This window comes from Hyperolius riggenbachi, chromosome 2, assembly GCF_040937935.1.
Source record: "Hyperolius riggenbachi isolate aHypRig1 chromosome 2, aHypRig1.pri, whole genome shotgun sequence".
Classification (NCBI taxonomy): Eukaryota; Metazoa; Chordata; class Amphibia; order Anura; family Hyperoliidae; genus Hyperolius; species Hyperolius riggenbachi.
This window is the reverse complement of record NC_090647.1, coordinates 325,444,462-325,588,640: the sequence shown is the minus strand read 5'-3', so window position 1 is coordinate 325,588,640 and position 144,179 is coordinate 325,444,462. Positions and strand designations below refer to the sequence as shown.

The 144,179-nt window shown below is 44.9% G+C and overlaps 1 protein-coding gene across 1 annotated transcript; it reads right to left on the bottom strand.

Moving 5' to 3' along the window:
- Positions 1-30,630: 30,630 nt before the first annotated feature.
- Positions 30,631-141,188, bottom strand: LOC137546608 (arf-GAP with SH3 domain, ANK repeat and PH domain-containing protein 3-like). Its single transcript, XM_068269269.1, has 25 exons — positions 140,553-141,188; positions 134,292-134,364; positions 113,000-113,145; positions 100,791-100,865; positions 100,639-100,688; positions 97,958-98,054; positions 90,500-90,585; positions 86,967-87,042; positions 86,759-86,845; positions 84,926-85,029; positions 82,144-82,213; positions 79,759-79,846; positions 72,899-72,947; positions 72,625-72,785; positions 58,957-59,090; positions 58,769-58,860; positions 53,216-53,384; positions 53,048-53,133; positions 52,819-52,934; positions 43,491-43,558; positions 42,138-42,239; positions 41,005-41,200; positions 39,612-39,786; positions 37,189-37,310; positions 30,631-32,090 (listed from the first exon to the last, which is right to left on the bottom strand). Exons 1-25 carry the CDS (start codon positions 140,673-140,675, stop codon positions 32,026-32,028), a joined length of 2,610 nt encoding a protein of 869 aa, XP_068125370.1. The 5' UTR covers positions 140,676-141,188; the 3' UTR covers positions 30,631-32,025.
- Between the last annotated feature and the right edge of the window lie 2,991 nt (positions 141,189-144,179).

The window sequence follows — 144,179 nt, the reverse complement described above, 5'->3', positions numbered from 1 at the left end:
GTCATACAGGAGTTGTATTATGTGCTCTGCCACAACTTTGCCCAATATTTGCAGGCTTCTGTATTATTGGTGGATCTATGGTTATTTAACCTTAAGGACCAGCTAACGCCCATAGGCGTCAGCAGGTCTTAAGTGGGTTACCATGGAAACGGGCGCTCGATCGAGCTGCCTTTCCATGTCAGTTCACGGAGGGTGTCTCCTTGAACAGCCGGAGAGCCGCCGATCGCGGTTCGCCCGCAAAACGTAAACACGCGGGGAAGAAATCCCCGCTGTTTACATCATACGGCGCTGCTGCGCAGCAGCGCCGTGACGTAGATCGGCGATCCCCGGCCTCTGATTGGCCGGGGATTGCCGGCATATGATAGGCTGAAGCCTATCCTTCAATGCGCAGGACAGATATATGTCCTGCGCAGCCCATGGAGGAAGAGGGAGGGACGGGAAGGCAGGGAGCGCCGAAAACGCTGCGGAGGGGCGCTTTGAAGAGCCCCCCCCCCCCCCCGCAGATCACAAACAGCCGGCGGCGATCAGACCCCCCCAGCAGGACATCCCCCTAGTGGGGAAAAGGGGGGGGGGAGTCTGATCGCCAAGGCTCAATCGTGATCTGTGCTGTGGACTGGAGAGCCCACGCAGCACCGATCACTGCAGAAAGCCCTGGTCCTTAAGTGTTTTTTAATGTACTTTGTATTTCTAATGTACTGTATATTATGCATATTGGATGAATGTTATCCCTTCCCTGAGCAATAAAAGGAAGTAAAAGAAAATACATATTTTTAATGCCAGACATGAACTTATTCTGAAGCCGTCCCAGAGGTTAGGTTCTTCTGAAAATGATTGGATTAGAGCCCTTCCTTTACATAAAGATGACCTGTGCCAACCGCAACTGTCCAGCAAAATTTGACAGGATGTGGAGACTACATAGTAGGCCAATGATGATGGGGCCCATTGGCCTATCTTCTTCTTTCCTTTCTTGTTCTCAGGGTGGGCGGCTCTGCTTTGGCCTGGTTACAGAGACCTATGCACCAATACAATGGATACTGGTTTTTATATTATGTATGCTGTAAAAGTTACTATATCATAGTTACTGTAACTGAGGAATCCAGTTTAAATGTTTAGAATAGATAGATAAATATTTTTTGGTGTTTGTAAAATGCAGAAGTGCTAGTACTGTTCAATTTCTATATGTGGAACTAATTGTAGGTATAACAAAGTTACAGACTACCCAGCAAGCTCATAGTGAACCAGAACTCATTGGATTGTGTAAGGGGCTACAAAGGACCCAAAAGCTCTCTTACCAAAATGCTATGGAAAACAAAAGTTTGCCTTCTTAAAAAGGAAGGTATTTGCAATAATTCAGGTTGGAATGAGCATATGGTGTTCCCCACAATGCATCACTGGTGAATATGCAAATCACCCCTTTGTTATCCCTGCAAGCTAGCCACATCTCCAGAATGCAAATATGTGTCAGCTTGTTAATTGTACAGAGCCACAATAATCCAGCACGTATACAGACTGTTTCGGATAGGTTGATCCTCATCAGTGCATGGTATGGATTAATGTGGCTCTATGGGGTAGGACTTGAAGCACCCAGAGTTACAGAGTACCCAGCAAGCTCATGGTGAACCAGAACTCCTGGGACTGTGCAAGGAGCTACAAAGGACCAAAAAAGCCCTCTTACTAAAATGCTATGGAAAAGAAGTTTGCCTTCTTAAAACAGTAGGTCTTTGCAATAATTCAGATTTCCATAGGTATAACATGTTATTTTTGTGGCTGGGCCTGGCTGAGAAGTTGTGTCTGTCTTTTTACTTGTTGTTATTCAAAAAAAAATACCCTATAAAATGAATTGTTAAATAAAAATTGTAGGCACCCTACTCACAAAGTCAGAGGAAAAATAAAGCACTAATAAATTGCTACATATAGTGTGTAGTAATTCACTGGACCTACAGATCCTAGCACAACTTTGCATGATAAATATTCCCAGGTACGCACAATAGTTATGCCTCACTACAAATACAAATAGTCAACGTCATCATGTATATTGGACTGGTGTACATGTAAAACAATCTCTGGTGCAGTTAATGAACCTGAGGTACAAATTTCTGTACAACCTGTAGGGCATAGCATATCTCCCTGCCCAATGCCACAGCTTGAGCACAAGAACATGAAGGATTTGCATGTTGGTTGCTTTGGATCAGATTCCCCAACATGGGTAACAAAGTAAGTATGCACTTCTTGCAGATTGCATAATTGTGAAAATGTGATCAGCAACCCACATATATGGATGAAACTTTACTGTATGTCCATAGCTCAAGGACAACAAAGCAGATAAAAAGGGTGCCCGTGGCACTGTGGAATAAAAGGGTGCTGCCATACATAGCAATGATTAGTGTGATTAGCGACAATGGCTGGAAATTTGGGCATCCTCAGGCACCCGATAAAATAGCATGTGTCAGGGCTACAAAGCAGGAACATTATAGCCACACTTTTCATAGCGTGCAGCCCCGGAGCCCGCTATTTCCTCTAGGTGCACCAAATTTCCAGCAATTGCCGCTAATCATGGCTTTGTGGCATGGTTAAGGGTTAGGCACCACCAGGAGGGGAGAGTGTAAGGGTTAGGCACCATGGGGAGAGGGTATTAAGGGTTAGGTATCAGTTGAGGGAGGGACAAGGGTTAGGCATTGGTAGAGCGAGGATTCTGTGTGAGAGAAGGGTTAAGCCATAGTAAAATTTTGCAAAAGATTACCAATATTTTACTATCAAAATTAAGTAGTAGAATATCAATAATTTACTGATCTTCTACTAGTGGCAATATCGAGTGCCCTTTTTTCCCCACATTGAACAACCCTGATGAACCTGTATGAATGCAATGTTAATCACTGTGCTTCAACCATGGCTAATTGTTTCCTCTTCCATATCTATATTTAAATTTCCATAAAAACAGCACCGATAATTTGGCATGTATTACAAATTTTAAATTTGACTTACTTAGTGTACTGTGCTGTTTTCTTAATTTGTTGCACACATCCATTGTGTTAGACAGCTGCTCTTTCTATTGACATTGTATAATAGCCAGATCTGTGGCATTTCAAGCTCCCATGAATTCCAGCTTAAGTTTGTGGCTCGCTTGAAAAGGCCAATATTTGCTCATTTATCAAAATATGGACAGCCTTTTGTAAACACTGCTGCATGTATTGCCTGAACCTGCCTGCCAGATACTGGAGGCTGAGAAGGAGGCACATATTTCCTGTTAAGAATATGTAAATGCTAACTCGGATCAGTGGCTCCAATGAGTACAGCCAGCTACAGACATCTGAGAGCAGTTGGATTGTGTCCTCGGCTGTTGCTGCTGTGGAAAATGAAAGGGTGAGCTGCACACAGACACAGCCAGCCTGGATTATCCAGATGGAGGCAATTGTGATTAGGCAAAGTTTTCCAACCTGTCCCGTCAATTTCCTTGGCCTATGATGGTCACCCATTAACTTGTGCCTGCGCTACCCTTACACTGAACATAGTAAATCTATCTCTGAGATGAAGTCAGATATCCTAAGGCTGGACATACACATCCAATCATAATTGTGTAATCAGGACCAACTACCACTGCTATGCAACATGACAGCTTACCCCAACCATCTCCTCACTCTGATGGTTCTAATGCTACAAAAGTGTGGTATAGATGTATAATCAAGCTTGTACGGTGTATGGCCAGCTTTACACTAAACTCTCTAAATTGGAACCTAAATATAACCATGACCATTCTATGTCAAACACTAACCCCAACAACTTTTACGAAGAAATCTAACCATAACTTTCAGATTTGTGATTATTGTCAATGTAGATTTCGTGATTGGCGTGAATGTGGCAGCAGCCCCAGGACCACTCCACGCCAATTGGCGTGAAGTCCTGGGGCAGGGTTTTGCAGGAGGTTGCATGTGTCGATGCGCACATATCTCCGCTTGAATGACGGAGCCATAGGCTGAAGCCTATGACAGACGATAGCTGGAATTGGCTGGCGGGGGGAGGGAGGGATAGAAAATAATTTTAAAAAATAGGTAAATTTATTGTAAAAAAAATTTTTTTTATAAATGTATAAAAAATAAATAAACATCCTGGGAGCGATCACAGCCCGCCAACAGAAAGCTCTGTTAGTGGGCAGAAAGGGGGGGGGGGAATCACTTGTGTGCTGAGTTGTGCGGCCCTATAGTGAACCCTTAATTGCAGTGGCTTTCATTGTAAAAAATAGCCTGGCCACTAGGGAGGGATAAAACCTGTGGTCGTTAAGTGGTTAAAGGACAACTATCAAAGTTAATTAAAATTCTAAATGCCACATATATTTCCACAGTAATTACTAGCAAATAGCAATACAAAGGATTTTTTCATCGTTTCATTTTTTATGTGAAGAAAATATGACATTTACAGAGAACAGTTTTCACTGTGGCCATTACTATGGAGGACTGTGTCCAGCACATCCAGCATACAGAAACAGTCCATACTGGCAGTAATGCTGTGACTGAAAAGTCTTCAGAATGATAGAAAGCAGAAATATTGCATCAAATAGTGTGTAAATAACTCATAAGCTGTTCCTGCGTCTCTCTGCCTCACCAGTGTAACGTAAACAGAGACTTCAGCCAGTAAGAGCTCATTCTGAATGAGGGGAGTAAGCATGTACAGGAATAAAGTACAGGTCCTTATCTTCAGACCCTTTCTCTGTAGCTGAAAAATCTCTCAGTTGTTCTCATATGCTCCGTGAGAAAGCAGTGTGTGTGTGGGCAGGGCAGAAACAAACAGTAAATCATGCCTCTGTGAATATTGGCACCTCTCTACATGGTAAAGCTCTGGCCCCAATGCCGACTTTGTTATACAAAGCTGATACACAAGGTATTCCTTTCACACAGACTGTGATCAGACTTCTGAAAGCTTTCTATTATTACTGGCTAAAAGCTCTGTATGTATTTGGGGTTTACAGAGTGACAGTTTCTTTGATAGTTCCTCTTTAAGAACCACTATCGACAAAAATTGTAAAATTTAAAAACTATGTGTTTAAAATGTATATTTGTTCCAGTAAAACATGCACTATAAATGACCCTTTTTCCTATCTTGCTGTTACTTACAGTAGGCACTGAAAATCTAACATATCTGTCAAGTTTTGGACTAATCCAATCTCCTCAGTGTTTTCTTTATTTTCAAAATCACTTACTGACTACGCAGTTCATTAACCCAACTGCCAAAATAGCATGCAAGCAAATAGGGAAGCGAGCCAGCATCCTTATATAGATCCTTTCCAGAGTGCTTATGTAAAGAATTAAAGCAGATCCGAGATGAAAAACTAACTATAACAAGTAACTTGTCTATATATCTTATCTAAAGTTTACATAGTTTACACAGCAAATCTAGTTGCAAACAGCTTCAATAGAATATGATTATTTCTTCCTGTGATACAATCACAGCAGCCATGTTGTTTGTAAACATTACACAGAGGCAAGCTTATCTGCATCTTGAGCACTCAGCCTGTAAAAAAAACCCCTAATCCTCCCTCCTCCCCTCTGCCTCTGAGATTTCTGGCTAGTAATATCGCCCCCTCCTCCTGCCCAGACTGAGCTCCCAAGAGCCCTTGCTACTGTCTGAAAATGCCTTGGCTCTCTGAAAAGCTGTGGGCGAGGCTTGTTTAGTTTATAGGGAATTAGAGTATTAAAACAAAAACAAAAAAGTATTTGGCTTGAGGAATGCCCTATAAACATTAGGAAAGGAACACAATTATACAATGAGTAAAAGTTAATCTCAGATCCAAGGTTAAGAAAAGGTGGGGGGAAAGGCTGCGCGTCCCTAAACAGGAGCAAGCTGCAGTGCAAAATAACAATAACGGCAAGGTTTTCCATCATGTCAAATTGCCAACAAATGGTCTGCAGATATTTTGCGGCAGCTGTACACACACAACCCAAAACAACCAGCCATGGGGCGGAGCATAGACAAGACTGTGAGAAAAAGATCAGCCTGCACTCTAGTAGATGCTGCTCTTGCTCACATGCTTTTAGAAGATGTATTTGATATTACTGAGTCATACAATTCATACATAGACAAAAATATAGTCACGGAGTGTCTACACAGGAAAACATTTGTGCCTGGAGACAGACTGAAGGCTTGCACACATGCTAGATGGTTCTCAGGGAAGGTGGTGTGTGTACAGTAATGGCTCCGGCTCCTCCATGATATATCAGTGAGAGATCCGACTAGTGGAACACAAATGCCTATTGCACTGGGGAAGCATAGTGGCCACTCTAATAACCAACACAATGGTGTGTAAAGGGGGATAGAGATGAATGTTCACAAGGAAATGTACAAAAGAAAAGAATACTATCCCTAAATGATTCCATAAGGAAGGCTGAGGGCACTGTTCCCCTACTCGTCCCGCCCGCTCCCTGCTGTCGGCTAGTGATGCACGCCAGGGCAGGATAACCGACCAGGCAACAAAAGCAGTCGCTTGGGGCCCCATTCAGAGTCAAAGGGGCCCCATCAGCACATAAACCAGCCCTCGCCGTCCTGTCAGCGGTGGCTGAATGGTATAATGCTTAAAGGGACTCTGAGCAGTGCAGTAACTATGGAAAGATGCATATCATTTTAAAGCTCTCTTTCTCCTCTTTCCAATGATATATAAACCTTGGCCCTATGCCTTTTAGTTTTCGCTATTTTCGCGATCAAAATCACGGCCACGGCAATTTCAATAACGAAAATAGCGAAAACTAAAAGGCGTAGGGTGGCAGTTTATCTATCATTGGAAAGAGGAGAAAGAGAGCTTAAAAATGATATGCATATTTCCATAGTTACATTGTATTACACAGGACGACTTTTCTCCAAAGATCGATTCAGCACAATGCAATGAAATATAAGGAACCAGGGGGATGTAATTACAAACATCATGCTAATAGGTGTGAGGATGTAATTAATTAGTTGTGGGTATGCTTAAAGGCATACCCACAGGCACTGCTTGGAGTCCCTTTAAGGGCTCTGCCTCTGACACAGGAGACCAGGGTTCGAATCTTGGCTCTGCCTGTTCAGTAAGCCAGCACCTATTCAGTAGGAGACCTTAGGCAAGTCTCTCTAACACTGCTACTGCCTATAGGGCGCGTCCTAGTGGCTGCAGCTCTGGCGCTTTGAGTCCGCCAGGAGAAAAGCGCAATATAAATGTTATTTGTCTTGTCTTGTCAAATGATGCCGTGCGCTGCTGATTGTCTTCAGAGCCAGGCTCTCCTCCTAGGTCTCCCTCCTGCTACTGTGCGCTCTGCCGCTGCCCACTCCTCCCTCCCTTCCCACAGAGAAACACAGCTGCAGCAAGAATGATAGCAGCAGATGGCAAACGCTCACTCACCTATCCATGATCCAAGCGATAGAGATCCCGTCATCTGAAACCCATCTGTCTCTTCTACAGTGCAGCTGCTCGCTCTGAACTTCCTGATTCTCAGATCAGACAGGAAGTAGGAAGTAGTAATAGTAGTAGTAACAGAGCGGCAGCACTCTAGAGGCGACAGATGGGCTCTGGATGAGGGGACCTCTATTGCTTGGATCCCAATAGGTGAATGTGAGTCATCTGGTGCTGTCATTCTCCCCCGCTGTGGCTGCCTTCTCTGCTGGACTCTATCGTATTCACTGGGATGGAGGCTGCATGGTGGCTGTCTAGTTTGGGAGGAAATTGGTTGTTCAGTGGTTATGTAATTCTGTCTGGGGAACGGCTTCCGGTTTGGCGGTGTCCAGAGCTTTCTGCTATTGCCAGGCTGGAGATGCAGGGGGAAAGTGCTGCTGCTGTGATATCTGGTGCCCTCTTCACAGGGGTGCCCCAGCCCCTGAGTGAAAATGTCCCAACCATTCATCTCTCACTCTGCATTTTGCTGCTGCTATTCCCTGCATTGTGCACCCGCAGAGGAAAGCAGGCTGTTGCCCATAGCAACCAGTAGCTTGGCTGCCCCGGTGTGTGTGGCATGTTGCTGTGCAGCTGCATCTTCTGATTCTATTACGACATGATGGGGGGCCCAAATCAGTTACTTTGCTTAGGGCCCCATTTAGCCTTAATCCGGCTCTGATGCACGCGTACAGAGCTTGCCCCAAACTGTCACCAGAGAGACCAAGACCCAACCCTGCGGGCGATAGTCCACATATATGTGTATGATGATGAAGGCCCTGTTCCGTGGTCAGTTGTGTTGCAGAATAGTTCTGCATGTCAACTCACTGCCCGTACATTTCTATGGGCCGGTTCACAGTACTGCACTGTTCACGTTATTCCAACTCGCTGCATGCAGGCTTTGGTCTATGGCCAGTCTCTATTGCAGTTTACACTCATTATAACGTGTGCGCTATGCAACTGAGCACTGTGAACCTCATCTTACTGTTACTTTAACCTCCTTGGCGGTATGAAAAATACCGCCAGGAGTGAGCGCAGCAGTTTTTTTAAAAATTTTTTTTTTTTAATCATGTAGCGAGCCGAGGGCTCGCTACATGATAGCCGCTGCTGAGCGGCATCCCCCCGCCCGCTTCGATCGCCTTCGGCGATCTCCGATCAGGAAATCCCGTTCATAGAACGGGATTTCCTGGAGGGCTTCCCCCGCCGCCATGGCGACGGGGCGGGATGACGTCACCGACGTCACTGACGTCGGGACGTCATTGGGAGTCCCGGGCCACCCCTCGGCGCTGCCTGGCACTGATTGGCCAGGCAGCGCTGGGGTCTGGGGGGGGGGGGCCGCGCGCCGCAGCAAATAGCGGCGATCGGGCGGGGGCCGGCGGCGATCAGAGTGCTGGCGCAGCTAGCAAAGTGCTAGCTGCGTCCAGCAAAAAAAAAATTATGAAAATCGGCCCAGCAGGGCCTGAGCGGCACCCTCCGGCGGCTTACCCCGTGTCACACACGGGGTTACCGCCAGGGAGGTTAAGATATGCTGCCCAAAAAGCTAACCTCAGAAAATGAGTGTCACATCACAGCAGTCTCAGAAACAATCTACTAAATACAGCATGATTTCCAGGAAATGAGGGGTGAAACTAACTAATCACATGCCAAAAACTGTAGATTGATTAATGTATTCATTCAGGCTAGCCGACCTTTGCGCTTCAAAATAGAACATAACTTGTCTACTGCTGCAGATAATAGGTGGGCCTTCTATAAAAAGAACTTTGGCAGTTATTCAGAATCAATAGAGTGACATAGCCCCGATGGCCTGAACACAAGGAAGCCGCTCTTTCCAAGGCTCCTGGGAAAATCAGCTGAGATTAATGAAAAGGGCAGGAGTAAATTGGACAAGTAAATACGGCAACAACAGTATACCTGGATGTCTGATGAGAATCTCGGCATGCAGTAAATATCTACGGGGATCAAGTGACTGGCTCTGGAATGCATTGGTTAATTTCCAAGTGTCAAAATACGCCAACATGATTGGATCTCGCGGCTAATGTGAAGAAAGGTTTTCACATACAAAACAAAGAAAACTGAAAATTGACAAACACATTACACAGGAGGTAATTAGTGACTACACCTACACAGTTGAGAAATTATAATAGGAGATGCTAAACACACTGAACATATGCAATGTCGCTGACACCATTATTTTTAAAAAATGTTTTCCGCACTGAGCTTGGAATATTTTTCTGGCGGCTCGTTTTCATACTGCATTAAGTCATTTAGACAACCTGCCAACAACAAGAGCAGGAACATGTAATTTCTTTCCTTGCATAAATTAAGGAAGCTTTACTTATTCAAATAATGCAGAGAGCAATGGTGAAGTGGAAAGTGGGCAACTTGTAGCAGCCAATCAGGTTTCAGTTTTCCATTGTTTTGGTTTTGTAAAGCAACTCAGACGTTTGGTTAGGATGGTAGTATTCAGAAATGTTACAAGTAAATATGATACAGTGATTACTGGTAATATATGAAACTATTGATATTCATAGCCAGGGACTTATTTCGTGGTTCAGCTGATGATACCAGCTATTGCACATTTTTACTTGGGCTATATAGCCATAGTAATCATTATCACATCATGATGACCACAGACTAGCACATGTCTGCTGGGATCAAGTGACAAATGATAAATACAGACCCTGAATTACACTACAGTATAATCTCATTATAGTAAATTCCAAGAGGCCGGGAAAAGTGGTTTAATATATTAGAAGTTTACTATATCAGAAATTGTTCGAGAAATGGCCCAGCATGCCCTGGTACCAGTGATGAGCGAAAATGCAAAAATTCTTTTCACCGAATTGATTTCTGCGTTTATTTTTGCCTAATGTCCACGATTTTTGCAGTTTATTGCAAAGCCCCCTTACAAGCTAGAATCACCAAATTAGCAGAGTATGTTAAGGAGAACAGTGGGTATAAGGGGGGAAAATAATTTTTCAAAAATCAATTTTAAAGTTATGATAGGAAAAGGTATATATTTATGTTATTGTTTTTTGTTAAACGCCTCAATATACATAGTGATTTGAATAAAAAAAATTATTTTATCAAGTGCTCGTGTTAGTATTATTTGTTACGGAGGCAGAGGAGAGCAGCAGCTCGGTCAGAGTGACCATCACTCCCATAAGTCAGGAGAAGCAGGCAATGTACATATCCCACAAAATGACAGTGCCATGGGGGGTGGTTCAACGGCTTGGTCTGTGTGACCATCACACCCATAAGTCAGAATCTGGCAGTGTACAAATAAAAAACAAACAAACATCGGAACATCGGCTTGGACACGGCGACCATGCTTAAAGAAATGGAGGCTGCCAAATGTATTTCTTTTAAAACAAAACCAGTTGCTTGGCAGCCCTGCTGGTCTGTTTGGCTGCAGTAGTGTCTGAATCACACGAAAGAAACATGCATGCAGCTAATCTTGTCAGATCTGAAAAAAATGTCAGAAACACCTGATCTGCTGCATGCTTGTTCAGGGTCTATGGCTAACAGTATTAGAGGCAGAGGATCAGCAAGATAGCCAGGGAACTGGTATTGCTTAACCACTTGCCGACCGTCCAACAACCTATGGGCGTCGGCAAAGTGGCACACCCCAGGACCGACTAATGCCCATAGGCGTCGGGTCCTGGACGAGGGGATTGCGGGCGATCGTATGCGCGCGCAATCGCCGGCATTAGGCTCCGCCCACTCGTGACATCAACCTGCCGGCCAATTAGCAGCACCGGCGGGTTGTGACAAAAAATAAAATGTTCTATGAACTCACCATACCCCTAACAGAATACCTTGGGGTGTCTTCTTTCTAAAATGGGGTCACTTGTTGGGTTCCTATACTGCCCTGGCATTTTAGGGGCCATAAAGCGTGAGGAGTAGTCTAGAAACCAAATGCCTCAAAATGACCTGTGAAATTCTAAAGGTACTCATAGAACGTTGGGCCCCTTAGCGCACCTAGGCTGCAAAAAAGTGTCATACATGTGGTATTGACGTACTCAGGAGAAGTAGTATAATGTGTGTTGGGGTGTATTTTTACACATACCCATTCTGGGTGGGAGAAATATCTCTGTAAATGGACAATTGTGTGTAAAAAAAAAAAAATCAAAAAAATCTCATTTACAGAGATATTTCTCCCACCCAGCGTGGGTATGTGTAAAAATACACCCCAAAACACATTATACTATTTCTCCTGAGTACGGGGATACCACATGTGTGACACTTTTTTGTAGCCTAGGTGCGCTAAGGGGCCCAAAGTCATATGAGCACCTTTAGGCTTTACAGGGGTGCTTACAATTTAGCACTGTGAGAGAACGCGGAAAAGCCGCCGCGTGTGCTACTGAGGAGGCGGCTGATTCCGCGTCCAATGCGGTGGATTGCACGCGGAAGCGTGTGTCTGGTAGCAGGGCAGAACGCAGAAAAGCCGCCGCGTGCAACAACAGTAAGGCGGCTGGTTCCGCGTCCAGCGCGGCGGTTTGCACGCGGCAGCGTGTGTCTGGTGTGGCTGAGTCTGTTAGTGCACACAGGCTTAGGAATACGCGCGCGCGCGCGCGCTGAGAGGCAGAATTCTTATACTGGGCAGAGAGAGTCACCTGATCACGCCGATCAGCTGACTCCAGAACAGGATACTATAGGTTGATCAATTAGGGGTGGTGCTGGAGAGCACTACTCCATATATAGTTACTGCTGGCCAGTTGCAAGTTGTCTGCCGTTGCGAACACTGCGTGGAAGCACTCAGACCTTAGTCAGATCCAACAGTGTGTTTGAACCAGGTGGACCTGGGAATTCACACTGAGCCAGATTACTTAAACTGTTATTCTGTTTATGCTTCAGCTAGTTCCAGGGTGCTGAGACCACGGACCTCGCACTCAGATTAGGGAACTGTATTATCAGTTGTGTTATACTCCAGACTAGTTCCAGGGTGCTGAGACCACGGACCTCGCACTCAGATTAGGGAACTGTATTATCAGTTGTGTTATACTCCAGACTAGTTCCAGGGTGCTGAGAACACGGACCTCGCACCCAAGACTAGGGAACTTGTGCAATCATTTTGTTATTCATCAGACTAGTTCCAGGGTGGAGAGACCACGGACCTCACACCCAGACTAGGCATTGTTTGATATCTGTTATGACATATTGCTTTCTTGACTACTCTTCTGTCCTCTGATTCGGTACCTCGCATATCTGATATTCCGTTGCCAGACCCTGCTTGCCTTGGATACCGAATCAGCCTTCTATCTTTGTACTTTATCTGTCCGTGTGTTACCGACCAGGCGTGTCCGACCTCGAGAGCTATCTCTCCTCTTAAGAGATAGTCTCCAGACCAGATAGTGACATCCAGCTTCAGGTGTCACTCTCTCTCTGGCCCTTCCTGTCCCCCGCCTGACTCCACCCCTTGGGGAGTCTCAGGCTGCTGGAAGGTTCCTGTACTCTCAGAGCAGTGTTCCTTTACTGCCTAATATCACCTGCCTAGCAGGTGCATTACTCAAAGTACTACTGTTACACCAAACACTCACATACCATAGGTGTCCAGAGGTTAGCAATATATCTGTATTATCGGTGATTCTGCAGATCATCAATAATCAGGTATATATCTGCATTCTTGGTGATACTGCAGATCACCAATAATCAGATTCTCTCTGCGTGCTGACACCAATCATTACAGAACGGTATACCAAACCCAAATGGACGCACTCCGCAGCCGTCTCGATGTACTCACCACTACGGTGGAGAATTACACCCGAGTACTGGACAGTCACCAGACTCAAATCAACGCTTTGTCTGGTACTGTACAAGTTTATCAGACGGCTGTGGATACCGTGCGATCTCCTCCTAGCACAGACATACGCATGTCTGTACCTGAAAGGTTTTCTGGTCACAGATCTGACTTCCGAAATTTTAGAAACAGAGTGTTATCATACTTTGAGTTAAGATCAAATTCATCAGGAACCATGGCACAGAGAGTAACCTTCATTAAGACTCTGTTGTCAGGGGATTCCCAGACTTGGGCATATAGCCTTCCCACGGGGGATAAGGCCCTGACCTCGGTAGAGGAATTTTTCAAAGCTATGGCTATAATTTACGATGACCCGGATATTGCCTCTACCGCTGAGCGGAAGCTCAAGTTGTTGCGGCAGGGCAAAGGTCCGGTAGAAAATTATGCTGTGGAGTTTAGAAAGTGGGCAGTATCAGCGCGATGGGACTCATTCGCTCTTTTAGACTGTTTCTTATCAGGGTTGTCAGACGCAGTTTCTGATCTAATGTTGGGTCGTCCTGAGCCCAAATCCATTGATGAGGCCATCTCATCGGCCATCAGAATTGATCGTCGTTTACGATATCAAAGACAGACCCGGGGTAGGAACAATATGAGGTACTTGTCCTACGCAGCGTCTCCTTCTGTTCCATCTCCACCTGCTTCACCCCCACCGGAACCAATACAGATTGGTCGGTCGAGATTGTCTCAGGTGGAACGGAGACGTAGGGAAACAGAGCAGCTCTGTCTATACTGTGCAGAGGGGGGTCATAAAGTGCAGAATTGTCACAAGAAGTCGGGAAACGCTGCCGCCTAGGTGTAGTCAGAGGTAGAGTGGGGCCGAACCTCCGATTTTAGGTTCGCAAACCGGGTTCGCGAACTTCCGCGTAAGGTTCGGTTCACGTAAAAGTTTGCGAACCGCAATAGACTTCAATGGGGATGCGAACTTTAAAAAAAAAAAATTATGCTGGCCACAAAAGTGATGGAAAAGATGTTTCAAGGGGTCTAACACCTGGACCCCCAGGTGGAGGAGTGGGATACATGCCAAAAGTCCCCGGGAAAAATCTGGATTTGACGCAAAGCAGCGTTTTAAGGGCAGAAATCACATTGAATGCTAAATGACTGGCCTAAAGTGCTTTAAAACATCTTGCATGTGTATACATCAATCAGGTAGTGTAATTAAGGTACTGCTTCACACTGACACACCAAACTCACCGTGTAACGCACCGCAAACAGCTGTTTGTGTAGTGACGGCCGTGCTGGACTGGTGCGCACCATGGCGAGAGTGCAGGTTTTGGTGGCTTTACAGCCCATATGGTCGCCTGGCTGATGTAGCTGAATGACAGAACAGTGACTGTCCAGCTGATCAAATTTGGTCTGACCACAATGAGGCAACGACCTTATTATCGTGGGTGTGCCCCCCGAGACACTCATCTAGGCGTCGGTCATTGCTTCATTGTGATATGCAAGCCCCTTCACCACGGCAAGGTAATGATCACGAAGGGGAATGGGCGCATGTACATGCCTTTTCTTTTGTTGTTGCAGCTGCCCGCAGTGCAGCCAGAAAAATTAGGCAGTCATGTACACGCACCAGAAAAATTATTACAGCGGCCGCTGCTAGCAGCGGCCTAAAAAATTCAGCAATCCGCCTGGAGTCCCGGACCCTGTTGGTGGTGGCGGAGAAGGTAGTCAAGCGGCCTGCAGGCAGACATGCTGTGTGGAGGGACTGGGAGCGACTTAGTCTTCTTGGGGCAGGCCAGGCAGCCAGTCACACGGCGTGCAGGCAGAGATGCTGTGTGTGCGGGGACTGACTTAGTCTTGGGGCGGGCAGCAGCCCTCCGGGATCCATGCCTTATTCATTTTGATAAAGGTGAGGTACTTAACAGTTTTGTGACTTAGGCGACTTCTCTTCTCAGTGACAATGCCTCCTGCTGCGCTGAAGGTCCTTTCTGACAGGACGCTTGCGGCAGGGCAGGAGAGAAGTTGGATGGCAAATTGGGACAGCTCTGGCCACAGGTCAAGCCTGCGCACCCAGTAGTTCAAGGGTTCCTCATCGCTGTTCACAGCAGTGTCTACATCCACACTTAAGGCCAGGTAGTCGGCTACCTGCCATTTCAGGCGTTGGTGGAGGGTGGATCCGGAAGGGCTACGGCGAGGCGTTGGACCAAAGAACGTCCGCATGTCCGACATCACCATGAGATCGCTGGAGCGTCCTGTCTTTGATTGCGTGGACACGGGAGGAGGATTAGTGGCAGTGGTACCTTGCTGGCGTTGTGCTGTCACATCACCCTTAAAGGCATTGTAAAGCATAGTTGACAGCTTGTTCTGCATGTGCTGCATCCTTTCCACCTTCAGGTGAGTTGGTAACAGGTCCGCCACTTTGTGCCTGTACCGAGGGTCTAGTAGTGTGGCCACCCAGTACAGCTCATTCCCCTTGAGGTTTTTTATACGGGGGTCCCTCAACAGGCAGGACAGCATAAAAGACGACATCTGCACAAAGTCAGATCCAGATGTACCATCCATCTCCTCTTGCTCTTCCTCAGTGACGTCACGTAAGTCAACCTCCTCCCCCCAGCCGCGAACAATACCACGGGAAGGTTGAGCAGCACAAGCCCCCTGCGACGCCTGCTGCGGTTGTTCTCCTGCCGCCGTCCCCTCCTCCTCCTCCTCCTCCCCCAAAGAAACACCTTGCTCATCATCCTCTGAGTCTGACTCGTCTTCTGCACACGACTTCTCTTCTCTTCCTCCTCCCCCCTCTGTGCTGCCGCAGGTGTTGAGGAAACGGCTGGGTCTGATGAAAATTGGTCCCATGCCTGTTCCTGCCATAACTGCTCCTGGTCACGCTCATTCATAGCTTCATCCACCACTCTACGCACAGCACGCTCCAAGAAGTAAGCGTAGGGAATCAAGTCGCTGATGGTGCCTTCACTGCGGCTCACCAGGTTGGTCACCTCCTCAAATGGCCGCATGAGCCTGCATGCATTTCTCATCAGTGTCCAGTTGTCGGGCCAGAACATCCCCATCTTCCCAGACTGTTTCATTCTACTGTGGTTGTAGAGGTACTGGGTGACGGCTTTCTCCTGTTCTAGCAGGCGGGAGAACATGAGCAGGGTCGAATTCCAGCGAGTCGGGCTATCGCAAATCAGGCGTCTCACCGGCAAGTTGTTTTTCCGCTGAATTTCCGCAAAGCGTGCCATGGCTGTGTAAGACCGCCTCAAATGCCCACAGAACTTCCTGGCCTGCTTCAGGACATCCGCTAAGCCAGGGTACTTTGACACAAATCTTTGAACAACTAGATTCATGACATGTGCCATGCAGGGTATGTGTGTCAGCTTCCCCATATGCAAAGCGGCAAGGAGATTGCTGCCGTTGTCGCACACCACGTTGCCTATCTCCAGGTGGTGCGGGGTCAGCCACTCATCCACCTGTTTCTTAAGAGCAGCCAGGAGAGCTGCTCCAGTGTGACTCTCCGCTTTGAGGCAAGATATGTCTAAGATGGCGTGACACCGTCGTACCTGGCATGCAGCATAGGCCCTGCGGAGCTGGGGCTGTGTAGCTGGAGAGGAGAACTGCCACTCAGCCAAGGAGGAGGAGGACAGCGAAGAGCATGTAGCAGGAGGAGAGGAGGTGGCAGGAGGCCTGCCTGCAAGCCGTGGAGGTGTCACAATTTGGTCCGCTGCGCCCTGCTTGCCATCGTTCACCAGGTTGACCCAATGGGCTGTGTACGAAATGTAGCGGCCCTGCCCGTGCTTGGCAGACCAGGCATCCGTGGTCAGGTGTACCCTTGACCCAACGCTCTTCGCAAGAGATGACACCACTTGCCTCTCAACTTCACGGTGCAGTTGGGGTATGGCCTTTCTAGAAAAATAAGTGCGGCCTGGCATCTTCCACTGCGGTGTCCCGATGGCCACAAATTTACGGAAGGCCTCAGAGTCCACCAGCCGGTATGGTAACAGCTGGCGAGCTAACAGTTCCGCCACGCCAGCTGTCAGACGCCGGGCAAGGGGGTGACTGGCCGAAATTGGCTTCTTCCGCTCAAACATTTCCTTCACGGACACCTGACTGCTGCTGTGGGCAGAGGAGCAGGAACCGCTCAAGGGCAGAGGCGGAGTGGAGGAGGGTGCCCGTGAAGGTGCAAGGGAGAAAGCGACAGAAGCAGATGATGCACCTGAAGGAGGAAGAGGAGAAGGAGGGTGACTTTTCTTTTGTGTGCTGCTGCTGCTTTTGCTCAGGTGGCCATCCCATTGCTGTTTGTGCCTTTTCTCCAGGTGCCTTTGTAAGTCACTTGTCCCTACGTGAGTGTTGGCCTTTCCATGGCTCAATTTTTGTTGGCAGAGCGAACAGATGGCTTTGCTCCGATCTGAGGCACACACATTAAAAAATGTCCACACCGCTGAGCCACCCTGGGATGCGGGCACTATGGGGACCTCAGCAGCTGATGCTGAAGGGCAAGTTGGCTGGCTGTACATAGGTGGCGATACATGGTGCCGGACACTGCCACCAGCTGTTTCTGACGAAGAGCTGCCCCAGCTTCTTTCAGCAACTTCTCTCCTCCTACTACTCTCTGTCCCCCTCTTCATCTCCTCTATTGGGGACATACAGAGGATCCGTATCAACGTCATCATCGTAATCATCCTGCCCAGCTTCGCTTGCCTCAGAAAAATCCAAACATGCACCATCAGTAGGTCCTTCATCCTCCTCACACGTTACATCCATAGTGTTGGCGCGTAACTCAGACATATGAGCTGGTGAAAATTCATCTGGCTGTAACAACAATGGCTGTGCATCAGTGATTTCACCACTAAATAATTCTTGCGAAGTGTCAAATGCAGCGGAAGTGGTGCTAGTAGTAGCGCTGGTGGCTGAGCAAGATGAGGTGTTCTGTGTCGCTAAATACTCAACCACGTCCTGACAATCTTGGGAGGTGATGGGACGTGCCTTCTTCCGAGCACTGTACTGTGGGCCAGGTCCACACGAAATTACATTTACACGACCTCGCACAGACCTGCCGGGTGGCCTTCCTCTGGCTCTGGCACTACCTCTTCCTCTACCTGTTTTGTCCATATCGGGTATGCACGGAGTGGTATATCACACTGCGTGCACTCACGTAGGTAGGTGGGTTCACTTAACTGCACAGGTATGCGCACTGATGCGGTGGGTTCACTGAACAGAACAGGTATGCAGTGGCGGGTTCACTGAACAGAACAGGTATGCAGTGGTGGGTTCACTGAACAGAACAGGTATACAGTGGCGGGTTCACAGAACAGGTATGCAGTGGCAGGTTCACTGAACAGGTATACAGTGGCGGGTTCACTGAACACAACAGGTATGCAGTGGCGGGTTCACTGAACACAACAGGTTTGCAGTGGCGGGTTCACTGAACAGGAATACAGTGGCGGGTTCACTGAACAGAACAGGTATGCAGTGGCGGGTTCACTAAACAGTACAGGTATGCAGTGGCAGGTTAACTGAACAGGTATGCAGTGGTGGGTTCACTGAACAGGTATGCAGTGGTGGGTTCACTGAACAGGTATGCAGTGGTGGGTTCACAGAACAGGTATGCAGTGGTGGGTTCACAGAACAGGTATGCAGAGGCAGGTTCACTGAACAGGTATGCAGTGGTGGGTTCACTGAACAGGTATGCAGTGGTGGGTTCACTGAACAGGTATGCAGTGGTGGGTTCACAGTACAGGTATGCAGTGGTGGGTTCACAGAACAGGTATGCAGTGGCAGGTTCACTGAACAGGTATGCAGGTATCCAGTGGGCTCACTGAACAGAACAGGTATGGTGGGCTCACTGAACAGAACAGGTATGCAGCCAGGAACAAGCTAAGCCTAACTAATCTTTCCCTATGAGAGACAGTCTGCAGCAGCTCGCCCTACTCTCACTAACGCAGGCACACGAGTGAGCGTAATGGCCGCCGCTGCCTGCCTTTTATTAGGCGGGGAGTGGCTCCAGGGGCTAGTGTAGCCTAATTGGCTACACTGGGCCTGCTGACTGTGATGTAGAGGGTCATGGTGCATTATGGGGCGAACCGAACTTCCGCAAAAGTTCGCCTGCGGGACCCGACCGCGAACCACTGAAGTTCGCATGGAACCGTTCGCAGGCGAACCGTTCGGCCCAACTCTAGTCAGAGGTAATACCCTAGGCGCGCAGTCTTTATCTCTCGATGACAAACGTTTTCTTCTCCCTTGCACTATATCCTGGCAGGATAAGACAGAGACTACTGAGGCCTTCATAGACTCTGGCTCAGCAGCTAATTTTATGGATTATGAGTTTACTAAGAAATTGGGGATTCTGATCTCCCCACTAAAACAACAGATTCAGGTCACTGCAGTGGATGATTCCCCTCTGCAGAGTAATCACCCTCTTTCCCAGACCCCAGACTTGGGGGTCACAATTGGGGTGTTGCATAAAGAAAGTTTATCATTTTTCGTGTTACGAATGGCAACCTCCACGATCATTCTTGGCATGCCATAGTTACAAATTCATTCGCCTCAGATTAATTGGACTACTGGTCAGCTAACAAGCTGGTCTGCCCATTGCTATCATCATTGTCTAGCGAAAGTAACCTTTGGTAAAACCAAGATTAACATGGAGGGATTGCCAGATCAGTATTCAGAATTTGCAGATGTTTTCTGTCCCAAGTCAGCAGATAAACTTCCTCCACACCGTCCCTTTGATTGCCCCATTGATCTCAGGTCTGGTTGTATGCCCCCTAGAGGTCATCTCTATAATTTATCTGGGCCAGAGAAGTTGGCCATGCAGGAATACATCCGAGAGAACTTAGCTAAAGGTTTTATTCGCCCTTCTCGATCCCCGGCAGGGGCAGGGTTATTTTTTGTGAAAAAGAAAGATGGAGGCCTCCGGCCCTGCATTGATTATCGAGGCGTAAATAAAATTACAGCAAAGAATCGCTATCCTTTGCCTTTAATAGACGATTTATTTACTCAAGTCACCAATGCTAAGATTTTCTCAAAACTGTATTTAAGGGGTGCCTACAACCTTGTGCGGATCAGGGACGGTGATGAATGGAAGACGGCCTTTAACACACCCGACGGGCACTACGAGTACCTGGTGATGCCCTTCGGGTTGTGTAATGCCCCGGCCGTCTTTCAAGAGCTGATTAATGAAGTCTTTAGAGAGGTGTTGGGCAAATTTGTTTTAGTATACTTAGACGACATACTAATTTTCTCGTCCAACCTCTCAGAGCACAGAGATCATGTTAAGTTTGAGTTATGGAAGTTGAGACAAAACATGCTGTACGCTAAGCTGGAGAAATGCATTTTCGAAGTGACCTCTGTTGCCTTTCTAGGGTACATAATTTCAACCTCTGGCCTCTCTATGGACCCTGGAAAAGTTTCAGCTGTTTTGGAGTGGCCCCAACCTGTGGGACTGAAGCCTCTCCAGAAATTTCTGGGGTTCGCTAACTACTACAGAAGGTTCATAAAGGGGTATTCTATGGTGATTTCACCTCTCACCAGTCTCACAAAGAAAGGGGCAGATACTCACCACTGGTCCCCTGAGGCCCATGCTGCTTTCTCCACTCTAAAGAAATTGTTTTGTACTGCACCCATTTTGAGACATGTCGACACCACCTTCCCCTTTATCATGGAGGTAGATGCCTCAGAGGTAGGGGTAGGGGCTGTGCTGTCTCAACGTTCTGGGTTGCAGGGAAAGTTACACCCCTGTGCCTATTTTTCACGTAGGTTTTCACCCGCAGAGAAAAACTACGATATAGGCAATAGGGAACTTCTAGCCATTAAGTTGGCCTTTGAGGAATGGTGACATTGGCTAGAGGGTGCAGAACATACCATTACTGTCTATACTGACCACAAGAATTTGGAGTACATTGAGGGCGCTAAGAGACTCAGCCCCCGACAGGCTCGGTGGTCATTATTCTTCTCGAGATTCAGATTTGTAATCACGTATACCCCTGGTAGTAAGAACATCAAAGCTGATGCTTTGTCCAGATGTTTTGAGCCCGAGACAGCACAACCCTCAGACCCAGAAACCATTCTTCCTCAGAAAGTGGTCCTGGCCACCACTGAGACCTGGAGGGACTGGACAAAAACGTTGAGCCTGTTCCAACAGGATGTACCTGAGGGGAAGCCTGAAGGGGTCATGTTCATACCATTGCCTTTTCGTCTTTAAATTCTGCAGTTGTTCCATTCCCACAAGAATGCTGGGCATCTTGGGGCCACCAGAACTCAGGACCTCGTGGCGAGGTGTGCCTGGTGGCCGTCATTAGCAACTGACTGCAAAGAGTATGTAAGAGAATGTGCAGTGTGTGCTAGAAGCAAACCCTCCCGTCAGGCACCTGTTGGGACATTGCAATCATTGCCAGTCCCGAGTGAGCCATGGACACATCTGACCATGGATTTTGTGGGCGAACTCCCCAGGTCTGAGGGCATGACGGTCATTTGGGTGGTAGTCGATCGTTTCAGCAAGATGGCCCATTTTGTCCCCCTGAAAGGACTCCCCTCAGCCCAGGAGTTGGCCGATCTCTTCATCCAACATATTTTCCGGCTGCATGGTATTCCGGAAAATATAGTGTCAGATCGGGGAGTCCAATTTATTTCTAAGTTTTGGAGGGCATTCTGCCATCAGTTGGACATGGAATTATCTTTTTCATCAGGCTACCACCCACAGACCAATGGCCAGACCGAGAGAACCAATCAGTCTTTGGAACAGTTTCTGAGGTGTTATGTGGCAGATGTTCAGACCAACTGGGTCAAATTCCTGCCATTTGCAGAATTTGCACACAACAACTTGAAGAGCTCCTCCTCAGGTTTTTCCCCATTCCAGGTGGTGACAGGAAGGTCACCTAAGTTCACCCCATTACCAGTGGCTGCCACTCCGTTTCCAGCTCTGGAGGATTGGCAGAGGTCCTTGAAGCAGACTTGGGGAATGGTAGAAAGAAATTTGAGGAGGGCCTTTCAGAGTCAGAAGAAACAGGCTGATAAAAGGCGTTCCATAGAGTGGGAATTCCTTCCAGGTGACTTGGTCTGGGTGTCCACATGACATTTGGCTCTGAAGCAACTGTCTCCCAAGTTAGGTCCCAGATTTGTGGGTCCGTTTCCAGTGACCAGGAAAATCAATGATGTCACTTATGCCATTGATCTCCCCACCAGCATGTGAGGTGTGAGATCGTTCCATGTGTCCTTGCTCAAGCTGGCAGTACACGTGGATTACGCTCCCATCCCCCGCCCCCCCCCGCCCCCCCCCCCCGTGTTGATTGATGACCAACCTGAGTATGAAATTGAGAAGATTCTAGACTCCCGGCTTGTGCAGAACTCCGTGCAGTATTTAGTGCATTGGAAAGGGTATGGCGTTGAGGAGAGAACTTGGGTGCCAGAATGTCGCATGCACGCAGAGGAGTTGAAAAGGGAGTTCCATAATTTGCATCCTGAGAAGCCGGGCAGGAGATGTCCGGAGTCCACTCCTCAGGGGGTCCTGTGAGAGAACGCGGAAAAGCCGCCGCGTGTGCTACTGAGGAGGCGGCTGATTCCGCGTCCAATGCGGTGGTTTGCACTCGGAAGCGTGTGTCTGGTAGCAGGGCAGAACGCAGAAAAGTTGCCACATGCAACAACAGTAAGGCGGCTGGTTCCGCGTCCAGCGCGGCGGTTTGCACACGGCAGCGTGTGTCTGGTGTGGCTGAGTCTGTTAGTGCACACAGGCTTAGGAATACGCACGCGCGCGCTGAGAGGCAGAATTCTTATACTGGGCAGAGAGAGTCAGCTGATCACGCAGATTAGCTGACTCCAGAACAGGATACTATTGGTTGATCAATTAGGGGTGGTGCTGGAGAGCACTACTCCATATATAGTTACTGCTGGCCAGTTGCAAGTTGTCTGCCGTTGCAAACACTACGTGGAAGCACTCAGATCTTAGTCAGATCCAACAGTGTGTTTGAACCAGGTGGACCTGGGAATTCACACTGAGCCACATTACTTAAAGGGGAACTGAAGAGAGAGGTATATGGAGGCTGTCCTGTTTATTTCCTTTTAATCAATACCAGTTGCCTGGCAGCCCTGCTGGTCTATTTCTCTGCAGTAGTATCTGATTAAAACCAGAAACAAGCATGCAGCTAGTCTTGTCAGATCAGACTTATAAGTCTGAACCACTGAAACACCTGATCTGCTGCATGCTTGTTCAGGGGCTATAACTAATAGTATTAGAGGCAGAGGATCAGCAGGGCTGCCAGGCAACTGGTATTGTCTAAAAGGAAATAAACATGACAGCCTCCATATACCTCTCTCTTCAGTTCCCCTTTAAACTGTTATTCTGTTTATGCTTCAGCTAGTTCCAGGGTGCTGAGACCACGGACCTCGCACTCAGATTAGGGAACTGTATTATCAGTTGTGTTATACTCCAGACTAGTTCCAGGGTGCTGAGACCACGGACCTCGCACTCAGACTAGGGAACTGTATTATCATTTGTGTTATACTCCAGACTAGTTCCAGGGTGCTGAGACCACGGACCTCGCACCCAAGACTAGGGAACTTGTGCAATCATTTTGTTATTCATCAGACTAGTTCCAGGGTGGAGAGACCACGGACCTCACACCCAGACTAGGCATTGTTTGATATCTGTTATGACTTATTGCTTTCTTGGCTACTCTTCTGTCCTCTGATTCGGTACCTCGAATATCTGATATTCCGTTGCCAGACTCTGCTTGCCTTGGATACCGAATCAGCCTTCTGTCTTTGTACTTTATCTGTCCGTGTGTTACCGACCAGGCGTGTCCGACCTCGAGAGCTATCTCTCCTCTTAAGAGATAGTCTCCAGACCAGATAGTGACATCCACCTTCAGGTGTCACTCTCTCTCTGGCCCTTCCTGTCCCCAGCCTGACTCCACCCCTTGGGGAGTCTCAGGCTGCTGGAAGGTTCCTGTACTCTCAGAGCAGTGTTCCTTTACTGCCTAATATCACCTGCCCAGCAGGTGCATTACTCAAATTACTACTGTTACACCAAACACTCACATACCATAGGTGTCCAGAGGTTAGCAATATATCTGTATTATCGGTGATTCTGCAGATCATCAATAATCAGGTATATATCTGCATTCTTGGTGATACTGCAGATCACCAATAATCAGATTCTCTCTGCGTGCTGACACCAATCGTTACAAGCACCCCCCAAAATGCCAGGACAGTAAACACACCCCACAAATGACCCCATTTTGGGAAGTAGACATCCCAAAGTATTCAGAGAGAAGCATGGTGAGTCCGTGGCAGATTTCATTTTTTTTTTGTCACAAGTTAGCAGAAATGGAAACTTTATTTTTTTTTTTTTTTGTCACAAAGTGTCATTTTCTGCTAACTTGTGACAAAAAATTAAATCTTCTATGAACTCACCAGGCCTCTTATTGAATACTTTGGGATGTCTTCTTTCCAAAATTGGGTCATTTGGGGGTATTTATACTATCTTGGAATTGTAGCACCTCATGAAACATGACAGGTGCTCAGAAAAGCCAGAGATGCTTCAAAATGGGAAAATTCACTTTTGACACCATAGTTTGTAAACGCTATAACTTTTACCCAAACCAATAAATATACACTTATTGGATTTTTTTTTTTTTATCAAAGACATGTAGCACAATAAATTTGGACAAAAATGTATATAGAAATGTTACTTTATTTGAAAATTGTCAGCACAGAAAGTTTAAAAATCATTTTTTTTTGACAAAATTCATGTCTTTTTTGATGAATATAATAAAAATTAAAAATCACAGCAGCAATCAAATAGCGACAAAAGAAAGCTGTATTAGTGACAAGAAAAGGAGGTAAAATTCATTTATATAGTAGGTTGTATGACCGAGCAATAAACCGTTAAAGCTGCAGTGGTATGAATGGAAAAAAAGTGTCTGGTCCTTAAAGAGAACCCGAGGTGGGTTTGAAGAATATTATCTGCATACAGAGGCTGGATCTGCCTATACAGCCCAGCCTCTGTTACTATCCCAAACCCCCCTAAGGTCCCACTGCACTCTGCAATCCCTCATAAATCACAGCCACACTGCTGACAAACAGCTTGTCAGAGCTGGCTGTGTTTATCTCTATAGTGTCAGTCTGCTGCTCTCCCCGCCTCCTGCAGAACTCCAGTCCCCGCCTGCATCACTTCCCTCCCTGATGATTGGAGGGAAGGGACGGGGGCAGGGACCGGAGCTATGCAGGAGGCGGGGGGAGCAGCTGAGACTGACACTACAGATGTAAACACAGCCTCACAGCATGGCTGTGATCTATGAGGGATTGCAGAGTGCAGGGGGACCTTAGTGGGGTTTGGGATAGCAACAGAGGCTGGGCTGTATAGGCAGATCCAGCCTCTGTATGCAGATAACATTCTTTAAACACACCTCGGGTTCTCTTTAAGGGGTTTTATGACTGCAGTCCTTAAGTGGTTAAAAGGAAATAAATATGGCAGTCTCCATCTACCTCTCAATACAGTTGTCCTTTAAAGGACAACATGTTACATACATACATGTTACATACATACATACTTGTTACATACATACATGTTACACGGTACATGTTACATACATGTTACATACCTACATGGTACATACATACATGTTACTTGCTACATGTTACATACATACAAATTCCATGTTGCATACATGTTACATACATGTTACATATATACATGTTACATACATATGAGTTGCCTGGCTATCTTGCTAATCCTCGGCCTCTAATACTTTTAGCCATAGACACGGAACAAGCGTGCAGCAGATCAGGTGTTTCTGACATTATTGTCAGATCTGACAAGATCAGCTGCATGCGTGTTTCTGGTGTGATTCAGACACTACTGCAGCCAAACAGACCAGCAGGGCTGCCAAGCAACTGGTTTTGTTTTAAAAGATATACATTTGGCAGCCTCCATATAACTCTCACTCTTTTCTTTTGTTCTCTTTGGTTTTAGAATACAACTACAATCTAGCCTGCTGTAGCTTGTATTTGAGGAGATTTTCAAATCACAAACACACAATAGACTTTAAATAAATCAGCAGTAGCTAGCTAAGCTCTCTACTCCTATCACATCCACTAACTCTTCCCAACAGAGGCTGGTGTGTCAGAGAGCTAGTCTTATACTCAGGGGGCTGTCTGTTGTCTAATTGGTTGTAGTTATATGGTTCCTGGGTCAATTGTGCTGCTAAGAGTCATGGGAGGCCTAATATGGGGAGACAAGACATTACTTCCTATCAATTTCGATTTTTCAGGCTAAGCACATGTCGAATATAACAGTTATTTTCAAATTTTCGCACGTCCCCTTTAAATTTTGCTACTGGTCGAAAACGCAAATATTTCTGAAGAGTTTCGTGAAAATTTGGCGAATTCAAAACATTCACAAGAACCACTGCCTGGTATATTCTCTGCTGCAAAGGACGAACTTTGTCTTCCCATTGGAGGTACAGTACAAGCACTTGCACATTAGGTGGACTAGGGAACCAGAGATGAACGTTTCACACAAAATAAACATATCAGTCGATAGCTTGTAAAGAATAAATGCTCTACCTGATAATTTCGCCGCTCTGATGTGCCTTTTTTAGTGTTTTTTATCCATTATTGCTCCAGGAAAAATAAAATATATCCCTTCTGCTTCCGGGTTATGAGTTGTTCTGGATGTGCTGTCTAGGCTATATGAGACTAGGCTGCTATCTAGGCTATATGAGAAAGACTGCTGCCGCCTTTCATCTGCGTGCTTTCATTTTGGTATGTTGTGCAGCTGCCTGTAGGAAGTGTCTCTCATAGGAATGAAACTGCAGTCATCATCATTATCTAGTGCACACAGGGATCATATTGCAGCCACACTTGTCTGTTTCAGAGCTTCTCTCTCAGCAGAAGCAGCCCCTCCCATGTCATCATAGCTCTCAGTATGCAAAGCAGGAAATCTGAGCCAGGAGGTGGAAGGCTTGGGCTTGAAAAGACTCCACAGAAGAGTGACTCAGCTATAATGATTCCAGGTCAAACCTAGACTGAGCCAGTCGGGGATTCTTATCACAGCTGCTAATAGACTAATTAAGCAGATAAGAATGAAACTAAAGCCCAATCTACACGATACAAGTCTTTTTACGATTCAATTACGATTCTATTTACGATCCGATTAAATCCAACATGTCCGATCAGGATTCGATTCAGTTCGATTTGCCATTGTTTTGCAATGGCAAATCGAATTGAATTGAATCGAATCCTGATCGGACATGTCGGATTTAATCGGATCGTAAATAGAATCGTAATTGAATCGTATAAAGAATCGTATCGTGTGGATTGGGCTTAAAAGCAGGGCAGGTGTTTACTGTCATGTTCCCACTGATAAATGTAATAAAATACATGAGGGTGCTTGTATTTGGTTCTCTTTAAGTATACTTTAGGGTTGCATAGCCAGGCTGGACATATTGCTGGTACAGGATCGAGGGCTTCTTAAAAATTGCAGCCGTCACTAAATAGAGGCAGCCACTCGCTTCCTGTGAGTGGCTCCGATACCTCCACGGGCAGGACTTGCAGCACCAGCCTGAAGAGAGCAGCAGACAAGGGGTTTCACACGGACATATGATGCATGCCCACTTTTTACTATATCCAGAGTCAGCATCACATAGGGGCTAAAAAACATATTTACTATTAAAATTTATTAAATCCAGGTTTACTATACCAGGCATTCCTCCCATAGACTTATAAAGGATAGGTAGTTTACTATACCCGAATATTTAACAATAACATTTCTATAGTGCTTTTCTCCCATAGGACTCCAAGCGCTTAGGCTCTCTTAGATTCAGTAGTTGGTAGTAGGATGAAGTATTAACACAACAAAAATTATATTTCTGCAAATGCCAAACTGAACAGGTGCGTTTTCAGTCTGGATTTAAACACCTTTAGAGATGAAGCTGTCCTGATCTGCTGAGGTAAGGAGTTCCAAAACGTAGGAGCAGCATGACAGAAGGCTCTGGGACCAAAAGTTTTCAGGTGGACTTTGGGTATGACTAGATTATTAGAACCTGTGGATCTGAGATTGCAGGGATTGCTACGCAACTGTAATGCTGGGAATACACGGGTCGATTTTGCCGCTCGATTTCGCGCCTGATCGTTTTCTGAGCTCGATTATGCGGGCGATTTTCTTATCTTCCATTCGTTTGTCTTATCTTTTCCCATTGTTCGCTATACAAAAACGAGCACGGAAACGATTGGGCGGGAGATCGACATGTCGGAAATGATCAATCGAGCCATCTAAATGGCTAAAAATCGAGCCGTGTATTCCCAGCATTACATTTCTTTCATTTATCCAGGGACCAAATTATGTAGTGATTTAAATGTCAGTAGGCCGACCTTGAATAGGATCCTTCATTTTATAGGTAGCCAGTTTACCATACCCATGTTTATTATAATGAGATTATACTGTATTATCTCACAATCTTGTTGTCCTACTGCTGTTACAGAGCAGGTCAGAAGGATCACGTGGGCTCTGGTTCAATTAACCTGAGTTTTCTCACAGGAACATAATAAAAATAAACAAAAAAAAATTCAGCACATAGTAAAAGGAACTACAGAGTAATTTGCTTGTGGCTGAAAAAGTATTTTATTATAAAGAGTACAAACATCTCCTAGGAGAAACTTGGGAAGAAGCTAACTGAATCAGGACCATGTTCTCCAGTGTACTTTATTGTTCTCTCTTGGTATAGCCTTAGTAAATCATGCCTTAGAAGCGTTTCTGATGGCTGAAAAAGCACAGGCAGGACTCTGCATGAATAAGAGCCTGGAAGTCTGTGTCACAGGAAATGGATGGTAGAGGCTGCTCCTGACCATGCACTTTAAATAAGATTTATTTGATATCAAGAAGCCTCATATAGATAAAAATAAGCTTCATCACTGAGTATCTACACAAGAAAACACTGGGTCTGATGTCCCTCGAGGTCGGTTAATGATCCAGAATGCCAGATCTTTAAGCGACAATCAGTGGGTGAGTCCACTGTTCCCACTCATGGAGGCCCATGTTGTGTCCCTCCTTCCTTCTTAGGCACTGAATGTGTCTCTCATCTGTTACCTAGCAACATATCTGTACAGCACTGGGCTCCTGCAGTGTCACCCCCAGGATCTAGTTGGATCCTGATGGGCAACACAAATTGTATTAAAATTGTGCATTTGCACCCACCTTTAGGCTAGGCCAGATCGTAATCTCCTTTGAGGGACAATTATTGACATGACAATATATTCTGTAAAGCGCTATGGAAGATGTCAGTGCTATATAAATAAACAATAATAATAATAACAATGCTTTGCTAACTACAGACATAGCTGCCCAAAAAAGGTAGGCTATGAAAACGAGTGGCACGTCTCTTTTAGAGGGTTCAGGAATACAACATTTTCCATTAAATTAAGGGTGAAAATAATCAACATTACATCGATAAATGCATTAAAGCACACCTGAACTGGAATGATTAAGTGGACTTTTACTTACCTGGGGCTTCTTCCAGCCTCCTGTAGCGACCAAAATGGGTCAAAGTTTTTTCAAAGGGGGACAGCGGCACAACAAAAAGGGACCCCAAAGACAATGAGGGGCCTCAAAGACTATAGGAGGCTGAAAGAAGCCCCAGGCAAGTAAAAGTCCCCTTTTCGTCCCAGTTCAGGTGTGCTTTAATTATCCAGGCTTGGAGGAATGTGTGCTTGAAGATAGAGCACACATCTCCTGCCGCAGATAATAAAATAATAATAATAATATAAAGTTTTTAAACAGAACAATTAGCTAGATTCTCCCACAATGCAGCACAGCACAGAAATCCTAAACCCCACATTGTACCACCTCCACAAAGAATGCGTCCCACCAGTGTATGCATCTCCCAGTTAGGGAAACACTTATCTAAGTTATCAGTACACATGTTGCTCCATGCCTGAGAGTGAAGCCTAGTACACCAGCTAGATAGTTCTACAATGCAGAGAATCCAGCATGTGTAGAGCGGCCCCGGATCCCCCCAATGTGTCAGCAAGTAGAGATGGATTAAGATGTAATGGGGCCCTAGTCAAGGAAGTAGATTTTGCGTCCCCTTGTGGTCTTTATGGTAATCTGAGGTAGAGAGGGGTCAGAGAATGTGGCAGGTGGGCCTCTTGCCAACGACTAGGCCCCAAGCACATGCCTAGGTTGGGGCATGTGCTTGGGGCCTGTAGGGGTCACTTTTGATCCCTACAGAAAACTAAAATTTAACATGTTAAGAAAAAAAGGAGGGCGTTTGTGGAGGTCACACTATAGTATTTTTCAACCGCTGCTAACCACTAAATCTGGGATCCCACTATCCCAAATGCAAAGATAAACCATATATAGACAAAAAGGTTGCGCTGGGGATATTCAATATACAGACTGTTTCAGATTGCTTGATCCTCATCAGTGCATGGCATGGATTAATTAGTTAGTCTAAATGAATCCATACCATGCACTGATGAGGATCAAGCAATCTGAAACAGTCTGTATATTGAATATCCCCAGCACAATCTTTTTGTCTATATAAAATGTAACATGTGTACGAACCTTTAGACAAATCTGTCAAATTAGGAGAGAGATCATGACCTTTATAGTCACCCTAAATTACTTGCTCCAGCTGACACTATATTAATCTAGAGATATATAATAGGTCACGGTAAAGTCTACAAGTAATCCAATAACGGCTCATCTACAAAGAAAAATGAGTTCATGTGGCAAGAAGTACTTATAACTGCTCAAGGTCAATTGCAACTGCAAGAGGGTGGAGGGCAGTGGGTGACCAAAAACAGGGTCTTGCTAGATCAAGTTATGGACATCTCAACATAGCCATGGCTACCAGTGGCGTAGCTAAGGAGCTGTGGGCCCTGATGCAAGTTTTACAATGGGGCCCCCCCATGCACTCTATACATAACAATTGATACGCGCACCAAAACCTGCCAATGGCAACTACAGTGTCAAAGGTGCAAGAAGGGGATGGGGAGCAGTTTGTTAATGATTACCACTATTGAAAGTATCTATAGAAGTGATTATTATGAGCACAGGACCAATAGAGAGCTAATACTGTAGTTGAGGGAGGGCCCTTCGGGGCCCCTCTGGCCCAAGGGCCCCAATGCGGTCGCAACCTCTGCAACCCCCATTGCTACGCCCCTGATGGCCACTTCTACATCTCCACACAGGTGGCTGTAATGAGTTAATGGGGATCCAGCTGCTTATTAGGTTAGTAAGTCTGTGTTTATGTCTAACCGAGACATACAGGGATAACTGTACTAATGCTGTGAGAATGTCTTTTATTACAGTAATGGCACTTTCTTCTCTCAGTGCTCTCACTAATGTACATGTTGGTATGGGACCAGTGATCCAGGCTATGGATGACCGTATTAATGGCAGGGCAGAATGCGTCTGTGGGTGCTTTTACATCTGTAGTCAGTATAATAACAGCATAACAAGAGGAAACAGATACAACAGTAAACATACAGTATACAAAAATAAAATAAAACAGCACACAGCTCCAAATTCCTATGTGCTAAACCATATTCAGCAAAGTTACTATAAAGGGTTATTACCATTCATTGAACAGTCTGGACCGTAATATAAGCTTCCCTTCCCTTGACAAGTAAAAAATACAATAAAAGAATACTAATAGAATCATTACCAGTCATATAGGAATGAAAGGACTTGTTGTATTTCTGCCTTCTGGACAGAAAACAACACAAACATGTAACATCTGAAACAGATCATGAACTGGCTCGTGTTTTCATTTTTCGATCTGTCTGGATGCTTTCCCGATTATTCAGAATCTCAAACTGCGCCCTGTATAAATAAAGGAAGATGGGAATCTATTCCGATATTGATGCTGTACTCTCCCCTGGAGCAGACCATTCCATGCGTGTCAATGTGTTATCACTGTGGGGAATGTGAGGGCTGCTGATTATCATCACGATGAGACCTGCCTCTGGAAATTCCACCTGAAATCAAAAGACACAACAATTAACTGCTCACGTTCACTGAAGAAATCAGCAAACACGTCCCGATTCATTCCATTTATTCTTGTAGAGTAAACAGAGCCCATCTGACATAACAGATACCTTGTCTGAAGTGAGCCTAAACTGATAAAAGAACCAATTGTATTTATAGAACTAATTGTAAAATTGAATGAAAGTCTGAAATCCTTATCAGTGAATCATTGGAAGGTGAGCCCACACATCTTCCTTTTAATCAGTTTTCAATTGTTGTATTAATTTTTGGTGCCTCCTGTTGTTTTATCCTTCATAGTTTCACCCCTGTGGTGGTGGTGGTGGTGGTGGGGGGGGGGGGACCAAGGCCAAGTGGGGCGGTACTTCCCCACATGCCATCAAAAGTGGTTGCCTGATTCTGCAACCCACACTTGTGCGTATAATGCTATCTATATTTTTGCTATTATTTGACCAGAGACATACTATACAATATCAGGTTCCCAGTGTCCCTGTGGTTTTTTTTTTTGTTTGTTTTGTACCCAGTAACTGTAAACAGGACTTTACCGGAACTTCATATTCTGATTTTGATTCTAAGGGTTAAGATTCTAGGCTTGAAGATGCAGTTGTCACCGGCATCTTCTTCTGCTCTCTGTTTATTAAGCTCCATACAGATACAGGTTAGTAAGTTTCTAATCTCTTTCCTGCAGGCAGGAGGGTTTGCAAGAGAAAACTGGGCTACTGCCCCACGTGTCCTGAAGAGGCGTGGTTACACATGAAACAGCTGTAGACATAGGGGCTTTCGTCTGTACCTGTGCTTTGTGGCCTTAATAAAAGAAGATTGATTGAGGAGTGCCGGAGTCTGTCAATTTTTTCAGCCATACTACTGTTCAACTTTATCTGATTGCAGAGAAACTGTGATTTATAACCCTGAGTTATTAACCTTAAAGAGGAGCTGTTAGGTATAGGGTCTCAGAGAAAAAATACACATATATCAGTAGCTAAATACAGTGGTGTGAAAAACTATTTGCCCCCTTCCTGATTTCTTATTCTTTTGCATGTTTGTCACACTTAAATGTTTCTGCTCATCAAAAACCGTTAACTATTAGTCAATGATAACATAATTGAACACAAAATGCAGTTTTAAATAATGGTTTTTATTATTTAGTAAGAAAAAAAACTCAAAACCTACATGGAGCTGTGTGAAAAAGAAATTGCCCCCTGAACCTAATAACTGGTTGGGCCACCCTTAGCAGCAATAATTGCAATCAAGCATTTGCAATAACTTGCAACGAGTCTTTTACAGCGCTCTGGAGGAATTTTGGCCCACTCATCTTTGCAGAATTGTTGTAATTCAGCTTTATTTGAGGGTTTTCTAGCATGACCCGCCTTTTTAAGGTCATGCCACAACATCTCAATAGGATTCAGGTCAGGACTTTGACTAGGCCACTCCAAAGTCTTCATTTTGTTTTTCTTCAGCCATTCAGAGGTGGATTTGCTGGTATGTTTTGGGTCATTGTCCTGCTGCAGCACCCAAGATCGCTTCAGCTTGAGTTGACAAACAGATGGCCGGACATTCTCCTTCAGGATTTTTTGGTAGACAGTAGAATTCATGGTTTCGTCTATCACAGCAAGCCTTCCAGGTCCTGAAGCAGCAAAACAACCCCAGACCATCACACCACCACCACCATATTTTACTGTTGGTATGATGTTCTTTTGCTGAAATGCTGTGTTACTTCTACGCCAGATGTAACGGGACACGCACCTTCCAAAAACTTCAACTTTTTGACTCGTCGGTCCATAAGGTATTTTCCCAAAAGTCTTGGCAATCATTGAGATGTTTTTTAGCAAAATTGAGACGAGCCTTGATGTTCTTTTTGCTTAAAAGTGGTTTGCACCTTGGATATCTGCCATGCAGGCCGTTTTTGCCCAGTCTCTTTCTTATGGTGGAGTCGTGAACACTGACCTTAATTGAGGCAAGTGAGGCCTGCAGTACTTTAGATGTTGTCCTGGGGTCTTTTGTGGCCTGTCGGATGAGTTTTCTCTGCGCTCTTGGGGTAATATTGGTCAGCCAGCCACTCCTGGGAAGGTTCATCACTGTTCCATGTTTTTGCCATTTGTGGATAATGGCTCTCAGTGTGGTTCGCTGGAGTCCCAAAGCTTTAGAAATGGCTTTATAACCTTTACCAGACTGATAGATCTCAATTACAGTACTTTTGTTCTCATTTGTTCCTGAATTTCTTTGGATCTTGGCATGATGTCTAGCTTTTGAGGTGCTTTTGGTCTACTTCTCTGTGTCAGATAGCTCCTATTTAAGTGATTTCTCGATTGAAACAGGTGTGTCAGTAATCAGGCCTGGGGGTGACTACAGAAATTGAACTCAGGTGTGATAAACCACAGTTAAGTTATTTTTTAACAAGGGGGGCAATTTCTTTTTCACACAGGGCCATATAGATTTGGAGGGTTTTTTCTCACTAAATAATAAAAACGATCATTTAAAACTGCATTTTGTGTTCAATTATGTTATCTTTGACTAATAGTTAACGGTTTTTGATGAGCAGAAACATTTAAGTGTGACAAACATGCAAAAGAATAAAAAATCAGGAAGGGGGCAAATAGTTTTTCACACCACTGTATTGGCTGTACTTACATTACATATGCATTTCACTGTCCACGTTTGGATTTCACTGAATTTTTATATAGTATTTGCAGAGATTGATACTCCTGACAGCTTTGTCTGTCTTGTATGAAGCCAATTGTGATGTAATATCCTCCCTTTCCTTGCTTCCTGATGGTTCGACTCACAAAAAAGATCAGGATCAAAGATCCTAATGGTTCATGATCCGGACAACACTACTGTGCAGTGAATATTAATTAGCCATGTGGCTAGGAACAATAGCGGACTCATGCAGTATACTCTAACGGAACATGTGCCCTGTGAACAGCACATTGATTTTTCAGTGTTGTGAGCTGGACTGCAAGATACAAGCTGCTGTAACATGAGCCTGTAACTTCTCACTGTGAAAGAGCAGCCTTAGGGCGGGATAGGGAAATGAAGGGGAGGACCAAGGGAGTTCAGTGGGGAGAAGAAGCAGCCCCAGAATGCTTTGCAGTATCTGTTATGCGGCCTGCCGGCCTCCTTAGGAGCTTGGAAATATAGAGGCTTGCTGTTCAGCAAGCATCAAAGTAAGAGAGATTTTTAACTTCAGTATTGCCTTTTTGGCTTCCTTCTAAACTGTTTAACACAGGAGAATAGAGGTTTAAATTAGCTTTTGCAGCTTGACAGTTACTCTTTAACAATAAAAATGTAAAAGAGAACAGAGTCTTCAGATAAATACAGCACATGATACTCTCATCATAGTACATGTCACTTAGGACCCATTTCCACTAGAGCCAAATGTGGCCTATATCTGTGCTGTATCGGCAGCGTTTCCCTGTAGGTGAGTCGGGCGGGGAACCACTACCACCAATACATTCCATTGCTTGCGGTCCAAATCCCACTGTGGTGCCATTCTTGATGGTACGCTGCAGATTTCTGCAGCACGCATCTGAATCCTTAGCCATGCATGGCATAGCTATACGATCAGCATGTGTGCTCGCATCACTACAAGTGCAGGTGTGCGTCCTGCAAGACTCACGCTGGCTAGTGGAAACATTGTAAAGCCATAATACACTATTAGACATTTTCAACAGACAACACATTAGGGCAGTCTTTCTCAACCTTTTTACCCAGGAGGAAGCCTTTAAATCATTTTTGGATCCCAAGGGAAGGTCTTTAAAAGTAGATGTTGCTGTTCACTGTAACAGCCTTATTGTTTAGCCCCACTCATGTTTCTAATTACAGTGTTTCCTATTCTACTAGCGTATGTTAGTGTTTCTTTCTATAGACCCCCACAATTATAGTGCTCTTCTATAACAGTACTCTTTATTACACTACACATTATTATAGTGCTGCCCTACTATTATATTGATGTAATGTGCTCTTAATTGTTCTGAACTCTAATGTAATTCTTCTTTAAACAGAACGCTCTATTATAGTGTGCTCTATTATACTCCACCACTCACTCCCGCCACATTTGGGGGCGAACATACAATGAGTGAAGCGGGCACAGAGGAGCAAAAAAGGTACTTTTGAAACGCTCTCAGTCCGCTACTGATGGGTGAGGATAAAATGCCAGGAAACCCTGCACATCCTCAAGAAACCCTGGGGTTCCAGGAAACCCTGGTTGAGAAAGCCTGCAATAAGGTGTGTATTCACTGAGCATCATTAAGCTGCACATGTGCACACAGCACATACACAGTTTGGAGGGCAATACGTAAACTAAGTAATAAGCAAATTGATATTGCTCCATGTGTAATACTGAATAGTTAACTGCAGTATCCAGGCATATGACCAGTACTGATCAGATATTCGCCTTTTATCTGATCTAAAGGCTGACCTATAAATATATGCAGGGCCGGAGCTACCATAGGAAAAAATGGGCAATTGCCCCAGGGCCCCAGAGCCTGTAGGGGCCCCCAAGGTGTCCCTCCCCATCTTAACTGTTGCTCCCCAGGGACTCTGCAGAGTCTGTTAAGTTTGGAGGTGATTGGGGGAGGGTCAGCAGCCAGCTCAGGGGCCCAGGAAAGAGATTTGGCTGCAACAAAGGGCCTCTATTGACGCTTTTTGGTCAGGGGTGTCTGTTGGGGGGCCCCCAGGCTAATCTTGCCCTAGGGCCCAATTGTTACTTGAACCGGCCCTGAATGTATGATGGCTTTAATTCTCAGAAGTGAATTCCCTTCTGTTCTCTTCAAACCCTTCTGTCCCATCCCCATTGACTGTTTGCCTGTATACAAAGTCCTATTCACAAGGTAATTATGTATAAAGACTCAAATGTGATCAGGACAAAAGAGTACTATGTACACAAGACATAACACTGGATGAATCTAGAGAGGCACTGCCCTAAAGCTACATATACACAGTAGATATTTGTCATTGCTGGTAATAGTTTGCCATTATCTTGGACAAAAATCAAGCAAAAGTGCACCTGCTCCACAACATGGTTTAGTGATCTGTCATGAAAGAAATCTCATTGGTTGCTATAAGCTTAACATTCCTCTATGTCTGTCACACCTGTGAAATTCTCCAGAGCACTGGGAGTGGATGATGACCATAGCAGAGGAGGCCTTCCTTGTGCTGAACTATCCACATTTTGGGAACATCTGACCCTCCTGTAAGACTTCACTCCATCTGTGCTATAAAAGGAAGAATATGATGTCAATCTCCAGGGTAATTCTAGGGTGATTACTCTCATTTATTTAACCTCAGTCTGACGCAGTTTGGGAGTGTCCTGGGCTCTTTTCTATTGCCATGTGTTTTCCTCTTTCCATTCAGTCTATGTTTACCAAGGCTATTCACCACATAATGATTCATAATCAGGCTCTGAGGATTTATCACTCTCAGGTGAAGAGGAAAAAATTTGCATGAAATCTCCCAGCCTGATACCGAGTGCAGAATGCAATGGCACACAGAGTACAGCTGTGCCCCAGCAATGTCACTTTAGGATGCATTCACACTATGCACTTGGTGGTGTGTCGGAATAATGTGGCCAAGCTGGACAAAGCACACATTATGCCCATATGGCAATGAGGTACTGTGCCTTGCTAGTTTTGAAATCCCTTGCGATGGACCACATGCACATCACAAAAGATTTCATGTGAACTTCACCCTGACTGTGATAACAATTTAAACTGGAACTGTGCTAAAAATTTGCATTTCAATTACAGTACATTTTATGTGTAGGGCATACTTTTCCTTCCTATAATGCCTTTACTAATGTACAGTATTTCTCTCCATGCTTGTGAGATGCCAGCTCTATTGCTGGTGTCTCAGATGACAGTAAAATGAGATGCATGTGTGAGATTAGACACCAATTGAAATGCGTGGAGCTGCCGCCACAGTGCAGGCTGCCCCAGGGAAAGACATTTTAGATGGGGGTAAAGTGATGGGGCTAAGTTGGTTGTCCTGATATCTACCTCCATTACCACCGCACACCCAAACCAGCCACTTTCAAGCAACATCTTCCTGTCTGGAGCAATCAATCGAAATTATGATTGGGCAGCCATGTTATGGCATCGATCTCTGACAGATTGTATCATAATGATTGAGTCCGCCAGGGAAAATTGGCAAGTGTATGGGCAACTTTACTTTCAGCATCTCTGCTTTATTCATAGTGTCTGATTTCTACCAATGCACATGGTTGCAAGAATAACATCAGCTGAGGGTGCACCACCTTTCAAGGAGTGATCTCAATGTGCTAAGGAGAAATGGCGGGGATAGCACTGGCTCCAGATTGTAGCTAAGAGGATGAAGGCACTTCTAAAAGTTGCCCAACAAATAATTGTAGCTTCTAAGTTTGCATCCTTGCATTAAAGAGAACCTAAACTGAGAAGGATATGGATTTTTTCTTTTAAAATACCAGTTGCCTGACTCTCCTGCTGCTGGTCCTGTGTCTCTATTACTTTTAACCACTGCCCCCGAACAAGCACGCAGATCAGGTACTCTGACTGAAGTCAGACCAGATTAGCTGCATGCTTGTTTCAGGTGTGTGATTCAGCCACTACTGCACCATAGAGATCAGAAGAACTGCTAGGCAACTGGTATTGTTTAATAGGAAACATCCATATCCCTCTCAGTTAAGGTTCCCTTTAAAGTGAACCAGAGACTAAGCACCCTCATGTATTTTACCATATAGATCAGTGGGAACATTAGAGAAAACACCTACCCTGCTTTCTGTTTCATTCTGCACTGCACAGCTTGTTTCTTATCAGACCTGATAAAATCCCCGACTGAGCATTCAGTCTGGCTTTGCTATAATGACTCAGCTATAATGATTCCTGAGCAGAGCCAGAAGGGGGCAGGCTTGGACTTGAAAAGACATGAGAGAACACAGACTGAGCTATAAATATTCCTGAGCAAAGCCAGACTGAATGCTCAGTCCGGGATTTTATCAGGGCTGATTAGAAGCAAGCTGTGCAGTGCAGAATGAAACAGAAAGCAGGGTAGGTGTTTTCTCTAATGTTCCCACTGATCTATATGGTAAAATACATGAGGGTGCTTCGTCTCTGGTTCCCTTTAAGAACGCATTTTCTACTGTAAAGCATGGCTGGTGCAATGCAGTCTAATCTATTCTTCAACCTACTATGTAAAGCTGTCACATGTGACTCACCAAATTCATTCAAGGGAGATGGAAAAGAGCTGTAATGAACACGAGGAAGCACATATGACCCATGAAACAGGTGTTCTGTCCACTACTTTGCTTCTATGCACTGTATAAGTTCATGTAGCAACCTGAGTGCTATAAGTATTAGCCTTGTTCAGTTTTGTGTTTAATGTGATAAAATGCTTTGGGATGCGGGAAACCTGCTGTTATGCAAAGTCTAATCATTGGTTTTATAATCATTGGGGTTGCACATACGTATAAGAAGCCAGTAAATGTGGACTACAGCCTAAGAATTCAATTAAAACAAAAGAAGCTTTATTAAGATAATTCTCACCTCAGTTGTGTGTGGCTTTGGCTATGATCAGCAGTGAAGCGGGCAGGTTCAGATGCTCGTCTCTGCAGCCCAGCATCAGATACTCCTTCCCAATCCTCTCCAGGAGGGGAGCATGAGTAAGTACTAAGTGGTCTCTCCAGACTGCCAGTTACATGGAAAGTACCTTCATGGCCTTCTAAATAGGGGGAGAAATGAACTGTGTGAATTGATACAGTAGACTCTACCAGTATCAAGTGAATCTGTGACCTTCTCTAGCAATAGACTCTAAAGTTGGCCATACACTTATAGATTTACAGCAGATTCGACCATCAGATAGATTTCTGTCAGATTCCTGTCAAGTCAAATCTCACAGGAATCTATCTGATGTGTGCCACACACTAGGAACAGATTTCCAATAGATTTTAGAATGAAATCACCTCTGACCACCTGACGTGTTAGAAGCAATTGTTACAAATTGGTACCATGTCATGAGTAACAGGAAGTTAATGGTCATTTTTATGTATGGAATACATGTAGCAAGAGACCATATTTTACAAGAGAATGGAAGGAACTGTGAAAGTACGTTTCTCTCAATAAAAGCTTATAAGTACAAAACTTGGTGTTAGTTCAGATACAAAGAAGTGACTCCAAGCACTATCTGTTATTTCTAAAAGTACCACAGGGCCCCTAATCAGAGTACACGGCCACAATCTAATCAAATGAGGTAAAGTATTACACATAACACAGTGTTTCTCAAACCTGTCCTCGTGACTCCCCAGCCGTGCGTTTTGCAGGCAACCTCATTTATGCACAGGTGGAGTAATTAGTGCCTCAACTAGGTGAATTGCATGTAGCTGAGGCTGAGAAACACTGCAGTAACAGATCAATTTCTTATTGTGAAGTGATCAATTGCTTACCTGCCATCTTCAAAGGTCAAATCCCCCTCCCTTGGACATACAGCCAACCCCTCTTTGTGTCCCTTTCTACACCCTCTAGATTGTAAGCCTATTTGGCAGGGCCCTCTTACCTATGCGCTTTTCTCTGCCACCATATGGACTCAGTGACTTGTCTGCTATATTTATCCCTATGTTGCAATCTGCACACTATTGTTTATTGCTACATCACTATTTTGTGTACCATTGTTTAACGCTGGAATGTCCCCGTGTGACATTGTCTAATGTTGTAATGTTTCCACTATCCATTGTACAGGGCTGCATAACATGTCAATGCTTAATAAATAAGGATTATTAATAATAATAATAATAATAAAATCTATTTGTTCACTTGAGCCATGAATGGAAGCCTTTATCAATGACACTTTCCACTAACTCTCTTTAGTCATTCAGTCCATTATAGGCAGGCCATTATAAGCTGTTGAATACAGTAGGTAAAAAAACAAGTGGATTTTACTTACTGCGACTGTGTGTTTTGGCTGGTAGAGGAGGAGGATTCTCCACACTATGAGATCTCTGCGACAGTGAAGCTCTTGCAGGCATAACAAATGTCTCATAAGTCCTATTGCTGATGTCCAGTCCCAGTGAACTTTTTCTAGAATATGCTCTGACTGAAGTCGGTAGCAGAGAGTTCTGGGATAGCGATAATGGACTCAGCTATGAGGAAAGGAAGGCTTGTGAGAATGGAGCCACTCATATACAGCATGGGCAGAAAACATCTCTAAAACTCAGACTAGGTTCACCGTGCACATAAAATCAGACAACAAAGGCCAACAGATAAATAGACATGTCTACAGGTTTTCTGTTATCTATAGGATCCATTCAGACTTGTCAGTTTTCAACATATCCATTGTCTCTGTTGAGGTAGCAGAACTAAAATCCCATCTTCCATGATTTTTATGAACCGAATAGGGAAAACGGACATGTCAAAAATAGCAAAATTCCACCGCAGACTCTTCATAGTAAATCAGACCTCTAACCACTTTGGTCAAAATAAAAAAGGGTACTTAATGGAGACCACCGCACAGAAGCCACTACAAGGGGGCACAGTACAGAGGCCACTATAAGGGGCACACGGCAAGAGACACAACAGAGGGGGCACTAATAGGTGCGACAGCATAAGGAGTGGTATATATGAAGGCACTGTGAGGGGGGCACTATAGAGGGTAGTACAATGGGGGACACATAGAATGGGGATATGTAATAGGGGCGCAATAATAGAGAGGATGCAATGGAAAGGGAACATGGGACTGTTACAATAATAGTATTCAGCTACATCTTACAACCACAGCATCCTTTGTGACCATGCCCTATACATAATAAAATAACCAACCACTCTCCTTATTAACTCTGTTCTTTTCTGTTTTTAGCATTAAAAGGGTATTTTTCTTTATTGATTAAAGAAAGCTGTAAAAAGAGGGATATGGAGGCTGCCATATTTATTTTCTTTTAAACAATACCAGTTACCCGGAACTCCAGACCCAGGTAACCTACCTCTATGCATCTTGGAGAAAACCAAAGCTCATTACAAACATGGTGGGAGCTGAACCTAGGATTCTAGCACTACAAGGCAAGTATGTTTACTTCAGCTTACCTTATCTGTTTCATCATCATCACTAATGCTTGCCTCCTCCTCTGGTTGGAACCAATCGAAATCCAGTTCAGAATTAAAAATTCCTTCTCTGGCTTTTTCCAGCTGTAACCAGTTAAAAACAAATTATGTTAAAGTGTAAAAGTATAATCATTGAGCTGGAGCTGTCTAGTCTTATAATATGTAAGATATATCTAAAGTCTTGTACACATGCTGGATGAAGCTCAGCCAAGAAGGCTAATAACCACTGCCTCTGCCGAGAATCTAGTGTGTGTATAGTTGCACGCGATGCCCCCTGGCACTTCAGCCAACGATCAGCCTGGCAGATTAATTCGGCCAAGCGCCGACCGAGAGCATTGCTCTCTGAATTCACTACCCTCTGCCACTTGACGTAACTCCCTCTCCATTAGCCCCCCTCCCTCTGCATAAAAACAGCATATGTTGCTAGCTCTCAGGCTAGCGATGCATCTGTGCAGTGTCAGCCCTGCAATGTCGCCTAAGGTATTGAGTCCTGATCCCTGCTGCGTGGCATGCATCGTACGTGAGAATGTTGCTTTACTCTTTATAGTTTTAATGTTCTGTTGGCATTGGGGATGAAGCTTTATGTTCCTAAGAATCCAGAGACAGAGCTAGGACTCCAGCACAGCTTCCTTTTCTGTGGGTCCTGCACTCCCGCTCACTAACATTACACAGCACACACTAGCACTAGTTTCTGGGAACTCCGGACTGGCACAAATAGAAGCAGTGCTGCATTCCTAGCTCCATCTCATCATGTAGCCAAGCATAAACCATCAGCCTCTATCACCTACAGAAAATGAACAGCTGCAGTGTAATCGCTGGATTAGTCCAACTGTGCAAAATTAATACCAAGCTCCACCTCTGATTCGCTAATTATTCCTGCAGCTGCACGAGGTGTGTCACAAGGCTGCAGATTTCAGGCTGGCAAGGAAGTGCTATTCACCTTTAGTCTGTATCAGAATTCCCAGCTAGATGAGAACTGAAATGTGAGAGTACTTTTTAATCATGTTTGATTTCAAAATGTCTGGCAGAGCATTGTAACAATATTCAGTTACAGTGGAGTTTCACTTTAATAATAAACAAGGAGCAGCCATCTGTAGATGGTGAAAAGTAGCATCACATGATGCCATGATATACTGCTTGAAGACATTGGCAGAGTGATACCTCCCCAGCAGATCCACTTCTGTCCAACTGTAATGCCAGTCCAATGATAATAACGTGTCGCTGACTGAGTATCCCAGATGAAGCACAAATAAATTATCTTTCAATGTAGCCAGGTGGAACAACCTACCATTATCTGTCCACTATTTACACGTAATGTTTACCATGACAACTTACCAGTTCTTCACATTCTACATGTTTCAGGCTTTTAACTAGCATCAGAGGAGTTACTCCTCCATGGGTCACTGCCAAAGGAAAAAAAGGACCAGGTTCAGTTATAATGACTAAACATCTTCTTACTTCTACTGACATTCCCCTCACTAATTCAAACACACAGTTACAACACCAATTCTCAAGGGACCCTTGCTGGACCCATAAATCATCTCTAACCACTTACCTGCCTCTCTCATTCTGCTCTCATCCAATTGCTTCAACAACATGTTCATGTAAATCTGGTTTACGACCTTCCTTCTAACTCTTTTCCCCTTTAGTTTGATTCCTTCCTGACCATTCCAGTGAAGATCTACAAACTGCCGAATCCAAAACCCAGAACTCTGATGTCATCCTTCTTGAGTTGTCTTTAGCATTTAACAATGTTAATTACCCTAAAGTGAATTTTGTCCTCTATAACTACCTGTGGGCCCCTATTCAGTTAACGTTTCTCATAAAACAAGAAAGAACGGGAGTCGAGACTTTCATGAGGGTAAGATCCCCAATTAAATATGGGCTTAATTATGAGAATTGATCCTTGTATTACTGATTCACATTGGCCTTGATTAATAAAAGGCTGTGCGTTAAAAAAAATCTGATTGTTAATGGGAAGGTCCGAGCAATGTAAAAATAAAAAATCCACTTACCTGGGGCTTCTTCCAGCCCCCTGCACCTGTCCTGTGGGCTCACCGCAGCTCCGGTGGCTCCCGGTCCCATCTGGTGGCAAAGCCGACCTCGCCTTGCTCACTGGTTGCGCTGTCATCCGGACAGTACTGTGCAGGCAGCCACTCCCGAATGCGATGTGGGCTTCTTGCGCCAGAGGGAAACCCGGACCACCAGCGTGGAGCGGAGCTGCGGCGAGGGCACACAACGGCTAGCCTGGGGCTGGAGGAAGCCTCAGGTAAGTGGTTTTTTTTAATTTTTATAGTGCTCGGATGTATCCTTTAAAATATTGCATTGGGTATTTTAAACTCTTGTTTTCTAATTCATAAACATTTTCACAGGTGCGGTAGAAGTTCGGTAATTTACTGACTTCAGTTGACAAAAACCTGTTCGGTAACAGCAGAGCAGTGTGGAGTTGTATCTGTGTTGTTACTTGCTGTTCCGTGCAGTAAGATTGTTACAATAGTAAGAGGCATCAACGACATCCCTTTGGAATGTACATGTTTGTTATACTGTTTGTTATACTCCCTCTACTTTTTGTGAATCTGTTCATTAGTTTTCTTAACATTTTATTTTATTGCCACAGCTAACGTTAACTGCAAGAAACATTAAGCATGCCATGCTTAGGTGATTTCTCCACTAGCTCCTCTGCATCTTCAAACAGGAACCTTTCTCCACTACCTCCTCTGCATCTTCAAACAAAAACCTAAAGGGTTAAATGTCTGAAGGGTGGCAGGGGAAACCTCTTTTGTTCCGTTCTCTCTGATCCACTGCCTGGGGGGTAGAAAAGCTTGCTAATTCTTGCTTTAAAGCCAATATGCACTAACATCAATATACTACAGCAAATTGAGATGAGCTGACATTATCCTCTCAGGAATAAGCAGCTTGAATGTATTAACAGCCTCTTACTGCTAAAGACTGATCAGCTAATCTTTATAAGCTATATCACGCAACATAATGAACTACTTAGGTGGTACCACCTTAGCTTATTTTTGCCAATAATCGGTATGACTGTGGCGTATGTACGTATGAATGAATCTTGACTTATCAAGCTGGCCAGCAAAGTGGTTCATATAGCTCCGCAGCGTTTTCATTGATTTTATCTGCCTTCCCTCCCCCTAATTTTCCTGATCCCAGATTTTTAATATATTGATAACGTATCTAATAAAGATTTTTGATATTTTTGAAAATTACACGTGAGACCATAGACAATTTTATTTTGCACGGGTAGAAAAGCTTGGCCCTTCCGAGAAGGCAACCTATCAACATCCGATCAGCTGGACTTGCAGGAGACAGAGGCTGTTGCTATTGGCTCTCTGCTCCTGTCAGTCATATTTTTTTCATAATTAGGGAAAAATGTAATATATGTGTGTGCTACATTGGTCAGATTTTTCAAATGTTACATTCAGTCAGAAAAACTGATTGTGATAGAATTGGAAAGAAATGTAAAAAATTGTATGGTGTGCGGCCACCTTAACCACTTGAGGACCACAGTCTTTCTACCCCTTAAGGACCGGCCACTTTTTTTCCATTCAGACCACTGCAGCTTTCACGGTTTATTGCTCGCTCATACAACCTACCACCTAAATGAATTTTGGCTCCTTTTCTTGTCACTAATAAAGCTTTCTTTTGGTGCTATTTGATTGCTCCTGCGATTTTTACTTTTTATTATATTCATCAAAAAAGACATGAATTTTGGCAAAAAAATGATTTTTTTAACTTTCTGTGCTGACAATTTTCAAATAAAGTAAAATTTCTGTATACATGCAGCGCGAAAAATGTGGACAAACATGTTTTTGATTAAAAAAAAACCATTCAGTGTATATTTATTGGTTTGGGTAAAAGTTATAGCGTTTACAAACTATGGTGCAAAAAGTGAATTTTGCCATTTTCGAGCATCTATGACTTTTCTGACCCCCTGTCATGTTTCATGAGGGGCTAGAATTCCAGGATAGTATAAATACCCCCCAAATGACCCCATTTTGGAAAGAAGACATCCCAAAGTATTCACTGAGAGGCATAGTGAGTTCATAGAAGATATTATTTTTTGTCACAAGTAAGCGGAAAATGACACTTTGTGACAAAAAAAAAGAAAAACAAAAATAATCCATTTCTTCTAACTTGCGACAAAAAAAATGAAATCTGCCACGGACTCACCATGCCCCTCTCTGAATACCTTGAAGTGTCTACTTTCCAAAATGGGGTCATTTGTGGGGTGTGTTTACTGTCCTCGCATTTTGGGGGGTGCTAATTTGTAAGCACCCCTGTAAAGCCTAAAGGTGCTCATTGGACTTTGGGCCCCTTAGCGCAGTTAGGCTGCAAAAAAGTGCCACACATGTGGTATTGCCGTACTCAAGAGAAGTAGTAGAATGTGTTTTGGGGTGTATTTTTACACATACCCATGCTGGGTGGGAGAAATATCTCTGTAAATGACAATTTTTTCATTTTTTTTACACACAATTGTCCATTTACAGAGTTATTTCTCCCACGCAGCATGGGTATGTGTAAAAATACACCCCAAAACACATTGTACTACTTCTCCCGAGTACGGCGATACCACATGTGTGGCACTTTTTTGCACCCTAACTGCGCTAAAGGGCCCAAAGTCCAATGAGTACCTTTAGGATTTCACAAGTCATTTTGCGGAATTTGATTTCCAGACTACTCCTCACGGTTTAGGGCCCCTAAAATGCCAGGGCAGTATAGGAACCCCACAAATGACCCCATTTTAGAAAGAAGACACCCCAAGGTATTCCGTTAGGAGTATGGTGAGTTCATAGAAGATTTTATTTTTTGTCAAAAGTTAGCGGAAAATTGATTTTTATTGTTTTTTTCACAAAGTGTCATTTTCCACTAACTTGTGACAAAAAATAAAATCTTCTATGAACTCACCATACTCCTAACGGAATACCTTGAGGTGTCTTCTTTCTAAAATGGGGTCATTTGTGGGGTTCCTATACTGCCCTGGCATTTTAGGGGCCCTAAACCGTGAGGAGTAGTCTGGAAATCAAATTCCGCAAAATGACCTGTGAAATCCTAAAGGTACTCATTGGACTTTGGGCCCTTTAGCGCAGTTAGGGTGCAAAAAAGTGCCACACATGTGGTATCGCCGTACTCGGGAGAAGTAGTACAATGTGTTTTGGGGTGTATTTTTACACATACCCATGCTGGGTGGGAGAAATAACTCTGTAAATGGACAATTGTGTGTAAAAAAATCAAAAGATTGTCATTTACAGAGGTATTTCTCCCACCCAGCATGGGTATGTGTAAAAATACACCCCAAAACACATTGTACTACTTCTCCCGAGTATGGCAATACCACATGTGTGGCACTTTTTTGCACCCTAACTGCGCTAAAGGGCCCAAAGTCCAATGAGTACCTTTAGGATTTCACAGGTCATTTTGCGAAATTTGATTTCCAGACTACTCCTCACGGTTTAGGGCCCCTAAAATGCCAGTTCAGTATAGGAACCCCACAAATGACCCCATTTTAGAAAGAAGACACCCCAAGGTATTCCGTTAGGAGTATGGTGAGTTCATAGAAGATTTTATTTTTTGTCACAAGTTAGTGGAAAATGACACTTTGTGAAAAAAACAATAAAAATCAATTTTCCGCTAACTTTTGACAAAAAATAAAATCTTCTATGAACTCACCATACTCCTAACGGAATACCTTTGGGTGTCTTCTTTCTAGAATGGGGTCATTTGTGAGGTTACTATACTGCCCTGGCATTTTAGGGTCCCTAAACCGTGAGGAGTAGTCTTGAAACCAAATGTCGCAAAATGACCTGTGAAATCCTAAAGGTACTCATTGGACTTTGGGCCCCTTAGCGTACTTAGGGTGTAAAAAAGTGCCACACATGTGGTACCGCCGTACTCAGGAGAAGTAGTATAATGTGTTTTGGGGTGTATTTTTACACATACCCATGCTAAGTGGGAGAAATATCTCTGTAAATGACAATTGTTTGATTTGTTTTACACACAATTGACCATTTACATAGAAATTTCTCCCACCCAGCATGGGTATGTGTAAAAATACACCCCAAAACACATTATACTACTTTTCCTGAGTACGGCGGTACCACATGTGTGACACTTTTTTGCAGCCTAGGTGCGCTAAGGGGCCCAACGTCCTATTCACGGGTCATTTTGAGGCATTTGTTTTCTAGACTACTCCTCGCGGTTTAGGGCCCCTAAAATGCCAGGGCAGTATAGGAACCCCACAAGTGACCCCATTTTAGAAAGAAGACACCCCAAGGTATTCCGTTAGGTGTATGGCGAGTTCATAGAAGATTTTATTTTTTGTCACAAGTTAGTGAAAAATGACACTTTGTGAAAAAAACCCAATAAAAATCAATTTCCGCTAACTTTTGACAAAAAATAAAATCTTCTATGAACTCGTCATACACCTAACAGAATACCTTGGGGTGTCTTTTTTTCTAAAATGGGGTCACTTGTGGGGTTCCTATACCGCCCTGGCATTTTACGGGCCCAAAACCGTGAGTAGTCTGGAAACCAAATGTCTCAAAATGACTGTTCAGGGGTATAAGCATCTGCAAATTTTGATGACAGGTGGTCTATGAGGGGGCAAATTTTGTGGAACCGGTCATAAGCAGGGTGGCCTTTTAGATGACAGGTTGTATTGGGCCTGATCTGATGGATAGGAGTGCTAGGGGGGTGACAGGAGGTGATTGATGGGTGTCTCAGGGGGTGGTTAGAGGGGAAAATAGATGCAATCAATGCACTGGGGAGGTGATCGGAAGGGGGTCTGAGGGGGATCTGAGGGTTTGGCCGAGTGATCAGGAGCCCACACGGGGCAAATTAGGGCCTGATCTGATGGGTAGGTGTGCTAGGGGGTGACAGGAGGTGATTGATGGGTGTCTCAAGGTGTGATTAGAGGGGGGAATAGATGCAAGCAATGCACTGGCGAGGTGATCAGGGCTGGGGTCTGAGGGCATTCTGAGGGTGTGGGCGGGTGATTGAGTGCCCTAGGGGCAGATAGGGGTCTAATCTGATAGGTAGCAGTGACAGGGGGTGATTGATGGGTAATTAGTGGGTGTTTAGGGTAGAGAACAGATGTGAACACTGCACTTGGGAGGTGATCGGACGTCGGATCTGCGGGCGATCTATTGGTGTGGGTGGGTGATCAGATTGCCCGCAAGGGGCAGGTTAGGGGCTGATTGATGGGTGGCAGTGACAGCGGGTGATTGATGGGTGGCAGTGACAGGGGGTGATTGATGGGTGATTGATAGGTGATTGACAGGTGATCAGTGGGTTATTACAGGGAAGGACAGATGTAAATAATGCCCTGGCGAATTGATAAGGGGGGGTCTGAGGGCAATCTGAGCGTGTAGGCGGGTGATTGGGTGCCCGCAAGGGGCAGATTAGGGTCTGATCTGATGGGTAACAGTGACAGGTGGTGATAGGGGGTGATTGATGGGTAATTAGTGGGTGTTTAGAGGAGAGAATAGATGGAAACACTGCGCTTGGGTGGTGATCTGATGTCGGATCTGCGGGCGATCTATTGGTGTGGGTGGGTGATCAGTTTGCCCGCAAGGGGCAGGTTAGGGGCTGATTGATGGGTGGCAGTGACAGGGGTGATTGATGGGTGGCAGTGACAGGGGGTGATTGATGGGTGATTGACAGGTGATCAGTGGGTTATTACAGGGAAGGACAGATGTAAATAATGCCCTGGCGAATTGATAAGGGGGGGTCTGAGGGCAATCTGAGCGTGTAGGCGGTTGATTGGGTGCCCGCAAGGGGCAGATTAGGGTCTGATCTGATGGGTAACAGTGACAGGTGGTGATAGGGGGTGATTGATGGGTAATTAGTGAGTGTTTAGAGGAGAGAATAGATGGAAACACTGCGCTTGGGTGGTGATCTGATGTCGGATGTGCGGGCGATCTAATGGTGTGGGTGGGTGATCAGATTGCCCGCAAGGGGCAGGTTAGGGGCTGATTGATGGGTGGCAGTGACAGGGGGTGATTGATGGGTGATAGGTGATTGGCAGGTGATTGACAGGTGATCAGTGGGTTATTACAGGGAAGAACAGATGTAATTAATGCACTGGCGAATTGATAAGGGGGGGTCAGAGGGCAATCTGAGCGTGTTGGCGGGTGATTGGGTGCCCGCAAGGGGCAGCTTAGGGTCTGATCTGATAGGTAACAGTGACAGGTGGTGATAGGGGGTGATTGATGGGTGATTGATGGGTAATTAGTGGGTGTTTAGAGAAGATAACAGATGTAAACAATACATTTGGGAGGTAATCTGACGGCGGGTTTGCGGGCGATCTAATGGTGTGGGTGGGTGATCAGATTGCCCGCAAGGGGCAGGTTAGGGGCTGATTGATGGGTGGCAGTGACAGGGGGTGATTGATGGGTGATAGGTGATTGGCAGGTGATTGACAGGTGATCAGTGGGTTATTACAGGGAAGAACAGATGTAATTAATGCACTGGCGAATTGATAAGGGGGGGTCAGAGGGCAATCTGAGCGTGTTGGCGGGTGATTGGGTGCCCGCAAGGGGCAGATTAGGGTCTGATCTGATAGGTAAAAGTGACAGGTGGTGATAGGGGGTGATTGATGGGTGATTGATGGGTAATTAGTGGGTGTTTAGAGGAGAGAATAGATGTAAACAATGGATTTGGGAGGTGATCTGATGTCGGATCTGCGGGCGATCTATTGGTGTGGGTGGGTGATCAGATTGCCCGCAAGGGGCAGGTTAGGGGCTGATTGTTGGGTGGCAGTGACAGGGGGTGATTGATGGGTGATTGATGGGTGATTGACGGGTGATTGACAGGTTATCAGGGAAGATAGATGCATACAGTACACAGGGGGGGGGGGTCTGGGGAGAATCTGAGGGGTGGGGGGGTGATCAGGAGGGGGCAGGGGGCAGGGGGGGGGATAAAAAAAAAAATAGCGTTGACAGATAGTGACAGGGAGTGATTGATGGGTTATTAGGGGGGTGATTGGGTGCAAACAGGGGTCTGGGGGGTGGGCAGGGGGGGGTCTGAGGGGTGCTGTGGGCGATCAGTGGGCGGGGGGGGGGCAGATCAGTGTGTTTGGGTGCAGACTAGGGTGGCTGCAGCCTGCCCTGGTGGTCCCTCGGACACTGGGACCACCAGGGCAGGAGGCAGCCTGTATAATACACTTTGTATACATTACAAAGTGTATTATACACTTTGTAGCGGCGATCGCGGGGTTAACATCCCGCCGGCGCTTCCGTATGGCCGGCGGGATGTTACGGCGGGTGGGCGGAGCCAGTTGCCGGGGGAAGCGCGCGTCATCAATGACGCGATCGCTCCCCCGGCATGCCTAAAGGACGCGCCGCCTGAAGGCGTATTGCGGTCCTTTAGGCGTCCACTTTGCCGCCGCCCATGGGCTGTGGGCGGTCGGCAAGTGGTTAATCCAGCAGTAAAAACATTTTAATCAGTATGAAACATTTGTCAAAACATACAGTTCCAGGCACAATCTAGTACTGTACTGTACTGCACTGGTATGAAATTGGCTACTTAATAATCTGTAGTGTATTAATCCAAACCCCAGATATATACGTTTCACAGCCAACAAATGCTGCCTCCTCAGGTGCCCAACAACTCAAAGTTTGACTTTTTACATAGCCATATGTCATTTCATATTAAGGGCAGCAGGTACTAAATCATCATTTACCAATAATATTCTTGTAATGGTGAAACAAATTGAACACTGGTACCTCGTTTATGTTCTAAACAAAGTGTCCTAGTGTATTGAAGGTCACTACTAGTAGCCAGGGACTTTTTATCTTTTTTAGTACTTTCTAATAATGCTAAAAAAAGATGCTAAAAAGGAGTTTTTTCGAAGATAAGATGAAAAATGAGAACTGACAACTGAGCGGCTTCCAGCAGGAAAGGTAAGGAGTAGGATAATGGGTTCAACCAAAATGCTCTAGCATTCTGCATCTCTCAGCGATGCATCGGGGAAACTGTACACACTTTTGATTCTCAACAGAGATAGCCTCGACCGGTTGCCTTGCTCAAGAACCCCTAGCATGGGTGTGGGGCTTAAGTAACTAACATCTACTGTCTGTAATGCTTAGCTCACACGATGCAATTTTCCATTAGATCAAAGGTCGTAACAATTATTTCCGACAGGTCTGATTTGATTCCCGAACGTTTTTCTGATCACTTTTATACAAAATCAATCAGAAAAACGATCGGGAATCAGATTGGACCTGTCGGAAATAATCGCTCTGACCATCAATCTGAAAAATTGTATTGTGTGTGCTAAGCATAACAAACACACAAACACAGACACTTGCAGACAACAGTTTAAGGATTAAGCTGATTAAAAAAAAGCAGCAAGGAGGCTTTAAACTAGTTACACTGGTTAACAACTAAACTATTTCATGGCTATGTCAGGAAAAAAATAAGTCTCTGCCATTCCAGTCAAGAAACAAAGAAAGGCTGTTTAGTTCAAAGGCCCAGCTATCGCAATCAGACAACAGACATGCGAAATAGATGTCTGTTGTAATACTACTCATGAAATAAAATGCTCAGCGTATAGATAAAGAAAGGTAAGAAGATAATAAGAGCTTGATGCTGGGGATGAGAAGAGATGCTTCTAGGCATAAGGTGGGAGTGAGAGACATGTGGTTACCAGTATTCACAGATGCCTTTGCTCTCAGGAGAAGTCGTATGCAATCTGGTTTGTTGTATCTGACCCCATAGTGCAGAGCTGTCAGTCCATCTGCCGTTACTTTTTCCAGAGCTCCCCTGTGAAAGCAGAGTCATCCATCCAGTAAAATACAGAGTCTCAATATGTGCAAACATACATATATGTGCTCTAGGCAATTCTCAATTAATCATGAGTATGGAGAACTACTAACCCATTCTGGATCAGAAAATCCACCAGTGGGAGGGAGTTCCTCTCACAGACTGAGACAGCGAGGTGAAGGGGTGTCTCACAGAGATCCTGCAGGGGAAAGTGGTACAGCATGTGTGAAACATGTTACAGAGGGCGAGCTGTCTGTCATCGCAGTACAACAGAAAGATACCTGATTGAGTGGCTTGCTTAGATCCATCCCATTCGCCATGCACTGGAGTAGCGCCATCAGGTCATGTCTCTGAATTGCTTCTTTGAGCCCATGAAGGCTACCGCTCTTATCTCTGTTCACAAACTTGTGCTCCACATATTTAGCCATGATGTATTCTTTCCTGGCATTCCTAGTGAGACAGAGTGATCTCTGCATGGATTCTAATAGAGTGCACTATTAGCAGGTAATTGGTGGCCTGACAACGTTTCCAACGCTTTCATACAGGATTTTATCATTATTCAATAACATTTTTGATAGTACTAAAAATCGCATGAAAGGCGCATAAAACTTTCCTTATGATCCACAAGTCTCAATCAGTATTGTAGAAAATTCATAAAAATGTCAGATTGGGTATGGTGGAAAATTCTATTTGAATGATCCATAAAAGTGAAAAGTGAAGTAAAAAATAAAAATAAAACCATGCACAGTCAGTTGTATATTTTTAACTTTATAAACACTGGCCATCTGCTTTATGCACTGGCCATCTGCTTTATGCTATTCCAATCCTTTTTGTATACAGCCCCCATACCCTTCCAAGTACAGAAGCTCCTTTCCTGCATAGAAATCAACCAACATTATTAGCAGCCTCTTCCCCAATCCCCATGTGAAGCAGAACCCCTCCTCCTTAAGCAGCCTCCTCCCCACAGGCAGCAGACACCCTCCTCCATGAGCAGTCTCCTCCCCACAGGCAGCAGACCCCCGCCTCCATAAGCAGCTTCCTGCCCACAGGCAGCAATCCCCCGCCTCCAAAAGCAGCCTCCTCCCCACAGGCAGCACACTCCCTCCTCCATGAGCAGTCTCCTCCAGACCCCCGCCTCCATAAGCAGCTTCCTGCCCACAGGCAGCAGTCCCCCGCCTCCATAAGCAGCCTCCTCCCCACAGCAAGCAATCCCCCTCGTCCATAAGCAGCCTCCTCCCCACAGAAACCAACCCCCCTCTTCCATAAGCAGCTTCCTCCCCACAGGCAGCAGACCCCCTCTTCCATAAGCAGCCTCCTCCCCACAGGCAGCAGATCCCCTCTTCCATAAGCAGGCTCCCCACCATAGGCAGCAGACCTCCTCTTCCATAAGCAGCCTATTCCCCACAGGCAGCAAACCCCCTCTTTCATAAGCAGCCTATTCCCCACAGGCAGCAGATTCCCTCTTCCATAAGCAGGCTCCCCACCATAGGCAGCAGACCCCCTCTTCCTTAAGCAGCCTATTCCCTACAGGCAGCAGATCCCCTCTTCCATAAGCAGCCTCCTCCCTACAGGCAGCAGATCCCCTCTTCCATAAGCAGGCTCCCCACCATAGGCAGCAGACCCCCTCTTCCATAAGCAGCCTGCTCCCCACAGGAAGCAAACCCCCTTGTCCATAAGCAGCCTATTCCCCACAGGCAGCAGATCCCCTCTTCCATAAGCAGGCTCCCCACCATAGGCAGCAGACCCCCTCTTCCATAAGCAGCCTATTCCCCACAGGCAGCAGATCCCCTCTTCAATAAGCAGCCTATGCCTCACAGGCAGCAGACCCCCTCTTCCATAAGTAGCCTACTCCCCACAGGCAGAAGACCGCTTCTTTCATAAGCAGCCACATTCCCTTGGGCAGCAGGACCCCGCATGCATTAACAGCCTACTCCCCACAGGCAGCAGAGCCCCTCTTCCATAAAAAGCCACATCCCCTTGGTCAGCAGACCTTCCTTTTGCATAAGCAGCCTCCTCCCCACAGGCAGCAGAGCCCCTCTTCCATAAGCAGCCACATCCCCTTGGGCAGCAGACCACCCTCTTGCATTAACAGCCTCCTCCCTATAGGCAACAGAGCCCCTCTTCCATAAAAAGCCACATCCCCTTGGCCAGGAGACCCTCCTCTTGCATAAGCAGCCTCCTCCCCACAGGCAGCAGAGCCCCTCTTCCTTAAGCAGCCACATCCCCTTAGGCAGCAGACCCACTCTTGCATAAGCAGCCTCCTCCCCACAGGCAGAAAACCCTCTCTTGCATAAGCAGCTCTCTTTTCTTTCTTGTGGAACAGACCTCCTCTTTCTCTTGCAACAGACCTCCTACTTGTACATCAGTATCATTATTCTATGTATAGTTTTCATCAAAATCGATTAGCTACCCTCATCCTTATGCAGTAGCCCAAAGCCTGAAGGTATAGATCCCATATACAGCACAGCCCTAGGTCACAAAATATGCAGTCACTGTAGAAATGTGGCTTTATTCAACGGCCTGTCGCCGTAAGCCTCCTGTGCATGTGCGGTTCAGTTTTTCGACAACCGCGCATGCGTAGGAGGCTTACGGCGATGCGCGCGTGATCGAGCCTGGTGCGCGGACAGGCCCTGCATGCGCAGCTGCACACGACTTTGCCTGAAGTCACCAGTTTAATGGGGCCGCAGAGGGGACTCATAGGACGCCAAGTGACCTCGTGGCCTATGGGGGGCTGGAGGAAGCCCCAGGTAAGTGCAGCTTTTCATTTTAAACACTGCTCAGGGTCCCTTTAAATAACGTCCATCAAGTCTGCAATGGCAAAAGTACATTGGCAATGTTATTCCACTTATGTCAGCGCTGCGTAATATGTTGCCGCTTTATAAATACAATAAATAAATAAACACCATACCTTAAGGTATGATTACAACATGGCTATATCTTGTATGATACTAAAAATACACTTGGAATTGGAACTTCAAGACAGGGTAAAAAATGTAGCTAAAGTACAGATGCCACCATCTGCAACTAATCAGAATCATTCTTTCATTTACAGCTGAAATCTGATTGGCTACACTGGGCAATGTGCATTTCTTCTGTTCCAAATTCCTTTGCACATCTGAATAATTTAGCCCCAGTGTGTTTTACTGTGTGCTCAGCAGAGAGTCAAGTTATTCATATTTGTGTCATGCTGGTGCAAATGTCATTAAATTAACTTTCACAATGGGCTCTCTTATAATTGCTGTTTAGTCTCAAATGACAATACAATAATTAGGGTCAGAAAGGGACGAGCATTACATTCTTCTCATTTTTCTGGTATTAAGTATTTCCTTTCTTAATATAGTGTTTTTCAAAATCTATTATAGTGATCATGGCACAAGATAAATCACCTTACACTGGAAATACTGCTTGAAAAACTGCACGTCTCTTTCAAATGAAAGGTTTTTCCTGCCTACGAGGGTGATTTACTAAGTGATGCTGCGATTGCCTAAGCTTCAGGCAAACGCAACGTAAGGCCAAAAGCTGTGCTTCAGTTAGCTGAACATGGATTCAATGCACATTTCCCTATACATTGCTGGCCATTCGGAAGCTGGAAAGTGTGATAGCCATAGGTGTCATGTTTGACAGCACTGTGTATGGGTGCGGCCAGGAGCATGTGCAGTGGGTGACAAACAGGATTTAGTGTAAAAAAAAAAAAAAAAACCAGATGATTTGTCTTTAATTTAAAAAAACAGTATATGTTTCACCACCTTCTTCATCACCCAACCTCCCCCCCCCCACCTATTAATTTGGATGCCAACCTCTTTAAAAATGTATTACACCATAATATAAATTGGCACATTTGGCACCCGATTGTAGCAATCAGTAGCCAATCGACTACAGCATTTCTATTTGCCAATTGGCTAGTAGTTAGTGGCGGGGGGGGGGGGGGGGGGGGGGGGATTAATGTTAGATTTTAGGAAGGCACTTTGAGGGGTGCAATTAGGTCAGGCATTAGGAGGGAGGGTTAGTGTGAGAATGGGTGCTGGCTGAAGCACTGGTGAGGACAAATTACTAATATTTTCACTATAGGCATGATCTGTCGCTCAACTCACCAGGCGGTGCAGCTATACGCAGAAAAATGTGCACAGTACCCTGCCAAGCTGCTTTGCATAGTGCTGTAATTGTGGTGCAGGCTATTGTGGTAGGTGTGTTTGTTAATTAAAGATGCAGATCACATTTTACTGAAGTATGATTTAAAGGCCCACTATAGCAAAACATTTTAAAATGTAAAATACATGAAAACACATAAAAAGTACTTTTCTTCCATAGTAAGATGAGCTATAATTTACTTTTTTCCTTCGTTGCTGTCACTTACAGTAGGTAGTAGAAATCTGACATAACTGACAGATTTTGGAATATCCTGTCTCCTCATGGGGGATTCTCTGGGTTTTCCTTTATTTTCAATAGCACTTAGTGAAAAGCAGTTGCTTAGTCCAACTGCCAGAACAGTGTGTAAACAGGTGGTGATGCTGGCCGGCATCTTTGTATAGATCCTTTCCAGGGAGTGATTTTGTTAAGAATAAATGAAATACTGAGAATCCCTCTTAAAGAGTTGGACTAGTCAAAAACCTGTCTATTCTGTCAGATTTCTACTAACTACCACAAGTGTCAGCAACATAGGAGAAAAGTAATTCAGAGCTCATTTTACTATGGAAGAAACATACTCCTCATTTGTATGTGTTTACATGTATTTTACATTTTACAATTTTTTAGTGGAACAGATATTAATGAAAGTTTGTATATGCAAATATGTTGGTGTTCTAAACTGCAGTGGACAATTGCAATAAATAGTGTAATTTGCTAAAGTTTCAAATAACCTCAGAAACCTAAAAGGTTCGGCGTAATTCTTACTTAAAGTGGATCCGAGATGAACTTTTACTCATTGCATAATTGTGTTCCTTTCCTAATGTTTATAGGGCATTCCTCAAACCAAATACTTTTTTGTTTTTGTTTTAATACTCTAATTCCCTATAAACTAAACAAGCCACGCCCACAGGTTTTCAGAGAGCCAAGGCACTTTCAGACAGTAGCAAGGGCTCATGGGAGCTCAGTCTGGGCAGGAGGAGGGGGAGGTATTACTCAGGGCCGTTTCTTGGGCAGTGCGAGCAGGGCGCCCTGGGCACAGACCTGCAAGTAGAAGAAGGGGGGCGCAGGCAGAAGGTCATGTCATCATCACTTCACCACCGCATGATGACGCCTGATGTCCTGTAGCGGTACTGCATGGCGCCCATGGAGAAGTCGGCTTTCCAGGCTCTTTTCGCCTGTGTGTTTTCCTGGTCCCTGCTTCCTCCTGGATGAGTGGCTGGTCACTAGTAAGTAGGCAGATCTACTTGTGACCTGTGGCTGTGTGACCATCCCGACCCTAAAGAGTAAAGATTTGCGAGTCCATGGGGTGAGGGGCGGGGCGCAATTTTTAAACCCTCGCCCTGGGTGCAATTTAGCCTAGAAACTGCCCTGGTATTACTAGCCAGAGATTTCAGAGGCAGAGGGGAGGAGGGGGGATTAGGTTTTTTTGCTCAAGATGCAGATAAGCTTGCCTCTGTGTAATGTTTACAAACAACATAGCTGCTGTCATTGTATCACAGGAAGAAATAATCATATTCTATTAAAGCTGTTTGCAGCTATATTTGCTGTGTAAACTATCTAAACTTTAGATAAGATATATAGACAAGTTACTTGTTATAGTTAGTTTTTCATCTCGGATCCGCTTTAAATTACTTACTTGACAATTTATCTGAATATACACTTTTAAGACATATTTCATACCTCGACACAGAAGCTACTGAAGCACTTACATGTCACTGCTGGGGGTAGGCTTAGGACTTGGTGTAGGAAGTGCAGATTCAAACACTTCATTTAGCTTTGTATTTCCGATTGACACTGCAAGCTTTAAACACAGGCAAAAATGTACGTATGATGAGTAAGAGACATTAATACAGAAAATAAGACTTATAGGCTTGTGTGAAAACAGATGAACACCTACCACCAATTCTGATGTGCTCAACAAATCAAGAGTTAAAGACTGGACTCGTGAGTAGCGCACTCCTAGGTCACGGTGAATGCCAGAACACTCAATGCAGATGAGAATGCCCAGATTGGTGGAGACCCAGGACGGTTCTTTCATGAAAAGACAGCAGGCACACATACATCAGCTACATTTCCTGACTTCAAAGAGTAACAGCTGAGAACATAGACAGTCTAGGGGCATCTACACTTTGAAAACGTGAAGTTGCCTGTTAAGCAAATGATGTAGTGTAAAATGGAGTGAAGGCGCTCTTCACTCTTGCTTTATTTAAAACTGATTGTTGCTCATGTAACATGTTGCTGGCTCACTGAGAAGAGGGGCCAGCGAGAAGTAAGATGAAGGATGCAGTCTGAGGAGGGTTGCACTGGGCGGGCAAGTGAGTCAATCCATTCCTTAGTCCCTTAGTATGCAAGCTCTCTCCCCTTGTGTGTTTTCTACCACTGTATAATGTGGGTACATATTTCCCTCCTCTATGTGCGTTCCAATGGGGCAACCCATTCATTGGTGTAGGAAATCTACAACCTGTTTCTGGAATTCCAAAAATCAGGCAGAGAGGGAATAAAGTTTGCCTATGCTGGATGTGCGCTCCCGTTCTGCCTGCACCCCACTAATTTTTGGTCACTGTCCTATGCACAGACTTTTCTACTTGCTTGCACTGTATCGAGAATTCCTCCGCATGAAGGCATGGCCAACTAATATTTGTTAGGAGTTTGTACACAGTCCTGGGTTAAAACCCAGCTTTGAAAAGCTCATTGTGAACCAACTAGCAGGAATTATGCTTAAATTGTGCGGCCAGCCAGGTTGTGTAGGTGAAATGAGGATTGGCTTTGGAAAGAGTAAGGATAACATTCAATGCAAGTTTATGAGTGCCTGGATCTAAGCAAAGGTGATTTCAACTTTTTTTTCTATTCAGGTAACAGGTTCACTGCAGAGGACAAGTTAGGCAAAATTTCTTCAGTCCAGCTGGGACACAGCCAGAAATTCTCATTTTAGTGGGGTGGAAAAAGGTTTACACTATTTATGACATTTTTCTGAAAAAGTTTTAGTAGTAAAGTTTTTACATGAAGTGAGGCTGTAGACACATCAGAGCTTTCAGAGCATGTTTTAAAAAACAATCCCATTGACTTGCATTAAAATGGCAGTAAAATTGCAGCGATCGTGGCTTTTAAAAAATTGCTGTTTATAGTTATTATATAATTTGAATGCAGTCGGAGCTTTTTAAAAAATGCTCAGAAAGTTCTGATGGTCAGAAAAGTACTCAAAACGTGCTTGTAGTGTTGTCTACAGCCTTACACTTTTTTCTCCCCTTCACAGTTGGCCATACAGTGCTGGGTCCCCAGTTTGAATCTGGGCCAGGGCACAATCTACATGGAGCTTGCCTGTGTTTGTTTGGGTTTCATCCATAGATTCCAGTTTACTCCCTTATCACAAAAACAGATAAGTTAATTGGCTTCCCGAAAAAATTGGCCTTATGCTGGGAATACAAAATGAGATTTTTCAGATTTACTGTCCGGTCGATTTTCCGATCATTTTTCCAATCGATTTCCATTCACTTATATGAGAAATCGATCAGAAAAACTATCGAAAATCAGATCGGACATGTTGGAAATTATCTATCGAACAATCTGTCTGCCAAAAAATCTCATGGTGCATTCCCAGCATTGGACTATGATAATGACAAATGACTATGGTAGGGATTATTTTTCGAGCTCTGAGGGACAGACTATATACTCTGCAAAGTGCTGCAGTAGATGTCATAGACTGCCCGGGCCGGTCTTTAATCGGGTCAATCAGACAGTCAGAAACTCTGTCTCGCTGTCGCTTTGCACATAGATGCCCATATGTGGATTTGCAAACTACGAACCGACTAGCCGAGAGGAGCGTTCTGACTCCAAAGGATTTACCACACACGTACAATTCAAAAGCTTGCCACTACATGTGAGTCAGCACATGACTGTAAATATTTTAGCACACTGTGAACACTCTAAGTTAACCCTTAGCTGTATGCAGGGATCGGAGCCAGATCTCTCTATCTGTGCCCGATTCAAGCATACAGGTTATACATACAAGATACTCTAGAACACAAAGTAACGTTTTCGGAGGAGTAAGTACGATTGTGTATGTTCAGGAACAGGTCATAACCGTAAAACGATTTTTAAACGTTTTAATAACAAAAATGCATTACACACATTTAAATACACTAATTAACATATACACACAAAGCTTAACCACTTAAGGACCACAGTCTTTTTGCCCCTTAAAGTGAACCTCCAGACTAAAAATCGACTCAGCAGCACTGGAAAGGCCTGGTGTTTCTTTAACTGTTTCACAGCATCAGAACTTTTTTTCTCTTATACAAGCCTCATTTTAAGCTGCACAGAAAAAAACTGCCCTGGCATTTTTCCCCTAATGCCGTGCAAAGCATGATGGGATTTCTGATGTTGTTGTTCTCCTTCTGCTGTTTTGGTGCATTTTTTTTCTTTTTACATTTTGAATTTGACATTTGAAGCCTAGTGTGTGCAGCTGGGAGGGGTTATCAGGACACAGGACAGTTGGAACTGTGTCTCCTGCTCCCTGTCACCTCCTTTCAACCAAAAATATGGCTGCCTCCATGAAAAAGATGGCAGCCCCCATGAATCACAATCATTTGTATGTTCTTTTAAAATGGGGTGGGTAAGAGATTATATTACCTATCTATTCTAATTAACATAACTAATGTAACTTAATGACAGTATGTTTGTTTAGGCTGAAGTTCCCCTTTAAGGACCACAGCCTTTTTTTCCATTCAGACCACTGCAGCTTTAACGGCTTATTGCTCGGTCATACAACCTACTATCTAAATGAATTTTCCCTCCTTTTCTTGTCACGAATACAGCTTTCTTTTGGTGCCATTTGATTGCTACTGCGATTTTTAGTTTTTATTATAGTCATCAAAAAATACATGTATTTTGAAAAAAAAAAGACTTTTTTAACTTTCTGTGATAACATTTGTCAAATAAAGTAAAATTTCTGTATACATTTTTGTCCAAATTTATTGTGCTACATGTCTTTGATAAAAAAACAAAACCATTCAGTGTATATTTATGTAAAATATGTAAAAGTTATAGCGTTTACAAACTATGGTGCAAAAAGTGAATTTTCCCATTTTGAAGCATCTCTGACTTTTCTGAGCACCTGTCATGCTTCTTGATGTGCTAAAATTCCAGGATAGTATAAATACCCCCCAAATGACCCCATTTTGGAAACAAGACATCCCAAAGTATTCACAGAGAGGCATGGTGAGTTCATAGAAGATTTTATTTTTTGTCAAAAGTTAGCGGAAAATTACACTTTGAGACAAAAAAAAAAGTTTCCATTTCTGCTAACTTGTGACAAAAAAAAATGAAATCTGCCACGGACTCACCATGCCCCTCTCTGAATACCTTGAAGTGTCTACTTTCCAAAATGGGGTCATTTTTGGGGTGTGTTTACTGTCTTGGCATTTTGGGGGGTGCTAAATTGTAAGCACCCCTGTAAAGCCTAAAGGTGCTCACTGGACTTTGGGCCCCTTAGCGCAGTTAGGCTGCAAAAAAGTGCCACATATGTGGTAGTGCCGTACTCAGGAGAAGTAGTATAATGTGTTTTGGGGTGTATTTTTACACATACCCATGCTGGGTGGGAGAAATATCTCTGTAAATGACAATGTTTTGATTTTTTTACACACAATTGTCCATTTACAGAGATTTCTCCCACCCAGCATGGGTATGTATAAAAATACACCCCAAAACACATTATACTACTTCTTCTGAGTACAGCGATACCACATGTGTGGCACTTTTTTGCACCCTAACTGCGCTAAGAGGCCCAACGTCCTATGAGTACCGTTAGGATTTCACAGGTCATTTTGAGGCATTTGGTTTCTAGACTACTCCTCACGGATTAGGACCCCTAAAACGCCAGGGCAGTATAGGAACCCCACAAGTGACCCCATTTTAGAAAGACAACACCACAAGGTATTCTGTTAGGAGTATGGTGAGTTCATAGAAGATTTATTTGTCACAAGTTAGCGGAAATTGACACTTTGTGAAAAAAAAAACAATAAAAATCAATTTCCGCTAACTTGTGACAAAAAATAAAATCTTCTATGAACTCACGATACTCCTAACGGAATACCTTGGGGTGTCTTCTTTCTAAAATGGGGTCACTTGTGGGGTTCCTATACTGCCCTGGCATTTTAGGGGCCCTAAACCGTGAGGAGTAGTCTTGAAACCAAATGTCTCAAAATGACCTGTGAAATCCTAAAGGTACTCATTGGACTTTGGGCCCCTTAGCGCAGTTAGGGTGCAAAAAAGTGCCACACATGTGGTACCGCCGTACTCAGGAGAAGTAGTATAATGTGTTTTGGAGTGTATTTGTACATATACCCATGCTGGGTGGGAGAAATATCTCTGTAAATGACATTTTTTTGATTTTTTTACACACAATTGTCCATTTACAGAGATATTTCTCCCACCCAGCATGGGTATGTGTAAAAATACACCTCAAAACACATTATACTACTTCTCCAGAGTACGGCGATACCACATGTGTGGCACTTTTTTGCACCCTAACTGCGCTAAGGGGCCCAACGTCCTATGAGTACCTTTAGGATTTCACAGGTCATTTTGAGGCATTTGGTTTCTAGACTACTCCTCACGGATTAGGACCCCTAAAACGCCAGGGCAGTATAGGAACTAGAGATGGGCCGAACGGTTCCAGGCGAACTTTGGGGGTTCGCGTTCGCCTGCATCAGGCGAACTTTTGCGGAAGTTCGATTCGCCCCATAAAGCAAAATTTTTCGCCTCCATTTTACTGTCAGCAGACATGTTATTGTGAAACACACTGCTTAAGACTCCACCCTCCCTCCCTCCCTCCCTCCCTCCAAGCTAGGTCCTTTTATACCATTTGACTCAGTTGTTTGCCTACACTAATTAGTTATGGGACAGCTGCTACACACTCTGCTAGGGAGATTTTAATTGGCCTCCCTCCTCCTCCGTCCTCCCTGCTACTTATTCCCTCCTCCCTCCTACCGGAGGGAGGAGGGTCTCTTCTGCCAGGGAATTATACTATTTTAAAAACCAGTATATATCATACCATAGCCGGGAATCGAACCCAGATCTCACTGTGTGGTGGGCACGTCACCCTAAGCACTGTACCACTACAGTAGTAAGTGAAGCTTGCCTAAAATTTAACATTTATGCTCAACGCAATAGAACCATTAGGTTGCTTAAAGGAGAACTGTAGTGAGAGGTATATGGAGGCTGCCATATTGATTTCCTTTTAAGCTATACCAGTTGCCTGGCAGCCCTGCTGATCTATTTGGCTGCAGTAGTGTGAATCACACCAGAAACAAGCATGCAGCTAATCTTGTCAGATCTTACAAAAATGTCAAACACCAGATCATACCATAGCTGGGAATCGAAACCAGATCTCACTGTGTGGTGGGCACATCACCCTAAGCACTGTACCACTACAGAAGTAAGTGAAGCTTGCCTAAAATTTAACATTTATGCTCAATGCAATAGAACCATTAGGTTGCTTAAAGGAGAACTGTAGTGAGAGGTATATGGAGGCTGCCATATTGATTTCCTTTTAAGCTATACCAGTTGCCTGGCAGCCCTGCTGATCTATTTGGCTGCAGTAATAATAATCCAAACATTTGTATAGCGCTTTTCTCCTGTCAGACTCAAAGCGCTCAAGAGCTGCAGCCACAGGGACGTGCTCAAGAGGCCACCCTGCAGTGTTAGGGAGTCTTGCCTTGAACTCCTTACTGAATAGGTACTTGACGTAGCCAGGATTCAAACCCTGGTCTCCCATGTCAAAGGCATAGCCCTTAACCAGTACACTATCCAGCCACTGTAGTGTGAATCACACCAGAAACAAGCATGCAGCTAATCTTGTCAGATCTTACAAAAATGTCAAACACCAGATCTGCTGCATGCTTGTTCAGGGTCTAGGGCTAAAAGTATTGGAGGCAGAGGATCTGCAGGATAGCCAGGTAACTGGTATTGCTTAACCACTTGCCGACCGCACGCTTATACCGTGCGTCGGCAAAGTGGCAGCTGCAGGACCAGCGACGCAGTATTGCGTCGCCAGCTGCAGGCTGATTAATCAGGAAGCAGCCGCTCGTGCGAGCGGCTGCTTCCTGTCAATTCACGGCGGGGGGCTCCGTGAATAGCCTGCGGGCCGCCGATGGCGGCTCGCAGGCTAAATGTAAACACAAGCGGAAATAATCCGCTTTGTTTACATTGTACGGCGCTGCTGCGCAGCAGCGACGTAAGGCAGATCGGCGATCCCCGGCCAATCAGCGGCCGGGGATCGCCGCCATGTGACAGGAGACAGCCTGTCACTGGCTGCACAGGACGGATAGCGTCCTGTGCTGCCCGGATCTCCAGGGGGGGCCAGGTAGGAGAGGGAGGGGGAGGATTTCGCCGCGGAGGGGGGCTTTGAGGTGCCCCCCCCCCCCCGCAACACCCGGCAGGCAGGAGCGATCAGACCCCCCAGCACATCATCCCCCTAGTGGGGAAAAAAGGGGGGCGATCTGGTCGCTCTGCCTGCACGCTGATCTGTGCTGGGGGCTGCAGAGCCCACCCAGCACAGATCAGCTAAGACAGCGCTGGTCCTTAAGGGGGGGTAAAGGGTGGGTCCTCAAGTGGTTAAAAGGAAATCAATATGGTAGCCTCCATATACCTTTCACTACAGTTCTCCTTTAAGCAACCTAATGGTTCTATTGCATTGAGCATAAATGTTAAATTTTAGGCAAGCTTCACTTACTTCTGTAGTGGTACAGTGCTTAGGGTGACGTGCCCACCACACAGTGAGATCTGGGTTCGATTCCCAGCTATGGTATGATCTGGTGTTTGACATTTTTGTAAGATCTGACAAGATTAGCTGCATGCTTGTTTCTGGTGTGATTCACACTACTGCAGCCAAATAGATCAGCAGGGCTGCCAGGCAACTGGTATAGCTTAAAGGAAATCAATATGGCAGCCTCCATATACCTCTCACTACAGTTCTCCTTTAAGCAACCTAATGGTTCTATTGCATTGAGCATAAATGTTAAATTTTAGGCAAGCTTCACTTACTTCTGTAGTGGTACAGTGCTTAGGGTGATGTGCCCACCACACAGTGAGATCTGGGTTCGATTCCCAGCTATGGTATGATGTATACTCATGTATGTATGTATCCCCAGCTATGGTATGATGTATACTCATGTATGTATTCCCAGCTATGGTATGATGTATACTGGTTTTTAAAATAGTATAATTCCCTGGCAGAAGAGACCCTCCTCCCTCCGGTAGGAGGGAATAGGTAGAAGGGTAGAAGGGGAGGAGGGAGGATAAAATCTCCCTAGCAGAGTGTGTAGCAGCTGTCCCATAACTAATTAGTGTAGGTAGGCAAATGGTATAAAGGACCTTGCTTGGAGGAGAAGGAAGGAAGGAAGGAAGGAAGGAAGGAAGGAGGGAGGGAGGGTGGGTGGGTCCTCCAGCAATGATGTGTATTTCACTCAATTAGGTGTGGCTCCAGGTATTAGAGCTTTTGAAACATGTTTTCTATCATTTTTCCAGCTGATAGAATGTTTTAAAACTTTGAAAGTTCGCCTCCCCATTGAAGTCTATTGCAGTTCGCGAACTTTTTCGCGAACCGAACCTTTTGCGGAAGTTCGCGAACAGGGTTCGCGAACCTAAAATCGGAGGTTCGGCCCAACTCTAATAGGAACCCCACAAGTGACCCCATTTTAGAAAGAAGACACCCCAAGGTATTCCGTTAGGTGTATGGTGAGTTCATAGAAGATTTCATTTTTTGTCACAAGTTAGTGGAAAATGACACTTTGTGAAAAAAAAATAAAAAACAATTTCCACTAACTTTTGACAAAAAATAAAATCTTCTATGAACTCGTCATACACCTAACGGAATACCTTGGGGTGGCTTTTTTCGAAAATGGGGTCACTTGTGGGGTTCCTATACTGCCCTGGCATTTTAGGGGCCCAAAACTGTGAGGAGTAGTCTGGAAACCAAATGTCTCAAAATGACTGTTCAGGGGTATAAGCATCTGCAAATTTTGATGACAGATAGGGGTATGATCTGATGAGTAGCAGTGACAGGTGGTGACAGGGGGTGATTGATGAGTGATCAGTGGGTGATAAGATGGCAGAACAGATGTAAACAATGTGGAGGTGATCTGAGGGTGGGTCTGCGGGCGATCTGAGGGTGCGGGCGGGTGATCAGATGCCCGTAAGAGGCAGGTTAGGGTCTGATCTGATGGGTGGCAGTGACAGGGGGTGATTGACGGGTGATTGGGAGGTGATTACAGGGGAGGATAGATGTATACAGTACACAGGGGGGGGGGGGGGGGTCTGGGGAGGATCTGAGGGTGTGGGTGGGCGTTCAGGAGCTCCCAGGGGGCAGTGTTAGTGACGGGGGTGATATAAGCGTGACTGACAGGAGATTAGTGGGGAGAATAGATGTATACAGTACACGGGGGGCGGGGGGGGTCTGGGGAGGATCTGAGGGTGTGGGGGGGGGAGATCAGGAGCCCCCAGGGGACCAGGGGGCAGTGTTAGTGTCAGGGGGTGATTGATGGGTGATTGACAGGTGATTAGTGGGGAGAATAGATGTATACAGTACACAGGGGGGGGGGTCTGGGGAAGATCTGAGGGTGTGGAGGGTGATCAGGAGCCCCCAGGGGGCAGTGTTAGTGACAGGGGGTGATTGATGGGAGATTGACAGGTGATTAGTGGGGAGAATAGATGTATACAGTACACAGGGGGGGGGTCTGGGGAGGACCTGAGGGTGTGGGGGGGCAGTGATCTGAGGGTGTGCCCAGGGGGCAGTGTTAGTGACAGGGGGTGATTGATGAGTGATTGACAGGTGATTAGTGGGGATAATAGATGTATACAGTACACAGGGGGGGGGGGGTCTGGGGAGGATCTGAGGGTGTGATCAGGAGCCCCCAGGGGGCAGTGTTAGTGACAGGGGGTGATTGATGGGTGATTTACAGGTGATTGATGGGTGATTGACAGGTGATTAGTGGGGAGAATAGATGTATACAGTACACGGGGGGGGGGGGTCTGGGGAGGATCTGAGGGGGGGGGTGATAAGGAGCCCCCAGGGGGCAGTGTTAGTGACAGGGGGTGATTGATGGGTGAATTGATGGGTGATTAGTGGGGAGAATACATGTATACAGTACACAGGGGGGGGGGGGGTCTGGGGAGGATATGAGGGTGTGGGGGGATGATCAGGAGCCCCCAGGGGGCAGTGTTAGTGACAGGGGGTGATTGATGGGTGATTGACAAGTGTTTAGTGGACAGAATACATGTATACAGTACACGGGGGGGGGGGGGGTCTAGGGAGGATCTGAGGATGTGGGGGGGGGGTGATCAGGAGCCCCCAGGGGGCAGTGTTAGTGACAGGGGGTGATTGACAGGTGTTTAGTGGGAAGAATAGATGTATACAGCACGGGGGGGGGGCTCTGGGGAGGATCTGAGGGTGGGGGGGGTGATCAGGAGCGCCCAGGGGGCAGTGTTAGTGACAGGGGGTGATTGACGGGTGATTAGTGGCGAGGATAGATGTATACAGTACACAGGGGGGGGGGGGTCTGGGGAGGGTCTGAGGGTGGGGTGATCAGGAGCCCCCAGGGGGGAGTTTAGGACGTGACCTAAACAATAGTGTTGACAGATAGTGACAGGGAGTGATTGATGGGTAATTAGGTGCAAACATGGGTCTGGGGGGTGGGCAGGGGGGGGTCTGAGGAGTGCTGTGGGCGATCAGAGGGCAGGGGGGGGGCAGATCAGTGTGCTTGTGTGCACATTAGGGTGGCTGCAGCCTGCCCTGGTGGTCCCTCGATCACTGGGACCACCAGGGCAGGAGGCAGCCTGTATAATACGCTTTGTATACATTACAAAGCGTATTATACGATTCCTATGCAGCGATTGTCGGGTTAACAACCCGCCGGCGCTTCCGATTGGCCCGCGGGTTACGGTCGCAGGTGGGCGGAACCTATTTCCGGAGGATGCGTGCGCATAAGAGCGCACGATCCCCGGCCAGCAGCCACATAACGACCCGCCGCCGATGGGCGTATTGCGGTCGTTTAGGCCCAGCCTTTGCCGCCGCCCATCGGCTGTAGGCGGTCGTTATGTGGTTAAAATAAAAGGGTATAATTGTGAAAGGTTTACTTAGCCGAAATGCAGTCTGTGTGGGTATATTTCCTTCTGGGAAAATAAATGCAAAGTCTTGGTTTCAGAATCATAAGCCTTTAGGTATATTTTGTAATCCAAGCAGATGTTACAGTTCCAAGATGGCCGCTAACCACATGGTCCTCTGGTTAGCAGCAGCAGGCTCTCGTGAAGATGGGATTTGGAGGACTGAAGTCCGCCTGCTGGCAATGTGCTTTTGATGAAGCTGGTTTGGGGGTGTGGAAACGCCTGCCCCCTCGGAATTACCCACCAATGACAGTCCACCTCCTCCTAGGAGTATTTTGAGCTTAAATTGTAAAACCCTGTAACTCATAAACTATACATGTCATATGTAGGTGGATAGCAGATTCCTACTTGTCACAAAATACTGATTAATATGACATCTTGCATGAGTGCGTTAGGCTCTCCTGTCTCCGAGAGGGGTCGTACACCAATAGCCGGACGGGTTATGGTTATGATTTTTATATCAGCACATTGGGCAGATTTTAACGAACAAGACTATATTAATTTCATAGCTGTGCTATACACGGTTTTCATTTAACAGACCGAAATTAAAAACCATATGCATTTAAACCTGTTCCACAGTGGTGCCGCTTCGGCTGGACTCCCGCTGGGAAAGCTGCCTTAGCCTTTCCTGTGATGAAAAGAAATTTTGGTGCTCAATTAGCATCTGAGTGTGACCAGCCAGAATAACCTTTGACATATTACACCCTGATTCTGGCTAGGTTTCACACCCCTTGGCTAATTAACCAGTCACTGGCCAGCAAGGAATTCTGTTTGAACAAGTTAATCAAACACACATGCCTTCACTAAAAAGAAAAAATGTCCCAGTTTTGTATATTGGGGCTATTTACAGGGGTCAATATCCCTGAACCAGCTCAAATTATGCTACATAGAATGCTATTTCAGGCCAGGAAACTCATTCTCTCTGCTTGGATTAACCCAGCCCCTCCATCTACATCTTTATGGATAACGCAACTCAATTCATATTTAAAACTACAAAAGTTGATTTATCAGCATAGAGGAGCACCCCATAAATTCGAAAAAGTGTGGGCTCCCTGGCTAGACACTCCTGGTCTTCCCGACCGCGCACTCATTATTGATAGACTATTTATGGCAAGCAGTTGAGTTGCTGTGGTGGTGTTCACTGAATCCAAAGGTACTTGTCGTGGATTGTTCTATTCTCTCTAAAGTTCTAATGGCTGTCTGTGAATTAAAGAGCCTCTACTCTGTTTTATATGCTTCATGTCAAGTCATCTGTACCAATCTTACCCTTGTTTTGTACATCTGTTGCTGCTGTAAACTTTTGTTATTCCTTATAACACTGTTGTTTTATATATTTGCTTTAATAAAGGCTGATTTAAAAAAAAAAAAGAAAAAATGTCATTTTGCGCTACTTTGCGGAACGATACAGAATCGCTAATCGTCCCGACTTCCGTCTCATTCAACACAGTAGATGTGAGCGTTATGTACCGTACTTTTCGCCGTATAAGACGCACTTTTTCTCCCCAAAAAATGGGGAGAAAAAGTCCCTGCGTCTTATACGGCAAAGGCAGGGAATCCCCGACTTACGAACACCCGCCGATACGAACCGCGACCCGCCGTCGGGGATTCCCTGCCTGTGCGTCCTGCTGTGGCCTCTCCTCCCCCTCCTTGCTTGCCCCCCTCCTCGTGTCCCCAACGTGTGCGCTCGGGCCCCCCTAATTGAGAAGTGGCAGCTGCTTACCTCCTCCATCTTGCCCGCGGCGATTGAAGACATCCGGCTCCTGTGGGCGGCTTCCTCTAGTGCTGGCTTGTAATGACGCGTCATCGATGACGCGTCATTACAAGCCGGCACTAGAGGAAGCCGCCCGACAGAAGCCGGATGTCTTCAATCGCCGCGGGCAAGATGGAGGAGGTAAGCAGCTGCCTCTTCTCAATTAGAAAGGGACCCGGCGAGAACACACAGACAGGACACGAGGAGGGGGGCAAGCAGGGGGGACCCGGCGATCACACACGGGGGCAGACACACATGAGGGCCAGAAACCTGGGGGCAGACACACGGGGGCCAGAAACCTGGGGGCAGACACATGGGGGCAGACACATGGGGGCCAGAAACCTGGGGGCAGACACATGGGGGCCAGAAACCTGGGGGCAGACACATGGGGGCCAGAAACCTGGGGGCAGACACATGGGGGCCAGAAACCTGGGGGCAGACACATGGGGGCCAGAAACCTGGGGGCAGACACATGGGGGCCAGAAACCTGGGGGCAGACACATGGGGGCAGACAGCTGGGGACAGAAACCTGGGGGCAGACACATAGGGGCAGACACATGGGGACAGAAACCTGGGGGCAGACACCTGGGGACAGACACCTGGGGGCAGACCCCTGGGGACAGAAACCTGGGGGCAGACACATGGGGACAGAAACCTGGGGGCCAGAAACCTGGGGGCAGACACATGGGGGCCAGAAACCTGGGGGCAGACACATGGGGGCCAGAAACCTGGGGGCAGACACATGGGGGCCAGAAACCTGGGGGCAGACACATGGGGGCCAGAAACCTGGGGGCAGACACATGGGGGCAGACAGCTGGGGACAGAAACCTGGGGGCAGACACATGGGGGCAGACACATGGGGACAGACACCTGGGGGCAGACACCTGGGGACAGAAACCTGGGGGCAGACACATGGGGACAGAAACCTGGGGGCAGACACATGGGGTCAGACAGCTGGGGGCAGACACATGGGGGACAGAAACCTGGGGGCAGACACATGGGGGACAGAAACCTGGTGGCAGACACATGGGGGGCAGGCACATGGGGGCAGACAGCAGGCACATGGGGGCAGACAGCAGGCACATGGGGGCAGACAGCAGGCACATGGGGCAGGCACATGGGTCAGACAGCAGGACACATGGGGGCAGACAGCAGGACACTGGGGGCAGACAGCAGGACACAGGAGGACACCATTTGGGGGAGGTCATGTACAAGACGCTCCTGAAATATGGACGCACCAGGTTTAGTTTATATCTTTTTTTTTCCCTGGATTTTGCCCTCTAAACCTGGGTGCGTCTTATATTCCGGAGCGTCTTATACGGCGCGAAATACGGTAAATACTAAATAATTATAAAAAAAAATATTCTTAAGTTCCACTACCATTTGCATTCATGTACTCTAACTGAACAACGCCATGCATATTATTGCCGATGCAGCCAACAACATTCACCTAGAATAATCCCTTGCTGGACACTGTTCCTGATTAGAGCATCCATCATTCTGAGCCGTAAAACTAGTTCTAAGAAGTGTTATAAAAGACAGCTTCTGCCGTTGGAGATATAACAAATGTGCAAGACAGAATATGGAAATCAGGAAGATGAGGACATGTCTGGAAAATGGAGACAATCAGGGATGCCACAGAATAATATGGCTCACCAGGGGCTCCACAGTCACAGCACACTTGGTTTCCTGCTAAAGATCTGATCTCATTGATGACCTGCTTTGTGAGCTGCTGGGACGTGTCACTAGAGCCTCCATCTCCTCCAAAAGCTGCATTCAGGGATTCATCTTTGCTATTCTGCAGCACAGATATCCACCTTCACAAAACATGAAATTGGAAAAATGACTTTACTATTTAATGAATGAGGTACAATGGAGCACAAAATGAAAGCAGACAATAGAAGGGCAAAGCCTAACCCTGAATACTCACACAAATGCCTCAGATTCATCCTCAGCCTGAAAGTGGTATGTCCTGATATCTGAAAGGGTAAACACAAGTGATGGAACATATCCTTCTCATTCATTTATTTATGAAGAAGATCACAATGAAATGAAATAAGGCAAACTGCTAGACTTCTGTCACTCTCCTATGAGAATCAGTGCTGTCCCCTAGCTCCTACCCCAACACATGACTTGCTGTAGAAAGAGATCTAATGGATCAGATTCTTGCAGCCGATAATCCCGAGTGTTAGTGAACCATGGTTTGGTCAGAGACTTTCTATACAGAGTTTTTCTTTAAAGACAAGTTCTCTTGGAGAAAAATAGAGGCATTTCTAGAAGCACAATTGTCAGTAGAACATTTTGTGTATCTTCCACAAGGCCGTAGGAGCGATACCAGCTCATATGCCAGACGGGCTGGCTACAGTGCGAAAACAGGAGCAAGTGTTATGAAAACATTCTAACAGTACATTAAAGGGGCACTATGGCTAATTTCTTTGTTTTTTTTGTCAATATAATATTAATATTTGTATGTGTACCATACTTAGGAACATGTATTGTGGCAGCCGCATGGATTACGCTCCAACAACATAAAAAGATGCCTCCTACTACAACATGGATTAGCCTGAGTCGCGTCAATAAGGTAAATCTGCCGACGTGACTCTAAAGCTGTAAAAGTAATTGGCTGTGTAAAAAAAATGTAATCTGCCACAATAAATGTTCCTAAGTATGGTACACATACAAATATTAATATTATAGTGACAAAAAAACAAAGAAATTAGCCATAGTGCCCCTATAAACAATGGTCTTGGTACATATTACCTCATTATGGGAGGAAAAGCCATATTTGGCTTTTCCCATCTGAGCAGGCGCTGGCAGTGTCATCTATCACATGTTCTTATCAGACAATTTCAGGCTTGGGATGCGATGGGTGACTGGTCCATCCCTGCCGGGTGATGTCAACGTTAACCTTTGACTGGCTGTTTATAAGGAACGGACGGTCTCGGGGAAATTACTTCTAGTTACTCTTCTAGTTACTTCTATTCACTTCCTAACTTCTTGTAACTTTCTGTATGCTGTACATAGGCCTAAATGCTGCCTTAGGGCAACATAGCATGATAATGCAGTAAGCCAATATTTACCACACATACAGTATCTGTTACCACATTGTTTGTACGACACTGGAATGAATGTGACTGTTAGAAATTAAACCTGTGAGGAGAGAAAACACAAAAAAAGATACTTAACTCGGAGCCTGGCTGCCAGTGGCATACCTACAAGGGTGCAGGCACGGCTCGTGCCATAGGCACCACAGGGCCCTGCCCCCAAAATAGGTGCAACAAATCTGCGGCAGCAGCACTGCCAGAAGGATTTCCGAGGTGAAAAATTAAACATAGCTTTATTTACCTGGGCTTCTTCCAGCCCCTAGAAATCATTTGCGTCCCTCGCTTTAGCTCTGGTCTTCTCCTACATCCTGCTGACAGCCTGTGAAGGATCACTGGCCCCCAATTGCATGGTTGGTATCTTCTGCGCATGCACAGGCCCGCCCCGCGAGAATGTGTCCACATCACCGGGAGCATTCTGAGTGTGTCTACATGGGTTTCCTCCAGTTTCCTCCCACATTCCAACAACAAAAAAACCCCATACAAATAAGTTAATTGGCTTCCCCCCTAATTCTCCCTAGACTGTGAAACATACACTACACAGTACATCCATAGACATATGACTATGGTAGAGATTAGATTATGAGCCCCTCTGAGGGACAGTTAAGTGACAAGAAAATATGCTGTAAATTGCTGCGGAAGATGTTGGTGCTATATAAATACTAAATAATAATAATAATAATAATAATAATAATAATCTCACAGTACCTATTTAGGCAGAATAACAAAGTAACAAAGGAAGGTAGGATAGAAAGGTGCTGGCACTGCAGCTAGGGGTTCAGGGAGGGTTGCAGGGGTGCAGACCAGGTATCCGGTGCGATGCAGATAGACCAGCGTGCTCAGGCTCAGATAGACATCATATGCAGGCAGAGAAAAGGATGAGAAATGCCGGCACTGCTGTAAACTGCTTGTTTATTCATAACACATGGTGCAATATCATGGATTCAATTGTATGCATATTGAGACATAACATACCGGTTTGCTGGTAAAGCTGTGCGGTGGGTGCTGGGGGATGAGAGCCTTACAGCCGTTTTGCGCAGATGCGCTTCTACGGAGGCATACAATTGAATCCATGATATTGCACCATGTGTTATGAATAAACAAGCAGTTTACAGCAGTGCCAGCATTTCTCATCCTTTTCTCTGCCTGCATAGAATAACAAAGTAAGTAACAAGATGCATAAATGTGAGGTGCTAAGTGCCCCTAGAGAAAACAATCTTAGGTACACTACTGGGGGCTACTTGGGCATATACTCTTAGGTGTACAAGGTGTGTTGCAAGGTGGCTAAGGTAAGAAAAACCAAAGAGCAATAAAGAGTGCAGTAATTGTTCACTGTAGTTAACTATTATAATATGCTGTTCTTTTTGGATTTGTTGGTCTGATTTCTGATTTTAAGCTCTATCAATCATTGTATTAAAAAGTTTACCATATATACTCGAATACAAGTCGACCTCGTGTGTAAGTCGACTCCAATATTTAACCCTCTTAAGCTGGAATTTGTTATTGACTCAAGTATAAGTCTACCCAGCAAAGTTAATGGCTGCACTTGGGGCTCAGGAGGGGTTAATAACTGCACTGCATACAGTATTGCATCCATTAACTCCTACTGTCCCTTAAGTGCAGCCAATACCTCCTCCAGGCCCTCAAGTGCAGCAATTATTCACTCCCTTTTATGCAGCCAAGTATTTTCCCCTGCCCCTTTCTTTGGTAATTGTGGCCAGCACTTTCAGACCTGTGTCTTCTTGGCATTTCCTTTCCTCAAAGTATCACTTTCCTCTGGGTAAATTGCTGCAAATGGGAATGTCACAATTAGTGCACACATAACTCAGTGTTCTAAGTGTAGCACGTGACTCGCGTATAAGTCGACCCCTATGCTTTTATGAAGTGAATCAGACCTAAATTTCTAGACTTATACTCGAGTATATATGGTATTTTATAAACTGTTGGATTATTTGGCTGGAATTGTTATTATTTTCTTGGTGTAGCTACCATACTTTTCCTCATCCTGTGGTTCATAGATAAATTTCAGATTTTTACATATATAGGTTGCCGCATTTAATTAAGGCTCATCTTACAGTATGAGCTTTGTGGGACTCAGAAATAACCCAATCGGCCGTATTTGTTTTGTTTTTTAGGGAAGGGGGGGTGCAGACCATGTGGGCCCTATATGATTTTGGGGAGCTTATGTGACCCACACTGTGGCCTATATGGGACAAGGAAATTCCCCATCTGGGGTTCATTTTGTTTTTTTGAGGAGTCGATTTGGTAACCGTATGGACATGCTACTTGGGTCTGGTATCAGTAACCAAGTAAGAATAGTAAAGTCTTGTTTATTACAGCATAAAGTGAGACTTTTTTTTTTTACTTAGAGTAAGTTAGGCTCAGAAAATAGAATAGTTATTTGTAGTATTTCAGATACTGCTGAATAAAAATCTTCTAAAATGTATTTTTAAAAATAAACATATTGCATAAATAAAACAAATATATTGGAAAGACTACATGCCAAAAGCTGTAGCTGCCTGGATAAATCATTGCACAAGCCATTCGCTGCTGGGTCCCTGAACAGCTGCTGTGTGATCTGCAATGTAATGACATTACAGCCATGGCAGAATGTGCCATAAGCAAAGTGGAGTGTAGATTTAGCAGAACAGAGCCCTGTTTTTTGTAAAGCAGTACATGCTGCCTGACAGTCCTGTTACTAATATCTGAAATGAAATTCTTGCAATTATCAAAGAGGCCAGTATTCTAAGTACTGTTATTGACCCTTGTAGGCAACCAACATTCATTAACCCCCCCGAGTCAATGGAAGAGCAGATTGTAGACTATGCACTGTTACTGGAGCAGCATTGGTAGCAAAATATAAACATAAGTTCTCTATTAGATTCAGTATATTTTGAGGTTGTGCCAAAATATATTCTTAGTGCCCGGAAAGAAAGATATACTGATGTTCTCCAACAAACTTTATTATAGGTTTAGTACAACAGAACTTTATTTTGCGGATAACATTTGAAAGGTTGCAGCCTTGGTACAGGGGTGTCAGACAAGCAAGAAGGCCCAGAATTCCCTTCATGCCAGATGGCACCAACAATTAATCAGTTTAATTAGGCATTAAGCTTCTCTATGACAGTAACACGCATGAAAATTGTCTAATTGACCTAACTGAGATTCATTAAATAATTGTGAACTCAGTACTAGGTAAATGTCTTTCTCACCTTAATTCCATCTCTCTTCAAAAAGTTAGTGGAGGAACTCCTCAGAAGCTGCATGCAGGCCTTACACTGCGATCAGTCATGATCTGACCACTTTCTAGCTAAAGAATCTGCCACTCTCCATATACTCTGCTATGCATACACTATAGGTTAGAAGAAGGAGTGTCACGGACGGTTGCGGGGCCGCAGACGCGTCCTGGAACCGCCCGTGAAGAAAAAGCGATCGCACTCGACTCTCTGCATCGATTGCGCTTCAGATCGATAGAATCTGGATTGATTGTGTAGGAGCATCTGTCTTTTCTCAGCAGAGAGAAGACATCAGCTTAACTGCAGGATGGCTCTTTTGATATGCTAATGAGCAGGAACAAACCCTTGAGTTCAGGAAGCTAATCTCCACAGGGGGGCCATAGAAAGCCAGCCGAAGCGGCTCCGACCAGGCCAGATATGAATGCATGTGGGGTATGGTTTCTTGACGATTATATGGCAACCATACCTCGCACAGCTATAAAATTCATATCGTCTTGTTTGGTAAAATCTGGCCATCGTGCTGATATGAAATTAATTGTGATAGTCCGTCTGGTTATTGAGGTATGACCCTTCTCAAGAACTGAACCCGCTGCCCTAGCCACGTCTGATGTCATATTAATCTGTATTTTCAGACAAGTATGAATCTGTTATCCCCCTAAATATAACGTGTATCATTTGTGAGGTATGGCAGTTTGTAAGTTTAAAACCTAAAATCTCTCAGAGGGAATGAACTGTCATTGGAGGGTGACTCAGAGGGGGCCGGCATTGCCACACCCCCAAACCAGATTCATCAAAAGTACATGGCTGGCAGGCAGGCCCTCATTCCTCCATTTTTCCACCTTCATGAACACACGGCCACCGTGAGGAACAAGTGGTGGCCATTTTGCTTGAACTTAGCTGAAACAAAGAACTTTGCGGAACTTGAAACCAAGGACTTGATGATTTTCCCACAAAAGGACATTTTCCATGAAACTAAGTATTTTTTCTCCCTTTCTTTTATTTTTCATACTGACTATTACTGTTTTAATAATTGTTGATTTTAATAATTGTCTGTATATATTAATTATTTATATTGCCGTGAATAAACGACTTTATCCAAGTCATTCACTGTTCCACTACCCTGCTTCGCAGCCGCACAAACTGAACCAGACTTCTGAAGAGATGCTACTATTGTATTGTTGCTAGCTAGACAGAAGACAGCGTGTTTTAACCGTTTTTATTTGTAGATCTAAGTTCAGACAGTCAGCGGGCTCCTCTGTCCCATGGTAACAGAGGTGGTGGCAGTTATACCCTGAACTAGTGTGTAACCCACAGGCTCCCTTCTGGTTTGTCTGCGGCCAATTCCCAACGGTTCCTACGCATTGACTGCGACCAGAGTTTGCACGATCCGTGCGCTGGCACCGTTTGGAAGGCATTTCGCGGTCTGACCACTAGGGCTCCTGTGACAAGGAGGATGAGGGAAGATGCTGCTCTTCTGATGAGAACTAAAGTGCTCAGATGATGCTTTCCAGTGGTATGTATAGATGCCAATTTTTAACAGTTGAAATATTCTGGATCATAGTAGCCATCGGGCGCACACTCCACATTCTGTACAGCACCTTGTTGAGCCTGAGAACCGTCACTGGATTTGTTGCTGGACTGTTTTTCAATAAAAATCAATAAGAATAATAACTCTTAACACCTAATGACCAGCCATGGATTATTTGTCTCTAGCACAGGTACAAAGCTTTACAGTAAGATAGCTGAATGTGACTGGGTGAGGAATTAATATTAAGAAACACACCCTCACCCTCAAAAATACTCCAAAACTCACTAAATTCCCCAGGAGCTCCCACAACATCTCACAAATGCATCTCATTGTCTCCCTGAAGATGGACAACACGTCTTTGCAATGTCCCACAGTGTATTCTAGGAGGGACATGTACCACGTATCCTCTTGTCTCTGTCAGGTGTGGCGTTACTGTAGCCACTAATCACCCACTCACATCCTAGCCAATGGGAGGAGGCATATCTACCTACATTGCGTGGTAACGTGATAGGGCAGCAGCAGAGTGGGATGAAACCTTGGGGTTTGTGGTATGCAGCATCCGTGGTGGAAAGGGCCAGAAAACATCTCAACCCCTCTCCTGTTGTTCCCTATAGGATTGATGTTATTAGGTTAGTCTGCTTATCAAAATGGACTCAGATAAGTGAGTGTCAAGCAGTATCAGGAGATTGTGAGTCTTGTGAGCAGTATTAGGAAGATTGTGAGTCTTTAGGTTAGGGAAAAGGATAGGGTAGGAGGACAGAGAAAAAAAATGAAAGAGGAACTGAGCTTTGAATGATAAACAACTTACATATCTTTCTACTGACTGTAAAGGGAAAATGATTTCTTTTTAGCTGAAGCACAAATGTTTAGCTTAACTACAAGCCTACACATGTCTGTGCGGACAATCTGTCTCTTCACAACTCACGTGTGATTAAATAGAAGCTGCGCTTGTCTTCCAGATTCGGCCGCACCTGGCAAGTTAGTAATTTGATTTTTGCTGGAGGACGGTTAATCTAAAAATAAGGTGAAATAACACTGCATGTAAATCGTGCATCAATACCAATACAAACATTAAACACAAACATGCAGCACACAAGTGCCTGAAATGTAATGAAGCACAATACGGTTTTCTATATTCTGTTTATTTAAAGATAGTTCCACAAAAGATGACATCTGAGACTGCAGAATCTGCTCTTCCATGAAGTTGCCCAAATAAACTGGCAGGTTCTCTTTTATGTGGAATAGCACCTAATCCTAATGGGAGTAACAGAGTGAAAAAGATAGTGGCAATCCTTGTATTGAGCGGTGCAGCATATTGTTTAGTAAAGCATCACACAACAGCTACATTTCCAATAATTAATAGCAGAAAGCTGATCCAATCGTTTTATCTGATCGCCATTAGGTGTCAGAAAAAATTCTGTACCCCCCCTTTTAAAGCAATTTGAACTTTACTTTTGTGTTTTGCCTTCCTCTGATTTCCAAGGTTTCTGAGTGAGCAGGATTAACATTTCTTTTAAGTAGTATCAGATAAGCCTGCTGACTATGTGTAACGCTACAGTACCACAGAAGATGGTCGCACTATATAAATCCAAAATAATACAAATAACAACAGTAACTATATAAAATGTTACACTTTAATGCTTAACTATGTAGAACCATGCATAGCCTTGGAACTGATCGATTTTGAAATATGATAAAAAATAGGAAACGTGTGTGCTGCGTTAATCAATACTCCCCAACTGGCGTCTTGACTGGGGTGTACCAATCAGGAGTCAGGCTCCTGTCACACTTTGTGTAGCCAGCTTACTATATATGTCACAGTCACACGCTGCTCTGGGATCAATTATATTCATCCTGTCTAGCCTCAAGCCAAATAGTTTGATTATTGTGAAACTGTAAAATGCATGGAAGACATTTAATCATAGAGTTTCACAATAAACACATTACCTGGAAACAGAAACATAAGCAATGGGAGCATCAAACACGAGCCCTGTTTGTTCACCATTACGGCCTGTCATTGAAGGCTAGAGAAGACTAGGGTGAGCAAAGGTATACATAAAAAAAGACACCTGAAAAAAAGGGTGGAGGGGATCACCACTAGCAGAATATCACTACATGCAGCGATATTCTACTGCTGGATTCCAACAGCAAAATATTGGTAATGTGTACCGGTGGTGCTTAAACCTATGTAATATGCAATGCAGCAATAAGCATTTTGGGTGCCTCTAATCAGGCAACTCATGGTGCTAAAATGTACATTCTATTAATTCCTTGCCGCCTATTGTGGCCATTTTAAAAGCTGTGGTTTGCGGCACAGAAGGTACATTTTGTCCCCAGGAGGCGCCTGCTAGGGGGCACCGCTATATGCCCAAATGTTCTCCCTTTGCCGTAGCCACGACTTTTACAATAGACATTTATGGCAGCGTCATTTTTCCGTAAGGGTTTCTATGCCATTTTTTCCGGTTTTGGAGCAAACTTAACCTTAGAGGCAACTGAGCAACTGTAACTGAAAACATATAAAATGAACCTCCCATAAGGGAGGCTGGTAGTATTGGGGGACAGGTGATTGTCATTACTTAGCTACAAGGTGCTGCTCCCTTCCACCCTTTCCCCATCCATATGGGATCTGCCATCTTCCCCAGGAAAGACCGCAGCTTGCAGCTGTGCCACATTTTGACGTTGCCAGCAAAGTTGCGTGCCTGCAACCACCACAATTCATGCCAGAGGATGTTGTCCGTCATGGGAATGCAACTTTGCAGAAGACTTCAAAATGTGTCGCAGCTGCGGTTTCTCCTGGGAAAGATAGCAAATCTCATACGGAGGGGGTGGAGGGGTCAGAGGAAAAATACCCCATAGCTAAGTAATGACAATCACCCTAACCCCTGCAACCCCCCCCCAACTGCACAGTCTATTACAAACCTCCCTTAGTTACAGGTGCTTAGTTGCCTTTAACAAATTATGCCTGCTTAGTGCACGGACACCATTTTTAGTTGTGCACTGCTATGGTGGGTCCATGCAAATTCTTCACCAGTGCTTAGTTAAGACTAAATATGTATTTTTTTATCTTTTAATAAGTAGGTAAAGGATATGTAATTATAAGCATGAACACCATGTGGGTTTTTATTTCCATATAATGTTTGCTTAGCCAGTCCCAATTAACTTTATAACTCACACATTAGGATGATAGAATCCAATTAGCTAATTTCACAGTTTGTTTCACACAATGCAAAATTCATCCATATGCAACATATTTATTAAACAATGTTGACTATAAAACAGCATTCTAAACAGCAACATGCTGATCACTTACTGTGCTGTGAGATATAGTGAGATATCCATATTTTACTCCACACTTCCTTTTTTGCCAGACTTTCCGGATGCTATAATTATTGATACAGAGTAAGGTGGTCATCAGAAACTTCCCAAAACACTTGCAGAAGCAACGCAATATGAAAGTTACATAGGAAAGCAAGGGAGAACAGTTACGGTAGTGTAACTTGAAAGAAGTATTACATACACCACCTGCAAAGACCAGACATGCTATATTTAACAGCATTACATCTTTAGCTAATATACACATTTTGTTTATTAAGCTGAACTTGTCAGTATGGAATTGGGAGCTGCTATTGTCATCTTGTTTTGCACATTTTTAAATACATTTATTTTATGAATCAGATTTTGTTAATTTTTATTTTGATATAATATCTTTATTAAAAATATTATATGTGACTTTTTAGGAGCTCCATATCCTGACATCACTGATGTAGTAAACAGGTTTTGAACATAGTTGAAGTTGGGTCCCCTGACTGGTAGCAGAACTAAAGTAGTTAGCACAGCTTATAGCAGTCACAATATTAACAATGGTTAAAGTCTTTCAAATGGTGATATTTTGTAAAATAGGCTGCAAAATGATTGAAAAGCTCTGGAACTTGCAGGTGTGGCAGGGTTAGGGGAGGAGCACCAGGTAAAGGTATACAGAGAACAATGGGCTGAAGAGCAATGACCTTAGTAGGATGCTTCAATGAAAAAGACATGGTTCAACATACACGTATATGTAATATCTACAATACTGTGCCATGTAGAAAGCTTAAGCTTTGATTTCATTGAAAATTGCTACAAACATATATTAGAGCTCTGCAAAAAGTTTAGTTTAGTTAGTAAATAGGGAACAATGTGGGCTGAAGGGCCATTTTTGATGTGGCTTCAGACTCTCTTTAAAATCCCTGGCGGTATGATAAGTGCGGCTGCACGGCCGCGGGAGGTCTTTTTTCACCTTTTTTTTTTTTAGCATGTAGCTAGCCTAGCGCTAGCTACATGCTTCCCCCCTCTCCGCGGCGTCCCCCCGTACTAACCGATTCGCTTCGCCGGCGCCGCTTGCCCATAAGGAAATCCCATTCTGAACGGGATTTCCTTGAGGGCTTCCCCTGTCGCCATGGGCGACGAACGGAGTGTCGGCGCCGACGTCGTGACATCACAGGGAATCCCGTTCCACCCCATAGCGCAGCCTGGCGGCGATTGGCCAGGCTGCGCAAGGGGTATGCGGGGGGGGGGAGGGGGTGGGCCCTGTATCGCGGCGGGTAGCGGCGCATCGGCGGCGATCGCAACAAACACACAGCTAGCAAAGTGCTAGCTGCGTGTTTGAAAAAAAAATTATGCAAATCGGCCCAGCAGGGCCTGAGGAATCCTCCGCGGCGACTTACCCTGTGTCCACCACGGGGTTACTGCTAAGGAGGTTAAGCTAGCACTTTGCTAGCTAAGTATTTCCCCCGGGTCCTCCGGCACCCCTCTGATCCTCCTGGTCACCGCCAGGAATATTTGCCCGTCTGCGATCCCGCAAGGGCCACAGCTTTACTGTTTAGCTTCAGTCGTCGCTATGACGATGATCGGACATGACGTCATCGACGTCATGACTTAATGTGCAGTCCCGATCCTCCCCATAGCGAAGCCTGGAGCTGATTGGGAGGCTGCGCCGTCGCGGGATCCCTGGGGGGTGGGTATGAATGCGGTGATCGGGGGGAGAGCGGAGGCACTTGGGGGGAGGATTTACCTAGCGAAGTGCTAGCTTAGGCATTTAAAACAATTTTTATTTGAAAAAAATCCTCAGGGGGCCATGCGATCCTCTCCGGCGGCTAGCCCGAACCTAGGTCGGGCTTACCGCCAGGGAGGTTAAGGGAGTGACTGTGGTCTCCCACAATGCATCACTACTAAATATGTAAATGGATGCTGTAAAAGTTACATAGTCACAGCTTTCTAGCACCTCCTTAAGGGCAATTAACCCCATTTCTTATTACAGAGACCCTGCCTATCCACTATCTCCTATACTAATGGTGAGGCTACTGGCCTGGAAACTGTACTCATACTCATACTGTGCTGCGTGATCTGGTTTACTTGTATTCCTGTATTGTCATATTGCTGTATGTCACCCCTAAATATTGTCTGTAACCTAAATTAATGTCCAGCGCTGCGTAATATGTTGGCGCTTTATAAATACAATAAATAATAATAATAATAATTACTCACAGGTTTCATATGTACTGCAGTGATTCCAGAGAGATTATTTCTTTTTTCTTCAAATTAGACTTGTTTGCTGCCGTGTTATGTTGTGAGGTATATGCAACAATATGACTAAAATTACTACTTTGAAACTCTTACAGCTCAGTCTACATCAGGTATTAGCAGTGCATACAAGCCAAGCTTCACTTCTCTCTGTTGTGCTATCTCTGAGCTGCTATAAAGCTACACTATGGATTTCACTCAGCTGATGGCATTATGTGTACAGGTGCCCCTTGATATTATTGGCTTCTCCCATTCCCAGATATTTAATGCACCTGTGCATCAATGCGCCTGTGGTGCCCTTTACACGTCTCCCCCCTCCACACAGAGCTGAACAGCATTTCGGCACAGCGATCATTCCAAAAGTGCCACTTTAAGCGATCCCTAAAGATCATTTCAGGTGACAAATCATTAAAGTGTGGGTGTGGCTTATATCATTCTGATACATGGACAGGGCAGCACAGACACCTAACCTATTATGTAGATGTGACTTCTTCTTTCATTAGAAATGCAGTGTATAGACAGTAAGCAGGCCCCACCCTTCACTCTTCTTGTACAGGAATCCAGACTTCTCGGTGCCGTGCTGTTTGTCCCCTTGATGCTGGTGTAAGTTATATCCGGAATCTTTTCGACTCAGTCCATCCTACAATTACAAAATTGCAAGGTGACCCCAACTGCATGCGATAATTCCTATTAATATATGCAAGGTTATGAAGATATTATATCTCATAGTATTACTGTTTGTCAGGCAGTAGCCTATTAATTTTTGCATCGAAAGTCATTTTGCATTGAAAGTGCTTTTTCCAATTTTGAGAAAGTATTCATGAAAATACAATGGGCTTGATTCACAAAGCGGTGCTAAGTTAGCACGCTGGTGAAATGCCCTTTATCACGCCTAAACTCAGTTTAGGCGTGATAAGTTTAGGTGTGATAAGTTTAGGCGTGATAAGTTTAGGCATGATAAGTTTAGGCGTGATAACTATAGCACCGACTTGGTTAGCACCGTAGTGCACAGCTGATCAAAAGTTTTGCGCTAGCAAAGTCTGGTGCACTTCGCATAGAGTTTAATGGCACTGCTTTGCGTGCAGGACTTTGCGCGCAATCTAAACTTATCTAAACTTATCACGCCTAAACTTATCACGCCTAAACTTATCACGCCCAAACTGGCTTTTCACCAGCGTGGTGCAATGGTTATCACGCCTAAAGTCTTTTAGGAGTGCTAACTGGGTTAACACCGCTTTGTGAATCGAGCCCATTGTATTTTCACAGGATGGTCAAAGGAAATTAATTTGTGCAAATTCACAAAAAGTGTGAAACTGTTTATTTTTAGTGCGAAAAATCATAAACTTATTACAAAATGATTTTCAATGGCATTGTCACTCAAAGGTTACATTATTTTTGAAAAAATGATTGGAAAAAGAATATTTGCATTTTAGCTCATCACAACCAGGGGCATAAACATTAAAACATATGGTACAAAATTAACATTCTTCTCACAGGATCTATAGGATGTTGAGTTGTATAGGAGAAAACCTTTACTGCTCAGCACTTGGCCTTGTAGTGATCTCAGAGACACTTTCCCAGTTTTCTGAGTGACCCCTGCTAACGACCATAGCCATACAGAACACATGGGGAGTTAAACTATCCATGTGCTCAGAGCTGGGCTGGGCACCAACAAACATGTTTCTCTGAGCAGCTGTCCATAGAAATCCCTGTGCTTCCAGTCATACTTTGCTACTGCCACCATGCCACTTAGTAACCATCTCGATACACTGAAAAGGCGTGGCATGTTATAGAAGAAGCCTGAGGCTAGGTTTCCACTTGTGTATTTTGTTAAAGATTTTTTGCATAGAAAATTTGCATTGACTTGGCAACTAATGCTAGTGAATGGGGCCGTTTCCATCCAATGCGAATCTCTGTACGTGTTCGTACACGTGAAAAAAATCTGAGGTCCTGCATCATTTTTTCGAACTTCACGTACGATTTATGTAAAATGCTTTGCATAGGCAATGCATTGCACTGCAAATTTTTGCGTTATTTGTGCGAAAATTTGCATTAAATCCATGGTTACAGCAGTCATGACTAAGCTGTTACTAGGCAGATTGTTATATTTGACTAATGCGAATTTTCGCGTCTGAAAAATTTGCATAAAAACGTGTACAAATTTACACACAAATTTTCACTAATCATAAAAATCCTATACGATTTTTTTGACTCGAAAATTTCACACTACAGTGGAAACATAGCCTAACCGTCATGCTGGCTGCATTCCCCAAACTCCTGTCATATCCCAGTCACATGGATCACTATGCCAATGGCTACTTCTCAAAGCCACTCTAAGGAAAAGCTTACTATAGTATTGAATTGCTTACCTCCTTAGGCTCTCCTTGTAACTGCTTCTGTAGATCATTTTGAACTTCTGAAAGGCGTTTCAGCTCTTCCTCTTGAGTCTGATGAATCTTGATTTGCACAATAAAACACTCATTATCGTCAAGCAAGCAGTAACACACACAAACTCAGCGGTACTCTATAACAAGAAGTGCCAATCAGTACAGCATACAACCAGAGAACAATACTCACAGTGTGCAAAGAGGAAGACAGCTTCTCAATGAAAGGAAGAAGACTCTGTGTGGCATTTAAACCATCCTGAAAATAACTAAAAAGAAAATGTTACACCTATGAAGGTGGAAATCGTAAAGATGATAGACACACAGAACACAAGATTATTCATATCAGACTAATAAATAACATTTATATTGCGCTTTTCTCCTGGCAGACTCAAAGCACTTGAGCTGCAGCCACTAGGGCATACTTAGTAGGCAGTAGCAGTATCAGGGAGTCTTGCCCAAGGACTATTTACTGAATAGGTGCAGCTTACTGAAGAGAAAGAGCCAATATTCAAACTCAACTTTCCTGTGTCAGAGGCAGAGCCCTTAACTGTTACACCAGTGTTTCTCAAACCTGTCCTCGTGACTCCCCAGTGGTGCATGTTTTGCAGGCAACCTCTCCTATGCAGGAGTAAGCTGGGGTAATTAGTGTCTCAGCTACACGGAATCCACCTAGCTCAACCACTAATTACCCCATCTGTGCATAGGTGAGATTGCCTGCAAAACATACACCGCTGGGGAGCCACGAGGACAGGTTTGAGAAACACTGTGTTAACTATCCAACCAAAAGCTCACAATGATTCCTTAAAGTTCTGACTAGTTTTAGTCGTAACTGGAAGCCTTAGAGTCCTTTTCCACTATATTAGTTGCTGTCAGTTACAACTGAAAGGTCAACTGATGTGCAAGATAATGTCCATGTTTCCCTATGGCTCAAGTGGGCGATATTACAGGTTAATGGAGTGCCAACCTGGAAGCTGTTACGGGGTCATCACCATTTTTTAAATGTAGAACAGACAATTCCATTGATCACAGTGGACAAACAGGATGCGGGAGAAGAGAAAGAGATTGATGAGTAGAGAACGTGGGAGGTAAGTATGACGTGTTGTTGTTTGGGTTGGTTTTTTTTTATTACTTTTAGTATATTTTTCAGTTCAGGTTTGCTTTAAAGAGAATATGTAGTGTAACATTCTTACAATAAAAAGCATACCATTCTATTCATTATGTTTTCCTGGGCCCCTCTGTGTTGTTTCTGCCTCTCCCTGCTGCAATCCTGGCTTGTAATTGCCATTTTTATGCAGTGTTTACAAACAAAAGGCATAGCAAGCCATACGCTGAGAGTAGCTTAGTGTGTGAGTCATACAGAGTGTGCAGGGGGCCTGGAGAGGGTGTGTATAGCTTCTATCCAATCACAAGCAGCACCACACATTCCAGCCTGACTGCTTCAGCCCGACAGAGCCCACAAAGGAGAGAAGATTAGATCATATAACAGAGATAATACAGCCAATGTGCAAATAGGAAAGGCTGCAGTAAGACAGAGCAAATTAGAACAGCTATAGGAACGTATAGGATAGAAGAAAAAAGGCTCAAAATTTTGTTACAGAGTCTCTTTAAGATCCCTAGAAAATGGACTTTTGTTTATCTAGCTATCTACCAGTAGTTCTCAAAACATTATTTACAGCTGAAATGTCCCCCCCATTACTGGTAACTAAACAAGGCTTCCATTGCCCAAATCTTCAGCCATTTATTCTTATAATGTACCCCCAGTACTTGGAACAAATGTCTTTTGTACTTTTTTCTGTTTATTATAAGACCAAAGTGAAAAGTGGAAGCACAATATCTCCCCTTTTCACAGCTTGAACTTCTAATTAAAGGTGGTGAAGTGATGGCTTACTTTACGAAATATTTTCTGAATTGACTACCCCAGTGCATTCTGGGGAAAGTCTTACACAACTCATAACTCAAGCTTTCATTTCTTAAGCTGGCCATACATAACTCAATTATCACTTGATTTTGTTTTGGATTGATATTACATCAATATTAAGGGCTAAGATCGCTCAAAAGATAGATCTGCAATGTTGGGTTTTAGTTTGTCGTAAAATAAGTGATCATAATATCCATTGTAATATAGATCATAATATCAACTGAAAACAAAAAAATGATTGATAGTGTATGGCCAGTTTAACATATAGGAAGAACTGTAACCCGAATACTTCCTGTATGTTTAATTTGTGGGCACTGCAAAGAGGCTAGTTGGGTATCCAACTAATGGGAGTATCTTATTAATAAATGTACAGTCCATGGTACAGAGCAGAAGATACACTCCTCCTGATAACTATCCAGGTACTATGGTGAACTGGTGAGGTGTACAAAGCTCATAAGAAAATAGGACGTTTGCACTCAGCAATAAGTGTGTGCTGGGGCTTTAAGAAACAACAGTATACTTGAGCAAAGCACTATATAGCCCATAAATTAGCACTCCACATATATATGCAAATATAACAACATTTATTCCAATAATCAATAGTCACTACAATCATTAAATTCAATAAATCCTCTCCACAATTAGCCGCATAAGCATCAATCAATTATATCCCAATAGAATCAAGTAATCAATGGCGTATTAATATCACCTAGTAACCTAAGGTGTTCAATTTGAACTGCCTGTATGTTATGGAACCCGGGTTCACTAGTATTGCATCAGAAAAACAGTGAGTAAACGGTGCATATGAGGAATATCAACAACATCCATTATAATAAACATACAAATAACAAGTGCATATAAGAAGCAGTGTATTTGATAAGGGATTGACAGGTGCAGTGATGAGGCGACTATGATCGCAAGAGCAACAGGTAGTGCAAAAAAATCGAGGAAATACTATTACCCAGACCAAGCTATATATTGGATCGCCATGGAGAGGGGAAGGAAGCCCCCGGCGGACAACTCCACCGGTTCCGCTCCACCGGGGGCTCCCTTTTCCTCTCCACGCCAATCCAATATATAGCGTGTACAAAGCACATGATACACACTACTGGGTGAACTGTTCACAGTGGGGAAACAAAAAAAAAACACTTGATAAAGGTAAAAAGGCACAATATGCAATACACTGGGCTATAAATAATGTAGGTGATAAAAAGGTAAGTTTACAAGAATACTCTGTGGGATTTTATTCATCTTTTTACATATACTGTATGTTGCTTTATAAAGTTGTTCAATATACGGTACTACTGGCAATTATTGCTTTCAGGGATTAAAAGAGTAACTTCACAGGTTATCAGCTTTGTAAAAATCACTCATAAATATTACATAAATCTTGCAAAGCCTTCGTTTTATCCTGCTAAACTTCACAGCTCCTTGGTAAATAGATCCCATCATCAAGGGGCATAGGGAAAGAAGAAAAGATTAGAAGAGAAGGTGGAATCTCATAATGGATAACAAACCGTAAGAACATGAACTCTGGTAGAGTTCAGATCCTGCATCACTTCTAAAAGTGCTGCAGTTATTTCATCCCTCATATTAAGATGCTTGCCAAAAGGTTACAGGCTAGGAGTTTCAATAGAAATATATTTGTTCTGTGTGTACGAACTGCATCCGACTGATTAGCACACACTGCACATCATAGGAGCCACTTCAAAGTGACATTTTCCCTGCACTGAGCACTTGTACCGTGTAGAGGTGACACTAGGCGGGATGGAAAGTGTGTTAGATGTCACTTGAAGCATACTTACTTGCGCTGTGCATGGAAAGATTTGATAAGACACTCCAAAAAATCAGGACCTTGTTTCATTTGCAGATCTCCTAATTTTAGGAGGTACTAGAAAATAAATAAGAACATAAAGACAAATATGAGTATGGACATATAAATGACAGCTTATTAAAGGCTTTCTTTCCAGGACTTGCTGTCACTGTTAGTAATCCATGCCATTATAGGAACATTTCTGAGACTCACTCCTTCCTTCAACACCTTCAAGCAAGCCCTCAAAACACATTCCTTTAAAATAGCCTACCCCACATCTACCACACTCTAACTCTCTGTCAATCACCCTTTCCACAGTCCTACCTTATGTGTCCCCCACTCTTTAGATTGTAAGCCTTGGCAGGGCCTCCCCCCTCCCTTAGTGTGTCTTTCTTAATTTTACTACCCCGGCAATTACACCCTTCTCATGGACTAACTCGTACTTGTTTTGCTGGGTCTCTGTAAACCGCATTTTATAGCCTGATTGCATGTATAACCTTGTGCTATGTTGTATAACCGTTTGCTACCTCTCTGTCTGTCACCCCTTGTTGCAATGTATGTATCCCTATTTATTGTCCAGCGCTGCGTAATATGTTGGCGCTTTATAAATACAATAAATAATAATAATAATAATTTCTGGACCTATCTAGCCTGACAATGGTTATTTTCTCTTTGATCTTTCCTGTAAGCTGTCTGTGTCGCCACTATTATTGCGCCTGTTGGCTGTTTTCTAGCAACATATGCTTATGTCTCTATTTCCAGCATGCCTTGCCAGTGCATTAGCTAAGTTGAACCCTATTAATTTCAGGTTGTATTTTACTTAGGAAGAAGGAAATTGAAGACTTCTTCACTCATCCAATCATGCTGAGCAAATTTTTATTTAAATTCAAATCTCTGCAATGATGTTTCAGAAAATCATCATTTAAAATGACTCTGTACTCGATCTCTGCATATGAATTCACTGTTATATCCTGAAATAGATTTAATAAAAAGTACAGATGCTGATCTTCGCTTTGAACACCTGTTTTCTGTCATAAGCAGCCATATGAAAAATCAAAATGTCATACTGACTCTCACGCGATGATTCTTCACCCCCTCCTGTCTGGTGACTCATGCTGTCTTCTCTCCACCTAGGTAGCATATGCCTTATTCAGCTACAAATGCGAAAAAACACATCTGAGGGCCCTTTTACACTGGCTGCATTCCATTACGATTTTTAAAAGGCTTGGGATTTTAAAAATGCAAGTACAGTAAAGTTACAATTGGAATCATTGCAAAGGCAATTGTATTTCTGCTGCATTTACCCTACGTTTTGATTGAGGCCAACATAGTGAAAATCTCAAAACGCTCCCTGGACCAAGAGGAATGGTTGGAATGTTTCACTACCCTCATGAAGGGAAGTTTGTATTATTCTTTAATAGAGACAAATATTAAAGTTTTTCATAGGGCCTACATTACCCCATACCGACTCCATAAGGCTAACTCAAATCTACCTTCGCTGTGCTTTAGGGGCTGTGGGCACATTCTTTCATATGTGGTGGACATGTCCACTAGTGTCATCTTTCTGGAATAAAGTTGCAACATTGATCCATAGGGTTACCTCCCTTACGGTAGGGTTGGACCCAGCAATTCTAATTTTGGGTCACAAACCTTTGCATTTTACTCATCAAGCCCACAAATTGGTCCAATATATCGCTATGGGGGCTAAGTCTTACCTGGCGGCCAATTGGAAGTCCTCTGCTCTACCAACCAGACCCCTTATTAATAGAATTCACCAACTAATGATATATGAAAGAATGTTGGCTATCTCCTCAGACAGAATAGATCATTTCCAAAAAACTTGGGACCCCTGGATACAGTATGCGGATAACACAGGTCTCCATTACACTATGTACTTTAGCTAATCTTGCTACCTAATGGGTTAAATTTACGGACCTGCTATTTCCTCTCCTGCTTTGGGTGACCCGTACCTCCCATTCTCAATTAAGATATTCAGCTAAGCCTTAACAACTCCCTCCTTCACCTCTCCTCTATGATCATAATAACAACTAACCCCACCATTGATAAAATACCGATCCCATATAACTTCACCATTGGCATCCACTTAGTGGAACAGGAAGGGCAACGGCTAGGAGTTTCCTGGCTTAGGTTGCTGACCTGTCCACTTTCTGTTAGCAATAACCATTGCTTCATAATTGGTCTATAGTCTATAATCTAAAGGCACTACTATTTGAGATGCCCCAGACTATAACTTAATCTCTGCCTAGGTAATAATGACCTAACAGACTGGGTTCTTTTTTGTATGGAATACTGTAAATGTTACGCAATGTTTTGCTTGTCTCCTTAGACTTTTTTGTAGATTTCGAGCGTGGCTGTGCTAAGATGGACTATGATTACCAATTGTCTTGTCTTTTACTATTCCACTGCATATTCCATTTGGGATTGTTTGTAATTATTTTGCCAACTTTAATAAAACTGTTTGAAACTAAAACGCAATTGAAATTGTGTTTTGCTACTGTGTTTTGCGCTTTTTGGTGTGAAGGAGCCCTGAGACATATAAATGCCTGCATGCACATCAGAAACTATTATATGCGGGTAGCGGGTGCTTGCCATCAGACAATCACCAGGTTAATACAGATTAACTTTAAGCTTATATGGTACTTTGCGTGCTTCATTTGTCATGCTAGTAGGTGACTTATTTGCTTTCAGTGTTTATTTTCACCTACTGAATCCACTGGGTAAGAATCTGCTGCCTGTTAGTGAACTAGAACAACTAATCATTATTTCTTCTTAACTTTTTATTTATTCATCTCATCCCTTATAAACTTATAAAATATTGCAGACTTAACATTTCTACATACTCTAGCAGCGTCTTGGCTAATTGCTTTGCTGCAACTGTGCAAAAAAGCATTTAGCGTCTTCAGGCAGATTTTAGCGGCAATCATTGTTTTTCACCCCTGCAGGGGGATATGGGAGTGAGGCGGTTAAGCGACTCTGGAAGCCACCTATTACTTTCATGGGCGCCTGAAATGACGGGAAAAGTCGGGATCGATATTCAGGCAAACGATGGTAAACAGCGATAAACAATGGGACCAATACTGTCAATTTATTTGAATGGGCAGCGCTTTAATGACGAACGCCGTGAACGGCGGTAAACGTCATGCAGGTGCCCGTGTGAACCAGCCCTAATTCATGTTGAATTCTGTGTTAATCTAAACTTTCAAATACTTAAAGAGACTCTAAAGCGACAGCGCTAAACTGCCGCATCGTTTCTTGGCTTTTTGCTAAATTTACCTTTCCATTCTCTTCAGAAGTCTCACCAGCGCTAAACCGCTGCATCCCTGCCAAAAAATGAGCACTGCAGACCCCCAAATGCCCAGGCAAACATCCACGACCATCCTCCGCCTCTCAGGGCAGCACAATCCACGACCAAGTTGGTAGTGGATGTTTGCCCGGGCATTTGGGGGGTCTGCAGTGCTCATTTTTTTGGGTGGAGATGCGGCGGTTTAGCGCTGGTGAGACTTCTGAAGAGAATGGAAAGGTAAATTTAGCAAAAAGCCAAAAAACGATGCGGCAGTTTAGCGCTGGTGAGACTTCCCCAAATGCACTACAGACCCCCCAAATGCCCTGAGAGGGGAAGCTATGAGCTGTAGTTCTGCCTCTCCTGCTGTCAATCGCCACGCTGAACGCCGCCTCTCCCTGCCCCTCTCTGTAAAGATAGAGTGAGAGGGGCGGGGAGAGGCGGCGATGCGCAGGGATTGACGGCAGGAAAGGCAGAGCTACAGCAGAGAGCTTTGCCCCTTCCAGGAAGCGCCGTCCTTAGTCCCCCCGGGGGTTTGGGGGGTTGGCAGCCCTCCTTTTTCACTGGGGATGCGGCGGTTTAGCGCTGGAGAGAGTATTGAAGCAAATGGAAAGGTAGACTCTCTTTAAGTGCTTTAAACTTTAAGAAACACACTTTCCTAAAGGTACACTAAAAACCACTGAAGTGATTGAGTATTGAGAGGGATTGTGAGGATGCCATATTTATTTCCTTCAAACAACGTCAATAGCCTGACTGTAACGGTTGGTGTCAGCACACAGAGAGTATCTGATTATTGGTGATCTGCAGTATCACCAACAATACAGACGTATACCTGATTATTAGTGATCTGCAGAAACACCAATAATACAAGAATGACTAACCTCTGGACACCTAGCAAAGTGTGTTTGGGTGCAACAGTAACTTTAATAGTTTGACCAGACCTCACCAGAGGGGCTGGTGAGGTACTATCAGTACCCTAAGCGTGCACTAGCGTACAAGTTCCAGCAAGCTGGAGAGTACAATAACAAAGAGGCTGAATCTCCCGGGGAGCGGGTGGTTCAGATAGTACTGCAGGCACGAGAACACCCGTGGGGCAGGTGACCCAGACTGAACAGTAGATACAATAATACTGCAATGACAGATACCCTATGAGAGCAGGTAATTGGGGCTGAACTACAGCTTTAACAGAACGGTTCCACCAGAGGGGCTGGTGTAACTAGTACCTCACCAGTGACGAGGGCCCACTGGTGAATAGAATGGTCAGGCAGGCAAGGTTCGGCAACAGAGAGGTAAGTAAATACAAAATCGTGAGACAAGAGAGTAATCAGTAATCAGGCAGAGGTTCAGCAACAGGAAGGTACGTATCGGTATAGAATCGTGAGGCAAGAGAGTAATCGGTAATCAGGCAGAGGTTCAGCAACAGGTAGACAGATGGGCAGAAGTACAGGATCAGAAAACAGATTCAAAGTCAGAGTGCTAGCCAGAGTCGTACACAGGAGATCAATACAATAAATATCCTAGCCTGGGTGTGAAATCCTTGGCAACAACTCCCCGGAACTAGTCTAACAAAATACCAATAACAAGACTGCAAAATTCCTAAGCTTGGTGTGAAATCCGTAGCATCAACACCAGGGAACTACCTAAGGTCTGCGCGCTCACACGCAAGTATTCACAACAACAGACAACGTAGCAATGCAGCCCGGGGGCTTGTGAAGCAGAGGAGACCTCACTGGCACGCCCCCTTCTCATCAGCCAATCCTGGGCACCGTGGGTCTCTCCTGACGTCACCCGACCAGCAGGTCAGCTGACAGGCTTCCTCCCCGCATAAAGCTCCCGTCTATGCGCGCGCCCGCGAGCTATGGCAGCCCCCTGCACGGGAGAACGTTCTGTCCTCGGCGTCCTGCATGCCAAACGGACGGATGGCCGCATGGAGGCAGCTGCGGCGGCGGTCCTGTTCGCCGCAGCTGCCTTGGATATTACACTGACTGTCCTGATGATCCCCTACTTCCAATATTTTAATCCACTTACCCAAAAAGAAAATGCAGATCGGATGCTGTGATGAAAGTCTGACCACACTAAATGCATGCCAGTTTCAGCCAGAAAGCTGAATGCCAGGCAAGGAATGCCAGGCAACTGACAATGTTGCACAATGTTGCAAAGGAAATAAATATTGCAGCCTCCATATTCTCACTTCAGGTTCCCCTTAAGGGTAACCTTAAAGTGGAACTCCAGTGAAAATAATGTAATAAAAAAATTCATTTTTACAACAATTATGTATAAATCATTTAGTCAGCGTTTGCCTATTGTAAAATGTTTTAAATCCCTGATTTATATTCTGACATTTATTACATGGTGACATTTTTACTGCTGGCAAGTGATGTAGCAGCTGCTTGCTGTTTTGGCAGTTGGAAACAGCTGTAAACAGCTATTTCCCACAATGTAACAGGGTTCACAGACAGGAAACTGCCAGAAGTACCTCGGTACTCAGAGATTCTTGTGGGAGGGGTTTCACCACAATATCAGTCATACAGCGCCCCCTGATGGTCTGTTTGTGAAAAGGAATAGATTTCTCATGTAAAAGGGGGTATCAGCTACTGATTGGGATAAAGTTCAATTCTTGGTCGGAGTTTCTCTTTAAGTTACCCAAAGGAGTTTAGTTTAACTTGCCTGGGGCTTCTTTCAGCTCCCTGAAGTCCTTGAGGTTCCTCGCTGTCCTCTCAGTCCACTGCATTCTGCTGCTGTGCCCTCTGAAAGCTGGACGACAGGCCTGTTGTCTGCTACTGCACATGCACGGCTCTGGCCTCCATAGTACTCACGTCACAGGGAGCGTTCTGCGCATGTGCAGCTGCAAGTTTTATGAACTACGCAAGCGCAGAACACTTCCGCCATTCGGCAGAACATTTAAAGTAGCCCGCAACAAGGCTCAGTCGACCAGTTTTCAGAGGGGAACAGAGGCATGAACGTAGCAGGCTGGAAGGTCAGTGAGGGATCAGATGGACTACAGGGGCTGGAAGAAGTGCCTCTAAACTGGTTTGGTTTACTTAAAGTTCCCTTTAAAGAATACATGAGCCAAATTAAATTACTGCCGATTTACTACTGGGGCTTCCTCCAGCCCCTAGAAGCCTCTGTGTCCCTCGCCACAGTTCCACTTTCAGCCACTCTTCTGGAGTCCCCTCTGTAGTGGCCACCGACTCATAGGTGCAGTAGCACTACGAAGAGGACCCCAGAAGAGTTGCTGACAGCAGAACTGTGGTGAGGGGTACAGAGACTTCTAGGGGCTGGAGTAAGCCCCAGATACGGTAGGTAGATCTGCAGTAATTTAATTTGGCTCATGCATCCTTTAAGTATTATTACTCTGTTTCCCTTTAAGATTTGTGGGAAGAAGGTTTTCTAGCTGTATTAGCCCAGAATGCTGAATTAATAAGATACTCCCAATAATTAATTCCTGGCTAATGAAATTCACAATAATCACCCACATTTGGCTGGAACGAGTCATGTTCTTTTATAGAGCACAGGCTGATACCCATCTAATTTTCAGTTTTGGATAAGGATATCCTCCCAAAGCATACAAATTATCTTTAAGTAGAACAAGATGACTGCCCAGAAAATCGACTCAGTATGAGGTATTCTATAACTGCAAGCTGCAGCTGATATGCTCCCTCTGGACCTACTCTGCACATGGAGAAGCTCACCATACCAGGTAAATGGTTCCATCCTCCTGCCTCAACAGTATGGACTCCATTTTACATTTAAATAGATCTCAACCTGCTGAAATAACTTATTACATGGTTGCACCTGGGACAAAGTAGGTGAGGTTTTTGACACAATGTAGAACAGAAACACACTTTATGTGAACAAAACAAATGTTTGAATCATCAAATAAATTTGCTTGTTCAAAAATAAGTCAAGTTATAAACTCACATGTGGGCTTATCTCAGGAATATGTAACCTTGTTCACTATTCAACCACAACTGGACCAGCAGTTTTCATATATGCAAGGAAGTTACGTGAGTGGTTATTTTGGCCCACTTTGTATTTTAGTCTGGCACCCCTGCTCTACAAGGTGCTACAAAATCCAATTCTAGACAGTGCTGCTCTGCTCTCTGTGACTCACCAATATTTATATTCTGTATTCTTCATACTCCTTACCTCACTCAGGTGAAGTTGAAACTGTTTCCTCTCCCTGTCACAATCCTCTGCGTTATCCAGTTCAGTACGAGATGCCCCTAAACGTGTCTTCTTTGTCCTGGAGGGAAGAAACACAACGTGGACATCGCACTCCAGTCATGGACATATGAACAGAGCAGTAATTATGAAATCGCCAACAAGTCTTGTGTAATCTGTGACAATTGTATCTGTTTTCTTAGAGACATTAGTAGAATTATTAGTAAGGAAACTAAATGCAATACCAAAGTGCATCTGTTCAGCCAAGGCTCAAACTCATGCAAGGCTTCAACTAACCCATAGACAGAAGTGACTAAGGCACACCATTATGGTATTTTACTAGCAACTTGTATTAGAGCATAGAGGATCGTCTCACATAAGAGGCCTTTGTACGCTAAAGCGTAAAAAAACTATATAAAAGATTTGACGTTATCACTTCTACCAAAAAATAAAGGATGACACAAATAAGGCTACATTATTCATATAAGGTAAAGTCTGTTACTCATATTACCATCCACTATTCACAGTACTCCCTGAAAAACCAATGACAGATGTCTATAATATCTGTAGCAAAATGAACTGAGTTAATGGATTCATTACACCCAGAGCACTTTGCATAGAGCTTTCTTCAGGCATTCAGTTAGAGCTGGGACCCGCTAGAAAGCACAAATTGCTATTACAATTGCTGGAGTTTTTGGTAGCGATTTTTGATGCATTTTTAGCGATTTTCTGCATTTTTTAATTTTGTGCAAATGATTTGTACAGAAATTGCGATCTGAGATTTCCATAGGTTTGGTAGTAAAAGTGTAAAGCGATTAAAGCGATTTTGCTGCAATCCTAATTACAAATGCTGCAGGCAAAGCAATTGCGATTTCAGGCAATCTCCACTGTAGGATCACCTCCAATTACTTTCATTAACCTAGCAGTTCTCATAAACATAGGTGTGTGCTGCACAAGTCTATATGAAATGTAAAGTTATCCCGTTCTAATTTGCAGCAAAGAAGTTTCAAAACGGACTTAAAATTAATCTTTGCCTCCATGGCAACAGTACTCTGTTTGGAGTACAGAATGAACATCAATTCCCACCTAACTGTATGAGTAATTTGTTCCACAGAAAAGGTGCCATTGTTAATAATTTTAAACAATTGTAAACAATTTTTACGCATTGAACCACTAACGCGTAAAATTGTATGTGTTAATGTTCTGCACTAGTGGGAATGCGTAAAAATGTACGCAATGCGTCCCGCCGACCTCCGAGGTCAGCAAGCGGCCAGCGGGGGACTGGAGCAGCAGTGAGTGACTACGAGGGCACAGGATGGCTGCAGGGGGCTGGGAGAAGCCCCAGGTAAGTGAAACTCATTTTTTTATTTTGCTTGGACCTTCCCTTTAAGCCAGGTCTTTCATTGCATGACACATCCATGCATTTCATTTGGTTCACCTTAGAATGAATTCAATGCAACTGCAGATACATCTCTAATTGTTAAGAAAAACAAAAGTTTGCTTTCCTAAAACAGAAAGAATTTGCGATAATTCAGGTTGGAGTGAGCTCGAGATGTCTCCCAGGCACCACTGCTGAATATATGCAAATTAACCATTGGGGCTTTTAGGACCATTTTAGTCCCTTACACACCCCAATGAGTTCTGGGTCACCATGAGCTTGCTGGTTAGTCTGTGCCTCTCGGATTTACAAGCCCTACTCCATAGAGCCAAATTAATCCATGCCATGCACTGATGAGGATCAAACAATCCGAAACAGTCTGTATGCATGTTGGATTATTATGGCTCTGTACATATTAACAAGCTGACACATCATTGCATTCCAGCGGTTCTGGAGGTGTGTTTAGCTTCTAAGGGTACAATGGTTAATTTGCATATATTCAGCAGTGGTGCCTGGGAGACATCTCGAGCTCACTCCAACCTGAATTATCGCAAATTCTTTCTGTTTTAGGAAAGCAAACTTTTGTTTTTCTTAACATCTTCGTAAGGGGGCTTTTAGGACCATTGTAGTCCCTTACACACCCCAATGAGTTCTGGGTCACCATGAGCTTGCTGGTTAGTCTGTGCCTCTCGGATTTACAAGCCCTACTCCATAGAGCCAAATTAATCCATGCCATGCACTGATGAGGATCAAACAATCCGAAACAGTCTGTATGCATGTTGGATTATTATGGCTCTGTACATATTAACAAGCTGACACATCATTGCATTCCAGCGGTTCTGGAGGTGTGTTTAGCTTCTAAGGGTACAATGGTTAATTTGCATATATTCAGCAGTGGTGCCTGGGAGATATCTCAAGCTCACTCCAACCTGAATTATCGCAAATTCTTTCTGTTTTAGGAAAGCAAACTTTTGTTTTTCTTAACATCTTAGTAAGGGGGCTTTTAGGACCATTGTAGTCCCTTACACACCCCAATGAGTTCTGGGTCACCATGAGCTTGCTGGTTAGTCTGTGCATCTCTAATTGTGTCTCACCTCCAGAATATACACTGTCAAGAGAGGTTTTAACTACCGACACAATCAATACAAACTGCAAATTGCACTGTCACTGCTTCCTACCATTTCCAACTTTTGTCCTTTCTACCCTACTAAACAGCACCAAGTTCCTGCTTGTCCAGGTCCCCACAGCTAAGTACACATCATCAATCTCCAACAAGTAGTAATCTTACGCTCTTATCTCGCATTCCTTCCAGCTCTTTTCAGCCTGCTTCCTAAGTTCCTGTCCAGACATAAAAATAGGTGTTTTTAAAGCAAAGCACCAAGGAAAAAAAAACACAATCTGATCATTTATAATATAACAATGAGAAAGTCTCTGACTTACCATTCTCCCGTCCTTTAACTCTACACGTAGCAATGAGTCCAAAGGAAAGGAAAGGATGCTGTTTAAGTTCTGAATCTAAAAGATTACATGGAAATTGAAGCTCTCAGTAAAATGTTTAAATTGTTTCCATATGCCTTGATTTTGTAAAAGAGCCAGTTACCGTATTACAGAACTAAATATGGCTCCTTCCTCAAGAAATAACCTCTTGGATCCTAATAGATTCCCTGCAGCCAGACAGCTGCTTGTCAAAACGCTCAGAATTTTACAACCTGAACTGGGGGGGGGGGTTAAGAATGTTTATGTCGACATGGTGATTAGTTTAGGATTTGATAAGAAGCTGATGATCAAAAAATGTTATTTCCCTTGTTAGTAATACATTAATGGCCAGTGAGGGAAGCCATCATGTAAATACAGAATTATGATCGGGTCATATGCTGTGCAATAAACAGAGGCCTCATTAATTTACTAAAAAAAACAAGAGGAAATGCAAAGTGAAAAAGCAGCGAGTGGTAGAGCTAACACCCCATTATGATCTACTGACCTGGAGAAATTTCAGCATCTCCCTACCTGCCTCCTGCCAGCAGAAAGCTTTTCTTTCTATATAACATGTGTGCTAAATATGTTGGAATTACCTGGTGAAATCTGGATTCATTACAGATTCTACAGATGCTTTAAATCCCTAGTTCAGGCTATTGTGTTTATAATGCACATTATGTGCAATCTATAATAATTTCAAAGCCAGCTGCTGTGTGTCTATATGTCCTTACTTCCAGCACATGCCCCCTCCTGACATACCCTGCTCTGATTGGCTGTGTCTCTGTATCCATCCTTCCCCGCCCTGCTGTTATTGGCAGCAGCAATGATGGGATGGCATCTGTGCAGCGGGATGACGCGTGCATGTGGTGGAGATTTGCATGTCGCACGCCTTCCTGCCACGGGCGCACAACCCACATGCATGCGCCATCCCACTGCATGGATGCCTTCCAATCAGTGCCGTCCAGACAGGTGGTGCCTGCACTTCTGCCCCACACAGTGTACCATGCCCTGCTGGCTAGTATATCATCATTTGCAATGCACAAAGTTTTTACATTGCACATAACCATTTTTGCATTAATAAAACTGGATTTGCAAAACAATATTTCTGTGCCAAAAGCAGATGTTACTTTGCTCACATAATAGAGGTCTGTCAGCCATCCAATCTATTCCCCCTATCCATATCATTACCTTTGAAATTAGAATATTCGTTTTTTAATATGGCATCTGGGAGGGGGCACCAACCAGATTTTCTCTGTACTTTGATATGGATACGTTTAAAGTCCCTTTGTTGACACTATAACTGGGGGCACTATAAATAGAGGCGCTGAAAAGGGGCATTATAAGGGGACTACATCTGCATGCACTATAACCCTTTAACTGGGACACATTATGGCCTCAATTCACTAAGCTTTATCAAAAACTTTGTCAAACGTTTGATAATTTACCTCATAGGTAAAATCTAATTTTGAACTCACTAAGGTGTTATATATTTATTGAATGTTTTATCGATAAAACATTCAACAAATATATAACACCTTAGTGAGTTCAAGATTTTACCCATGTGGTAAATGATCAAACGTTTGATAAAGTGTTTGATAAAGCTTAGTGAATTGAAGCCAATAAGAGAGCATTATGATAGGGTGCACTTTTACTGAGGTGCACTATGATGGTACTATAATTGGGGCTGTTCAACTTACAATAAAGTGAGGTCCCTATAGTCACCATAATAGAGAGCACCAGGCCTGGACTTATAGCCTCACAGGAGGCTGTAGGCACAGATGTCCTGGCACCCTACACTTCGCCCTCCATAAACCTACAAACCACTGCCATACCGCAACGCAAGTGTGCTGGCTGGGCCAGCTGTCACTTCTCCCTTACTTCCTTTGCCAGTCATAGGTAGCTACAGGTGCCCTTTAGCATTAGGTAGTCAGATGTACCCTCAGTATTAAGTTGCCACTGAAGGGAAATCTCGTCAGTGGAATGCTGAAAGCTGGTTGAGTAACCTCTTATTTACACTCCACTCAGGACTTTGCAAAAAGGAGAAGGGAGGCACTTCGAGGAACAGAGTAAGCCACCTTACTATCATCAGGCACCTGTAGGCACGTGCCTACAGTGCCTTATGGCAAATCCAGTCCTGGAGCGGATTACAGTGCTAAGGTACTATAATAGCATTGATCTATAATGTTATGTGTGGAAAAGACATAATTTATAAATATGTTGTAGGGGGGCATGGTACATGCACTTATTATGAGGAGCATAAGGAGATGTACATACTAGGGAGAACATGAATGTTATGCATGCTGTAAAAGTTATTTTTGTTAGTAATAGTATTGTTTTGAGTTTTTTAATCAAACCTTTAATAATTTTTACAACAATGCCACACAACATACTATGAAAACTTTTTTTTACATTGTATAGGTCTGGCAATAAGTATCTGGGTTGAGCATAATATTCAAATAATCATACTGGTTAAATCTTGCATGTCTGTCTAATATCCATTTCAGCATAGATGAGGAATAAGTATGTCTAAAGCATACATACTGTATGTATTCTCATTGTGATAACATTAAACAATTTCCCATTCATCTACGAAACAAGGTTAAATATGCTCTTGGTCTCAGTATTACTTTGGAGAAACTGTAGATATTGTGTTTATTTTTATGACAAAGAGAAGCCTTGTTTCCAGGAATTCAATATAAGATTGATCCGAGGTTCATTACCCTCCATTCTTGCTACTATGCTTTCATTACTGCATATCGGATCTATTTTCCCAATGGTCCTTTTCAGTATGAGAATGGGTGATTTTCGAGAGATGGCTAGAAACCATTTGGCCGCTAATAAGATAAAATTGATCAATTTTATCTCTTTCCAGAATTGTTTTGTTGCTCTGTCTGAGCAACCTCTAAACATTTCTTATCAATTGTGGGTACATTTTGTGCAACAACCTCTGAGGCAAATAATACTACCTTACAAAACTTTATCTCATTAAGTTGAGTTGGCCTGAAAGATGTCCTGTTCTATATTTTTTCTGGTGTAGGGGGCCTATGTCTCTTTCCCATGGAAGTTCCATTGGGTTTTTAACACTATATCCCTCTAGTATGGGCTGATAAATTTAGCGGATGCATGATTTTCCCCTGATTCCTACAGTATCTTTCTCAATAATTAATGTTGGTTTCAGAGATAGATAATACATTTTTTATTTACCATGGAATGTTTTAGCTACAAATATTCATTACTAGGAATGTTTAAGATATATTTAAAGCGGAATATAACCCTGCATTTCAACTTTGCTCTAAAACATTATTTACAGTATATTATATGCAACCAGCATTTTTTTTTACTAGACCAGCATTGGAAGGGTTACACAGGGCTTTAAAGTTCCTGGAGATTTCTGCAGACGCATCCGAAGCTGAAATAGATACATTTTGTTTACATAAATGTATCTAAGTGTTGAATGTGACTCACTCTCTCTCACTGAGAAGGAGCTTGGAGGACAGCCAAAGAGTGTGGAACACTTATCAATAGATACATTCAACTAAATAGAATGTATCTATCTGAACTTCTGCATATCTCTCCACGGAACTTTAAACCTCTGTGTTTAACCCTTCCAATGCTGGTCTAGTAAAAAAAAATTGATTTTTGCATATAATATGCTGTAAATAATATTTTAGAGCAAAGTTGAAATGCAGGGTTATATTCCGCTTTAAAGAGGGCAAAGGACTGGTGTCATTTGGAAACCTTGTGACTGTCACCAGTGGTGAGATACTATATTTACCTCAGTGGCCAAGGTGGGGTGTGATGTAGATTTCTGCGATATTAGGGAATTTTTATTCTTGAACTGATCCCATACATTTAGGCAAAGTTCAGACTATAAGAGTACATAACTTGTGTGGGATTGGTAACGATCCTTGTCTTCTCCCTGTCAGATTAAGACTAGATCTGTGCTATTCATCTCTTTGGGTGCACCGTGAGTTAAATTTACCCCAGTGATCTGTATTATTCAAGGAGCTCGGTGGAGTCAGCCTCACTGCCTTGTTGTTTAGGGTACTTTTAGGAAGATATATATTTTTTTTATCATAAACTGATTAAAAATCTATTATGTTAACTTACAGTAAACCAGAAGTGGGTCAAACGTTATATTACCATAAAAGTGGGGATCCTGAATTTACTCCACTCTACTATATGTCACTGCAGTGCCGCTTTAATAACCGGTTCAGCACCGCAGTGCTGAAAATCTCATGCATCCGAGCAACGTTCACCTCCCATTCATTCGCCAATAACTTTCTGGCTACTTATCACAATGAATTGATCTATATCAGTGATGGTTAACCTTTCAGAGGCCGAGTGCCCAAACTGCGACCTAACATCAACTTATCTATCTCCGAGTGCCAATGGGGGGAGGGTTGCGCCACGCCGAAAAATGGGCATGGCCATGATATTGTATGGGCGGAGCTAACGTAATGATGTAACAGCGAGGCATAAAAAAGCAGTGTTTCCGCCATGATGTGGTGAAATGAGGATTCGCATCATAGGTGTGCAGAAACTGTGTGATGCTATTTATTAGTATACCCGCCGTAACCCCAAAGCAGCAAATATAGCCAACTATGACCATTAAGGGCTCATTCACACTATGTGCTGAGCTGTCAGTTTTGACGCAACGCGTCAAGATTCATATGGTAACATCAAAGTCAATAGACTTCCATGTCACCATTCACACTACAGGTGTGCGTTCCCATGCGTTACATTGTATCGCATCTGGGAACATTTTAACGCACAACGCATATGTTTCCCCGATGGGTACAGCTGCCGACGTCCATGCTTTAGCGCACCACAATGTGCATTCCGTGTGATCACTGTGCGTTGGCAGCGCATGCATGAAATCGCATTCGTGCATACGTTCTGTAGTGTGAATGAGCCCTTAATAATAAATGCAGCAACAGTTACCCCAGACACCAGAAAATAAATGCAATGTGTGCAACATTTCAGCAGAAAATCATGCAATGTGGGCCACATTTCACCAGAAAACAAACGCAGTGGGCCACATTTCACCAGAAAATAGACGCAGTGGGCCACATTTCAAGAGAAAATAAACGCAGTGGGCCACATTTCACCAGAAAACAAACGCAGTGGGCCACATTTCACTAGAAAACAAACACAGCGGGCAGCATTTCACCCGAAAAACAAACGCAGCGGGCAGCATTTCACCAGAAAACAAACGCAGCGGGCAGCATTTCACCAGAAAACAAACGCAGCGGGCAGCATTTCACCAGAAAACAAACGCAGCGGGCAGCATTTCACCAGAAAACATACGCAGCGGGCCGCATTTCACCAGAAAATAGACGCAGTGGGCCACATTTCAAGAGAAAATAAACGCAGTGGGCCACATTTCACCAGAAAACAAACGCAGTGGGCCACATTTCACTAGAAAACAAACGCAGCGGGCAGCATTTCACCAGAAAACAAACGCAGCGGGCAGCATTTCACCAGAAAACAAACGCAGCGGGCAGCATTTAACCAGAAAACAAACGCAGCGGGCAGCATTTCATCAGAAAACAAACGCAGTGGGCAGCATTTCACCAGAAAACAAACGCAGCGGGCAGCATTTCACCAGAAAACAAACGCAGCGGGCAGCATTTCACCAGAAAACAAACGCAGCGGGCAGCATTTCACCAGAAAACAAACGCAGCGGGCAGCATTTCACCAGAAAACAAACGCAGCGGGCAGCATTTCACCAGAAAACAAACGCAGCGGGCCGCATTTCACCAGAAAACAAACGCAGTGGGCCACATTTCACCAGAAAACAAACGCAGCGGGCAGCATTTCACCAGAAAACATACGCAATGGGCCACATTTCACCAGGAAACAAACGCAGTGGGCAGCATTTCACTGTAAATAAACGCAGTGGGCCACAATTCACCAGAAAATAAACACAGTGGGCCACAATTCACCAGAAAACATACGCAGTGGGCCACATTTCACCAGAAAACATACGCAGTGGGCCACAATTCACCAGAAAACATACGCAGTGGGCAGCATTCCACTGTAAATAAACGCAGTGGGCCACATTTCACTAGAAAACAAACGCAGCGGGCAGCATTTCACCAGAAAACAAACGCAGCGGGCAGCATTTCACCAGAAAACAAACGCAGCGGGCAGCATTTAACCAGAAAACAAACGCAGCGGGCAGCATTTCACCAGAAAACAAACGCAGCGGGCAGCATTTCACCAGAAAACAAACGCAGCGGGCAGCATTTCACCAGAAAACAAACGCAGCGGGCAGCATTTCACCAGAAAAAAAAACGCAGCGGGCAGCATTTCACCAGAAAACAAACGCAGCGGGCCGCATTTCACCAGAAAACAAACGCAGTGGGCCACATTTCACCAGAAAACAAACGCAGCGGGCAGCATTTCACCAGAAAACATACGCAGTGAGCCACATTTCACCAGAAAACAAACGCAGTGGGCAGCATTTCACTGTAAATAAACGCAGTGGGCCACAATTCACCAGAAAATAAACACAGTGGGCCACAATTCACCATAAAACATACGCAGTGGGCCACATTTCACCAGAAAACATACGCAGTGGGCCACAATTCACCAGAAAACATACGCAGTGGGCAGCATTTCACTGTAAATAAACGCAGTGGGCCACATTTCACTAGAAAACAAACGCAGCGGGCAGCATTTCACCAGAAAACAAACGCAGCGGGCAGCATTTCACCAGAAAACAAACGCAGCGGGCAGCATTTAACCAGAAAACAAACGCAGCGGGCAGCATTTCACCAGAAAACAAACGCAGCGGGCAGCATTTCACCAGAAAACAAACGCAGCGGGCCGCATTTCACCAGAAAACAAACGCAGCGGGCAGCATTTCACCAGAAAACAAACGCAGCGGGCCGCATTTCACCAGAAAACAAACGCAGTGGGCCACATTTCACCAGAAAACAAACGCAGCGGGCAGCATTTCACCAGAAAACATACGCAGTGGGCCACATTTCACCAGAAAACAAACGCAGTGGGCAGCATTTCACTGTAAATAAACGCAGTGGGCCACAATTCACCAGAAAATAAACACAGTGGGCCACAATTCACCAGAAAATATACGCAGTGGGCCACATTTCACCAGAAAACATACGCAGTGGGCCACAATTCACCAGAAAACATACGCAGTGGGCAGCATTTCACTGTAAATAAACGCAGTGGGCCACAATTCACCAGAAAATAAACGCAGTGGGCCACATTTCACTAGAAAACAAACGCAGCGGGCAGCATTTCACCAGAAAACAAACGCAGCGGGCAGCATTTCACCAGAAAACAAACGCAGCGGGCAGCATTTCACCAGAAAACAAACGCAGCGGGCAGCATTTCACCAGAAAACAAACGCAGCGGGCAGCATTTCACCAGAAAACATACGCAGCGGGCCGCATTTCACCAGAAAATAAACGCAGCGGGCCACATTTCAAGAGAAAATAAACGCAGTGGGCCACATTTCACCAGAAAACAAACGCAGTGGGCCACATTTCACTAGAAAACAAACGCAGCGGGCAGCATTTCACCAGAAAACAAACGCAGCGGGCAGCATTTCACCAGAAAACAAACGCAGCGGGCAGCATTTCACCAGAAAACAAACGCAGCGGGCAGCATTTCACCAGAAAACAAACGCAGCGGGCAGCATTTCACTAGAAAACAAACGCAGCGGGCAGCATTTCACCAGAAAACAAACGCAGCGGGCAGCATTTCACCAGAACACAAATGCAGCGGGCCGCATTTCACCAGAAAACAAACGCAGTGGGCCACATTTCACCAGAAAACAAACGCAGCGGGCAGCATTTCACCAGAAAACATACGCAATGGGCCACATTTCACCAGGAAACAAACGCAGAGGGCAGCATTTCACTGTAAATAAACGCAGTGGGCCACAATTCACCAGAAAATAAACACAGTGGGCCACAATTCACCAGAAAACATACGCAGTGGGTCACATTTCACCAGAAAACATACGCAGTGGGCCACAATTCACCAGAAAACATACGCAGTGGGCAGCATTTCACTGTAAATAAACGCAGTGGGCCACATTTCACTAGAAAACAAACGCAGCGGGCAGCATTTCACCAGAAAACAAACGCAGCGGGCAGCATTTAACCAGAAAACAAACGCAGCGGGCAGCATTTCACCAGAAAACAAACGCAGCGGGCAGCATTTCACCAGAAGACAAACGCAGCGGGCAGCATTTCACCAGAAAACAAACGCAGCGGGCAGCATTTCACCAGAAAACAAACGCAGCGGGCCGCATTTCACCAGAAAACAAACGCAGTGGGCCACATTTCACCAGAAAACAAACGCAGCGGGCAGCATTTCACCAGAAAACATACGCAGTGGGCCACATTTCACCAGAAAACAAACGCAGTGGGCAGTATTTCACTGTAAATAAACGCAGTGGGCCACAATTCACCAGAAAATAAACACAGTGGGCCACAATTCACCAGAAAACATACGCAGTGAGCCACATTTCACCAGAAAACATACGCAGTGGGCCACAATTCACCAGAAAACATACGCAGTGGGCAGCATTTCACTGTAAATAAACGCAGTGGGCCACAATTCACCAGAAAATAAACGCAGTGGGCCACAATTCACCAGAAAACATACGCAGTGGGCCACAATTCACCAGAAAACATACACAGTGGGCAGCATTTCATAGTAAATAAACACAATGTGGGAAACATTTTAGCAGAAAACAACACAGTGGGCCGCATTTCACCTGCAAAAAAAGTAATGTACTCACCTGACAGAAGTCTTCCCTCTCGGCTGGGCTCTGGCGTGCATCTTCCCCAGATCTTCTGCAGCTGAGTCTCCCGCGCTGCCGCTGACAGGCAGAGTGCAGGGCTATGGGAAGATGGCTGCCGCCGAAGCCCTGTACTGGAGACACAAATAGTCTCCAGTACAGGGCTTCAGGACGGCAGCCATCTTGCCGTAGCCCTGGTCTGCCTCCTGGGAGACTGCGGGGCTGCGGGCTATGAACTGGCGCGGCGGCGTGTAGTAGACGCTGCGGCCAGTTCATAAGCAGCGGTGGCGTGCCAGCAGATTAGGCTACGCGTGCTGGGCCCGGCACGCGTGCCATAGGTTCGCCACCGCTGATCTATATCTTGTTTTTTCCACCACTAATTAGGCTTTCTTTGGGTAATACATTTTGCTAAGAATTATTTTTTTCTAAATCCATTTTAACAGGAAGATTAAGAAAGAAATGAAAACAATTCATTATTTCTCAGTTTTTGGCCATTATAGTTTGAAATTAATATATGCTACCGTAATTAAAACTCATGTATTTTATTTGGCCACCTGTCCCGGTTATTACACCGTTTAAATGATGTCCCTATCACAATTTATGGCGCCGATATTTTATTTAGAAATAAAAGTGCATTTTTTCAATTTGCGTCCATCACTACTTACAAGCTTATAATTTAAAATTATATAACAACATATTCTCTTGACATGCATATTTAAAAAGTTCAGACCCTTGGGTAACTATTTATGTTGTTTTTGTTTTGTTTTTTTATTGTATTTTTTTTTCCTAAATAGAAAATGTATGTGAGTAATTTTTGGTGTGGGACGAAAACAGCCAATTTTAAAAGTAAAATAAGAAAATGTTTTATTGAAAAATGTATGTGGGTGCAGTTTACTATTTGGCCACAAGATGGCCACAGTCAAAAAAGTCATGGATGCGAACGATCTCGCATCCAGGAACTAAAAGTACAAGGAGAAGTTTCCTGGGGGGCAGAAATACCACGCGCTCTCAATAGACAGCGTCGGTTGTTCTGCGGGGAAGTGAGATTGGTGAATGGGAATTATATTCCCATTCACTGATCGGGGCACTAGCGGCGGGCGGCAGGAGCACGCGCGGGAGCGCGCCCGATCCTGAGCTCCACGCGGCGGCGGCAGCAGAGCCTATCTGGACGAACTTACTCATGCAGATAGGCCGAACTGGTTAAGGGAGTATGTTATAAAGAAAGCAATTAACCTTGCCAAGCGCCTCTATTCATTGCTATTTGTGGGGAAAGCTAAGATGAGTTTTTCACTTTGACCCTAGGGTTTGCATACAAATCAGTTAATTTATGTATGAACAGGCCTGAAAAGCAATTACCGTATTTTTCGGACTATAAGACGCTCCTGGCCATAAGACGCACCTAGGTTTAGAGGACAAACACCAGGGGACAAAATATATACTACTATATACCTGGTGCATCCATGGTGAAGGGGCTTCTTGTGGATTATGCCCCCTTTGTACCTCGTGTCTCCCTGTGTCCTCCTCTGTCCCCCTTGTGTCCTCCTGTGTCCCTTTGTGTCCTCCTCTGTCCTCCTTGTGTCGTCTTTTATGCCCCTTTGTGTCCTCGTGTCCTCCTCTGCATGGGCACAGTACAGGGAGTCCCTGACAATGCGGTGGGTTTAAGGTTCGTATTGGCAGACGTTCACAAGTCAGGAACTCCCTACAATTGGACTATAAGACGCAGTGACTTTTTCCCCCCACTTTTAGGGGAGAAAAAGTGAGTCTTATACAGTAGTCCAAAAAATACAGTATTTGTTTAATACCCTTGCCATGTATTCCCATAACACTGTATCCAAAGCCTTTCCTATATCCAAAATCATCACGATCGGTTCTCCAATAATTCTATTTGCAATTTGAATTATATTGTTGGTAGCTAGTGTAGCATTATCAGTCCCCTGGCATGAGGGAATTAATATGATTTCAGTGGGAATGAGAAGTAATAAGATGGGGGCTTATCTGGAAGAAAAAATCAGGGTTAATGCGCTGTATTCATAATTTAGCACCAAGATCAGGCTTTATTTGACATTTGATTTAAGACTTATATGTGCTTCTAAATGCCTGCCAGCCACGATATCTTCAGGAAGTTTTGCTAAGTATGAGTCTATTAATATTGACTTATGGTGTTCAGTGGTAAAACTGTTGAGTCCTGATGATTTGGAATTAGATAAAGCCTTGGTTATATATATTTCAGCCTTTTGGCCAGTGTGTGGATATATGTTCAAGTCAAGTGCCCTGCTGATTTTCTGTGTATAATACTTTAAGCCATAGACCCTGAACAAGCACGCATACCAGATGTCTGTGACAAATCTGACAACATTAGTTGAATGCTTGTTGATTTAGGTGTGTGATTTAAGGCCCATACTCACGGGGGACGGCCGTCGCCGCAACCGCGTGGCACGCGCGTGTTGCGGCGACAGTTCCCCCGTGTGTATGATGCGCGCGCCCCGAACCGTCGCCCGTTGGAGCTGTCGCCAGGCGATTGACATGTTCAATCGCCGGCTACAGTCGTCGCCGCAACCTCGCCGGAACTGTCGCTAGCCCCGCATGTGTATGCGGGCTAGCGACAGCTACCCACACACACCACACGGAGCTTCCGGCGGGGGGGAGGAAACTCGGCGACAGCTTCCACCGCATCGCTAATCCCTCTGCTGCCGTGTGGATGCAGAGGGATTTGGCGACGAGCTGTCGCCGAACTGCCGCCGAACTGTCGCGCACACGCTCCCGTGTGCGGCGACAGCTACAATTGTACCCCCGTGGGTACTTAGCTTAAGACTCTACTGACCAGAAAGATCAGCAGTACTGCCAGGCAACTGCTATTGTTTAAAAGGAAATTAATATGGCAGCTTACATAGATCTCACACCCTGGGTTCCTTTTAACTAAACCTACAACACGATCAGGTTATGAATGACTCTAGGTGTGGACAGGATCAGACACCAAGAGCCATTTTTCATATTATAAACTGAAAGTTAATAAGAAAGACATCCACTTTCTGATTAGTCTTAGTGAATAAGAGCAAGAAATGCTGCTCCCTTCCCAGCAGATGTAGTCAGACATCTCTGCTGCATTACTAACACTTTCTTTCTGTGTAAAACTCCTTTCTTTCTTCCTCTCTCACCCCCTAAACATCCATACACACACTCCCACAAGTTGTCTGGGTGTTTCTGTTTAATTGGAGCCATATGAAGAGGAAAATATTCTGTCAGTGCTCCAGCATCACATACACTCTTGGAGAAATGGGGGTGGGGAACAAGAGGAAACTTTTCAGAAAGAGATTGATGGAGTGAGAACTAATGAGAGAGAAAGTGGAGGAGGGCTTGTGTCAGTGTGCTGCAGAAAGCTTGCGCTCACCATGTTGTTGAAGAGTGCGCACAGCTCCCTAGAGAGAACAGACAAGTTCAGGAATCCAGTGGTCAGTTCATGGTTGCTGGACGTCAGCTGGTTGGAGCCCAGAGACTGCAACGCTTCCATATAGCTCTCCTGGGCATTCACAAAAGCTATGAGGTAAAAAATACAAACTGATGTGAGCATGTAGCGTAGTGTAATACTGATTCATTCCTCTCAGCCTGTTTTCCCCAACCATGTCTACTGCTCCCATTCTCTGCAGCAAATACAATCTTCTATTAAAGGAAACCTCAACTGGAGGAATATAAGGACTACCATCTTAATTACTTTAAAAAAATGCTAATAGAATATCAGGCTGATCTCCTGTCTTTAAAGAGAACCTGAGATGAGAGCCAAATGGAGACTGACTTATATTTCTCCTTTTAAACAATGCACATTTCAAGGCTGTCCTGCTGATTCTCTGCCTCTAATACTTTTAGCCACTGACCCTGAAAAAGCATGCAGATCAGACATTTCTGACATAAATCTGACAAGATTAGCTGCATGCTTGCTTCAGGTGTGCGATTCAGACACTACTGAAGCCAGAATGAATAGCAGGACTGCCAGGAAACTGGCATTGTTTAAAAGGAAATATCCATGGCAGCCTCCATATGTATCTCACCTTGGGTTCCTTTTTTTTTCCAAATAAGTTTTATTGGCATTTTTACTTAACACAATACAAAACATCAAAACACACCCCTTCCCCCACCCAACAGTTCCACCCATCCATCCCTTCCTCTTTTTTTTTCTTTCGCAGTCCCCCCCCCCCCCCCCATTTGCGGAATACATTAAGGAGTGTTTATATATGTGTTATCGTCAATACCATGCTTCTTAAAGAGACTCTGTAACAAATTTTTCAGCCTTAGTTCTTCTATCCTATAAGTTCCTATGCCTGTTCTAATGTGCTCTGGCTTACTGCAGCCTTTCCTAATTGCACTGTATCTGTAATAAATCTTATCTCATTTCCTCTGTCGTGTCTGTCGGGCTAAGGCTTGAATGTGTGGAATGTGCAGGGCTGCTTGTGATTGGATAGAAGCGATACAAACCCTCTGCAGGCCCCCTGCACACTCTGTATGACTCACACACTCTGTTTATGTGAGCCTATCACAAGCTGGTTAGTTTGTTTGTAAACACTGCCTAAAACTTTTAATTACAAGCCAGGATTTCAGCAGAGAGTGGCAGAAACAGCACAGAGGGGCACAGGAGAAAATAAGGAATAGAATGGTATGCCTTTTAGTGTAAGAATATTAGAGTACAAATTCTCTTTAAGGTGTTCTATCCACGGAATCCAAATACTGTCGAATTTCAGAGGGCAATTCCTCTGTAGATACGTGAGTTTATAGAGGGGTAGAGTAGCATTGATTATTTTAACCCATTTTGCCACAGATGGAGCATCTGGCTGTATCCAGTGTAGGATAATAGTTTTCCTGGCAAAGTAAGAGAGCATGTCCCACAAAAGTACTAATTTTCTAGATGGCGTTATATCACCTGAGATCCTTAATAAATGTGTCCTATGGTCAAGGGAGATGGGTCTTTCAAATATCTTTTGAAGTAAATCATTAACCTGTTCCCAGTATTCTCGTATGAGTGGGACCTTGAGTTCCTTTTAATACTTATTGAATCTCAGATGTGGCCTCCATACTGCTTTCAATAAGGGTTCACTAAGTTAAAGATTTCTTTACAAAACGCTTTATGAAGAATGGAAATAGGTTACACTGTTGATTTTTCTCCTATATAGAGATAGAGATTATGCAGGTCAGCAAGTATCTTTTTATTAGATGCAGTCTTGCCAAAGTGAGTCTTACCTGCACTTTATTCCTGTAGCCTCAGCTTCACATTGACAATAAACTTAAGGTCCCCATACATGCATTGATTAGACTGATTGAATCAGCTGGGAATCGAGCTCTCCCAAATTTTCAATCAACCAAATTTTAATCGATTTTGTCCAAAATCAATTTAAAGTATCGATAGGTAGGCCATAAAATTGTGGGTCGGAGTACAAGGAGTAGTCGATCAATGGGCAATACCATTAAAATGATTTTCAATGGACTTCCTGCTAGAATCTATTGAAAATCAATGTGCTGTGTGTGGAAGGAATTGAACACAAACCAATCAGAGTTTGATCTAAGAGTGATTGGACAAACAAACCAGCTCACAATCGAGTTCTCCCCAGGCTCTTTTAGATGGGTGCTCCACCCGGCTAGTTTTGGTGAGCACCCGGCTGTCATCGGCTCACCTCCTCCTCTGCTGTAAGCAGACTTGTGCAGAGAAGGGCCAGCCCTGCATTCTCTCATCTCACCCCACCCGGCTACATTTTAATGCCACCCGGCTACTTTTTCATGCCACCCAGCTGGAAAAAATTTCTGGGGAGAACACTGATTGCAGAGCTGTTCCTGAAAATATTCTTATGGCATAGTCATGTTCAGATTGCTTTCCTAGTTTCATCTGCTGTCTATACTTCGGTCTTGGTATTCAATGTACAATGAAACAAGAAAACAGCTAAGTGTTCTGTAAATAATTGGATACAGGCCAACTATTAACTCCACTAGCAGTATTCCCAAGTGTGGAACAGGGTTAAAGTTCACTTTCAAATACGGTAACCCCAAGCCAAACTTGGAGAAACTGCCAGGTGGGGCAAATGCAGATAGCGCAGTGGAGCGGTATGCAACTCACCTCTCCAGGATCTACCGACAGATGGAGACAGAGCGCCTAGGAGGAGGTGATGAAGACAGGTCGCATGTGCTTGCCGGATCCTGAGTTGTATACTGCTCTACTGCGCACTCTGCATAGGGGATGGGGGCACCCTGCCTGGCTGCCTATACTGAAAGGGGGGAGGGGTCTCTCTGGCTACCTATACTGGGGAGTGGGGGAGGCACTTTCTGAATACCTATACCGGAGGAGCTCTGTCAGGCAACCTATTATGGTGGGGGCATTCTCTGCCTAACTATACTTGGGGCACCTCTCTGGCTACCTATACAGGGGGAAACTCTCTAGCTACCTACAGTATAATGGAGGGGGGCACTCTCTGGTTACCCATACTGGGGGGGGGTGCACCCTCTGGCTACCCATACTGGGGGGGCACCCTCTGGATACCTATACTGGGGGAAGGGGGGGCACCCTCTGGCTACCCATACTGGGGGGGGGCACCCTCTGGCTACCTATACAGGGGGAAACTCTCTAGCTACCTACAGTATAATGGAGGGGGGCACTCTCTGGTTACCCATACTGGGGGGGTGCACCCTCTGGCTACCCATACTGGGGGGGCACCCTCTGGATACCTATACTGGGGGAAGGGGAGGCACTCTATGGCTACCCATACTGGACACACACACACACACTCTCTGGCTACCTATACAGGGGGAAACTCTCTAGCTACCTACAGTATAATGGAGGGGGGCACTCCCTGGTTACCCATACTGGGGGGGGGGGGGCACCCTCTGGCTACCTATACAGGGGGAAACTCTCTAGCTACCTACAGGATAATGGAGGGGGGCACTCTCTGGTTACCCATACTGGGGGGGGGCACCCTCTGGCTACCCATACTGGGGGGGGCACCCTCTGGATACCTATACTGGGGGAAGGGGAGGCACTCTATGGCTACCCATACAGGACACACACACACATACACACACACACTCTCTGGCTACCTATACTGGGGGGGGGGGGGCACCCTCTCTACCTATACTGAGGTTTCTCTCTTATTACCTATACTGGTGATCTAATTATTTTAGTATTTCTAAATGTACCACTTTATGCTTGTAAATATGGAATTAATTAGGCTGCACAGGAGGCTAAAAAGAGTACTTACTCCACTATTCCCACTAGTGATCAGCAAGGCTGCACCTAAGCACACTTCTTTCGTCTTCCTCCATTCACATATCTCCAGGGAAGTTTTATGCTGGATACACACGGTGCATTCCCGCACTCGATGCGCCGCTCGATTCCCGTAGATTCCCGTCGACTCGATTACTTTCGACATGTCCGATTCGCGTGTCGATGGATCATTAGGTTGATTTGGCATACTTTACATGTAAATCGACCTAACAATCATCGAAATGCGCTCGGAAATGCTCGGAAATAATTGAGCGGCCGGAAATGGAGCGGCGCATCAAGTGCGGGAACGCACCGTGTGTATCCAGCATTAAAGAGTTCTCCTCTGCCTTCAGGGGCCAGTGTGATCCCCTCCTCTCGCTACACTTCATCCCGCAGATGGGTGAGGCAGAAGGAGCAGTGTCACGGTGGTGTGGGGATATAACATGGTGCATAGTCAAATAGAGTAAAAGGGGTGGGGATATCACATCACTGCAGCTTGGCCGCTTTATGCAGCATCCGGTCTCAGAGACAATAGGGATCCAGGGGAAGAAGCCATATAGGAAAATGTATTAGGTAAGTATGCAGGGTTTACAACAAAGGTAAGTAAGGAGGATGAGTATAGGTACACTATATATTGGAATATACTTGCAGCTTAAAAGCCCATATAGAGTTAATATATATGTGCAGTCAGCACAGTAAGGCTGGGTTCACACATAAATCTGTACATTTCTGTTCCAATCCTATCCTGTCCTGTTCTGTCAGTTTTGCATCAGTTCTATCATCTATTAGTTTTACCTGATGGGATTGGGACTGCACACTTTTTATGTGTGATCCTAGCCCTAGAAACTGATAGAAAACTGACTGGACTGGAACAGAACAGTACACCTTTTTGTTGATTAATTAAGTCCCGTTTGGCTCAGGTGCATGACACGTGATGCCCTAGGAAGAGAAAAGGAATAGGCAGGAGGCTCCCCAGAGCTTCAAGAAGACAAAGCAATCAAAAAAAAAATTGTGGCTTGCCCCAGGTATGTGACAGGTGCAGAAGATGGTGCATGATTGTACCACTATAACGATGGTGGCCAAAACCAAATGTTTGTTATACCATAAGCCTGCAGATGGTTTGCCAGCAACCACTTATGGCTGGTGTACCATCTGCAGCCTAGTTCACAGACTCTGAAGACTTGGGGGGCTTTAGCTGACAAATATTTGGCCAGCAGTGGGTCATGGAGGTTGGCAACAGTGACAGTGACCATGTATTCAAATTTCTATTCAGCATGAAAGGTAGACATCAGGTTCACTTGGATCTAAAATACTATAACTATGACTCTTTGCACTTTGCGCAAATAATGATATCAAAGTATTTATTGGTACACTTGGTTTGTTAAAATGCACTGATAATACTTTACTAGTAATTGGTGTTATTGCATTCTCACTTCCAAGCTTGGATAATGAGTATTGCTCTTCTGTAAATAAACAGCCAGCAGCTGGCATGCGAAAGTACGAGCAAAATCAATAATGCAACATATTTGCATCATTGATATTGACCTAGTTTCAAAGCTTTCGGTGAAAAAATATAAAAAATTACAGTTGTTTAAATCACATAAAAAATTGACTGACAACACAGTCAAGAGAATAGAGAATGTGCTTTCCAAGTGAGGTCGCAGCACATCCCACCAGGGCCCCCTAATCATACAGTCTGACAAAGCTTTATCAATACTCTAGGCTGAGTTCTGGAGTACAAGCTGAGGCTCTCACTGAGGTAGCTGGGGGAGGGGATTGCCTTCTTGCCCCTTACCTGGAAAGTCTAACCTCTGTGGAGAGCTGCCGGTGTTTGCTGAACTCCCACTTTCCAAACTGGATGCTTTGGGCAGAGGCTGTCTCAGTATCCCTACTGTAAATTAATGACAAAATCAACAAGGAAAAGAGCCACTTATACTGGCCACCACTCATGGCTGCAGCCAAGAAAGATGCATTGAAATTACCCATATTCACCAAAAAGAGGGTGAGTGCTGTATGTGATGTTTATGTGCACAAATATGACTATAATCAGCCAGCATCCATTCACATTTGAAATAACACATGATACTATTAAAATACTAGTGTACACCATATTAATTTCCCACCTTGATAACTGTTAGATTCTGTTGTGCTGGTTTACAGATGGGTGCTAATAAAAACCACACTGAACTAACCTATGTGACTCATGTCCATCTTTTCTCTCTCCTCAGCTAGTGCTCCCCACTGCCAAGTCCTCTACTGGCTGACAATTGCTCAACAGATGTAGTTAAAACTTGTAACTTGAGCCTACAAAGGTCTTCATAACCTCTCTACTCCATACATCTCTTTACTAATTTACAGATACAACAGCAAGCTGGGTTGGAAGTAGCATTTAGGCAAAGGGGACAATTACCCAGGGCCTTCGAGCACTCCCCAGCCCCCCTCCACGCTGTCAACAAACCCCAGGTCTTCCCCAAACATATGCTCCCTGGGGCCCCTGAGCACTAGACAGTTCCACACACACACTACTGGACCACCCCAGGTATTCCAACGAATGCACCCTGGGGCCACTGCACCGATTTTTGCAGGATTGCAACTCACCTTTCCAGGCATGCTGCTCCATCTGTGCTCCCCACCTTCATCCTCACTGGCTGTCTCTTCTTCATGACCCGTCACAATTCATTAGGCATAACATGTGCCCGGTCACTAAAGGAAGTAGGCATTGAAATGAAGACGGGGAGCAGAGGCGGCCCACGCATCAGGACAGGAAAGTTGCAATGCTGCCACAAATCGTGCAGGTGCCTGGAAAGCACTGTACAGTTGAGGGGGGAGATCAGGGGTAGGCTGACAGTAGCCAGCTTGTGGGCCCTGGGGACTGAATTTGGTGGGGGGAGCGGCCAGGTTTCCTTTTCGCTCAGGGTCCCATTAAAACTTGAACTGGCCCTGACTGAAAGCTGCGTTCTGCAAAGCACCGTCTTCTATCCTGCACTAGAATCAACGCCTCTTCCCTCCTCTGGATATCCCTCTCAAAGCACATTTACCACTTTCTAATTCCTGAATCCTTTAAACGTACTCTTAGGCACAATTTACACTTAACCACCTAACGACCGTGTCATGCCGATGGGCGTGACCATGGCCGCAGTCCCAGGACCGCCTAACGCCAACTGGTGTCAAGTCCTGGAGCTGCAGTTTAGCAGGGAACACTCGCGTGCATGCGCAATCGTTCCCTGCCTGTTCACGGAGCTCGGCTTCGTGATCAGCCTACTAGCCGCAATGGCGGCCAGCAGACTGTTTTCAGCCGAAAGGGGAAAGAAATCTCCTATGTTTGCCTTTGTACAGCGCTGTGATCTCCTGCTTGTACAGCGCTGTACAGGGAACACTCGGCTGTCCCTCCTGTGGCTCCTAATGCGTGTCCTCTCATAGGCTGATGCCTATGAGAGGCGGGGAAGAGAGCTGATCTTCGTCCTATGGCAATTTAGGACGGCAAAGGAGGGATAGAGGGAGGAAGGAGGGAGGGAAAAGGCTCTCTTTTTTAATAAACAAAAAAAAACAAAGATTGCAGCAGTGATTAGACCTCCTAAACAGTGTCCTATTAAGGACAAGAAAAGGAGGAAAAATGCATTTGTGTGCCGAGTTGTAGGGCTGTGCAGCACACTGACAAAGCTGCAAAGCCTTGTGTTGTGAAAAATGGCCTTGTCACTGGGAGGTGTAAGACTGTGGTCCTGACGTGGTTAATCAGTTGCTCTCGGTTATAACTAAAAGGACAACTGATTTTCAAAGTAATGCCAATGTTTTTCTGTGGCTCAGTTCACACTATACGCATTTTAACTGAAAGATTTTTCATAATGCACTGCTATGGAGAAGAAAAAAAAATGCAAACCAACTGATTAAGTGTAAATGGGGCTTTAGGGCTTGATTCATGAAGCCGTGCTACTATTTATTTATTTATTTATTGTATTTATAAAGTGCCAACATATTACGCAGCGCTGGACATTAATTTAGGTTACAGACAATATTTAGGGGTGACATACAGCAATATGACAATACAGGAATACAAGAAAACCAGATCACACAGCACAGTATTAGTACAAAGTAATGCGTAGTCAGTCACTGGATGGAGCATGCAGATTAGGCAAGTTAGGTTCACAGTAATGGAGGTGCATGATCAGGTAGGACACAAAAGGAGGAGGACCCTGCCCAAAGGCTTACAATCTAGAGGGAGAGGTAAGGACACGAACGGTAGGGGACCAGAGTTCAGCTGTAGGTTTAGAGCACTTGTGAGGGGTAGTAGGCCAGAGTGAAAAGGTGAGTTTTGAGTGCTTTTTTGAAGATGTTGAAGGAGGGGGCTGCCCTAATGGGTGGAGGTAGGGAGTTCCATAGTGTTCCATAGGAGCAGCTCTTGAGAAGTGGAGGCGTGCATGGGACTGGGTGATGCGGGGGGCGGTTAGGCGAAGTTCATTGGAAGAGCGGAGTGAGCGGCTAGGTGTGTACCTCTGAGTTTGATCGAAAATGTAGGCTGGACAGGTTTTGTGGACAGATTTGTAGGTCAGAAACAGTATCTTGAATCTGATTCTGGACTGGATAGAAAGCCAGTGGAGGGATTCTAGGAGGGGATCCGCCGTGAAGGAGCGATGGGAGCAGTGGATAATTCTGGCTGCCGCATTCATGATGGACTGCAGTGGGGCTGTTCGGGTCATAGGGAGACCAGACAGAAGGGCATTGCAGTAGTCAAGGCGGGAAATTATGAGGGCATGGATGAAGAGTTTGGTGGTGGCAGAGGTCAGGAAAGGGCGAATCTTACAGATGTTACAAAGGTGGAAGTTGCAGGACTTTGTGAGGTTTTGGATGTGGGAAGTGAAGGAGAAAGCGGAGTCCAGGGTGACACCCAGACAACGGGCTTGAGAGGTAGGGCGAATGGTAGTGTGGTTAACAGTGACATGCACATCTGGGAGGTTTGTGGATAGCCGGGGTGGGAAGATCATAAATTCCGTTTTGTCTAGATTTAGTTTCAGGAACCTAGCGGACATCCAGGAGGAGATGGCTGATAGGCAGGAGGAGACCTTGTCCATGGTAGTGGTGGATATGTCAGGAGTGTGGAGGAAGATCTGGGTGTCATCTGCATACAGATGATAGTTAAAACCCATGGAGGAGATAACCTTGCCAATGGAGGATGTGTATAGGGTGAACAGTAGGGGGCCAAGGACCGAACCTTGGGGGACTCCCCCCGAGAGGTGGTTGGGGGTGGACGAGGACTCATTGAAGGCGGTCGTGAAGGAGCGGTTGGAGAGGTGGGATGAAAGCCAGGACAGGGCGAGATCGTGAATGCCCAAGGACTGGAGGAGTAGGGGATGAGCTACTGTGTCAAAAGCTGCTGAAAGGTCAAGGAGGAGGAGAATGGAGTATTTACCTTCAGCTTTAGCTAAGGCAAGGTCGTTGACCACTTTGGTGAGAGCCGTTTCGGTTGAGTGGGCAGGCCGAAATCCAGATTGCAGTGGGTCTAGCAGTGAGTTGGCATTGAGGTACTGGGTCAGGCGTTTGTGAACCAGACACTCAAGGAGTTTTGAGGCAAAGGGGAGGAGGGAGATAGGACGGTAGTTGGAGGGTAGCGAGGGGTCGAGGGAGGGTTTCTTGAGCAGGGGTAGTACAGTGGCCTGCTTGAAGTCTGAGGGGAAGGTGCCTGTGGATAGGGAGAGGTTGAACAGGGTAGTGAGGACTGGGACCAATTCCGTGAAGTAAGGCTGGAGTAAATCAGAAGGGAAGGGGTCAAGGGGGGGGAAGTAGTGGTATGGGAAGTCTGCAGTAGGTGGTTGACTTCCTCGGTGGTAGTAGGAGTGAAGGATGTGAGGGGAGGATAGGGTGGAGGAGGAGCTGGTTGGGAGGGGGTGGGAGGTGAAGATTGGAGATTGGATATTTCCTGGCGGATGGAGACAATTTTGTTGGTGAAGTGGGTGGCTAAATCTGTGGCAGAGAGGGAGGAAACGGAGGGTGGGTTTAAGCAGGGAGTTGAAAGTGGCAAAAAGACGCCGGGGGTTGGAAGCTTGTGCTCCGATGAGCTTGGTAAAGTATTCATGCTTCGCATGAGCAAGGGCAGTGTGGAACTGCAGCAGGTTGGTCTTGTACTGTAGGAAATCCTGGTTAAGTCTAGTTTTTCTCCATTTCCGCTCAGTGGCGCGTGTTTTCCTCTGGAGGAAAATTGCAGCGCAAGCTTCATGACAGCAGCACGACCTAAATTCATGGAGGAATGCTACGTGCAGTCCTGCAGCATTATGTGCGCTGCTTACATTAGCAACACGCGTTCCTTTAAATGCCAGACGCTGCTGTGCCGCTACTATGTTAATTAACATAGTTAATATAGTAACTATGTTAATTAACATAGTAGCGGCCGCGCTAGTGAAGTATCGCGGCCTCGATACTTCACAGCAGCAACCGGCATTTAACCACTTGCCGACCAATGGATTTTTCACTGATCGGTGCTGCGGGGGCTCTACAGCCCGCAGCACCGATCAGGAGTGCAGCAGGGCGATCAGACTACCCCCCTTTTTTCCCCACTAAGGGGATGTCCTGCTGGGGGGGTCTGATCGCCTCCGGCCATCTGCGTTTTGCGGGGGGGGGCTTCTCAAAGCCCCCCTCCGCAGCCATTTCCGCCCTCTTCCTCCTTACCTCCCTCCCTCTCTCCGTAATGCGCAGGACGGAGTTCCGTCCTGCGCATTGAAGGATAGGCTTCAGCCTATCATATGCCGGCGATCCCCGGCCAATCAGAGGCCGGGGATCGCCGATCTGCCTTACGGCGCTGCTGCGCAGCAGCGCCGTATGATGTAAACAGCGGGGATTTCTTCCCCGCCTGTTTACATTTTGCCGGAGAGCTGCGATCGGCGGCTCTCCGGCTGTTCACGGAGACACCCTCCGTGAACTGACATGGAAAGGCCGCTCGATCGAGCGGCCGTTTCCATGGTAACCCGCAGACGACCAGTTTACGCCAATCGGCGTTAGCTGGTCGTCAAGAGGTTAAAAGAAAGAGCATTGCTAATGTAAGCAACATGCGTAACTAAGGAAGGCACGCTACACTGCAGGGCCACACATAGCATGCCTCCCTGAATTCGTGTTGCTGTCACGGCTTCATGAATCAAGCCCTTTGTCCAGACTGCAATTATAATTTTGGCCTTCCAAAACAATTTTTCACTCCAACTTTTCAGTACATCAGTGTAGAAGCCCTCCTCCATCTCCATGTTAAAGTGTAACGATCGGTGTAACACAGAGAGGATCTGATTATTGGTGATCTGCAGTATCACCAAAAATACAGATATATACCTGATTATTGATGATCTGCAGTATCACCGATAATCAGATATATTACTAACCTCTGGACACCTGAGTAATATGAGTGTTTGGTGCAACAGTAATACTTTGAGAACAATATCAGGAGGACAGGTACAAAGGCAGTAAGGAATATTGCTAGAGTATGAGTACCTTTCAGCAGCCTGAGAATCTCCCGCAGGGAGGAGTCAGACTGGGAGAGGAAGGACCAGAGCGTGAGTGACACCAATAGGAGGATGTCACTGACTGATCTGTGAACTATCTCTTAACTGAGGAGATAGCTCTCAAGGTCGGACAAGCCAGGTCGGCAACACACGGACATACAGTGTACAAAGACAGGAGGCTGATTCGGTAATCCTAAGGCAAGCAGGGTTTGGCAACAGAGTATTGTAACGATTGGTGTCAGCAAGAGGCACAAATATCTGATTAAGTGGTGATATACAGAATCACCACCAATGCAGATATGTTAGAGTGAAATAGTCAGTATCTTCCTGATGGTAAATCAGCGGAAGGCTCACTAACACGGTAAGTGCCTGAAATGATCTACTCAGACCAGTGTCACACCCCGAACCTTGATTATTGGGGATCCGCAGTGTCGCCAATAATACAAGGATAGACCCGATTATATAGCAATCTGCGGAATTGCTAATAATGCGGGTAGAAGTAAAGCAGTGGACACACGAACAACATGGAAATAAACAAAGCAGTAAATATTCACAAGGTTGTGGAAATATCCACCACACAGCAATTCCTCAGAGGTGTGGTTACCTCTGAATGGGAACCCCGTGTGTGAGATCCCCCAAAGTGGCAGTGGAGGAATCTCGGCCTCTGGCAGTAACGGTCTGCTAGGGCCGGCGTCTCAGGGAGGCAAGCCTCAGATAATAACCCAACAGTGGGAGACGTTCCACTGAAGGGAGCAAGGTCAGACAGAAAGAGGTTCGGCAACAGTACAGGCGGCAACAGTACAGAGACGTGAGACGAGAGAATAGTCAGGAACCAAGCCAATAGTCGTTAACGGTACGGGCTGGCAGAGTACAGAATCAGGAAGCAGAAGAGAAGTCAAGACAGGCACAGAATCATACACAGAGAATCAATAACAATAATAATCTCCTAGTCTAGGTGTGAAGTCCTTGGTTTCAACACCTGGGATCTAGTCTAAGGTCTGAGTGCTGACACAGGGTATCGCAAACACAGACGAAGTGTGACTGAAAAGCACTTCCTTATATACTGCCTGGGAGAGAAGTCTCCACCCCAGGCAGCAACCAATCAGAGCAGGCTAAAATGTCAGCTGACCTCCAGGTCAGCTGACACGCTTTCTAAGAGTATAAAGGCGTGTCTGGCGTGCGGCCGCACCCCCTAGAGGCAAGATGGCAGAACCCTGGTGAACAGCATGTTGGTGAGTTTGGAGCAGAGTGCTCGGACGGGTGTGCGCAGCGGATGCGGACGAATTTCCGCATCCCGCGCTGGAAGGTCCGCTTGCCGGACTGGATGCGACCATATTTCCGCAATCCATCCGGCGTTGCAGATTTTTCGTTACAGTACCCCTCCCTCTAGGCGTGGACTCCGGACACGTCCTACCTGGCCTGTCAGGATGGAGCTCATGGAACCGTCTCCTAAGATTATCAGCATGTAAATCACCTGCTTTGACCTAGGATCTTTCCTCTAGACCATACCCTCTCCAATGCACCAAATACTGCACTGAACCCTGAACTCGTCTGGAGTCCAAGGTCTCCTCAACCTCCCATTCAGGCTCACCATCAACCATGACAGGGTGAGGCGGGAGGGAGTCCACCTGAACAGCTGGTTTCAGGAGTGACACATGAAAGGCTTTCCCCACCTTTAGAGAATGCGGTAACCTGACTCTGTAAGTAACACGATTAACCCTTTCGGAAATTGGATATGGTCCAATATACCTGGGCCCCAGTTTCGCGGATGGCTGCCTCAGAGCTATATGACGAGTTGATACCCAAACCTTGTCTCCTGGTTTAAACTCCCACTCCGCAAACCGTCTCTTATCTGCCTGCCTCTTCTGTATGATGAAAGCCTTTTTTAAATTTTCTCCGACATTAGCCCAAATCCTCTTGAAAGATTCCTGCCACTCCTCCAGGACAGGGAATGGAGAGGTCGACACTGGCAAAGGAGAAAATTTGGGAGATTTCCCATTGACAATTTGAAAAGGCGCATAACCAGAGGACTCATTCCTGAGATTGTTATGTGCGAACTCAGCAAATGGTAGAAACTCCGCCCACTGGTGTTGGGCGTCCGCCACATAACATCTCAGGAACTGTTCCAAAGATTGATTGGTCCTCTCTGTCTGGCCGTTGGTCTGTGGATGGTAACCTGATGAAAAGGACAACGACATACCCATCCCCTTACAGAAGGCCCGCCAGAACCTAGAGACAAACTGGACCCCTCTGTCTGAGACAACATTCTCTGGAATGCCGTGTAATTTAAAGATATTTTGAATTAAAAGATCTGCTAGTTTTTGAGCAGTAGGGAAACCACTCAAAGGCACAAAGTGGGCCATCTTACTGAATCTGTCTGTGACCACCCATATGACAGTCTTTCCATTGGAATCTGGAAGTTCTCCCACGAAGTCCATGGAAATATGTGTCCATGGCTCCTGAGGGGAGGGCAGAGACTGCAAAGTTCCAACTGGAGCCAGTCGGGAGGGTTTGCTCCTGGCACAGACGGTACAGGTCTTAACAAATTCTTTGCAATCTTGTTGTAGAGATGGCCACCAGACAGATCTACACAACAATTCTTGGGTTCGGGTAATGCCAGGGTGTCCAGCATTCTTGTGTCCATGAAACAACTGCAGCACTTTGGGACGTAAAGTACAAGGGACATAAAGAACCCCTCTTGGTTTCCCTTCTGGGACTTCTAATTGAAAAGGACTTAAGAGGCTAGGAAGGTCTTCAACTATCTCAGTGGCTGCCAGGATGATCTCTTTCGACAGAATACTTTCTGAGGAAGGGGATGGAGCAGTTTCAGGTTCAAAACAACGAGAAAGGGCGTCCGCTTTAACGTTCTTACTCCCTGGTGTGAATGTTATTATAAAATTAAAACGGCAGAAAAAGAGAGCCCATCTAGCCTGTCTGGGGGTGAGTCTTTTAGCTTTTTCAATGTACTGTAAATTTTTATGATCCGTGTACACAGTAATTACATGCTCCGCCCCCTCTAACCAGTGGCGCCACTCCTCAAAAGCAAGCTTGATGGCTAATAATTCCCTGTTTCCAACATCATAATTTCTCTGGGCAGGGGAGAATTTTCTGGAAAAAAAAGCACAGGGATGAAGCTTGCCCTGAAGTCCTGAACGTTGAGACAATACTGCTCCTACTCCAACCTCTGAGGCATCCACCTCCACTATAAATGGGTAAGCAACATCTACATGATGTAATATGGGAGCAGAACAGAATGCTCTTTCAGAGAGGAAAATGCCACAACTGCTTCTTCTGACCAATGAGTGGCATCAGCCCCTTTTTTTGTCAAATTAGTAAGCGGAGACACCACCGAAGAGAACCCCTTGATAAATTTTCTATAATAATTTGCGAATCCCAAGAATCTCTGTAGTGCTTTAAGCCCAGATGGTTGTGGCCAATCCCTTACAGCAGAGACCTTCTTGGGATCCATGGACAACCCTGATGTAGAGATAATGTAACCAAGAAAGGCAATCTCCTTTACCTCGAAAACACATTTCTCTAATTTCGCAAACAATTGATTCTCCCTGAGTCTTTGTAACACATACTTCACATGTTGGCGGTGTTCCGTGATATTTTTAGAAAATATCAAGATATCATCTAAGTAGACGATTACAAAGTGACCCAGTACCTCTCTAAAAATCTCACTGACGAACTCCTGAAAAACTGCAGGAGCGTTACACAACCCAAAGGGCATCACCAAGTATTCGTAATGCCCCTTGGGAGTGTTGAATGCCGTCTTCCATTCATCTTCCTCCCTGATACGGATCAAATTGTAAGCCCCCCTTAGATCCAACTTAGTGAAAACAGAAGCCCCGGGAACCTGTGTAAATAAATCGTCGATTAGCGGTAGTGGATACCGATTCTTAATCGTGATCTTATTTAGACCCCTGTAGTTAATACAGGGGCGCAAACCACCATCTTTTTTCTGAACGAAAAAGAATCCCGCTCCTGCAGGAGATCTTGAAGGGCGGATGAAACCCTTCTGCAAATTTTCCTGAATGTACTGGTCCATGGCCAATTTTTCCGGGGACGAGAGGTTGTATAGGTGGCCCCTGGGTGGCATAGTTCCTGGTTTCAAATCTATTGGGCAATCAAAAGGTCTATGGGGGGGTAATTGATCTGCTGCCCTAGGACAAAATACATCAGCATATTCCTGATATTGTGGAGGTACTCCTTCCACTTGAATCTTAGTAGAACACAAAACTACATTCTGTAAACAATGTTGTGTACAATAAGGTGACCAAGTAGTCAACTGCCCATTCCCCCAATCAAACTGAGGAGAATGTAATCGTAACCAGGGCAACCCTAGTATCAGCGTAGAGGTAGACATCTTTAAAACGAAAAACTGTATGACCTCCCTGTGCAGAGCTCCCACTTGCAGTGAGAGGGGAGGTGTCTGACACAGTGGGGACTTTCCTTGCAAAGGAGTGTCATCAATCGCTGTAACATATAAGTGTCTTCCTACCGGAAGTACAGGGATATTTAAACTTAAAGCAAAGCTTAAATCTAAAAAGTTAGCTGTTGACCCGGAATCTACAAATGCTGTGGTAGGAAAGTTCTGCCCTTCCCAATTTAGGGAACAGGGCAATAAAATTTTTTCTTGTTTTGGAGGTAAAACAATTCCGCTTAGGGTGGTACCCCCTACCACATCTAAGCCGAGGAGTTTCCCGACTTCCTACCACAGTTTTGTGCAATGTGGCCCTTTTCCCCGCAGTACATGCAAAGACCCTCTCTGCGTCTTCTTGACCTTTCCGCCTCCGTGAGGCGCCCGTGGCCTAACTGCATCGGCTCCTCAGTCTCAACTGCTGCCGAGCTACTGGCCCCAGAAGTCCTAGAGTACATGGGGTACCTGCCCTTCTTGTTGTACCTCAGACGCCTATCTATTTTAATAGACAGCGTAATAGCCTCATCTAGATCTTTGGGTTCCGGATGACTAACCATCACGTCAGTTACTGCTTCCGACAACCCATCTAGGTATCTATCCAAGAGTGCATATCGCTCCCATCTAGAGGACACAGCCCACTTCCTAAACTCTGACGCATACTCCTCAGCAGTACTGCGTCCTTGTCTAAGGTTTTTGAGCTTACGTTCGGCCGTGGCGGCACTATCTGGATCATCGTAGATGACCGCCATGGCCTTAAAAAACTCCTGGACAGAAGACAGAGCAGGATGCTCATCAGGTAAGCCATAAGCCCACGTCTGGGAATCTGCATGCAATAGAGTCTTGATAAGAGTGACCTTCTGAGCCTCGGTTCCCGAGGACACAGGTTTCATCTCAAAGTAAGACAGCACTCTGTGACGGAAATTCTGGAAATCTGACCTTGTGCCTGAAAATTTCTCAGGAATGTTCATTTTAGGCTCGCTAAGAGCCGGGGGAGGTAGAACGTTAAGTGGTGATTGCAACCTTTGGACAGTCTCATTTAACTGTGTAATCTGAGCCTGCTGTGCAGTTACAGTAATCTTCAGCTGTTCTAACTCTGCCCTTACAGTCTGAAGCTGGTTTATCACCCCCTCCATCTTACTTCTTTATGGTCTGTGTTTCTGTAACGATTGGTGTCAGCAAGAGGCACAAATATCTGATTAAGTGGTGATATACAGAATCACCACCAATGCAGATATGTTAGAGTGAAATAGTCAGTATCTTCCTGATGGTAAATCAGCGGAAGGCTCACTAACACGGTAAGTGCCTGAAATGATCTACTCAGACCAGTGTCACACCCCGAACCTTGATTATTGGGGATCCGCAGTGTCGCCAATAATACAAGGATAGACCCGATTATATAGCAATCTTTCGGAATTGCTAATAATGCGGGTAGAAGTAAAGCAGTGGACACACGAACAACATGGAAATAAACAAAGCAGTAAATATTCACAAGGTTGTGGAAATATCCACCACACAGCAATTCCTCAGAGGTGTGGTTACCTCTGAATGGGAACCCCGTGTGTGAGATCCCCCAAAGTGGCAGTGGAGGAATCTCGGCCTCTGGCAGTAACGGTCTGCTAGGGCTGGCGTCTCAGGGAGGCAAGCCTCAGATAATAACCCAACAGTGGGAGACGTTCCACTGAAGGGAGCAAGGTCAGACAGAAAGAGGTTCGGCAACAGTACAGGCGGCAACAGTACAGAGACGTGAGACGAGAGAATAGTCAGGAACCAAGCCAATAGTCGTTAACGGTACGGGCTGGCAGAGTACAGAATCAGGAAGCAGAAGAGAAGTCAAGACAGGCACAGAATCATACACAGAGAATCAATAACAATAATAATCTCCTAGTCTAGGTGTGAAGTCCTTGGTTTCAACACCTGGGATCTAGTCTAAGGTCTGAGTGCTGACACAGGGTATCGCAAACACAGACGAAGTGTGACTGAAAAGCACTTCCTTATATACTGCCTGGGAGAGAAGTCTCCACCCCAGGCAGCAACCAATCAGAGCAGGCTAAAATGTCAGCTGACCTCCAGGTCAGCTGACACGCTTTCTAAGAGTATAAAGGCGTGTCTGGCGTGCGGCCGCACCCCCTAGAGGCAAGATGGCAGAACCCTGGTGAACAGCATGTTGGTGAGTTTGGAGCAGAGTGCTCGGACGGGTGTGCGCAGCGGATGCGGACGAATTTCCGCATCCCGCGTTGGAAGGTCCGCTTGCCGGACTGGATGCGACCATATTTCCGCAATCCATCCGGCGTTGCAGATTTTTCGTTACAAGTATCAGATATAGCGAAGTACCGAATCAGTGAACAGAAGAGTGGTCAGGACAGCAGAAAGTCATAACAGATAATGAACAATGCCTAGTCTTGGGTGTGAGCTCCGTGATCATCAACACCCTGGAACTAGTCTGAAGTATAACAGAATGGTAACACAAGTACCTAATCTTGGGTGTGAGGTCCTTGATCATCAACACCCTGGAACTAGTCTGAAGTATAACAGAATGATAACACAAGTCCCTAATCTTGGGTGTGAGGTCCTTGATCATCAACACCCTGGAACTAGTCTGAAGTATAACAGAATGATAACACAAGTCCCTAATCTTGGGTATGAGGTCCTTGATCATCAACATCCTGGAACTAGTCTGAAGTATAACAGAATGATAACACAAGTCCCTAATCTTGGGTGTGAGGTCCTTGATCATCAACACCCTGGAACTAGTCTGAAGTATAACAGAATGATAACACAAGTCCCTAATCTTGGGTGTGAGGTCCTTGATCATCAACACCCTAGAACTAGTCTGAAGTATAACAGAATGAAAACACAGATTCTGACAATAAGGTCTGAGTGCTTCCACGTAGTGATCGCAATGGCAGACAACCAACGAATGACCAGCACCCAGTATATATAGCCCAGCGCTCTCCAGCGCCTCCCCTAAGTGCTGGACCAAAGGAAACTGGTACAATCGTCAGCTGACCGGCTTGGTCAGCTGACTCACTTCTGGCTGTCATAAAAGTTCTGCCTCTCAGCGCGCGTGCGCGTCCTTCTGAACCTGTGTGGACTACCAGTCCCAGCCACACCAGACATGTCTTGCGTACCACCCGCCGCGCTGGATGCGGAACCAGCCGCACCGCTATCAAGGCATGCGGCGGTTTCTCCGCGTTCAGCCATACTGGCAGATGTAGGCCTACGCGTGCAAACCGCCGCGTTGGATGTGGAATCAGTCGCCTTGTTCTGAGCACACGCGGCGGCTTTTCCGCGTTTTCTCACATAAAGTTTCATAGGTTGCATCCCCTTCATCCAGCTAAAGCAGCACATGTCTCGCACAAGCAGTCCTAATTTATTGGGTAGACTACCTGGTCTTCCATGTGCAGCAGCCCCTCTTCTTCTGTGTACAATATCCCCCTTTTGAAGAATCTTCTCTTGGCTACAGCCTATATGACCTTTGAACAAATCCAGCATTGGCTCTTCCAGTTATTCCAAGTGGCAGTTTGCTCCTGAACAGTGTTAGCCTAAATGACTCAGATGGTGTGTGGTCTCCTGTAGAGAATTGCTGTGGTGTACATTGGATGTGGAGACATCAGTGCGGACCTTCCTTTCCTACTACATGACCTGGACTAACAAAATATGGAGTCAGACAAAATGTGTCAGTGTGTCTATCTTACTCTCCCAGTCTTTTTATAGTAAAACTGGAAGTACAGCCCAACCTTCAGCTTTATGCCAGCCTTGGAGATCCAGAAGGACAGGTGCACTTCATTTTTCCTGTCATATCATTAGAAACCAGTAGATGCAGTACTGTATAGGTGTAATTTGTCACAAGATACGGGGCCTGAATTGCTAAGGTTCTCCTGGACTATACACCATGGGAGAACACAAGGTCCTGTAAAACTGGTCTGGATTTATCATGCTGTTGTGTGATTAACATCTCCAACCCTAGCCTGGCTCAGACAGAGGTGCTTGGCTGCGATCCAGACGATTACAAGCTTTCTCCATTAATTGCCTGATGAAGCGGGACTATGCCTGCAACACACGTTGCAAACTGGAGCTACAAATAAATGTTATTTTTTATGTGCTAAAAATAACAAATCTATGTCTGTTTTTCTTCAAGGGTGGTAAGTCCACCGACTTCCCCCTTTTAAACTGTTTTTAGACGTTTTTATCCTACTTTGGTGCCTCTGTTCATAGGTCTATACCTAGCCTGGCTTATGCTCAACTAAAGTCCTATATAAAGTGCCTACGTCTGCCTTCGGTTCTTTATTGCTGTCGGTATCCCCCCCCCCCCCCACGCTGGGGAGAATTTTCCTCCCTTCAGGTACAGAAAATGGTGACATCTCATCAACAGGGATAGAGACACTGAAGAACAACAAACAACTACAACAACGAAAAGAAAAAAGAATACATATTTTCAGAATGGTGAAGAGATAGAACCTCTATCAGCTTTTACGGCTGTCACTCCTTTTTCTGGAGACACAATGGGCTCGATTCACAAAGCGGTGATAACCCAGTTAAAGACTTTAGGCGTGATAACCATTTTTATCATGCCTAAACTCAGTTTAGGCATGATAAGTTTAGGCATGATAAGTTTAGGCATGATAAGTTTAGATAAGTTTAGATCGCGCGCAAAGTCCCGCACGCAAAGCAGCGCCATTAAACTCTATGCAAAGTGCACCAGACTTTGCTAGCGCAAAACTTTTGATTAGCTGTGCACTGAGGTGCTAACCCAGTTGGTACTTAAACTTATCACGCCTAAACTTATCATGCCTAAACTTATCACACCTAAACTTATCACACCTAAACTTATCACACCTAAACTTATCACACCTAAACTTATCATGCCTAAACAGAGTTTAGACGTGATAAAGGGCTTTTCACCAGCGTGCTAACTGTTAGCACTGCTTTGTGAATCAGGCCCAATGTCAGGAAGCAAGAGGAAATCTTTGCAAAGGGGTTACAAATAACAATATCAACCTGACTATTAATCCTGGTACACACATCCAATTTTGATTGGCCAATGTCTGACCAATTTTACCACTTCCATGTAGTATGAGGGCCAACAGATATTTCATCAAAATTGAACGTGTGTACTTAGCTTTCCACTTCCCCCACTCTGTTCATAAATGGGGAAAATGTCGTGGCTGGAGTTTGGATTCAAAACTTTTGCAGTTATGTTACTGAAATGACATGCAGATATAATAAGTGGCCATGATTTTGTTTTTGTACAGTTATTTGAAAGTGACTGCATTGTCACAACTATTCACTCCTCACTATAGTGCAATATGACCCAGGTGAGGACTGCACACTGAGGCCAGTTCTGCAGGAGCACATACTGTACGTTCTCTGAAGATTCCCACCTCAGGACAACCTTGGTTGAGAAACCCTGTTGTGTGCAAGATAATACAATATTGTAGTAAGTATCACAGTCACAACTAAATCCAACTGTACATCTAGCCTACAGTATGAGTTATAAAATCTCATAATAAGGACACCCTCAGTTTGCTGATAATCCTCTGATACTCACAGAGACCCGTTGTATAGATGGATCGCACACTCTTCCGAATTCTGCCCAAAACCTGGAGATCACTTTCTAAACTCTAGGGGGGAAAAAAAGAACAATGAGAGAAATAACATGAAAGAGCAAAAGAAAATCTGGTGAAATAAAGATGACATACAAAGGGGTAAGGCCAGTGCTTCCATAGGGTTATATCACAGTTGCTTCAAGCACTTGTCCCCGCAGTGGACCCAAGTGGTGGAGGACCCGACGGGTGGCAGCAGCAGTGGACCAGTGCACAATGGTGCGTTATGTGAACGAGTCGACGGACACTGCAATGGACACTGTAGAATTGTGCATCCGGCATAGTGTGAGCCCTCCCTTATTGGGAAGGTTGGTGAAAGTGTTAGGTAATTTACCTTTTCATGTCAAATATGAGGCTTTGGCAGCTATAAAGCTTTTCTTGAAAATGTGATTGTGTCTGTTGGCAGGAATGCTGCTGCAGCTTGTCTTTCCATATTGCTGCTCTGACAGCAAAGAAGTTGGAAGATGTAAAACAGAGCAACAGTTGTCTGAAAAGGCTGCACCCATTGCTCTGGAAGTCTTTGCTGGAGGAAATGGCTGGTGTCAGGGCTCCTAACCACGTACTTTCTAGAATTTATTTGGCTTCGGATAGTCAAGAAACTTACAAAAAGTTTAAAAGCAAGCTTTTCCATTGAGGATCTATAAAAGAATGAGAAAATACCTGCGCCTGGAGTTGGAAACCTATTATATTAATGACTGTATACGTTTATTTAAAGGGACACTTAAGTCAAACAAAAAAAATGAGTTTTACTCACCTTGGGCCTCCAATAGCCCGCTGCAGCTGTCCGGTACCCTTGCCGTCTCCCTCCGATCCTCCTGTCCCCACCGGCAGCCACTTCCTGTTTCAGTGACAGGAGCTGACAGGCTGGGGACACGAGTGATTCTTCGCGTTCCCAGACACATTAGCACTCTCTATGCTGCTATATGGTGTATGATATATGCTATAGCAGCATAGATGGCGCTATTATGGCCAGGAACGTGAAGAATCACTCACGTCTCCAGCCTGTCAGCTCCTGTCACCGAAACAGGAAGTGGCTGCCGGCGGGGCCAGGAGGATCGGAGGGAGACGGTGAGGGCACCGGACAGCTGCAGGGGGCTATTGGAAGCCCCAGGTGAGTAAAACTCATATTTTTTTTGTTTGACTTAAGTGTCCCTTTAAAGCCAAGTTCAGGTCCACAATGTAACAGTCATTACATTTAATAAAAAGGTGCATGTATTCTTTGGGCAAACATTAGTATAGGCCAGCAGGAAACTGTGGCAGGGATCACAATCAGACAAGTCAAGACTAGCTTTTCTCCTGGGGGACTCAAAGCACTGCAGCCACTAGGGCTCACTCAGTAGGCAGTGTTCAGGCCCATACACAAACTCAACCAAACTGCCTGATTCTCATCTGAATTTGGTCTGCTGGATGACAACTAAGTTGACACTCTGTTGAACGTGTGTGTGTAGCTTTAGGGAGTCTTGCCTAAGGTCTTCTTACTGAACATGTGCTGGCTTACTGAACAGGTAGAGCCACCCGTGTCAGAGGCACAGTCCTTAACCAGTACACTATCCAGCCACTACCCCATTACATGGACTGTGTGGCTGTGGTTCCCACATGACTGGTGTTGATGGGCGGAGTTTCAGCTGTAGGTGTGAAAAGGGGGGGGGGAGGCAACATTTTGTGGGCAATGAGAAGCTGCACAAAGTATCTTGTACTTTTAAAGGTGTAAATACATTTTTTAATACGTGCATATTTTTCTGAAATAAACTAGTAAAAAGCATTCAAAAGTATGGGCATGAACTCTGGCTTTAATATTGCTTTCAACGAGCAGAGATTTATGTATTTACTTGCATGATCCCAAAAAATACAGTAGAATGCCTTGATAATAAACCCCACGGGACAAGGCAAAGTAGTTCACTGTATTAGAAGTTTACTACATCAGACATTGGCATGCTCAAGCACATAAAATATACTCTAGTACTGTATCTTATTTCAGTCAATAATTGGGAGTCATTATTTCTTTTCAATGCTTCAGCAAGTGAGCACAGACAGCATCTAAGTTAGATCAAAATGTGCAGTGCTCAATATGCAGGGATTTGCTTGCAATAATCACACAACAGCTTGCATAGGAAGCATAGGTCTTGCCAGATAATGCAGGTACAGTACTGATAGTGTGCTCATCTGTCCACATTTCTGTGCAGCCTGGATGATACTGTAGTGTTGCAGCCATGCACAAGAGCCACAGATGACAGTCAGTTACCTCAGTATATAGGATGATACTGTACTGCAGCCATGCATAAGCAAGTCACAGATGATGGACAATTCCCTTAGTAATCAGGCACCAGCTTACACAGGAAGCTTAGGTCTCACCCCCCCCCCCCCCCCCCCTCCACACACACACACATTTTCTACTGTAGAATACCGACGGGGACAAAAAAACAGGTTTACTATAAAGCTAAGTACACAAGGGGGGACAATTGTAGCTGTCGCTAGCACACGGGAGCGTGTGCGCGGCGACAGCTCGGCGACAGCTCGTCGCCAAGTCCCTCTGCATCCACACGGCAGCAGAGGGATTAGCGATGCGGCGGAAGCTGTCGCCGAGGTTCCTCCCCCCCGCCGGAAGCTCCGTGTGCTGTGTGTGGGTTGCTGTCGCTAGCCAGCATACACATGCGGGACTAGCGACAGTTCCGGCGAGGTTGCGGCGACAGCTGTAGCCGGCGATTGAACATGTCAATCGCCTGGCGACAGCTCCGACGGGCGACGGTTCGGGGCGCGCGTGTCATACACACGGGCAAACTGTCGCCGCAACACGCGCGTGCCACGTGGTTGCGGCGACGGCCGTACCCCGTGTGTATGAGCCTTAACAGACGTTCTATTATATCAGGATTTACTATACCAGGCATTACTCTTTTATATACTTATAAATGGGCTTGGCCAGGTTCTGAACACTTAAATTGTGCCACAGACATATTAAAGATTTGATACTTACCTGGGGCTTCCTCCCGCCCCATAAGCGTCTGTCTCTCGCCATCCTCCTGCGGTCTGGCGTTCAGCCGCAATCAGCCACGGTAACTGGCTCAGTCGCATCAGTTGGGTATTCTGCGCGTGCGCGGGAGGTCTGCACATGAGCAAAAGACCGCATCAACCAGTTACCGGGGCTGATTGCGGCTGAACGGCAGACCGCGGGAGGAGGCAAGGGACTCAGATGTGCTTATGGGGCGGGAGAAGCCCCGGATAAGTATCAAATCTTTACTTTAATATGTCTCTGATTTACTTTAAAGTGTACCAGAGATGACAGATACCTACCTTTTTATACATACCTGGGGCTTCCTCCAGCCCCATGGGGCTGCCTGCAGCTGCGCTACCGCTCCCGTAACTTCATCCAGTAGCGGCCAGTCTGACGCAAGTTAAGTGCGCTATTTACGTATCTCTCCAGCAGCCGCTGGACAGATACGTAAAGAGCGCACGTCCTCTTCCATTTGCACTCACATGCTTAGATTCGATCAGAGAGAAATCTAGCTCTTGATCATATCTGCTCATCATCTCTAGATGTATGAGCACCTTCAGTTTACTATACCCGAATATTTAATATATCAGTTTACTATAACTAGATTACACTGTATAATAAATATGCAACAAAATGTAAAACAACTGAAACAGCTTAGATTCCCTTGTTTTAAACTTTTAAACACCTACAAATAGCAAGGGCCATAAGCACAGATGTCGTCACTGTCCATGCCGAGCCTTCTTAAAAAAATGACAGCAGGCACCTGATTGTGTTGTCTGAGTGATGTCAGTGCAGCTGGCTCCTAAGCATTTCCTGCTGGCACCTGAATTGGACTGACTGACATGTGAATTTCATCTTTATTTGTCCATCCCTAGTTAGAGCACTACCGGTACTAACAGGCCTCTTTCATCGCAGGCCTGTTACTTAGGGCCTACTTGTTACTTGTTTTAAAACGTATCCATGAGATAATGTTAAAAATAGGACCCGCTTCCACTCATGCAGAAACACAGATCGCACATGGATCCATGTTGCACAGAAAGAAAATGTAACGGAGAGTCCGGATTTGACACTTTTTCCCGAACTGGATGGAAAAAAGGTGTCCAATGCAAGCCTATGAGAATGGACACTGTCCGCTCTCACTAGGCTAGCCGCCGCATCCGCGTTGAATGTTTCAGTCGCATTCAAGCGTTCCGCTGTCCATCACCGCTGCTCCATCCATTCTGAAGAGTTGAACCAATGAAAATTCTCCCTGTTGCTAGGCAGAATTGGCCTGTTGCAGCCTATGGAGAGCCATGCTTCTACTGACCTCCATGCTGTGGAAGGGACCGAGCGGCGGCACTAGCAGTGGGGGCGAGACAGGTGAGCAGCCGAAGCGTATGTACAGACACGATTGACGCACAGACGTAAATAACCAGCATATATGACCCTACCACAGACGTAGGCATTACAGTAAGCCAAGAGCAGGGTGCATAACCTCTAATTTACACGCTCACCAGGACTCTGCATAAGAAAGGAGGGAGGCACTCTGGGGGGGGGGGGGGGGGAGTGAGACGCCTTTCCATTATCAGGTGACTGTAGGCACGTGCCTACAGTGCCTTATTGTAAATCCGGCCCTGGCTGTATGAATATTTAGCTTATAGTTTGCCGAGCTATTCCACTTACTGTACTTCTTATTTTCTAAAACAAAAATGAGCGTTTTCTCAGTTACTCTCTTATATTAACAAGAATCAGAGGGCGCTGCCTAAACTATTGATTAATTCCAAAGATAGTATTGTGCGGTGTTGTATAATGTTATCCCCTGCTGCAACCTTTTCGGTGGGGTTAACCCCCGTTCCCCACCATGCACGAAAAAATGGTTACTATATTATCTTGAAAGGTGCGCTGAAGAAACAACTACCCACTCTGCGTGATTCTGTTACCTTATTTGCGTTTTTATTTGTATATTTTGTATACTTACTGGTATTTAAAAGTATTTAATTAAAACACACACATATATATCCACTAAAAGATGTATGTAGAAGGAACAAGACCAATAGCGCTTAGCATATCCACACCACCACACTAAAGGCACTAGTAGCATTTCAACACATCCACACTACCCCACTTAGCGTGCTGGTTTCACTTCAATTAGTGAGGATATTCTCCTCTTAAAAAGCAAAAATATATAAAATATAAAACTGTGTGTGTATAAAAATAAAAAACACACATATATGAGGTAGGGATCCCGAAGAATAAAAATTGTAAAAATTGTAGTATTTGAAATACTACAATTTTTATTCTTTGGGATCCCTACCTCATATATGTGTGTTTTTTATTTTTATACACACACAGTTTTATATTTTATATATTTTTGCTTTTTAAGAGGAGAATATCCTCACTAATTGAAGGGAACCAGCACGCTAAGTGTGGTAGTGTGGATGTGTTGAAACGCTACTAGTGCGTTTAGTGTGGTGGTGTGGATATGCTAAGCGCTATTGGTCTTGTTCCTTCTACATACATCTTTTAGTGGATATATATGTGTGTTTTAATTAAATACTTTTAAATACCAGTAATTATACAAACTATACAAATAAAAACGCAAATAAGGTAACAGAATCACGCAGAGTGGGTAGTTGTTTCTTCAGCGCACCTTTCAAGATAATATAGTACTCTCTTATATTAGTTATGGTAAATCCGGCTTTGCTAGTTATAAACTGCTGCATAAACTCCAACATGTTTGCTCTATCAGCTATTCCTCACACATTACTATGCAAATGCTATATGTTATAATACAGCAGTTCTGAAAACAAAGAGTATAAAGTCCACTTTTACACAGTGTACCTACTGAAGCAGGAACTACTTACAGATGAGACCTGAAAACCATAGCATGTTAAAGAAAACAGCCACCATGCTGAACAGTATACAATACTGTGATACAGTGAAAGAATTGCTACAGAAAAGTGGTATGTAAGAAGGTGGGGTGGCAGCACAGAGGATTTTATAGCCACTGGAATGCGGAAATAAAGTACCTCCTTTCATTACCAGCATCTCACCTATATGTAATACTACGCCGTCTCCCTCAGCAGACCTCTAACCAAAACAAACCTCCACCTCCCACAATAGATGTGATCACCAGAATGCCAACAAAAGGCACAGCATCCTTCTGCCAGATTGCCAGTAAACTGATGCCAGTGAAATAACACGATTCAAGTTGCCCCCTTCAGTGCACAGTACTCACCTCTTCCAAGGCCATCACCCCCTGCCTGCACTTCTGGGCTCTGCTAAGAAAGTTAGACAGCGGTCCTTGGGGGCTGTCAGGGCTGATCTCCTGGAAGAGGGACAGTGGCGTTGAGTCTGGCATGGTGCTAATATCCAGTTCCTATCACTGCAAACCACAGCCGGAGGCTACCGGTGAGACATGGCTGGATGCCTTGCTGTGTCTAAACAGACAGATGAGATGTGCCGATAGAATTCCTTCTAGATATGCAATGCAATCCTCTGCTTTCATTCACTTTCGCAACTTCTCAGCACTGCTTTGCCTCCTTTAACTTGAGCTGCTTTGATTAATCTGAATGAAACTTCGGAAGAAAGTACTAGTGACAGCCAGGCACCGAGAAGCTTCTGCGAGGAGTCATTAGTTCATTCAGCGGAGGTAGGGAAGCTCTGCTGCGCTGCGGCATTGCATAATCTCTCGCTAGACGCGGCGCGCTGCAAAGTTTACTTTCTTCACTCCTGTCTTCCGGAGCTGCTTTGTTATCTGTCAGAGGAGTTTGCCTTTGATCCGGATTACTCATTAAACACGTCCTGTATGGAGAGGTTGCCGTGTCTCTCAGCTTCTCCACAATTGAGAGAGGGGCATCTGCTGCCGCTATCCCTCCCCCCGGCCTATCCCAGTCACATGACGGCTCGGTGTCAGGGAGCGGAGTCTCAGCACGTTCCCTATAAATTCATTCTGCACAAATATGTGACCTGCGTTGTGGAAGGCTGGAAGCACCTCTGCAAGGTGAGCGCAGGGACAGAGGAACAGGACTTGCCTGTGGAAAGTGCTACGTGTGAAGGAAGACTCGCACACATCTGTAGCTTTCTGCTGACGACTCTTTTCAGTAGACTAGTATCTACCAACATTGCTAAACTGTTTCTAGGGGTGACTGGGCCTCTTTATATAGCTTTATTGTTGTTTAAAACAAACCTGAAGTCATTTAACGATATACCCATGTAGAGGGAATGTTCTGGATACCACAGCCTTCCCAGTCCGCCCTTGTCCCATGTGTCTGCCGTTGAAGTTATGCAAATGGTTGTGTTTTCAGTATTCCTTCTTCAGAAGTACTTGCATCGCCAAGTGATTTCCAAAGATGTGCATGTCTGTACTGTGCCGGTTTTCAGAGGTATTCGCAGAGCCGGGACAAGGTCCTCCAGCACCCGAGGCTGAGACACCAAAGTGCACCCCTCCCACACCAGCCATCACACACTGTTATTAGACTAAGAAGCACCCCAGGGCCCCCAACACCTTAATCTCTAGTTATCTGGCTTGCAGTCAGTTACTGCCATGTATCCCCTTTTCTTATTTCTTTCTGTTTCAAACACAATAGGAGAATGATAGCTAAGTGAGCTGTGCATCCCCTCCTCCACTGCGCCCTGAGGCTGGAGCCTCTCTTGCCTCTGCCTCGTCCCGGCCCTGGGTATTCGGGTACATCATGTGAGTAGTGCCGAAGGGTGTCCAAGGAGTGCCAAAGAGTTATTCGACCTAGCAGGTTGAAAAACTTCAACGGGGTACGCTGGAACGACTGGACGGATCAGGAAGGCTCAGGGTTCTCCAACCCTGTCCTCAGGGCCCACCAACTGTACATGTTTTGCAGGAAACCACAAACATTCACAGGTGGGGTAATTAGTGTCTCAGCAGAGCTGATTAACTACCTCTGTGGATTTCTACAAAACATGCACTGTTGGTGGGCCTTGAGAAACAGGGTTGGGGAACACTGTTTCTATGGTATCCAGAGCGCTCCCTCTACATAGGTAAGTTTCTACAAAGCCAGAAAAATAGGCGCAGGATCCGCCTCTGAAAGAAGAGCACCGCCAAATGTGCCCATTAAAAAAGCCAATAAATTTGGGCGCTCAATAACAGGCAGTGCTATTTTAGCCTTGGCGTCCACTATTTAGTTTCCGCTCATTGCTTCGGAAGGGGGGTGGGTTTAGACGACGGGGGTGGGGTTTAAGTGTTAGGCACCACCAAGGGGGTTAAGGGTTAGGCATAGGTAGAGGAAAGGTTAAGAGTTAGGTATCAGTAGAGGAAGGGTTCTGTGCAAGAATATTGTTAGGTTAAGTCATAGGAAAATATCAGTAAAGATCAGTAAAGATAACCAATATTTTACTATCGGAATTAAGTGGTAGAATATCGATAATTTTACCAATAGTCTTGTAGCAACAATTCCATGCGCCCTTTTTTCCAGGCAAAATGATTACATGAATGCCTTACCTTACACACACACCTCAGAAAACTAAGGTATAACCCTGGCTGGAATTGGAACCTAAACACTACATTTTAGGGTTATAGCAGTAGCCAGTGGCTTAATCCCAGCACTGTGGATTGCATTTAAACTCAACACACAGCATATAGTGCTGAAAAGTGGCATTGAAATAGTGGATGCAGAGGTTGTGAAGGTACCGGAGGCCCAGGAAAAGAGGAGCCCACTGGGAACCCTACCTCAACTGCTCTGTTAGCTCTTTATTGGTGCTAGCCTGGTAATGATCACCACTATAATGTTCTTTTTATGGTGGTAATCATTACCAAACTGTTCCCTCCCCTGCTTTCACTTTGCTGCAGCTGCCCTTGGCGGGTTTTGCTGCATTATATCAGTCATTATATATATAGTGTGCGAGAGTTGGCCCAATATAATACGTGCACTGGGGTTCATAGATCCTTAGCTATCCCTTTTGTGCAGAATGGACCCAAACAGAGCCATTTTAAATGGGGTACTTCTCACTTTTAGATACAGCTAAAGCCTCACTGCTTCATCAAATGGATGGCATCTATGCTGCTCTCTAAGCACAAATGGTACCGTGCTACTGCACAGGCACGAGGCGTAGGAACAACTGTGCATTGACCATGCTGTTCACAGACAGTAACGCAAACTTTCAGAGTATCCCGGGCAGCGGTGGTGGTTGCGAGGAAGCTTCTGGAGGATCCAGAGGCTTTCCTCTACAGAGGTAAGTATCTAAAGGTGGCCATACACTTCTAGATGAGCACCAGATCGACCATCTGAAAGATTCCACCCTAATCCAATTTGATCACAGATGGATCAATTGGCTTCCCACACAATGCACACCGATTTTTAATCGATTTCAGCTTGAAATTGAAAATTTGTGGAGCTGCTGGCTGCCCAGGCCTCCCCATTTGTGCAGGAGAGCTCTCACCAGGCACATATCCTCCAGAGTGGCTTTTCTCCATGTTGGAGGCTCCGCCTCCCTGTGCCTTCTCTCATGTGTATGCTGCCGGTGTGTATGCTGCCGCCGGACCTCTAGTGTCTGATCTTCAGCATTTGTCACCTGACGGTGAGAAGGCACAGGGAGCAGTATGGAGAAAAGCCCCCGAGAAGCAGAGGACGTGCATCTGCGGGACAGGTGAGTGCTCTGCTATTATCACTTTGTGTAGATCAATGGTGCTAGCTAGCGTACTGCCGACTGCCCACCAATCGAGCAAAATTATCCATCCTGCACGATCGGCGGAATTGATCGATTTTGGATGGAAATCAATTAAGCATTGTTTGCGGCATCATTTTCTAGCCGATTCAATCTGCCGGATATCAACAGTAAAAATCGTCAAGTGCTTGGGCACCTTAACTCTTTTACCCCTGAAGTCACAGGTTTG

Excerpts from the sequence above, each read along its gene's own strand:
- LOC137546608 (XM_068269269.1), bottom strand. The coding sequence starts at position 140,675 with ATGCCAGACTCAACGCCACTGTCCCTCTTCCAGGAGATCAGCCCTGAC. Across the intron at positions 87,043-90,499 it reads TCTTTCCATGCACAGCGCAA|TTATTTTCAGGATGGTTTAA; the intron begins GTAAGTATGCTT and ends TTTTCTTTTTAG. Across the intron at positions 58,861-58,956 it reads TGAGCACATCAGAATTGGTG|CTTGCAGTGTCAATCGGAAA; the intron begins GTAGGTGTTCAT and ends CTGTGTTTAAAG.